We start from the raw sequence: 144,179 nt of genomic DNA, 5'->3' as shown, positions 1-144,179 counted from the left end.
TGACAGTTCTACGGACCAGGCTACCATTCTTCCGGCCAAATCAGGTTTCCCCAGTACTTGCCTGATCGGGTAATCTGATTTTACGACGATCTTGTGACTTTGGAAGTAGGGGCGAAGCTTCCTTGCCGTTACGACAACAGCAAGGGCGAGACGTTCTATCTTCTGATATCGCAGTTCTGCCCCCTTGAGTACCCTGCTGACGAAATAAATCGGCTTCTCTCCTGTTGCTGAGTCTTCTACCAATACTGTGCTCATGGCGTTGTCAGATATCGCCAGATATAGGAAAAGAATGGCGTTCGGACTTGGCCGTTGAAGGACGGGCGGACTGGCCAAGAACTTCTTAATCTGCTGGAAAGCATCCTCGCATTCTGGAGTCCACTCGAATCTCTCCTTTTTCTTAATGGAGGCGAAGAAAGAGAAGGCTTTGTCGCCGGCGCAGGACAAGAAACGAGAAAGAGCGGCGAGCCTGCCTGTAAGTTGTTGCACTTCCTTGATGTTGGTGGGGCTCCTCATGTTGATGATCGCCTGGCATTTGTCAGGGTTTGCCTCGATGCCTCGCCTTGTTAAGAGGAAACCTAAGAATTTTCCCGCCTGCACCCCGAAAGAACATTTTGATGGATTCAGACGAATCCTATATCTTCGAACCTGGCTTAATATTTCCTCCAGATCTTTAGAATGACTGTATCCCTCTTTCGTCTTCGCTACTAGGTCATCAATATATACCTTCAGATTCCGTCCTATCTGCGCAGAGAACGCGGTGTCCATAGATCGCTGGAAGGTGGCGCCCGCGTTCTTTAGACCAAAAGACATGACTTCATAGTGATAATTCTTTGTGCTGGTCATAAAGGCCGTTTTTGGAGCGTCCAGAGGGTCCATCCGTATTTGATTGTAACCTGAATAGGCATCCATAAAGCTCAGAGTTTGGTAACCAGAGGCGTTGTCGATCAGGTGGTCAATGTTAGGGAGAGGATAAGGATCTTTGGGGCACGCCATGTTCAAATCAGTGTAGTCCACGCACATTCGCCACTTCCCATTTGCTTTCTTAACAAGTACGGTGTTGGCTAACCACGTGGGATATTTTATTTCGCTGATGAAGCGGGCTTCAACTAACTTCTTTACTTCCTCATCAACTGCCTTTCTTCTTTCCTCGCCCATCTTTCTTTTCCGCTGTACTACCGGTTTCACGCCAGCCTGGATGGATAGGTGGTGGCAAGCAATGTCGGGGTCCATTCCTGGCATTTCTGATGGATGCCAGGCGAAGAGATCCAGATTCCTCTTTAGCAGCTTGACCAGGGCGACCTCCTCTTCAGGGGGTAGCGACGTGCCAATCTTTGTTGTATGGTGGGCTTCGGGTCCGATGGAGACTTCTTTTAACTCTTCGGTGGGTTCTAGGCGTTCTTGCTGGAAACCTTCTCTGGGGTCTAGATCGATCATGTTGACTTCGTGCGTTACTTCGTCACTTAACTTCTTTCTGGTTTTTTGCAAACGCAAACTGTTATGATAGCACTCCCTGGCGAGTTTTTGATCACCTCGAATGGTTCCAATTTTTCCAGAATCAAGAGGGTACTTCATTACTAGATACTTCGTGGATAAGAATCCGCCCAACAGGTTGAAGGCAGGGCGACCTATGATAATGTTGTAAGAGCTAGGCGAGTTTACGACGAGGTACCTGACTCGAATGGTTTTGGCGTGAGATCCGCTTCCGAAAGTTGTCTTTAGGGTGATGTATCCTCTCACATGAACCTGCTCGCCCGTGAAGCCCGCCAGAGTTCCTCTGAAAGGTTGCAGCTGCTCCGGGTCCAGCCCCATTCGATCAAATGTGTCATAGTAAAGAATATCCGCAGAGCTCCCTGGGTCTATCAACACCCGTTTTACGTCCCACTTGAAGATTTGTAAAGTGACGACCATGGGGTCGTCGTCGTGGGGTACCACGTCTCGAAAATCTTTGGGCGTGAAAGATACCTCTGGTTCGTGCTTCTGATCTGCTTCCTCATATTCCTGGCATAGCATTACCTGTCTCACATATTTCTTTCGCGACGAACTTGACTCCCCCCCTCCGGCGAAGCCGCCTGAAATAGTGTTTATGGCGTGTCTTTTTTCGTCATTCACTTCCTCCTTTTTATGATCTGTTTTCTGTTTACTCTCGCCCCTTCTGTCCCTGACATACCCTCTTAGCTTCCCACTTTGTATTAGTCGCTCAATTTCCTGGCGAAGATGGATGCATGAGTCTGTGTCGTGTCCTCGTACCTTATGATATTTGCACCATTTGTCTTCATCCCTTCCCATGACGGAGCTGCGGGCTGGCAGGGGTTCAGGGATCAGCCTTGCTTCCAAGACTTCCTTCATGATACGCTCAGGTCTTGTATTTAAGGGCGTGAAGTCCCTTTGAGAATACGGATTGAACGGTCGCCTCTCCGGCCTTCTGTAGGGGGCGCGATCTCTGCCAGCTGCTGGTTGATAAGGTCGCCGTTCTGGATTGTTGGCGCGCTCCTTGGCGTCTCTGGCTTTCTTTTCTGCGTTGCTCTCCTCGCCCTTGATGTAGCATTCTGCAGGTTTCTGGGCTAGAGACTCGTTGAACTGCCCTGCCCTAAGTCCGTTTTGGAAAGCTCCTACGAATACTTCCTGGTTGGGGTTGATTACCTTGATGGTTGTGTCGTTGAACCTAGCTAGATAGTCTCTGAGGGATTCATTATGTCCTTGACGCACATTAAAAAGGCTAGTTGCTGGGACCTTGCGATGTCGACTGGCGGAGAACTGTTGTATGAGTTTTCTGGTCATGTCCTGGTAGCTGAGGATGGAGAACCGTGGGAGGTTCATGTACCAGCGTAAGGCAGCGTCAGTGAAAGTACCTGCTAGCAATTTGCACTTCAGAGAATCGGGAGCCCCAACAACCGCCATGCGTGTGTTGAAGGCCGTAACATGCTCCATGGGGTCGTTCTTTCCGTCGAAGGTGGATAGGTGGGGCGGCTTGAAGCCGTCTGGAACTGGTGCGTCCCAAATTTCAGAGGATAATGGTTGCGGTTCAGGGTCATCTAGCTCGCCATGGTGTGATTCTTCTTTTTCCTCCAGTTGCTTTTGTTGCATGGTCTCCATTGAGGCTTGAAGGGCATCGTTGTGATCCTTCAGCTGGGCGAGTTGGGTTCGCATGGATTCTAATTCTTCGGCTGTTGCCATGATGAAAGGCTTTTCTCTAAATCGTACGTGAGGTGCGATTTAGGTTGGTCGAAAGGGGTTGGGGTTTCTAAATCGCGAGGAAGCTTTACGATTTAGAGGTCTAGTTTAAGGGTTTCTGGATCACGATTTGCGATCCAGGGACGTGGTTAAGGTTAGTTTTACCTTTTCCCACAGACGGCGCCAACTGTACTTGCAAAAGTACGGTAAGGATTCTAGGGCTAAGAATCGTGCACTAGGGTTTTAGACTGATGATTAGATGCCTTGAGAAAGCTCTCAAGAGTGGTATTTATAGCCTGCTATGGGCTTGGGCTTTGGTTGCTTGGTTCCCAAGCAACAGGGGTATTTGTGTAACTTGGGTTTGTTGGGCGGTTTCTAGAGGTTTCTAGAAGCTTAATGAGGCGGCGCCCTTCAGGGGGCGCGCCAGGGCTCAGGAATCCTTCTGGAGGGCGCCCAGGCCTTTCCAGAGGGCTTAGAGCCTTCTTTGGAGGGCTCTCATGCCCTTAGGAATGTGATGACGGTCCATGGAGTTTCGACCAAAAAAAAAAAGAACATTCATGGAGTTTTTATTTGTTTTTCTCTTAAATTGTTCTTTTACTTTGCACTTGAAATTTTTAACAATGAGTATTCATCTTATTTATAGAATTTTAACTCTTAATAAAATCATTATTATATGTAACAAAATTTTGTTTAAATCTGAAGATAACAAAAAACAAATTTTGTTTTAAAAAAAACTTTATTAAAAAAACAAACTTTAGTTTTCCAAAAATATAGCATTAATTAGTTTTATTAAAAAAGATAAGAGTAACCAAACAAAGAAAAAGATATGAGTAATTGACAAAGGGTATAATTGATAAATCGTACCCTTAAAATACCAAAACAACAGTTAAATAGGAACAAAAAATTCACCCTAAAACGACACTTAAAAAGGAACGGAGGGAGTAACTAATTAGATACAAGTTCTCAAAAGTACTAACAATCTACTAATTAAACTTGGCCGCACATAGTAGTAGTATTGGTTGGACTACATCAAATTCCATGCATTCCATGCTGCAACATCAGTTCCAAGGCACACCATTTGTCCCACACGATCGGAATGTGTTCTAGGAGATAAAACGAAGTTTGAATCGACAATTGTGTTGGCATATTTCCTCGACCATCATAAATTTTTCATCATTCAAACCACAACTATGAACTTTTTTCTCAGTAGCAAAAACTAGGAGATCACCATTCATAACCGTAAACCCGGTAACTTGGGGGTCTTTCTCTTGTAATCCTAGTCCTCTCACTCTAACTTTCAAAACCTTTTTCCATGAACTCGACTCGTAATCTTTTAAATACCAAACAGTAAAAATTGATTTTTTTAATAATTTCACCAAACAAATTGATTGTTTCGAACTTGACACCTTACCCCAATTGAATATGCCCATATTACACATGGCATGACTGCCTCTAATGGCTTCTCTCGGCAACCTCAGCATTGTTGAGTTTCCATTCTCGAGATGATAAGACATTATGTATGGCTTGTAAAAAGGACTAGGTTTTGCAAAATAACGACCACTACCTGAGATAATATGAATGGCTTTGTTGTGAAACACGTACATGTCAAAGTTCATGTTTCTTCCCCCAACAAGGAAACCATTATCCATTGTTTTCCACACACCTTCCTTTTCATGATAAACATGGCATGTATAGCATGAATTTGATGACCATTCCATTGGGGGTTCAAAAAGAAAAACCTTATAGTCATCTGAAGAGCAATCTAACATGATGTTTATATGATTGCTTTGAAGTGACTCTGGGGTAGGAATGAAAGACCTACACTTGGTGATTGGATTAAATATGAAAAACTCAATTGGACCATGATCATTAATGGTTTGGCAAAGAAGCAAACCATTACTTGAAGCTAAGACACTAGTTGAATTTGATAGGAGTTTAAGAACCTTCTCAGGAACACCAGAAGATTGTCTGTCTTCAGGTAGAGGATGTAACTCAACAACTCGTTTTGCGTGCCATTGGATTATCCTCTCGGATTGGATGATGAGGCATGTGTCATTCCTCCCCAATAAATTACGAGACTGCTTTCTTTTGAAAGCCGCTTCTTCTGGAAATCCAGTGACTGAGTTGCAAGTTGAGTTAAGCTTGCAAACGCTCTTTGCCGGTAGCCATGAAAATATCTCAAAAGCATTATCTCGAGGGACTTCCATGGTGTTGTTGAGAAGGATGAAGAAAAGGAGGAATATAGGAAGAACAGAAGGTTGGTTGACGGCTGAAAAAAGAGGAGGAAGAGAAGAACAGTGAATAGTATCAAGCTTTTGAGGAGAAGAACTGGTATATGTTTATTATCAAGCTTTGTGGAATAGAGCAAGAGAAGAATAGCGACAGGGTATGTGTTTGTAGCTTTGAGGAGAAGGCGTGTATTTATCTTACTTACTCTAAAAGCTAATTAGGTCAAGCTATTGCTTAGCCCTAATTACTTTGCTAATTTCCCTCCAAAGTCATTAACCAAAGAGTGCTTTGCAAGCTAAGGCAGACTAATTAATTGCTTTGGCATGGTTTGAATTTCGAATTTCCCTCCTAAAGAGCACATGTGACATTTGTTATGCCAACTACTCCAATAAATGCATCACTTTATGTTTCAGCTTCCCATGCAAACTCTAAGCAAGTGCTCTATATATAGGAATGGCCTGCGCATGCATAAACTTGCCATACTCATTCATTCTAATTGTTTCTGCGTGACATCACTCTTATGTTAACATGTCTTACCACGAATTTGAGACGCTGCTTGCACTCCACTACTTGAAGGGTGAGTTATTTATTTTCAATTGTTATGATATTGACTCTCTTTCAATTGTTTGTGTTGTTATGAATGTGCACTAAACTGTTTTGGTTTTTTATTGATGTGAGCAGCTCCTCTGGACCCAAATCCAGCAACTGATGTTGATAAGATTGTGAACGAGTTGAGGCTTCAATACAGGACCATTTGCTGTGAATTCCATGTTAATGAGGTGATTGATTCATTTTGAGATAGTGTTATTATAATTTTCCATGAATGACGCATTTAGTTTCAAAACTGATACTTATTTATTGATGCTTGATCCACGCAGGGGGCCGTTATGCTACCAAAAATGTGTGTTACCTATTTTGGGGATCATTGACACTAACTATAACCAATTTGAGATATTAGTGGAAAGGATCAACGGATCTGTGTATCTCACCACTGGCTTCAATGCGATTCGCGACTTCTACGACATACGCATGGGTGGCTGGGTGCTTATGGTTTTTTCGGGTTTAAGCCAGTTCGGTATAAATGTCATTAATAGGCTTGGTTTGTTTGTTACCCCCCCACCCATTCGTTTTGAGATTGCAAAACCTCTTGCACCAAATTTTGTGTACCAGAATGTCCCTATAACAACTGAACTTTTAACATTTCGTCACAAGGGATTTAGCTTCCAGCTGAACACTGACGTCAAGCTGTCTAAATATGACGTTACTTCTGGCTTTTTGGTAAGATGGCCTTTTACTGTTTCTATCTGCCGAATTAATGGAGCTTTTGTTCTAATAGAAAGAAACTAATTACCCTATTTTCATGTTGTAGATGTTCAATTCTTCTGGCAGATTAGCTTTGGGCAAGAAAACAACTTCTGTTGTTATTGTGGATGACTGTGACAATACCTGGAGGTGCATAGCTGTGTACGGCACAAGGCCAAATGCTCATATCAAAATTGGTGGCAGCTGGGGTCGTTTGGTGGATGCACGTAGACTTGCAATTGGGGTAAAGATCAAAGTTGGTGTTCCAAGTGCTGGGAAGAATGGGACTGTGTTCATGACAATCAAGCGTCCAAATGTTTTCCAGGACTTATGTTTAGTGTTCCTTCATTTGTGTTTTAATTGTTTTCTGAACGAGTGTTTATGTTTTATGTTGTTTCCGTTAGTATTGTGTCCGCATTTTCCTATTAAGTGTCGTATTAGTAGTTTCAAATTGGTGTCGTCTATGGATGTTGTTCAAAGTATTGTAACGTGTTATTTTAATTCAATGAATATGTTATCTTTATGTTCTAATCACTGCATTTTTATTAAGTATGTTTATCGTTCATGTTTGCTCATTTTCATTTGCCTCAATTGTTATTACCAACCGTATAATTAACATCATAATGTCCACAATGTACTATCTGGTAAAAGTTGATGTATATTAACAACTCAGTTAATGAATTTTTGTTTTACATAGTATTAGATTGCCCACTAACAACAAATTGCAAGCATACAATCTCCATTATTGCTATCAGTTATTCAATGTTCATGTTACATATTATTAGACTACAAATTAAAACAATGGTTGCAAGCAACCTTCTCATTAAGGAATGAAAGTATATCTGAGTTAAGGGAAAATGTAATTGATGCAAATTGCCCTAATATTTTTCATTAACGTAACAATTTAGTTTGAAGGCTAGAAAATATGTGTTCATGGTTGAAACAGAAAAACATGCAGAATAAAAACACCAGATGCACGCATGAGAGTTTATATGTGCCCAAATTTTAATATTGTTCCTACTTCAAGGAATTGTAGATTTTTATTTGTAATGTATGGCCTCCTTAGTTTGTTGTCCAGACTGCAGATGTTTTTCTTAGATTCAACAGACATTTTTTTTTACAACTTAGTTTAAAAAAAAAAAAAAAACAAAGTCTACCAACTTAGTTAGTATGGCTGCGCCAACTATCAGTTCAGTTGTGTTTACATGTGCAATTCTTGGTAAATGTTGCAATAACTGCTTTGTCTGCACATTCTTTTTGCCTTGATACACTTGCATCATCTTACACTATATTCTAGGACCATGCGTATGTAATAGAGCAATTATGTGTTTATGAAAAGAAAAACCAGCTTGGTAGACTGTAGCCATGAATGCGTCATTGCATATTCCAAATGTATTGCAGGCATGCTCAAAACTTATTGGAGGGACATAGTCTTGGAACAGTAAAAGGCATTAATTGAATGGAGATAGGGAGCGCGTGGAGAAGTCAACCTATGTGGCTAGGGTTTAGTTAAGCATGCTCCACATTAAATGGATATTCTCAGCATGCTCATCCCTTATTGGCCGGTAAGCAATTGCCCACTAGATGACTAGATGAAGAGAATTCGCACAGTTGTGTTTTGGTAAGCAATTAAGTGTAAGATACTTCAAATTTTTCTAAGTTTATAATGTCCATTATATGTGTAATTGCCATTTCTATTTAAGCAAGTGTTATATATTATACTAGCTGCAAACTAAACATAGAAAACCAACTTAGAAAACGCAAAATGGCATAAAGGTACACACAAATTGCAAACATTGCAGGTGGCAAGAAGGATTTGAAACTCTTAGTCTGTGTTCCTCATATGTGGTGCATAACTGACAAAGATCACCCAGATGAGATCATATTTATGAACTTGCTTTTGGTTGATGAGAAGGTGTGATTTACCAGCATAAGTTTTTAAGCTATTAATATCTAATGGTTATATGTGTTTAAACCCTTTATGATAAGTCTGTTTTTTTTCAGGGTGGGAAGATCCATGCATCGGTCAGAAAATCCTTAGTGTCAATGATCAAAGAAATGGTGCAAGAGGGCTCAACATATAAGCATGAAACGGTGCTTATATTTATTATTACCTTATATTTATCGCATGTTCTCAATTACTCCCTCCGTTTTTAAATATAAGCAAAATTTACTTTTTAGGTTCATTCATTTAATGATGTATGTGGTTCATAATATGGACCACATACATCATTAAATGAATGAAACTAAAAAACCAATTTTGCTTATATTTTGAAACGGAAGGAGTACTTATCAATTAGCTACGTAAATGTAATTGTCATTTGATGATGTTTTAAATTTGAATATTAAATTGTGAGCTTTTGACTTTACTGTTGGTTATAATATTAGCTAATTATTTCCCCTTCGTGCATATACATTATATTCCCTCCGGTCACTATTATAAGCAAAAGTTATATTTTTAGGTTCATCCAATAAATGATGTATGTGGTCCACATATAGACTACATAAATCATTTATTGAATGAATCTAAAAAATGAATTTTTGCTTATAACAGTGACCGGAGGGAGTATTACGTAGATAGTTAGTTGCGTATGTTTTAGCAGGTAAGACCCGTGCGGAGCACGGGTCGATGGTCTAGTATATTTGAAATTTTAACTACGAAGCCCTAGCATTATATCACTTGCTTATCAAGTAACAAATCTTTTTTTTTTTTTTTTTAAATAAAATTAGGAACAAATCTTCTCACAAAATATATTTCCTTTAAAATCTTTTGTAACAATTTTCTTTTAATCAAACACCCTTTTCATTAATTAGTGAAAATAATCCCTTTCCAAATCTCATTATAACCTAAAAAAAACAAAGATATGCTTATGTATATGTGTTAACAAACTGAATCGTAAAAAACAATTAATCTTTTGACAAAAGTAACAATTAGTAAAAGTAAATTGTAACAAACAAAATAAATAATCACATTTAATCCCTCCACTCCTTCATCAAACGGTGATACTTTTCATTTATTGTTTGAGACTAAACATAAGAAGATTTAGTTTGTTTTTTCTCTCAAAAAAGATAAAGTTCGTTTTCCTCTAAAAAAGATTTAGTTTGTTTTTTCTAGAGCAAGAAGATATAGTTGAAAGATTTAGTTAGTTTTTATTTTTTGAGCAAGAAGATATAGTTCCTTAAAAAAACTATTTTACCAATTTAAAAAAAGAATCCATGAACAATTTCCTGTTAAATATTTTCTGTCAAATATAGCCACTTTTTTACTTTTCTTAACAAACTAGATAAATTAATCTATCTAACAACATATAAAGATGATACATATAATTTTGTGTTGGTTAATTATTTCTTTCGATTTTACCCTTGAATTTAATCTTTTTTTATTACTATTTTATTCATTTTTTTTTTGAAGAGGCTAAAATGAATTATATTACCACAACAAAATGGCCTTCCTAGCACAAGATATGCTAAGGAAGAAACACCAAAGTTACATCCAAAATATGAACACTATTTACAAAGGTCGAAACCAACCACCAAAAAGCAAACAACAAAACACAATTAGCCAATGCCTAGAACATTAAACGGGCTACACCACCAACCATGATAATTGAGTGTAAGATTGGCTAACTTCACCTTCAACCACATATAAGTTAAAGACTTAATTTTGTCCACCACCTGTTGGATAGAACACTGTTTTTCATTGAAAAGTCGATTGTTTCTTTCTTTCCAAATTTCCCAAACTGTTGCAAACCAAATAATCTGTAAGATAGACCGCTTTGACTTAGCAGCCCCACCAATAAAACTGAACTGATAAAAATGACTTGAAACATCACCAGGCAACACAAAAGGAACTCCAAGTCATCTAAGAATAAAGTTCCAAACGGAACCCAAAATATTACAATTAAAAAATAAATGAGAGGATGTTTCCACCTCCCCACAACCTACAACACACTGCTAAGAGTCGAAATCAATCACATGACGGCGATGAAGATTATCCTTAGTAGGAAGTCTATCACGGAACAACCGCCAAGCAAAAAGCACCACCTTCAGAGGAACATCCTTATGCCACAAAGATGATGCAGGCACCAACGAATCAACAGGAACATTAACATTAATACAATTATAAGCACTACGAACTGTGTAAACGGAAGAAGCTTCCAAACGCCACATCCTCCTATCGACCCTATCAACCTGCAAAGTAATATTTTGAAGTACAATCCTAAGATCCCCTACCAATTCCTCCTCCCACGCGAATAACCTGCGCCTCCACCTCCAAGCCCCCCCGCCACTCCCCCACCCTAACGAATGCATATAAAAAACAGAAGGACCCTTCAACAAAGACAACTCAAAAAGTCTAGGAAATCTAACTCTAAGAGGCACATCCCCCACCCAATCATCCGACCAGAAGAATGAATTTTTACCATCTCCCACTAACAAACTGACATTACCATGAAACCACTCCTCCGTACGCAATTTGGAAATATCCCTCCACCAATTAGAGACCTCACGGCCTCCATCACAAATACGACCCCCCTCCACTCCATAGCGGGCCGACAACACTCTAAACCAAAGACAATCTCTATCCACCTCTAACCTCCAGCACCATTTTCCTAACAAAGCAATATTAAAATCTCTAATTCTCCTTACCCCCAAACCCCCAACCTCCGTACTCCGACAGATAGTTTGCCAATCAACCCAAGATATTTTCCTGTGGTCTGCACTCCCCCCCAAAAAAAATTAATAAAAATAGATTCGATAGAGGAGACGATACCTGACGGAGCCTTGAAAAAGGAAAGAGCATAAACAGGCAACGAGGACAGGACAGACTTCAGCAGAATCAGACGACCACCCAATGACAAGTATCGTGAATTCCACCCCAACAGTCTAGAGCTTATACGTTTCAAAATGGGATCCCAAAAAGGCAATCGACGAGCATTTCCACCAATCTGCAAGCCTAGGTACATAAACGGAATGGTTCCAACCTTACAATTCAAAATCAACGCTGCTTCAGCTAACCAAGAACCTTGAACATTCACACCCACCAGAAGACTCTTTGAAAAATTCACCTTTAGACCAGACAATTCTTGAAAAAGGATGAGAACCGCTCGCATACTTCTAACATTCGCCCATGACTTCTCACCCAAAATAATAGTATCGTCCGCAAACTGAAGATGAGAAACCGATACCGGATCAAAAGTGCCCACCTTGTAACCAGAAAATAAATTATTATCAGACACCGCCTTCATTAAAACATTAAAGCCCTCTGCAGCTAGAAGAAACAAGAAAGGCGATAGCGGGTCTCCTTGCCTCAACCCCCTGCCTAGAGAGAACTCATCTGTTGGAGACCCATTTACCAACACTGACGCAGTAGCTGTCTCAATACACTCTTTTATCCACTTGCGCCAAAGAACGGGAAACCCCATCTTGACCATCACCTCAGCTAAATAGTTCCAATCAATAGAGTCATATGCCTTTTCAAAGTCAACCTTGAAGAGAATTAACTCCTTCTTGCATTTACGAGCTTCATCTACCACTTCATTAGCCACCAAAATCCCATCAAGGATCTGACGACCTTTAATAAAAGCCGACTGTGAATCTGAAATAACGGAACCAATCACCAACCGGAGTCTGTTCGCAAGAACCTTCGCCAATATTTTATACAAACTTCCCACCAACGAAATAGGACGAAAATCATTCAACTGCTGCGGATTATCAACTTTAGGAATAAGAGCGAGGAACGTACTATTTATCCCTTTTGTCAATTTTCCGTTCCTATGAAACTCCACCAAGAAACGCATCACATCATCCTTCAACATATCCCAAAAATCCTTAATAAATCCAAAAGTAATACCATCAGGACCCGGGCATTTGAAACTATCACAATCCCAAACTGCGGACTTCACCTCCTCCACCGAAAACGGTCTAATCAACTAGGCCCCTTGTCTGCTAGAAAGAGATCGAAACTGCAAACCCTCCATACCAGGTCTATGCTCACGACAATTTTGAAAATGAGTAGAAAAGTGGTCAAACACAGCCGCACGCACATTATCCACTCCTTCCACCAAGACCCCATTCACCATAAAGAATTGAATTGCATTCCGACGTTTCCTACTAGACATAACCCCATGGAAAAACTTTGAATTCGCATCCCCTTCACGTAACCATTGCATCCTCGATTGTTGCCAACAAATGCTAGAATTAATCCGAGATAACGAGAATAATTCCTCAGAAACCCCATGTAACTCTTCTACTTCCTCATCCAGCAGTACCACAGACTAAGCCTTGAGCTCAATATCAGCTATACGGTCCTTCAAAGACAAAAGCTTAGATGATAAATTTTTGGAATGATTCTGGTGCCAAACCTTTAAAGTCGCCTTTAACATTTTCAACTTTTCTTTTATCACATATCCTCCCCAACCATCCACCTGGAAACTACTCCACTTTTCACGGACAAACTCCTGATAGCCAGAAAACTTCTCCCAACATTTTAACATACGAAGAGGTTTAGGACCCCAATTCGCCTCATCAATACTCAACTGAATTGGACAATGATCAGAAAGACCCCTAGCCGTTGCCACCTGAACACAGTTAGGCCACGTCAAACACCACTTTTCGGATAATAAAAAACGATCAAGGCGACTCATAGAATTACCATCCCCCCGGAACCAAGTAAAACGACGACCCCGGAGAGGTAGATCCAAGAAGCAATTGACTCCAATAAACTGATTAAAATTAACACTCCCTGCATGCATACCAGAACGTCCCACACTCCGCCGTTCCTCCGCCCACCTAACAGTGTTAAAATCCCCACACACACAGATATTATGGTCAACAAAGGTAGACAGCCGTTGCGAAATATTATGCCAAAGAACTTGTTGACGGGAAATATCACACGGTGCATAGACATTCAACAACGTAAACTCTTCACCCGACTTCACAAAACGACCTTGAATTCCCAAAACATGCTCAAGATTAAACGACACCCACACATCAACCTCTGTATTATCCCAAAGAGTAACCAAACCCCCCGAAGCACCACTCGACGGTTGAAACGAAAAATCAACATTAACATCATTCCACACCGATTTACAAACCACTCCATCAAACACTGACAACTTTGTTTCTTGAATACACATAATGTACGGTTTTTTCTCCCTCACCAACTGACACACCTCCCTTCTTTTCTCAAACCCACCCAATCCCCTTACATTCCAAGAGATGATCTTCATCACTACCACACACACCACCACACCTACACTCCCTCCCCACCCAACTACCACCACTCGGCCTAAACCTCCACCATTTCACCATCTGTCTTTTTTCTTCCCACTCCTGACAACACATCAAACCTATTATTTTTATCTCCCTTAAAGTTCAGCCCCACCATCTTGCCAATCCCCTTAACGTCGTCTGACATCACCTTTTCATTACCATGAAGAACCAACCAGTTTGACCAATCATTATTTACCGACGCTTGAGAGTCACTTGATGAAGAAGATGCATGTACTTTTTCCTTGTCCTTCGATCCTTCTGACACCACTTTACGACGCTTCTGAGATTTATGAAGTGCACGGAGAACCTCCTTACGGTCTTTTTCGGATAGCCTTGCTATACGCTTTAAATTTTGCGCACAATGTCGAATATAACCATTGCCTTTCTTTTTAATAATTCTACGACCACCGGATGGATTTTGAATTTTTGCACATGTTTCAAATGGACAACCAGCAGCTGTTGTAAACTTCTTTTGTTTATTTACCCACTCCAAGCTCCATGGGCCTGCCGTAGATGAATGTGCACGACCTGGAGGGCACGACATTGTTCGCTTGGCAATTTTCTTCACATCTCCTTGAGCTGCACGGGCTGACTGTCAGAAACAGCAGCTGATCCCGAAACCACATTCTGCATAGTTGTATATCTTGAAACTTCAACCTCTTCTTGAACAGTCACGGCTGGAACAGCATCTGCCACAACCGCAGACACTATATTAACACCAGACAATGTTTGCTTCTCTCCCGATACCACATTCTGCTCAGCTGTATGTTTTGAAACTTCAACCTCTTCATGAACAGTCACAGCTGGACCAGCTTCTGCCACAACCGCAGGCACTGAATTTACACCAGAAAATTGTGCCAATTCAACTACTGGGTCAGCCGTGTTACAAGTAGCAGCTCCAGATTTTTCATTAAGCCATTCGTTGGAAATATGATTCATAAGATCCTCAACATCACTGCTAGCTGCCTCTTCATCAAACCCACCGTCCCGGTGAACCACGTCATCCTCTTGCGACTCATCTTCCTCACCTAAACAAGCATCCTCCCCTAGTGCAAATCCCCACTCCTCAATTATTTTAAACTCAAAGAGTTCACCATCCACCAAAACCTTGGCGTCCTTTTTTAAAATTTCCAAAGACGTCGTTGAAATTAAAATCCGTGCATAATCAAGACGGTTTTTATCCATAGTAAAATCATCCGCCCGCAAGAGACGTCCACAATCATAAACACACAACTTGAAGAAATCTAAACTCCAAGCGTGCAATGGTACACCATATATTCTGACCCATGCTCCACGTTCACGTACAACCATATCTTTTTTCCACCTGACAGGATTAGAAAAGAAATGGTTGAAAAATTCTGATGCTTCCTTAAGAACATTACCGACATCCCCGTCGTCTTCCATTTTCAATAGTACCTTGTCTGCTCCTAACGGAATAATATTCATCTTTTCAAATCCAGCATCAAATATCCGACGTTGAATCACCGGAACTGCCTCCCCATTTAAAATAGAGACAACCAGACCCTTGCGAGCCCAAAGAACATCCTGTTCCGTTGAATAGTACTTTGGAACATACATACTACTTTCTGACACCGTAACCAATCCCGCTTTGCCACTACCACCACTACGAAATCCTTTCTGTCCACCTCCCTCCTCTCCTCGCACCACCTGAGCATACCCAACACCCTTTCTCTCAACCACAATACCTCCACCAGCCTTGCTATTAACTCCCACATACTCCTTTTCACCTCCCGTCTCTCTATTTTCTCCCTCTTGAATTTTAACACCATTTTTTACTCCCTCTCCCCGCTCCTTACCCTCACCCCTCTTATTGCCATTCCTATCAAAACTAGACACCTTCGCTACCACCCTCCAGTCACCAAACCACACATTATTCACCGCCTTTAAGAGTTTATCAACATCCTTCACGTTTCCGTAGCGAACAAACCCAAAAACACCTCCATTGACATTACGTTTCCGTGCTAAGTAAACGTCCTCCATTACACCACATACCTCAAAACCTTTTCTTAAAGAATTATATGATATATCATGTGGAACATTTGTGAAATAAAAGGAGACGAAATTCGAGTTCACCGTATTATGCTGATCACGTGAAGCTTCTGCCTTGTATCTTGAATGTGACCTTCTGCCCTCTGAATTTTGATTAGCGCGCCCCTCTGCTGATTGATTCAAAGCCATGCTATCACGTACATTGGAATGATAACGAGGCTCCAGCACATATGGAACATCATAAGACAGCCTATCACGAACCCTAGCTCTTCCTGGCCTTTCATAATGCACGACAACCCTACCTTCATTGTCGATCTCTTGTTTACCAAAGGCACCTTCCTCCTCAGAATCATACCAAGCTGCAGAATTAACCGAGACCCTAACCCTAGACCGACCTTGTCGACGCTCCCTTGAACCTCCATGCCGCTGCTCCTCCCGAAGCCTGTCCCGTTGTCTGTCCACCTGTTCCAGCGCTTTCCCCTTTCGCGATCTCACGTCGGACCGCTCAACCCTATCCCCCCCTCTTTGTCATTTTATAATTATGGGTTTCTATCATGTCCAAATTTGCACATTTTAAGAAGTTTAAAATAGAAATTTTGTATTAAAACTTGTACATTTAATATTAAATATAATTTTTTTGAATAAATAATTATTGTTTTCCAAGAAAAAGTTACTACTATTAGTTGTTTTAACATGTGCAATGTTGCACATGTTAGACAAACCTTTATAATATTATTTAAACTATTAATTAGAAAACTAGTGTCCTCGAAAAAAATAGTGTTCATGTGAAAATAACTCAGTTAGTAGAGACATTGAATTATATACACATGGGCCACCCGTCTATCTACTAGTATCTATAGCGAGGATATAAGACTTTAATCAAAAAATTAGTTAAGTTTCATGATCATAAGAACAGTCTAGAACAATATCTTAATAAAAAATGAGGAACAGTAAGGGAGCTTATTTTTCCTATCAATTTACTAATGTTTAGACGGGGCACTTTGTGTCTGTCTATCTGTTAGCGCAACAACTATAACTTGATCAGCAAGTTAAGACTTAGGGTTTTGAGTTTATGTTGGTTTTAGAGAGAATTGAAGAATGAAAGTAGATTGGGAAGAGAAGTAGTTGTATTGTATTATTGAGATATGAAAAAATATACAAGGAAGGTAGCTTATATATAAGTACATGTTAGGTTGCTTGAAGTACAAGATAAGCTAAGTAACAAACCCTAACAAGATAAGCTAAATTTTAGGAAACCTGTAACTAATTCATAACAAACAAAAACTCTAATGTGATTAACCACTAAGTATGATTACATCACTTTGCAAACTTGAATTAACAAACTAACACTATCCACCCCTTTTAATTGCTTGCAACAAACTATTTATCTTTTTCGATTCTCATTTTCTCTTTTCTTTGCACTTTCCTTTACCCTTCCCTTGTTTTCATTATTTCTTGGTGTGACCTATTTATATTTTTCCATCGTTACAGCCTATACATATTTTTAAACAATCGCACGACTCTTTAGTCATTCGTATTTATGCTATGATCAAAATTTATGTTTCTCCTATTTAAGAAAGTGTTATTCATTGTGATAACAAAACCTAAAGGTTCTACTTCTTTCTAATCAAGAATCACGCTTAGTATAGAAAAACTAGAGAATATGCTTGAGTTTTTGGAAACAGAAAATTACTATATATTGTTTCAAAATTAAGTTCCTAGTTATCTTGACTTTGATTTTTTTTTTTCCAGCTTCTTTTGATTATTTGAAAGATCATGGGGGTAAAGTATGAAGGACGTGCTGTGGGAATAGATCTTGGAACTACTTATTCGTGTGTTGCTGTGTGGCTGGAGAATCACAACAGAGTGGAGATCATTTACAATGAACAAGGCAACAAAACAACACCTTCTTTTGTTGCTTTTACTGATGATCAAAGGTTGATTGGTAATGCTGCTAAGAATCAATCTGCCACCAACTCTCAAAACACTGTCTTTGGTAAATTTCTATTTGCATTCTCTACTACTCAATGTATTTAGGGCTTATTTTTTAATCAATATTTAGGTGCTTATTTGTTATCGATTATAAAAATATTGAATTTGATATTTAATAACTTAGAGATTAATATTTAGAGGTTTTAAAAATGTTGGAACATTGGTGTGAAGATGGAAAGAAATTGGAAGGTTGGAAGATTAAACACAAAGTAATTAAACTTTGATCTAGTGTTGTGTGAATTGAAAAAAATAGAGTGTGGGGGTCCCACATAAAATAAAACACACACATTAGTAGTGTTTTAATAGTAGTATTTAATTTTAAATATCCGGTAATGATGAAAATAATAGTAATTATTATTTTTTATTCATGGATATCACTTCACATAATTTTAGCTTATGTTGGTTGTGATAAGATTAAGATTAATATTTAGAGCTTTTTAAAAAAGATGTTTTGTTTATCATAGTGAAAATTATTTTATTTCTATTTTTAAAAATCATCTATTGATAATGATTTTCAAGAAAAGCTACTCTAATGCAGTTATGTAACGACTCTAATGCAGTTATGTAACGACTCTTGATATTATCATTAATGACTAGCAAATGCAATTGTTGCAATCTCAATCGTAGATGCGATGTGATTACAACAGCGAAAATAAATTATAGAGTAGTGATCGCTAATCTTTATTTAAAATCTTGATTATCATGCAATTGCGATTTTAGCTAGACAAATGGATGATGGTAAATTTACTATTAATTTTTTTTTCCAGATGCAAAGAGGTTAATTGGTAGGAGGTATAGTGATTCTGTTGTTCAAAAAGACATCATGTTGTGGCCATTCAAGGTCATCGCTGGTGAGAATGACAAACCGATGATTAGTGTTAAGTACAAGGGTCAAGAGAAGCAAGTTAGTGCTGAGGAAATATCATCGATGATCCTTACAAAGATGAAAGAAGTTGCAGAAACATTTCTAACTTCGTCTGTGAAGAATGCCGTTGTGACTGTGCCTGCATACTTCAATGATTCTCAGCGAAAAGCTACCATAGATGCTGGTGCTATTGCTGGACTTAATATCATTCAAATAATCAATGAACCTACTGCTGCAGCTATTGCATATGGTTTTGACAAGAGAAGTGACAGTGATTTTAAACGAAATATATTTGTCTTTGACCTTGGTGGTGGTACTTTTGATGTGTCTATCCTTAAAATCAAGGGTGGTGTCTTTGAAGTAAAAGCCACTGCCGGAAACACCCACCTAGGTGGAGAGGACTTTGATAATAGAATGGTGAACTACTTTGTCGAGGAGTTCAAAAAGAAGAATAATGTGGACATTACTAAGAACCCAAAACCCTTAAGGAGGTTGAGAACTGCCTGTGAGAGGGCAAAGAGGACACTCTCTTTTGCCTTTGTAACCACTGTTGAGGTAGATTCTTTATTTCAGGGAATAGACTTTTCTTCATCTATCACTCGTGCCAAGTTTGAGGAAATTAATATGGACCTTTTCAGTGAGTGTATGGAAACTGTTAAGAGTTGTCTTAGTGATTCAAAGATGCGCAGGAGTGATATTGACGATGTTGTTCTTGTGGGTGGTTCGTCTAGGATTCCCAAAGTGCAGGATCTATTGCAAGACTTTTTTAAGCAGAAAGATTTGTGCAAGAGTATCAACCCAGATGAGGCTGTTGCTTATGGCGCAGCTGTCCAGGCTGCTATTTTGAGCGAAGGTTTTAAGAATGTCCCGAATTTTGTGCTGCGAGATGTTACCCCGTTGTCACTTGGTATCGTAGTTGATGAAGATACCATGAGTGTGGTGATTCCTAGAAATACTTCTGTGCCTATCAAGAAGACAGAAGAATATACTACCCGTGAAGATAATTTAGGTGCCTCTATTGAGGTTTATGAGGGTGAGAGAGCAAGAGCAACAGACAACAATCTGCTTGGTTCGTTTGATCTTTTGTGTCCAGATGCTCCTCGTGGCACACCCTTGGAGGTATGCTTTGCTATAGATGAAAATGGCATCCTAACAGTTTCTGCTAAGGAAATATCTACAGGCAATACGAACAAGATCACCATAACCAATGAAAAAGAAAGGTTGACAACATTTCAAGTTAAAAAACTGATAGAAGAAGCTGCGAAATATCACGAGGAAGATAAGAAATTTTTAAGGAAGGCTAAGGTAATGAGTGCATTGGAATCTTGTGTTTACAATATCAAGAATGCTTTAAAGAAGAAGGATGTTAATTTAAAGCTCTCTTGATAACGAAAATGAAAAGATCAACAATGCAATTACTGTGGCCACCAACTGGCTTGATAAGAATAACGAACAGAAAGAAATAGGTGTTCTTGAGGATCATCTGAAGGAGCTGGAGAGCATGTTGGAAAAGCTTGAAGTCAAGACTAGCAATGAGAAAAAGCACAAATCTTCTTTATTCCGAAAAGTGCTCAAACATATTACTTAAATTGTTTCTGTTTTCTGTCTTGTTTTTTAGTTTTATTAACTTATTTAAAGACCTTGCTTCCAGATAAAGATCCCTCTCAGGCTCTTGTTCTATATTGAAACATATATATTATATACTCTTCTGTTTCTGTTTTGCCATATGCTGTGTTACTTCATTGTTGTGTAATCTTGCTTTTGATCATTGTTGCGGGCTTATAGACGTGTTGTTGGAGGGTATATTGTCCCCTTCCCTCTTGCTTTGAATATGATTCATTGTCTGTTTTCTACTTTGTTGGCATTTTGGGCTGCCTTACAGTGTACTCTACCCCTGCTGCTTGTAGGGACTTGACTCGTTTTTAATCAGAAAGTTCTGCACTGTAATTATCATCTTTCAAAACAACTCTTAAAAAAAATGTTTAAGCATTGTAAATAAATGAATTGTAGCAAACTTATCAATTGGCTTCATAAACTGAATGAAAATGAAGTAATAAACCTTCAAGTTGATCTATTTGTGACTTGAAATGCTCATTTTCATTTGAAGCATTCACGTCTTTACTACTATTTGCTATAAAGTCACGGGCTGCTAAGGCGTGGAAAAATATTTTTAGAAATTATTCTCATTTCAAAGCATGCATGGCATTTGAAGGTGTAGCCTAGTTGCTATTAAGGACCATATAATATCGAGATAAAATGTGTATAAATGGACAGATACACAACTATCTTATTGCAGTAGCTGCCCTGCCCCACAAACTTGTTACTTTCTTTTAGTGTTTATAAAGTCATTCTTCTTTGGAAGTCATGCTATAAGGTGTGAGAACTGAGAAGGAATATTTTTGCACTAAAGCGGTAACACTGCATAGACCTTGTGTGCTTGTTCTAATTGAGAGCAAGGAAATCTTCAAGAAGGCGAAATTCATTCTGAGGATTGAAATGGTGAACAATGAACTCCGTCAATTGCCCACAATAGATTTTGAATTCATTGTCATAAATTACTAAAGTTGTTGTTTTAAAAGTTGTTTATGACTTCTTAAAAAAAGTTGTTTATGAGCCAACAACTTGGTCATATACAATGGCTCCAACATATTTCAAATAGAGGCAAGGGTCTTCTCCTTCGCGAGTTGCCTCAGAACTATATCACTGAGACACAAGTCAATGGAAATCCCTATCTTGTCCACCATTTTGGTCTTCTTTAGTTGTATCTTGGTGGCTGGCAACAACCTTACCCGTTAGAGCTTCCACACATTTTTGTTGAATCAAGGATGTGTGAATCTTCACCTTCAACCATGCCTTTCGAACCCAACGCAACGCCCACTGGTTATCCAGTTATAGAAGAAACCCCATAGGTTTTCGCTATCGTGTCTCTCTAAAATTGTTGTCATGGTAAAATCTCCCACAACCTGAAATCGTTATCTCTGGTGAAATTTTTTGATATCCCAGTTAATACCTATGATGCTCACTTGAAGATTTGTTCCTCTGCCCCCACAGTGACACCAATTGTCATCAATTCGAACAAACTCACAATAATATTGTGATGTGTGCATGGAGCAAAAATCACCGGCAACCAACAACCAAAATAGTTCGAGCAATTTAAACCACAATCGATGTGTGTAGCAAACCACAAACAATAAGGAAAAAATAAACGAGAGAAAGAACAAACACAACGATATTTAATTTGTTTATTTAGTTTGATATAATAATTTGACCTACATTTACGGGAGAGAACAACTGTACAATTCATTATTAATGAATTTCTTACAAAGAGATACAAATGTTATAAGAAATTAACCTTCAACAATAAATCTAATTTTTACACTTCTCGTCCCTTCCCTTGAACAAAAGAGTTACTAGAAAATTGTTACTAATTGCTCTCCAAGATCATTTCCTCTCCAAACTGATCACTCAATAATAATCACTATCCAAGGTGTTTACAAAGTAATTCACAACCCTAGAATCTTCCCAAAAGCACACAACTCTTAACCCTAAAAGTTTTCTCTTTTGGTCTCCAAAGATTCCTTTCACAAACATGAAAAAACAACATTGCACTTATATATAATTCGTGACATATATTATCAGCTGTTAATATTTTATCCTTTTCCATTTTTCGAAAAAGGAAAAGGAAAATGTTAACTTGTGTCCTTAAGACACAAGTTAAGATAATGTTTTACTTTTGATTATAATCAATGCACTACCTCCATCCCTAAATATAGGAGCCTTTTGCCAAAATTACGGAGATTAAGAAAGTTGGTTGTAGTATTAAATTTGTATATAATTACTATTGTTTTTACAATTTTATCCTTAAAAGAGAGAGTTAATTTATGTTTTCTACATAATATTTATTGTTGATTGAGGAAAAAGATGCAAAATAAATAAGGGTATGTTAGTAAAGAAATAATTAATGTACTTGGAAATACTAAAGGGGTCTTATAAAAAGGAACAAATTTTTTTTACAAAAGGGTCCTATAATTAGGGACGGATGTAGTATTACTTAAGATAATGTTTTACTTAAGATAACAAGTCAAAAGTAGAAATAGTGTTATAATCAATGTATTTGAATATAATTATTTCATGAATCATGCTAACAAGTACTCCCTCCGGTCCTTATTATAAGAAACAATTGACTTTTTTGGTTCATTGTGTAAGTGATGTATCTAGTCTATATTTACACTAAGATACATTAATTATTCTATGAACCTAAAAAGTCAACTTTTTCTTATAATAAGGATCGGAGGGAGTATCAGGAAACTAAAAGTAGTATGTTTGTATTGGATTCAACAACATTTTAATTTTTAAAAAGTTAAATTTATCACTTTTCACGATTTTGCAATATAACATTTCTATTATTATCCCCTTAACCAAGCACTCTTTAGCATTTTCGTTGTTTTATTTTTGATTAATTAAATGTACAAAATAAGTAATGTTTTTACTTTTAGGTTTCTTAACAATTGTCTTTAGTACACAAATTAACATGATCCACATATGTGGTGTTTTTGAGTGGGAGACTTTTTTACACCTCAAGATATTATTATGATTTGAAAATTGAAGTGAGAGGTAGGAAAATGAAATTAACAGCAATATTAGTGCTCTCCTACATGACAGCCTACTGCCTCGGTTCTCACGGCAATTTTATTATCTTGTTGGTCGTTTGTTCACCAACCAAAAACCGGAGAAAAAACCAGCAACTACTACATTTGTATTGTTCTGTTCAACATAAATTAAACCAAAGTACATACTACTATCTTTGTTTCGCGCTCTCCATATTCTCAAACCATAGACAAATTTTATGCTATCACACTTCTTTCTCATCACTTTACTTTGTTGACAATATTAATTATGTAAATTCATTGACTTGTATATTTTTTTCTCTATTTTTGTCAAAAATATGCTTTGAAAAGAAGAGTAAATTTTGCTTTTGAATTAGGTTTACTACCAGTCAAGCAGTGGTGCCTACAAACTGTACTCTTGTCAAGGATTTTGTACTATCTTCTTTTCCATAATTAAAAGTGATCAACTGGTCAATTTGGAAGTTGGAATATTTACGTACCATTAAGACAGTCTTCACTTTGACAAAATTTTCAAAATGTTGACTAAGCTAAATCATAATTGAATAATGTGCAAAAGTTAGTTGTATTTAACTGTACAAAAGGAAATGTAAGACTAATTACATGTTAATTTTTTCTTACGCTAGAACTCTATACTACCATAAAAATAGAGCAAGTGGTGCATTCTAAAGTCTAAAAGGTGTGCAAGCAATTTCACTTATTCTAATTTTGTAGAAAAAGAAGGAAAAATAAAGATAGTATTGCTTCTTTTTTAAGACATTCATCCAATCCCGCTCAACCCCTCTTTCTACTAACTTTAATACAATAAATACATTCACTCCTTTTTTTTTTATGCTACAATATTATTTCATAAAAAATGAGAAGGGTCGACTTTTAAACCATTTTTTTACCAGTTCGATATAATTTGAAATTCAACATAGCTTTAGATTTCACTTTGTCTTGGGCCAACTCTGCTCCATTTCGGTTCTTAGTTCTCAAACACACCAAGGTTTCTCAATATCTACATATAGTAAACTAAGTAATATACACCATCCGGTCACTAATATAAGTAAAAATTCACTTTTTAGATACATTCAATTAATGATGTATGTGACATATAATAAAGACCACATACATCATTAATTGAATGTATCTAAAAAGTGAATTTTTGCTTATATTAGTGACCGGAGGGTGTACATGTTTGTTTTAGATTTAAACATGTGTTTGGAATTGCTTTTGGAGAGTACTTAACATACAATGGAATTGCTTTTTGAAACAATCAAATGAATTTAAAAAATGAAGTCTAGAAATCATCTGACTTATATTAGATGACCGCTCTAGTATGTAGATTTAAATAGTATGTTTTGAAATTGTGTTCGGAAAATGAAAATGTCATGATGCACCATAAAATTTCCATTTTTCAAACATACAGTGAGTGTATGTTTGGTTTCACTCCTATTGACAACCCAACTTCGGTCAATATGCCAATCGACCGAAATTTAACTAAAGTTACAAACTATAGCTTTGACCATGATGCGGATTGGACTGATCCACCACAAAAACAAACACAACATTATTGCAAAAGAAATTTAATTAAGAAAATATATAGACAAATGTGTAAGAAAGCTAAGATTCGAATCACGATTATCCCGTTTGCATTAATTGAGAAGAAATCAATCAAATATGCCTTAAATATAGCTGGATAAAGTTGGCACATTAAAATCTTACAATATTTTTTTGTCAAGTAGACTAGCGGTTAGAGCACACAGAAGTGGGGTATATGGGGTTCGAACCTCAACCCCTGCATATATTATGTAATGTTCTACCAACTGAGCTAAGGTCACAGGGACTTTATGTACAATATTTACTTGCTATATATTAAATAAGTTCGGAGCATCTGAGTTCATGTTCTAACTAGAACAATCATAGGTCAGAATTTATTTACCTATCTTCCAAATTATGCAAACTCTGATTATTATATTAAATTAGTAAAATATATATATATATATATATATATATATATATATATATATTATATCAAATTAGTAAAAAAAAATAATAGCATGAATTCTTTATGAATATTCTGTTAAATTTACCGACACAAAAAAGTGAGAGAATTAATTTAGTCTCTCACACTAGAATCTGGCCACAGGGAAGTGAACTCCAAAAAGTTGAAAATTAAAAAAACACAGCCCATATATAAATTGATTCCAGTTTAAGAAAGACAAGAAGAACAAACCTTATTCTCCTGTTCTGGCAATACTAAATTCCTGGAATTGTCTATACAAAATACTTTTCTTTTCTGCCACACTAAATATAAAATTAGTAACTTCATTATCCTCTCCCATTTTAAAATAATAATATTAATTAATAATATTCTAACTCTCTCTCCTATAATTCTTCTGACTCAAGGGTTGTAAAGATAGAGTAGCTTACCCCAATCAATCATAAAAAAGCTCTCAAAACATTGACACCAAAACCCAGAAAGACACCAACATGGGTAGAGCTCCTTGTTGTGACAAAGCAAACGTGAAGAAAGGTCCATGGTCTCCAGAAGAAGATGCTAAACTCAAATCTTACATAGAACAACATGGTACTGGTGGTAACTGGATTGCTCTTCCACAAAAAATTGGTAATATTATTTATATATCATAACCCTAATTTTTTCAATATGTTTACATGTATGTATCCTTTCTTTTTTTCCTTGATAAATTTGTTATTCATCCACTATATCTTCACTTCATTTGATATAATAGCTATAAAGCTTATGATTCATCTAACTTTTTTTTTTTTTTAAGATTAACCTAATTTTTTTTTGGGTGGTTTTAGGCTTGAAGCGTTGTGGAAAGAGTTGTCGTCTCCGGTGGCTAAACTATCTTCGCCCTAATCTCAAACATGGTGGTTTTTCCGAAGAAGAAGATAACATTATCTGCAGCCTTTACATTAGTATTGGAAGCAGGTACATATACATATGCTTAGTTTCTTGCATAACATAATTGATCATTTGCAACTGCAATTCAAGCTGCATAGATTAAGAATCAAGATGTAATTGTAACCTTATGTCTTGATTTTATAGATACACTACAATTTATATTATAACCATATGATATGTTACTTTTTGTTTTGGTGCAACCAATAGTTTGAATTTTTTTTAACTATCTATATATATAATTATTATATATATAGTATATATAGATGTGAAAAGTGAAGACCCTTTTTGGTTTGGTATGAAAGCAGGTGGTCGATAATTGCAGCTCAATTGCCAGGAAGAACTGATAATGACATAAAGAACTATTGGAATACAAGGTTGAAAAAGAAGCTTTTGGGGAAACACCGTAAAGATCAGCAGCAACAAGCTCGTAATAGAGGCAATAATGGTGTTATTATTAAGCAAGAAAGCAATAACAATAGAGTGATGAGTAGTAGTGAATTTTCCTTATCAAATTTGGTTCAAGAACAACCATATTTACCACATGTCATGCAACCTTTGCTATCAACACCCCCACCTCCACTACCATCAATGTTGTCATACACAAACCAACAAGGCTTCAATGATCAAGATTCTATTAGAAAACTTCTTATGAAGCTTGGAGGAAGATTTTCAGGTGATTATCATCCTAATACTACTTTTGATGGTTGTAATCTTCAATTTTCAAATGCTACTTCTTCAACTCATGAACAAGTTTATGATCAAGAACATGTGGGTTCTTCTACTTGTGTTAATTCTTCCAATGATAACAACCACAACCAAGTACAATTCGCAACAAATGGTCAATACTTTGACTCGGTGCAAGAAGAGCAAGGTAAATTCATTCCAGAGATTGATCATATGGTATCTACTAATTATCCACCAAGATTTGATGGGTTGGAATTCTTTTATGGTGAAGAAGACTTGAATATTGATAATAATAAGATACAAGGTTCTAGTATTAATTGGGGTGAAGCTACCACTTCAAGTTATCATCATCTTCTTGATTCCAAATACCAAGGTTAAATTGTGATTTGTGAGGTAAGAGTAGTGGTTTTAAATTACGGTTACGCTGTGAACCTTCATATTGCAAGAAAATGCAATTGATGCAGTCAAAATTGCAGTTACTATGTCGTTGCGGACACCTCAAAATCCTTTATGTTGTGGCTGCAATTGTGATTTGCAATTTCAAAGAATGAGGTCACAAAATTCAGAGTAACTAATAACATTGTGTACATTATTGTTCATTTCTGGTACTAGTCATTATTTTGTTTGAAGTTTATTATTACAGACAATAAGGTTGGATATATGTCTACTCATATTTCTTTTTTATGAGTCTTTGAACCGTTGGTGGCAATGTGTTTTCTTGGATTATTTTTTTGTATATTTTTGTTGGTTGCTATTACATTATCCTTTGTGTCTTATAATTTGAAATGTTGGCAACAGTAACACCATATACAAGGGAATTGCTTGTATGAAAATTACGATAAAACACAGTTGGTTATGATTACAAAAGTTGTTAAAATATTTGATATTGTGACTGAGATTATTAGAAATAAAAAAGTTAGTTATAGCTGTGAGTTACACTAGTTAGTATAACTAACTTTTATATTTAATAGGTAGTAACTGAAAAAAATATCATATATATGGATATATGATGTATGGGTATGCATGGTGTATTATAGTCTTCTCTATGCATTAGATGTGGTTGGAGTGTGTATATGATTCCACTTTAGAAAAAAGAGAGCCACATGCAATGAAATTAATTTCTCTTCACCAATATTATCTTGTCAATTATCGTTGCAGCTTGAGGAGTACATGCCTAAGGTAGCATTTATTTATTACACATAAAACTTCTCTATTAGAGATCAAGAAGTCTTGTATGAAAGGGAACATTAACTGCATAAATTAATTAAGATTACTTGTTTGAGTGCTTTTTCTTTTACTTCCCTTAAAAAGATATTTGAGGTTCTTTACATAGTTTGATTATTACACTGCATGAATTGACTTGTAAATTAGGATATCAACTAGAGTTAATGTACTGAGGTACGGGAAGGAAGGGTTTGTCCCTTATTTGAGGCACTTAGTTGTATGGGCTATTTGAAAAGTGAGAAATGATTTTATTTTCTCTAATTCGGTAGCTGGTGTTTCGAGGTTTGGGTGAGTAAATTAAAGTGTCCTTCTAAAGAAACTGATTTCTTGCGGTTAAACTTTGACACATTCGTATCATATTCGTAGTTGTTGGATCAAGATCGGACGATTCAGATTTTAATGTCTCTTTTAATTTTTTAAAATAAAAATTAAGTATCTCAAAATCTGAACCCTTCAATCTTGTTCCACTTCACAATCATGAATGTGTCGACTATTTAAATACGTCAAACTTTTGACTGCGGTCAATATACCTTGGTCCCATTCTAAAATGGTGTGCAAACTATATTGAATGTATTTTTGGATAGTACCTCTTTGTGTACATTATATTTCTCGTAAGGATCATGCTAGTGTTCTTGAGATATTAGTTAAGGAAAAAAAAAGTAAGTTTTTACATTGAAAACAACATTTTTTACATTTTGAAGTATTTGATTACACAATCTTCAAGAAATTTTTATTATACATGTTTCCTTAACTTGTGCCATGGAGACATTAGTTAGCATTTTTTTCTCTTAATAATACTTACTTTATATATATGGTAAAGGGTTTCAGTGACTGAATTGGTTGAACTAAGAGTTTAACAAGTTAAATGACTTGAGTTCAAATTAATCCTAGTACGATTGAGAAAATAATAGAATAACTACTACTTACTAACACTTGCCTGTAAAAAAAAAAAACTGTATTTTGGTTTGGTAGCTACTCACTTTGCTTGGTTTCAAATCTTTCTTTGATATTTTCATACATAAAAATAAAAAGAACTTCAGCCATTTGACTGTAATAATAACACAGAAGTGGCACTAGATAATACTAGTATGCATGGCTGCCTATTTCATCTTCCTTTGATCATGGACTGAAATGCACTTGCCCATGCAACTAATAGAGATGTGGATGAGATATGTGATAGAAAGAAGAAATAAATCTTGGAAGAAGTGATGATGTGAGCGTATGAAACTAAAATTCAATAATTGCATTTGGTTTTGTGACCGTTAATTATATTATTATAAGTCCATTTGCTAAGAACTAAGAAGTGAATCTATCTTCACTTGTAGTACCACAGTAATACTTCAATCCCTCTTGTAGTACCACAGTAATACTTCAATCCCTCTTGAGCAGTAGTGTAACATGCATTCACCAATCAATATTGATCTTGCCGGAATTAATATTTAATTAAAGATTTCCCTTTGTTTTAATTACTATTATAACTTCATATATATATTACCTCCGTCCCAATTTAATTGACACAATTTTGTTTTTCACACATATTAAGAAAAATGTATAAATAAAGGGGAAAGTGGAATATATTGTATTGGGAATGATAAAAGTAGTATTATTTAATGTTATATTGTATTGGGAATGATAAAAGTTGTATTGAAAATTGAAATGGGTCGATTATTTTGGGACACTTTTTTTTAGAAAATGAGTCAGTTATTCCGGGACGGAGGGAGTACCATTTATTAAATTTCCTCTCCCTTTCTTAGCCACCACTCTCTTCCAAGCTCTCTCCATAGGTAGGACTAGGAGTAAGGCTTTAATAGATCCCTATATGTTAATTAATTAGTTGAAAGATTTGAATTGGGTTTCGTCAAAACAATGAAAAGCCATGGTCCAAAGTTATCATAATAAGTGGCAAAGAATGCATTGAATAATGTCATATCTTTTTTAAGAGACTTCCAAGCCATCATTTAAATATCCATAGCCCCTATACATCTCACTTTTGATGTGAAAATTACTGTTCATTAATCTTCATATATACTTTACTGGTTTATATTTATGGAAAACGTTATCGAGTGTGTCTGAGAAATTCATTAACAACACCTTATATTTATATTGTTGTTTACTTTATTAAGCACCTTATGCTAGGCATGTCGGTTATTATCTATCAAAAAACTAAATTTGTAGTGATAGATAACTTATGTTAATTGTTATGTAGCTTTTTTTAAAGGTGGGGTTTTCTCTTAAACCTTATGTTAGGCGATCAAGAGGTGTGCTTATTATATGGAACATTATTTTAAAACTCAAATTGGTGATTGATCCGGTCAAAACACCGGATCACTGGTTGGGCAACATGACTATTAACTCGATTATATAAAAAAAGATTAAAAATATTTATGACTTAAATCTCACAATCGTAAAGCTGTGGGGTAAATGAATCTTAGTGATTAACACACATAGGGTGAAAGACATATTTATAGCTAAATGCTTTGCTAACAAACTAGCTTACTTGTGCAACAAGTTAAGTACGTTCTTAACTAACTAACTTTGTGCAACTTTTTAACATATGCTTAAGAACATTTTAATAAAAATTCAGACATTGAAAAAAAATATTAACAAGAAACATATAATTAATTAACAACATTATTTCAATACAAATTAGATAAAAAAATAAGAAAAAGATATGGGTGATGGTTAGGAAAAAATAAAAGAAATGAAATGTGCGTAAGTTTAAAAATAAAAAGAAACAAATTTCATACGTTAAAAAACAGAAGAAAAAAACATATAGGCTGGTGTGCATTATTAATTTGCTATTACATGTTTCTTAAAGAAAGTATTAGATATATGTTTTCGCGAGGATAACTAATTTGATAGGGACAATACAATATAATATGTACCACGCATGTAGTACTGGAAAATGAAAAGAACAAATATACATAACTTAGATTCATCAATTACAAGCAATTAAACTTTGTTGAGTGGTAAGGTTAATAAATATAAAGTTTCAATGGTCCCAAGTATAGTTTGAATTTTTTTATTAAATTTTCATTCAAGCATCAAACCGCCTGGTTTGGTCCGAGTAATACCGGTTCACCGGTTTGTTTGCAAATCCAGCCTATGAGCTAACCAAACTTTCAACTCCTTCGATTCTCGATCGGGCCGATTCAATGGCAAGTAGCAGAATATTTTCTCCAATTTGTACCACTTAGATTAACTTTAATTCTCCCTTAAAAAAATCACTAACCTATTTATCTGTTTTTTTTTTGGTTACTAACCTATTTATCTGTTGATATTTTTCTCAACACAAAATGAAGAAAATTTTGCATTGCAACAAGTTTTTTCTAATCTAAAAGCAATCATAACTATTTTATATTATTTTATTTCCATTCATATAGATAAAGTTTTCCTTTCGATCAAAAAAAAAAAAATATAGACAAATTAGTTTTTGCACTCCCCAAATTACTCACTACTCTTGTTTGATGGCCATTTATATCACCATGAGAATTTTCCTAGAGTGAGCAATTGCATGAATTTTTTTGAAGTGAGGATCATAAAATCAAATCAAAGTATAATAAATCAATATTACATACACATATCAATGGATTAAAGCACATGATCCCTCCTTGATATGCATGTATGTATCAATTCCAACAGTTGGTTTCCATCAATATCACAAAAGAAAGACAGCTTTGCATTGCTCAAAGTATTGTTGTTTAATTACAATACCTTTTGACCTTTAACCTTATGTTCAAAACTAATAACCATAAACAACAATGAAAAATGTTCATTCCAATTTTATATTCCGACATCATTGAATTTTTACTTAATGAAGTCGTCAGTTTTTGTCAAATATAGTTGGCATGCATCCTAACGACAAGTTTGATTAAATCTCAGTTCCGTCCAATGCATATGTTTTGCTATTTTATTTGTTGAAATTATTTGGAAATTAATGTCTCAAAGTCTCTTATGGTCTACATACCCCTGATTTTTTTTATTAAGTTGTGGGAATGGAATATTGGAATCCAATGTGTTATTAGTTAACTTGTATATAAGTTGATAATGATATTGGTTATTTATTTCAAGCAATAATATTTTTGTCATGTGTGGTCAACATAAATAACCGGTGTCTCTTCAAATAGACATAGGAATGTATCATGAAATAAAAAACGGTAAATTGCTATGTACTTTGGGGTTTGGTTGGGTATCGGTACCCTCTAAACCTAATTTGTTTAACATTTAAATTTATTTTAAAATAAATTAATATGCAAATATGATATGTCATTGAATGATTGGATGATGGGTATATATTCAATCAAATTACATAAGTATCATCGTGTTCACTAAAAAACAATTAAAAAATGAAAACAACTTTTAATTCCGGAAAAAAAAACAAGTGTGAAAGACGGAGAAAAAGATCCAAACGAATAGTTTTACATTATCACATATCCTAATTTGTCCAACCCTAGATTCCTCTAAGATGTATAGTCTACGTAGACCTCCCATTTTTGACTGTTCAAAAGATGAAATGAGTCATTGTTATATGAATTGGCTGCGTCGTGTAGTGGATTATAGTTGTAATATTTTACATGAATTTTAGTTGACTTATTTTGATAGTTTGGTAAGGTATGATTATGATTTGTTAGAGTTGGTTGCCACTCGAAATAATTTGACAATGCAAACTACTGATATTTTGGGATGAGAAAATTTGGAAGACATTGTAGCTAGCTTTTGTTTTCTATTGAATATGTTGAGTTATATGTGATTGTTTAAAGCTTTTTTTATTATTAGGAATCAAACTTGATACTTAGTGTTCACAATACTCACGTAACCTACATCAAATACTTGCGTTAGATCTCGTGGTTGTGATTTTTTTTAAGCTTATCTAATAGTAAAAAAAAATGTTTTAAACTTGCTAGAAATATGCCTCATGAGTTTTTAATTCATTATTGGTCTTTCAAAATTTAAAGAAACCGAAGATTTTCTTGTGTACTCTTAATTCCACGATTAATTATTTTTATTTTTTCGAACTTCATTGTATTTTTATCTCTTCAAAAAGAAGAAATAAAAAGAGGAATAAATGGAGAGGTTTATAAATCGATGAATAGTTAGATATTTTTTGATACACAAAATCTTCATTTTGAGGAGTGTTGAGCATACTTGTATCGATCTATAGAAGAATTAATTAATCACATGAACATAATAACTAGAGCTTTTATAAAAAGAAGATAGAAATTTAAAAGAACATGTTTTTACTTAAACACGCACAAGATTTTTATTTCATTTGCTTCTGCTCAATGTGTTATAACACTTCTTCTTTCATAACCAACATCGATCCAACGATAATCAATGTACCGACTACGTAAAGGCAAGATTAGAATGCAATCTGAATTCCGTGGATACATCAAGGCAAATTAGAAAAAAGGAATTAGACTCCACTTTCTAATTATTATTATTATTATTGTTGTTGTTGTTGTTGTTATTATTATTATTATTATTATTATTATTATTATTATTATTATTATTTTTATTTTTATTATTGTTGTTGTTGTTGTTGTTGTTGTTGTTGTTAGTATTAGTATTACTTAATATTTTATTTTGTATTTTGTTTTAGGGTCATGTTAACTTGTGCCCTAAGGGTACAAGTTAAGAATCTAAAAAAGGAATTAAAACATAAGTTTTTTATTGAAAAAATAAGTTTTTAAACTTTCAAGACATTGAATGCACAATTTTCAAAATTAAATTTCTACATTTGGCTTCTAAACTTGTGCCTTGAGGGCACAAGTTAACATTTTCCTTTGTTTTATTAGGATTGTTTTTGGCCTTTTGGGTTGAAACTAAGGCCTGTTCTTGCTGATTAACACGCGCGCACATACAAATTCACTATAGCCATCAGTAACTAATTGGTTAATTAACTGTTAATTATTTAAACACGTTACTTGTTGTAGCCCACCAGACAGCTATAAACAGAAACTTCTAAGCTTAATCCAAACATAATAATATAATAATTATATGATATATTAGTAAATAATATGATAAAAGTTAAGTCAAATTATTAAAGTTTATGTGTGAGAATAGTTTTGCTCTGTAAAGTAGAAGAGAATATCCCAAAGGCAGAACAAACGGGAGAGAACAATCCTACCACAAAAGACCATAGACTTCAAAACTAGAAATACAAGTGAGTTAGCAATTAATTAATGTATAATTATATAATCAAGCACTGAAGGAAAAGAACAAAATTATTAAATTGGAGTGACTTTTCATGTTTGTTTTGTGTCTGATATATGACACTAACTAGCATGCAAATTCTTCAAACTTTAGTTTGGCCTTTAGACCTGACATACGTGTTTTATTGGACATGAGTATATTGCATTACTTAAATTGAATCCAAATGATGACATGCAATTTTTCCATTCGCGACATTCAGAACCTTGGATCAAAATTGGTTAGCTCTTGTTTGGACTTGGATCGGCGGCTGCCCAAAATTTGATGCATTAGTTAACATGTCAACAAGTGTGAGTTAGAAGCTTTACATTGAATCAAAGAAGAGATAATGATCAAATATATATTCACATATTTAATGCTTCACGGTTTTTGATGAAGATGCACATATTTAATGCTTCACGGTTTTTGATGAAGATATGATGTTTAAACTCGTTTGTGTGATTGCTTTTAACCTAATGTGTCGATCCAACCCTAATGTAGGCTCCTTCAGGAGTCAACTCTCTTTTACTTGAACGGTCAACTCGACATATATAGATAGCTCTTAATTTCTTCCGGTCGAAATGAAGAGATCAAATTTCTTTTTTTTTTGTTAAGAGAGAGAGATCAAATTACTCATTTTTTATGTAAACCGCGTATCATACACATGTTGTTGTATAAGACTAATTCATCAAATCTGGTAAGATTCAAATGGACGACAAACTCTCACGTTGTCGCATGCTCAAGGCAAGATTCGAGCTCAAAATATTGGTTAATCTAGAATAGTTTATTGTTATCTCATCTAAACCTTCTTAGATTGATATAAAATTACTCTAATAGTAACTTTTGAATAAAATTGCATAATAACTTATTATAAACATAAATTTCACTATCTAATTATCATATCTCCTTAAAAAAAACTATCATATCGAATCTCTCATAAAAAAACATCTTATCGATTTTGTTTGAAAGGATTATATCGAAAAAAATGTATGAGTAAATCAGCTCTAGAAATTTTCACAAACTTTTAGGAAAAATATCCCATAGTAGTGGAAGTAAACTCAGAGATGATGGTCGGACCCTTTAATTTGTCAAGGTATCGACTGACCTTTGTTCTTGTATATACTTGTATGACTGTTTGTTTTTTGGGTGGACTCTCTGGTACACATTGTACTGAGGAGCTCTTAATATATCCCATTTTGATTTCTTAAAAAAAAAAAAAAAGGTTAATTATGTTTCTAGTCCCTATAAAATAGCGACCTTGTAAGTTTAGTCCCTACTTAATTTTAATAGCATTTTTAGTCCCTAATTTTGTTTTTCTGCACTGAGTATTAGTCCCTACTGAATTCAAATTTGTTTAATTTATGCTTAAACTCTTAAATTTTTGAACAATTTTTTGCAGACATGTTTAGAACATTACTAAAAGTTCGTCCGCAAAAAATTATCGCAAAATTTGATTTCTACATCCAGATTTTATTACTTTTTATCTTTAACTTTTGTCGTTTTAAAAAATTCATATTTAATTCATTTCATGTCAGAAAATTCTAAATTTTAGTAAACGAACCTTTCATAGTGTTCTAATCTTGTCTCAAAAAAATCGTTCAAAAATTTAAGAGTTTAAGGATAATTAATCAAACTTTGTTTTAGCAGGGACTAAAATTATAAGTAAATTTTTTTTTATAGGGACTAAAAATGCTATTAAAATTAAGTAGGGACTAAACTTACAAGGTCGCTATTTTATAGGGACTAGAAACATAATTAACCCAAAAAAAAATGATTTTAATCCAACAATTTGTTTGATAGAAAATTTTCCTCACGGTAGGAAATCCAAATCATCTTCTACTTAGTGTGCACTGTACCGTTTCCAATCATAGGACAGCCAACCGTGGTCCACTCTATTTGTTGTGTCAAAGGAGCCATTTCCAAATTGTAGAACAATACAATTATTTATCAATTAAAAAATACAATTTTAAAATTAAAATATGCAACAACACCTAAATAACAAAATATTGTGATCCATTCATCTCCACCGTTACAATGACTAAAAATCTAAAATATATAGACCTGATGTACGTTTGTCTTTAAAAAAATCATTAACAGAAAAGGGTGCAAGAGAATAGAGTAAGAATTTAAACACTGTGTCATTCTGATTTTTGTATTTACGTGAATATTTTACATTATGCATGCTAAAATTTAAATAAAGGGTGTTCTTATGTCATAGGCATGAAGTGGACACTTTTACGTTCAGAGAACGATGGCACATGTGACTTGTTTTATTTGGTTGTTTTGTTTATAAGTAAATTAAATTGAATCAGACTGGACAAATAATATAATACTATTGATGATATCAACGTTAATTTAGACAAAGTAATTAAACAGAAGAAAACTTATTTTCAGTATACAGAATATATAAAACTGATAAGAATTATATTGTTTAAAATAAACGTATGTGTGTAAATAAGACATACATAACCATCAATTTCACTGCTACTATATAAATGCCTATACCTAAATGACAAGTTTTTAGTTTTGTGTCATTGATCAAGTTTTAGCAACATCTGGCAATGACCTATTTTTACAATTTTCAAGTTTTAATTCACTGCATCTGTCACGGATTTAACTTTTTATATATGATTTAAATTTAGGTTAACAAAGACACACTTTTGTACTAAGTTGAGAAGAACTACCAATCAATTGATGATTTACTGCAAAATCTACATATAACTTGCCAATTATGAAATTCTGACTAAAACTCAAGTTCCAGCTAGTGTGACCAAAAAAAGTTTTAACTCAAGAATATAAAACACTCACATTTAACTCAACAATATCCACACCTTTTTAACGCTTAAATGAGTTTAAATCTCATCTTGAAAGTTAGCTCAAGCACATTTATACATCTAACAATCTAGAGATTTGAACAATGTGAGACTCCAAACAACTTTAATATTAACCACACTAGCGCATAAATATATCTTTCATATGCATCGACAAAGTATAAAATTTTTACACTCTCAAACAATCATACACGTTTGATCAATATAATAATAAGGAGTGTTATAAACACTCTCGTTCCAAAACTCTCGTACAAATAGTTTTAAACTCATACAAATACAAATGATTATTTGTGATTGATTACGAGTGTAAAACTTTTGTCATCAAATATTCTTTTTCTCAATATAATAAATTAAGAGTGTTATAGACACTCTCTTTCTAACATTCTCTCTAACAATCAATGTGTTTTTGTGAAACTTATATGGATCTTACACTTTAAAAATGAATCTCACATAAAGTGATGAGATTTACATCAGTTTTACCCAATAAAAAGTGAGTGTTAGAAAGAAAAAAAATGTTCCTAAATTTTTTACATAATATATTTTTCTTCAAACTTTTCATTTAAAATGTTTTCCTTCTTTCACACTCCATATACTTTTAAAAATTGCATAGTAAAGTAAAAAACTTGTCAACCACCATACATAACATAATACAAGTGGAAGGAATAGATAAAAAAAATATAAAAAAATAAAAAAAAAAAAAAAAACTACGTGGCCGTGGGGTGTGATGAAATATTGTAGGGTGAATATAACAAATCGATACATTACTTTAAATATCTTCCATTTAAATTGGGCCAGGCCCATATATTGTCTCGTGAAAGAAACACGAAACTGATGCATAGCAGAGCTGAAGAACTCGAAGCTCCTAAGGATGTCGACGCTATCTTCTCTTGCAATTCCTTCAACTTCCAAGTTTCGGGTATGTTTTTGTTCTTCTGTCTTGTTTTCAATCTTAAACATTGTATTGAAATTCAATTTTTCAGTGTGTTTTTTTCTCTTAATTGCATTAATTAAGGTCATAAGTTGTAAATCCCTTGCATTAGGTGTCTGATTGGATTAACTTATTTGAGTTTATCTAATGACATAAGCGCTTATGATACAATTTGATAATACTTATGAAAGCAACTTATGACATGTTCATAAGCTGTTTTCAGCTTATTTCTTTAAGCTCTCAAGGATAGTTTATGAAAATAGCTTATAGATTATACGAAAACAGTTTGACTTTATTTAATCTTGTGTTATAGAAATAGCTTATTCATAAGCACTTATGCTATAGTTTAAAAAAATAATTTTTGACATGTTTAGGAGTTGTTTTCAGCTTATTTTCATAAGCTCTCGAGGATAGTTTATAAAAACATTTTATAGCTTATACGGAAATAATTTAACTTTATTTTATCTTTTGTTATATAAATAGCTTTTACATAAGCACTTATCTAAAAGCTGCAAATTAAGTTGTTAATCCAAACAGGGTCTATGTGTCCTGGGATTGCTTCTATATCATGAGTAAGCCAGAGTATAACATGTAGGATAGCTATATCCAGAAATGAATGATTAGAAATACTGTCAAATTGAGTTTTTAAAAGAACATTAGAGTGCACTGAACCGAATGTTTCTATGGAGTGGTGGTATGGTGTAAGAAGTTGCAAAGGTGCAAAGTAAAATAGTTTTATTATTGGTGGTGTCAATTGTTAACAACATCAATGGAGATGTCTTTTACGGTGACCTGCTAGAATTGGATTATGTTGATGATAGATAATGACGTGTTTTAAACCCTTTGTCGGCAAGTCATGTGTTTGCAATGGTCTATGTAATGTCTTATTTAGCATGATTATCTTCGTGGTGCCTATGTATGGTTTATCAAAAGTTTGTGTTTTTATTTTGCTCTGAGGCGTACTCCTAGTACAGACTATGTAATGTCGTATCACTAATCTTTACGCATATTGTGCTTAGATTAGCGTCTATGAATATATTTTGTCTTTAAAAAAGGATATATTATTAACTTATAATGTTTATTAAATATATTGCATTTTTTGTGTCATCTTGAAAACACATGGCTTTCCTTATTGTATGTGCAAGTGATTGCACTAAGTTTCAGGTCCTGCAATTTATGAATTATGTTATAACTTTAGATAGGATGGAATTGTTTGACTTTTGCAATCTGGCACCATTCCAATGTTCGTTTATTTATAGCAATATCTTTCATTCTTTTGTGCAGGTTAATCCGTTTCGATGCCAACTCCGTCATTTCCGTAAATGCTCGGAAATTTATCTTCCAAATCAAACATTTTATACTCGTACCACTTCAATTAAAGCATCGGTGGCAGACCATAATGAGCCTAATGAAGTTAAGATACAAATCGGGATCATGAAGGAGAAACTCAAAGAAGCATTGCCAAGCCCGGTTCAAGAATTTCCTTGGAGAAATGCTCAACATACACTTCTAGACCGACTACATCTTCTTGTGCAAGAGGCATTAAAGTGGTCTCTTGTTGTATATTTCATCTCTAGCTCTTTATCAGATGTTATATATACATTTTCTATAAATCGAGAATTAATCATTCCCGTTGGCCTCTTTGTTGGTGTCCTTGTGGCTGATTTCTTGAAGGAGATATCACTAGAATTGTTTCATCAATCCGAGGTATATGTTGCATTATTATTTTATTGCTCCACAATTCCTTTTTTTATTACATTATTAATGATATTTTATTGTATCTGCTCGTGGGCTGCCACTTGACAGGAGAATGATTTGAAATGGCGTCGTTTGGGCTTGTGTGGTATTTTCGTGTTGGTCAAGTTTATGTCGACATGGTTCGCAACACAACCAGGGGTGTTTCTTTTGCATGTTGCAAATGGTGGACTGATGCAGTTACTTTGGTATTGGAGAAATTTTATGGAAGATGCAAAAATCAGACAGAAAATGAACACTCCTTCCGGTTTGGAGGCATAGATGGATAGTTGATTTCTACACTTTTGTCGCACCAAGCTGACATGAACGTCATCTTTTGAGCTTGTTTCATCTGTCTTCATTAAGATCATACTGCAGCAACTAACCACTTTCAATCATCTTGTTCATACGAACTTGTTGTATTTATTCCCTTGTTCAAGTGGATGAAACAAACTCAATGGAGCAAGTTATGAGTATCATTCATGTAACCATAGATTAGCGGCGGCATATGCTGTTTTGTTAGTATGCAGTGACATTTAAACATTCTAGAAAGTGATGTTTCATGTTATTGTTTTTGTGTGCATTAGTCGCAATTTAAAGCTCTTTGCCCCTCTTCAAAAGAGTGTTTTATAGGGGTTGAACCTCGATCTTCCCCACAAGCTTAGTGTCGTATAACCAACTTAGCAACACTTGATGAAGATTGTATGGTAGTCGATTTCCATTTTTTCATTTAACACACTATTTCCAACATATTTCATTTTATGTTGATGTTTATTTTGGTCCAACAATTTATTGGATTGGAACTAGTGTGAATTTATGCATACCATAATATTTATACAATTTTATCGACAGCGTCAATTTCTTCAAATTTTTGAATTTAGAATTTCTGACATCAGTGACGTACCACAAAAACCCTCCCCTTCTCTAGGTCTAATTTTTCATCGGATTGTGGTTTCGGTGTCAATCATGTATCTTGTGTTTGTTATTTTGCAATATGCTGAAGACTAACATATTTTCAATGGTACAAGAAATCAAATTATTTTCAAGATAAAAATTACAACCGTTAATTATTACTTTACCAATCTCTTAATGCTTAAATTGCAGTTTGCCGTCATCATCTTCACAAAACAGCATTATGGATTTCACACCTATATATAGCTATACGACTCTTTAATATATTCAGTAAACAGAGTGCATCTTTCGATTTTTTAATTGGATATATACAATTGATAAACCACCATTGTCCAAACACTACATTAACATGAATCTAGTGGTGCCGTAGCTTCGTGTAGCCATGCATTTGAAACGGCCGCAATTCCAAATATAAAAAACATAGATTTTTTTTCCTTGAACTTAACATTGTATTATACTATACTCCATCCGGTCACTATTATAAGCAAAAATCAACTTTGGTTCATTCAATAAATGATGTATTTGATCTATATTATTGGTCAAATACATCATTTATTGAATGAATCTAAAAAGTTGATTTTTGCTTATAATAGTGACCGGAGGGAGTATGTAAAAGTCAGGGTTCGAACACCGAATTCTCCACTTATCCACCTACTGTGAATTACTAGCCATGATGCCTACTTGAAGAGAAAAAAACAGATTTTTTTTAAATGCATGTTTGTGTTAATCAATAACTAATAAGCATAGGACATGCTGAGATTAGAACATACAGTTAGTATACACATTTAATAACAGCAAACCTACATCCATCATTAAAGAGAATTTTGAGAATCCATGTGTAGTTTTCATAAACGTACAAACTAAGTTAAAGTTATACAACATCAACCGTTTCATGCCATTAGATATGAATCATATGATTAATTCATACCAATCTGTTATTACAGCTACTGGTAACGCACTCATCACGACTCACGCGTCCCTTGCCATCACCATAGTTTTATTTTAAGTGTTACAAATATTTAATATGACATTGTACAGTCCAAATATCCTTTTTACACTTGAATTATGTAAATGGAAATGGAAATGAAGAGAATATGACACCCTCAATAGCCACTTCAGCTATCAATTTTCAAATATTGCTTGCAAATGCACAACATTTTTATTCTGGAAAAATTTTAATTACGTCTATGTTATCTGTCTATCTTTAATTGGATTTTTTTTGGGGGGAAAACCATTTACACAATTTACAATTTAAATATTTGATAAACAATGAATCAAGAGACAATCATAATCCATCTTTAATTAGATGTTCATGCACTGGATCGGTCACATCAGGAATATTCTTATTCAATGTACAAGCGGGATCGCTCACTTGATTTCCACCAAGTACCGATATATCCAAAGTCGGACTCAGTGTGCGATGGATAGGTCCTGGTCTAGTCTGTTTAATGACTACGCCTGAAAAATGAAAAGCAAACATAGCCAAGTTATAAACATTGCCCAGAAAATTGAAACCTCAACCATTATAAAGCAAACAAACCTTTCTCGATATCTTCTGAAGTCCCAGCAATCCCCTTGTCCTCTGGTGGGCTGGAGCATTCAGATGGGCTTGGGGCATGCGGCATGGGTTGTTTGTAGGCCGAACGCAATTGTTCATAAATCTCTTCCATCTTTCCACATTGTTCATCTTTCTTATCCAAGTCAATAAGAATCTAAAACAAACAGAATTTAGTTTAAAGCTGTGGATGAAAAACTAAGGAGCAGCGAGAAAGGGAGATTTACCTGTGCTGAATTGCTTCTAAATACTGGGAGAAATCGTTTCCTACAGTACTGGTGAAAAAGAATGGTAACAATGAGCAAGGGAACAATAAATCCAGCTGAAACTGTGGAGCGTTTTAGTCCAAAAACCCCAAGCGCGATAAGTTGAGCAAATAGCAAAGAGCAGACCGTTGCGTTGTGTGCAATAGGCCAATATTGTCCCCCACTATCGTATTTTGTAATGTACACGTTGATAATCTGAAAAGGGCTAATAATGTCATTGCAGAAGCTTTTCCTAAATGTTAAAAATAAATCATGGGAACATTCATTTAATGACACAGAAGGAAGAATGTGTCATGTATTCTGGTTAACAAATTATCCTAGCAACAAATAAAACGTGATCACATATTCACATATCATATCACACTTTTTGTTTTTTCTTTTATTTCCATCTGACAAGAAAGAATAAGAGAATCAAACATAAGAATCAAGTCACCCATTTTCTAATTCTCAAATATGCAATCAAGACCTTGATAAAAATAGAAGATACAAATGATGTTTAATGATCAAATTTTGTACACTATCAGTCTGACCATTTCAGCCAAAAGTGTAAAATATCCTTTACTAAGGTTCATTGAGAGCCATGCATTATACCAGTTTCACCATCCTTTAATAATTCCTATATTATACCAGTTTCATTTGTCAAAACAAAATGACGTGAACCATGCTGCACCCCACCAACAACAACAACAACAACAACAACCAAGCCTTATCCCACTAAGTGGGGTCGGCTACATGGATCAAATGACGCCATAGTGTTCTATCAAAAACCATATTTGGATCCAACTCATTGACCTCTAAGTCTTTTCTAATGGTTTCTCTAATGGTTTTCTTAGGTCTTCCTCTACCTCTTTTAACCTGACTCTCCTCCATTTGATCTACTCTTCTTACAACGGCATCTACGGGTCTTCTCTCTACATGTCCAAACCATCTAAGCCTATTTTCTGTCAGAGAATGCTGCACCCCACCATTCTCTCAAAAATAAACCCTTGCCACACCTTACTCCCCAATAACTTAATCACTTAAATCTCACATTACATAAAAAAGTGAGAAATGGTTACTACTTGAATCTAGTAATTATGTATGACCAAATTTATTAGATATTAAGGGGGTGCATGGAAGAGTTTATTTAGCTTACCGCATTAGCATCGTCTTCATCTTATTTTCATAAAACTCCCTAAGATAGCTTATGGAAACATCTTATAGAAAACTTATACGAAGTTTACCCCATTTTATCTTCACATCTTATATATTAAACTCTTATATGATAAGCTTTTATAAATTTTAGCCTTTTCAATAAAAAGAAAACTATAAGTATTTATATTGAATAAATACTTAATCGAACTATTTATCCAAATACCCCTTAATTCCTAAAATAAAATACAGTAAATAAAAGAGAGAATCTCCAAGCAAAACCGGGGAGTGTTTGAGCATAATGGAAAATTAAGAACAATAAATTCCATAAAAAGAGAAGAGAAACATGTGATAATAATACTAACCTGGTTTCGGTAAACAAGATAAGCAAGGAAAAAATAGATCAATAAGAAGGGAAGCATTAGAGGTGCCAGAATAGAACAGGTGAACCCAAGAAATCCAAACAGTAATAGCCTAGGAACTTCTGTATGGTATGGAAAAGTTATGCCATTAAGTGTATCATCCTTAACCCTGAGTAGGAATCTCTGGAATAGATTGTATAAAAGAGGACAAACTTGCAGAAGTTCAAATCCCAGACTTGCCCAACCAGATGACAAAATGTAAGTCGTGAAGAAGGTACCCTGCATACCATGAAAAAACCTAGTTAATCACGAATCACAGAAGAGCTATCTCTGTATCTCTTCTAAAAGTTAAAGAGTGTTCATTGTATGTAATACATTCAAGCACACAAAATCATTTCAACAAGAAAAATATAACAATACTCTAGAACAGAACAAAATGGGTCGAAATAAAGGGTATGCGATTTAAAGTACACTGTCATCTAGGAGTCTAGATAAACCACCTGAGCTGGCACTGCCTTTGCAAGTGTTGCAGGCAGGTCTTTTAAGCTAGAAAAGACTAAAAGTTGACTGATAAGAGAACCATATAAGACATTAACAAAAAATACATTCCAGATTGTGAAGTACAAAACTTTCCAACATGCACTTTTCTTCCTTCCACTGCGGGAAATAGGACCCTCAACTGTTGAAAATAGCATCATCAATGGTGGAACAAAACAGAAAAATAAAACCAATATCACACTTGGTAGGTAACCAGTCACCACCCGCCTCACATATTGGCTGCAAAAGAAAGATCAAAAGAATTAATTTACAGTGAACTTTACAGCAATTCAAAAATTTAAAATATATATCTAAAACTCCATATTCCATGTCTGATTTAATATGGTAAACCACATTTTTTTTCTCTTTAAAAATGCTGAAATTACACTGTCCTCCAATCTAATTTGAAAGTTATAATTTTCCTCCCCCAAATAAGATGAATATGCTTTTCACTTCAGTCTATTGTAAACAGGTTTGGTGGGGAGTAGGGACATTTTTTTCACACCATCATTCAAATGGGAGAAGACTTTAATTTGCTTATTTTAGATGGCAGTGAGATATATAAACACAAAACGTTGGCTCTGCTTATGTGACAAATCATAAACTTTTTTTATTCCGTGAAGCTAATTGTCATATTACAATTTTACTAGAAAAGATTCTAACTTTGTCCATTGGGATTACAAAGCAAAATTTCTACTAGTGAGCTAGCACCCCATGGACAAATCATAAACTAGTTAAAATGCAACGAGAAACTTCAATGAGCATGTGAATACTTACACAATCACAACTGACAAGCAGAAGAGAGGATAAGTTTAACATAGTTAACTAGTTCAGTGCTTTTTTTATCAATTTCTTTTTAGTAATTTTTCAAGAAAACATTGCCATACCTATAAAGAAGCTCTACATACATTATGTATATTAAAGCACCTATGTAGCATATAAAAATGCAGCGTAACACAATTTAAATCATGCATAATTATTCTTCTCAAAGTCCTGATCCATGTTTTTGGTTAAAAAATGTGAGTTCAACCAAAGTCCACGATGTTCGTTCCTAATAGATGCAAAAACGCCTTACTTTTTAAGTACCCCTGCCAGAAAAGGAAACATTTTCTGAAGTTTTTCTAGTTGAGTCAAGCCTTGTACCAACCCAACCGGGAAAAGGAACACAAGCATGAAGGCAATCGTAGCAGAAAATGTAGCCATCTTACGGATCCAAATTTGCCTATATGGTACACGAATGTTGGACCAGTGAACATCGTGTGGTTCAGGAGCCATGTCTGTCGCCCATAACATAGGATTTGATGTTTGTAGAGTCTGTGCAGCCATAAGAGCAGCATACCGACTTTTAAAGAACACAAAAGCAGCTGGGAATTCCTGCATTAGAGATCCAAACTTGAAGCATAAATTAGTGAGCATAAAAAATGTTATCTAATCTGAAATTATTTACATACTTCATGTAACGACTCAATGACAACAAGGATTATAATAACCTGCATTTCATTAGATAATAAATAATGATAAAGCACGCAGAAGAAGATAACACTAATCCTATTAAGTTGAGACATCATAAAAAAAAGTAATGGTTTGTCATGAATAAATATAGTGCTACAACAACAACAACCAAGCCTTATCCCACTAAGTGGGGTCGGCTACATGGATCAAATTACGCCATAGTGTTCTATCATAAACCAAATTTGGATCCAACTCATTAACCTCTAAATCCTTTCTAATCCTTTCTATAGTGCTAGTGCAAAACAATCTATAGTGCTAGTGCAAAACAATTTATCCAACAATGACAGGTTCATATATGTGGCTAATACACAAGACGGAAACATTAAACATAAATATGAAACCTGTCAAGTGAGGACCGAACATTGGGCAATGAAGAGCCAACAAGAATGTAAGCTCAGTGTTACAAAAATGGAAATGCTATAATGAATGAGTGATTAAGCAGGACAGAGTTAGAAATGAAATTGTTAGGAACCAAAGAATCACTTCCATTAAATGAATGAGCTCATAAGCAAAGCATGAGCCATTAGGTACAGGTCTAAGAATGATTTTAAATCCCAACAAACCCAAAAGAATGCCGCTCCATCGATGATTATATATCCGTCCACGTTACACAAAAATCAAATATATAGAAGTCAAAGCAATTACTTAGAAATTAAATTTGTTGAAAATATGTTTTTCTTTTCTTCTCATACAATACAACAGTATCAACTGATCTTGATCACACATTAAAGTTCTAAATGCAGTAGTTCAATGCCAAATCATGAAAATGAAAATTCACATTCGTTGTAATTATATAAACTTCAATTGTAATTATATAAATCAATTCAGGCAGAACAGATACCCTTTTCCTCGTATCTATGTCAGTGTAGCATGTTCTCTCATGAATACTACCCATCTCATTAGAAACCATCTTAAAAGAATCTGTGGAATTTCCCAAACAGCAACATGGCACAACACCTGGCTTGCAACTATTTTCCGATGAATCTTTAAGTACCTTGCACATATGTTCAGCCCCGTCCTGGGGAAAGAAGATTTAAATAAAACAAATAAATGTAAAAAACTGTTCTCTCAAGAAGAGTAATACAAGTTTATATTATTGAAAAAAAAAATAATACTACAAATATAATTAAAAATTGAGAGAAGTTATATACTCAAACTTCAAGAATCATAATCAAAGCCCAAAACCAGGGAGAGGGGGTGAGATGCTTTGAATAGAATATATTTTCATTGAATGTAAGTTTAATTAAGTGATTATAGTATTGATATAAATGGTATTTTCTTATTGATTCTATTTTATATGGGAATGCAACAACGTTAAAACTCTTGAGAGGGAGCTTTGCGGCCACTGTGGTCATACCCGACCTAAGAGATTAATCTTTACAGTTGCACGTGGAGGTTACACAGTATACGCCAAAAATTATAGTACATTTATATGGATTAATATAAACATATATATTGTATTTTGAATTTTTTAGGATCTTATGATCCATGTTGTTATCTCAACTTCAACTACCTTGATCATATTACAAATCATATTCAAAGAAAATTAATATTTCTCTTCTCTTTTTATTTAAAACCCCATAGCTTGAACAAAAAGAAAAAACAGCATGATGATGAAATGCTAGCATACAAATATTTTCAAAAGGTAAGATTCACACCTTCAGTTTCTGAACTTTGCCACACTTATAAATCATTTGGTGAGACAGATAGGTTGATGCGTGGTACTGTGAGAAGAATTTGTTCACTGTATCACAGTATGATTCGCTTATAGACCAGGGAATTGATCGGACAAGAATAGTAAAATGACTTAGACTTGGAGGAGATCCAGTAATATGTAGTAGCCTCAACTTAGTAATGCTCTTGTATTCCTAAACAAAAACACCAATTGACTAGTCATATTTAAGAATTGGAAAACAAAAAGAAAAACAAAACTTGTTGGTTATTATGCTAAAATAGGCGGAGAAAGCTCCTTACAAAGTAAAGGAGAGTGCAAGCTGCAAGTGTTATGATGTATAATGCAAGACAATGAGCCCAAAGCCTGACATACAAAAGAAGAAATAAGTATTCTTGAATAAAATCATGAATTATTACTTTATCACATCTAATTTTTTAAAAAAGAACAAAATAAATATAGTAGAACGACCCTGGTCTATAGTAACTTTAATTTCACATTTTCTTCTGTATAATTCACTCTTTCATATTTTTGAGAAAAAAAAATAGCATAATAAACTCCAAATAAGGGAAACTCAAGTAATTTTACTCAGCCACGAAGGAAAAGCCAAATATGAAAAAACAAAAGGCGGCCATTAAAGGACATAGCAGAACCACATTTTTCTTTGAGCATTGTTCATTCCTGCCTATGAAGCTTCGAGTAAGCTTTTATATTCTATTCCTTTCTCAGCTTGTACATACTACTGGATCCAAGTGAGGGGATGGGGAGTGGGCCAACGTCTTGACCAACTGAGTAATTTGCCACACATCTGTAATGTTTACTACAACAGAAAGATTATTTCTTACAAGGTGGATATGTTGGAGGGAATCATGGGGAATGAAGGCAAAACAACAATTTTGAGTTATTCAGCCTCCGGCTTGGGAATTCAGCTTTGTGAGATGTGGGATATTTTCTTCTTTCAATTTTATCATTTCTTTTTTCAGATTGTTCAGAAATAGTTCATTGTGTAACCTTTTTATGCTGAAGCTACAGGCTTTTCATGATTGTTTTCTGAGTTTCCATCACATAATTAGCACTTACATTGAAAAATAAGATATAACTCTTACCATTTTGAACCTTCTTCGACATTCTCAATGGTAAATACATCCAGTGACTCCAAAGGTATATGCTTATGTAGTCTGCCTTTACCGTAATAATTCACAGGAAGCACTAGAACAGTGCAGATGACACCAGTGATGGAAAAAACTCGAATACTGTGGGAGTCAAGAGCAACATTGACAGTTAGCCTAGCCTCAAGATGGACAATCGATTTTGTTTAAGCCTATTAGGTTTTTATTTTATTTTATTTTGATTTGAAATAACATAAAATGGAGTGAAACCAAACACAGTAAAACCAAGGCAAGTAACAAAGGTTGAGCATAAAGATTTGTTGCACGTACATATATTCCATACAGAGTACAACAATGCAATCTCAAACTTAACATCATGATTTTAGTTGAATGATGAGTCAACTGCCATATCTATATCAATTAGGCGTTATGTATAATCAACAACAATGTCGCTACTTTCTCTGTGAGCACAAATCTTAATAATGGTTATGGATATATAAATGGTTAAGGAATGCAGAAGCATTCTTATTCATGCAGAAAATCATCATTATTGGTGATAGACGTTTAGAAACACATTTACCACAGATCATGAGATCAAAGCATAAAATTTAATTGCATCACATTGGATTTTTAGCAGCTGTACTATCCAAGAGAAAAATATGCAATCAAGTGTGCATCTTAAATGGATCTTCTATTTCCAAGCCAATTTCAATGTTTGTCTTCCCTTTGGCACAACCACTCAAAAGATTGACCTTCATGAGAAATCATTATTGATGATGAAACAAGGCAAGGAAAATCATTTACAAAGTCATAAAATTGTTGTGCAACAGTTAGCATGCTAATTAACATTGACCAGAAAATTTGTATGGTGCATGATGCATGTGAATACTATCAAATATTTTATTCCTGACATGAATTCTTAGGAGCGTCAAGTGCATCCAGAGAGTGGAATTTGAAAAAACATTAGAGTGAGCTTAATAGCATCTTCACTTCCACTTATCTAGGTATTAGAAATCCTTACATGGTAGGTTTAGTAGATTTCAGGTTAAAGTAAGACTCGGATAACAAAGCAATTCAAATTAACTAGTGCAATATTCATCAAGATTAACACAAGTCACAAAGCTTAAACTAACAATGTTTTAGAAGGATTGAACAACCTGAACACGACTATCCTTACAAAAACTACAGCATCCAAGCCACCAATAGCCAATATCTCATTCTCAGATGTTTCCCATGCTTTTAATATCCAGCTAGGAGAGGGAACAAATCTTTCCAGCCAGAAATCAACGTGTCTAGAATACTGAGATGCTAGCCTCCGTGCAAAGTACACATTAACATTGCTGGGCTGTTTTCTTAGTATAGAATAAAGTGAAAAGATCACCACACACACAACGATATTAATTCCAGCAGAAGTTAAAAGAGCAACAATGTCCATCCTTGCTCCCTATACTATGAAACTTGACAAATATCATAAACGATGAGGAAAGACAATAGAGATCCAAATCATGACCATCACCTGAAAGAGTTAAAATTGAGTCAATGTCTCAGTAAATTTTAATATAATAATGACACTAACTGGTGATGAAATTGTCAACATTCTTACTCCATAACCCAATGCAAGTTATGGATTATTTGAAAAGCTGTTCGTACAAGCATCCAAAAAGCTACTTAGCATCAAGTTACATAAATTACATGTATCTTTTTACCAACAGATACCAATCAATAGCATGCTTAACATAGTCTAGAATCACTGAAAATTTCAAATCATATTTTAATTGAATTTAAATTCATTTATCATGTTAGGAGATTATTTCAAAGAGACTTGATATTTTGAATTGATTTACAAATCAAATTCCATATTCAAAACGTATTAAAAATCAACTTGAACTTTCTTTATCATCCAGAGGTGACCCTTGGTGTGTGAGTGCGTCCACGTGTGTGTTTCTTATAGGAAAAATAGGGCACCAACTCCATACAGGGATTTACAACAAGTGCATGACTTAACAAAGGAAGAGGAAAAGGCCAATTCTAAAAATCAAAACAATAAATCAGATCAATTCATAAGATACTTAATCCCAAACACACTCAAAATGTTCAATTTTGTTGGTAAAATAAAAAATACAATATTGAATTTGCAATTATAAAGCACAGACACAGGACACAAACACGTCTAGACACACGTTGACATAGATAATAATTTAAAAATGACATAATTCAATGTATTGTGTAAGTGTCGGACACTATTGTGTAAGTGTCGGGCACTGACGCATGTCAGACACCAAACACACCTTCAATCGGAATTTGAAAAACCCTACTTAGTTTCCGTGAAGAAAATTGAACAAAACTGAAAAGCAGTTCAAATCACTATCACACTACAGTAACAAGTATAATTGAACAAAATTAAAATTATATACTTATCTCTCTAAACAAGAAAAGATTAACACACATAACTGAAACAGATTCAAATTAACACAACACATATCAAAACAATGATTAGAATGAAGCAATAATCAAAATTCCAAGCAGAATTGAAGAAAACGAGAAAGAGAAAGAAAAATGTACCAGTGCACGGATGAAGAATTCTTCGATAAAAGTCAAAACCAAAACCAAAAGAGTAGTTGAATAAGCGAATGCTGAATGAAAAAGCAAAACAAAGAAGAAAGTGAGGCTTAAAAGTTTAAAATTCACAGAGAATCTCGCGTGTGTTGCTTCTACTTCACCAGAACGTGCGTTTGTGTACACATAAAATTGAATTCAAACGCAATAATCCAAAATCAAAAACCCTAAGTTTTTGAATTTGTTCGCGAATTTTCCTAACCACTATTTATTTCTCTTCACACCACCTTGTAATGTGAATAAAAATCAAATAGGGAATCGTAGCAAATAATATCAGTAGCCAAAGTATAATCATTTAGTCACAGAAAAAGCCACTTTATAGAATAATTAATCATATATAACCATAATTGAATTCAAAGCATATAATATAAATAAAAATATTAATTCATGATTGGTACGCGATTGTGGATTAATGCATGTTAAGTTTAATTAATTATTAATTAATAATTCGTTGAATTGAAACGATGAAAGAGAAAAATAAGCGGGAGGGATGGATCTGCCACGTGGCAAACACCAAGGCGCCAACCACAAGTGTGTAAGCATAACCGCCCTAACTGGCCACGAAATGAAAGTGTTTCGGGTACGCTGTGTCGCGGTGTATGACGCACGATACGGTGTCACGTTCCATGATGGTGCCAAGTGCAGATAAATTGTTGTACCGACTTGTTTGGGTAGAATTTTAAGACACGGTGTGTGGTGGGCCCTTTACCCACGTTTTGGTTGCTTGATGTGGACCATGTTGGGGCCCACTAATGGGCTGTTTGAGAAGAATTATGCTCTTCTCCGAACATATTTTGCTCGCGCCCAACTGAACTTCCCAAAATACCCCTACGTGAGTTAACTCACACAACGTGAGTTAACTCATACAATTATTAATTTCAGTGTGAGTCAACTCATGCAGGTGTTAATTTTCAGCGTGAGTTAATTCAGGCAAGTGTTAAGTTCAGCGTGAATTAAGTTGCGTAGCGCATGTTAAGATGCGCAGATTTTAACACTTGTGTTACCTAACTAACACAGGGGTATTTTCGGTATTTTAGTTGGGCGCGAGCGAAATATGTTGGGAGAAGAGCATAATTCGTTTTAGAATTGGACTGGTTGGAATCTCATCAAAGAAAATTGTTCTTTGAAGGTTAAGAATTACATATTCATCATGATGGACAATGAGTATATTCGTGTTTATTATGAGATTGAGAACCAATTACTTCATGTATAAAGGTTTTTAGAATAATATAAATTAGGGTCATGTTAACCGGTGTCTGGGACACGGGTTAATGATAGAAAAAAAGATTGTGTGGTGTTAGAACTCACCTAAAAAATAGATTTCAATGTTTTGTAACTTAAATATTCATTATCAGAGATTTTAACAAAATAAAAGTCATACCATTTAAAAAAAATATCTCTCTCAATGATTTTTATGAGAAACCACTCAAGTGTGTGACTAAAGTGGTGATATTAATAGTAATTAATTACAAATTATTGAAATCTATTTTTTTATGTTAATTTTGCTAAGATCTCTATAGTAGGGCGGTCTTAGTGACTTTTAAAGACTAGCTGACTTTTCTATCCATACGGAGAAACCTTGATTCTTTGTGTGAATATGAATTAGCCCATTGAAACTCCCCTTTTCATATTAATATAAATAGAATTGAAAATAAATTTTTTCATATACTTTTACATTACCCCTCTTGTTTTAAAGAGAGAAACATAGGGATAAGCTTTATTTCATCCTTAGGAATCATTTGGAGTTTCGATTCAAGCTTGTGGATGTACATCGAAACCCCCTTTTGTCGATTATATATGCAAATTGTTTTGTCGATTATATATGCAAAAAAAAAAATTTAAATAAGAACATAGAATAACAATTGATAATTAAAAGATAGAGAGCAGAGATGGCAGGCTGCCGACTATCCAAGTCCTGTGATGATAACTATAAATAGCTCAATGCGAAGAAGCAAAGTGTGCTAAAACTTTTTCAAAGTGTAGTAAGAAGATATATACCATTCGTTGTCACTAGACATGGAGAAGTTTTTTTTTTTCCAATGTTCTTGTTCATCATGAGTAGCTTTTATATTATTGGTGGAGCCATAGAATGTGGTGGCAATAAAATTTCACGTACCATCTTTGTTAATTAACAAGATGCAGGGGCATTTCAAATGATCCAAGCTACCATTGACTCTATAAAGAGTCAAAATGATCAATGGATTATGATTCAAATAAATGCAGGCATATATAGGTAAAACTATTTTTTTTTTAAATTAAGGTTCATATTTTCACCCATATCCAACTTTTTGAAACTGTGTAAAGAAGTTTTTTTTTACTAAATGTATCAACAAGTTCAATGTATTTGATAAGGGACCTTTCTATAAGGGACTCAAATCAGAAAATTATATTTTATACTAACATGAGTGGTCCAACCTCAATTTAAGTGGATTTCTTGATGGAATGGAATTTAATATTTTGAAAGCAAAAAAAAAAAAAAGTGTTTTTAGGCCAATGAAGTTTGACATCAACATGATTGACCGAGTAATATCATTGTATTATGTGACAAGATTGTAAGTAGCTTTGTTTTATTTGATTCAGCTCCTTGTTATACCATTTATTGGTTTAACAAAATGTTGATTACATGTTAGCTACTTTGCATTTGATCCTTACACTTACATTTATTTGATAAAATGTTAAGTTGATGATCTCTCAAATAGTTACAGAATGTTAAATTCTTGATTTCTATTTTCTTAATATTTGATTCAGTTTTCTGTGGTTGACGTGTGCAACATCTTGCCTCTAAATTTTTAAAGGTGTTTAGTTCAAGTAGGGGCAGTAATATGAATTTGTGGGGATGTTAATGCATACAAGTCCGTACTCTTGATGATGTTACTTTTTCATTTTAAAGTTGAAACCAGAAGTTATATATCAATGTTTCATAATAATATGTTTTATATATATAATAGTAATAATGTTTTATTCTTCCATTACAACATATATTAAATTTATCATGGTTTAACACTTTAAAACTCTGTAGGGAAGTAGTGCAAATTCCCAATGAAAAGCCTTGCATTAAGGATACTATCATAACCTATGATAACTCATATTTTACTAATGGCACATCTATGAGTGCTACATTCATATCCCGACCCCCTAATGTGGTTGTTAGTGGCATCACATTCCAGGTGAAAATACAATAAAGTGATTTACCAACAAATTTTGATAACTCACAAATCCTTATTTATTAATTTTATTAGGTCTGCAGCAACTTAACCTAATATTTTCCCTCCAATTTGATGTATTAGGTTAGCAGTAATTAGATTTTGACCCGTGCGACGCACGGGTCTTCTCGACTATAATAGAGACCAATAAATAATCTTTAACCCATAAGATCATGGGCCGACCAATAAACGCAAATTAGATTATTACAGATACAATACAATCAAATGATAATAAAAATAATTATAAAGAAAAAAGATAAAAAAGAATACAAAATTATATTGTTGCACGGGTCAATTTTATTTATTACTTGCATTTCATGGTTCCTAACAAATTATTTAAGGTAGCCGAGTTTGCATGGAAATTAGGGTATTCTGTTTGTAAACGTATTAAATAAGTGTACAACAACTTGTCAAAAAAATATATAAATAATCTACAGAAACAATAGGTTAAGTTGCTGCAGACCTAATAAAATTAATCAATAGTATATATATATAAAGTAAAGTTTTTTATGCCACGTGTTTCTTCCACGTTTATTCTCAATATTTATATATTTTTTTCTATATTTTATTTGACATCTTTTTTGACATAAAAATCTCAGCAAACTTTTGATCTTATCCACTAACTATTTTATTTAATTTTATATTTAATTCCTAATGTTTTGTGTAGCCAAAATATATCAACAAACTATATATAATACTTTCAATGCTATCCATTAAATCTTCCTTTATTTTTTTCTTTCTTTTTTTTAGGAAAAGAGGTTTCTATTAATTTTTTTCATTGAGGAGAAAAAGGCTTCAATTTGTTTTTTTTAACTATAAATAAAGGAGAATTTTTTAATCACGTAAACACATATTTTGAACAGAAACTGAAACTCAAACCTTCTTTTGATCTAAGCTTTTTCTTTCTTCAGGTTTGACAAACACCTATACTATTGTTTCTTTTACTTATGCTTAGATTTTTATTTTTATATATAATATGAGAGGGAACTAACACCTACGAGTGAGTTTACCGATTGTTTTTTTTTTCTTTCAGGTCCTTGAACTATTGTTGTTGGCATCCATTACAAACACCTACGAGTTTCAGGTCCTTGAACTAACACTGATACTATTGTTTCTGTTTCAAGTCCTTGAACTAACACCTATACTATTTTTTTTTTCCTTTTCGTTTCAACAGGAGCGTTTTAATATTATTAATCACCTATACTATTTTTTCAGGTCTTTTTCGTTTTAATATTATTAATCAATAGCGTTTTGATTTTAATAATAATATTTCAGGACCTGAAATATTTTTATTTAATTTTATATTTAATTCCTAATATTTTATGTAGCCAAAATGTCTCAACAAACTATATATAATACTTTCAATACTATCCATTAAATATTTATTTTTTTAGGAAAAGAAGTTTCAATTAGTTACTATCTCTTTTAGCACCATATTATTCAATTAGTTTTTTTCATTGAGGAAAAAAAGGCTTCGGTTTGTTTTTTTTTAACTATAAATAAAGGAGAATTTTTTAATCACGTAATCACATACTTTGAGCAGAAACTGAAACTCAAACCTTCTTTTGATTTAAGCTTTTTCTTTCTTTAGGTTTGACAAACACCTATACTATTGTTTCTTTTACTTTTACTTATGCTTAAATTTTTATTTTTATATATAATATAAGAGGGAACTAACACCTACGAGTGAGTTTACATTTTTTTTTCCAAGTCCTTGAACTATTGTTGTTGGCATCCATTACAAACACCTACGAGTTTCAAGCGCTTGAACTAACACCTATACTATTGTTTCTGTTTCACGTCCTTGAACCAACACCTATACTATTTTTTTTCTCTTTTCGATTCAATAGTAGCACTTTAATATTATTAATCACCTATACTATTATCACATATACTGTTTTTTCAGGTCCTTTTCGTTTCAATATTATTAATCAGTAGCGTTTTGATTTTAATAATAATATTTCAGGTCCTAAAATATTATTATTTCACCAGTAGCGTTTTAATATTATTAATCACCTATACTATCATTTTATGATAACACCTATACTATTATTTCAGGTCTTTATTTCTAAATCTATACTATTATTTCAGGTCCTTATTTCTAAATCAATCAATAGTATATATATAAAGTAAGGTTTGTTATGTCACATGTCACTTCCACATTCATTTTCAATATTTTTATTATTTTTAAAATCCAATATTTTATTTTTTGTCAAAAAAAAACAATATTTTATTTAACATAAATATCTCAACAAACTTTTGATCTTATGCACTCAGTATTTATTTTTATTTTTATTGAATTTCTAATATTTTATGTAGCAGAAATATCTCAACAAACTACACATCAATCAATCAATCAATAGTATATATATATATATATATATATATATATATATATATAAAGTAAGGTTTTTTATGCCACATGTCACTTCCACATTCATTCTCAATATTTTTATTATTTTTTCTATTGTTAAAAAACAATATTTTATTTAACATAATTATCTCAACAAACTTTTGATCTTATGCACTCAGTATTTTCTTTAAATTTTTATTGAATTTCTAATATTTTATGTAGGAGAAATATCTCAACAAACTACACATCAATCAATCAATCAATCAATCAATCAATAGTATATATATAAAGCAAGGTTTTTTATACCACGTGCCACTTCCACATTCATTCTCAATATTTTTATTATTTTTTTCTATTTTTAAAAACCAATATTGTATTTAACATAAATATCTCAACAAACTTTTGGTCTTATGCACTCAGTATTTTTTTAAAAATATTTATTGAATTTCTAATATTTTATGTAGCAGAAATATCTCAACAAACTACACATCAATCAATCAATAGTATATATATAAAGTAAGGTTTTTTATGTCACGTATCACTTCCACATTCATTCTCAATATTTCTATTTTTTTCTATTTTTAAAAACCAATATTTTATTTAACATAAATATCTCAACAACATTTTGATCTTATCCACTCAATATTTTCATTAAAATTTTTTTGAATTTCTAATATTTTATGTAGCAGAAATATCTCAACAAACTACACATAATACTTTCAATAAAGTTTACATGTATGATCTTATTTTATGATTAAAAGACTTCAATTTGTTTATTTGTTTTTAGGAAAAGAAACTTCAATTAGTTATTACTAATCTTTTGGCATTATATCATTCAATTAGTTTTTATGTTTGAGGAAAAAAAGGGTTCGATTAGTTTTTATTTTTGATAAAAAAAAGGTTCGATTAGTTAGTATGTTATCTTTTAGCAGCATATTCTATTGCAAATGTTAATTATAAATAAATAAATTTTTGTTAATCACATATTTACATATTTTGAGCACAGGCAGAAATCCTAAACCTTTTTTTCATCTAACATTTTTTCTTTTTCAGGTTTGCCAAACATCAATTTTATTCCCTTTTAATCGATTTTTTTCTCTCATACGCATGAGCCACGAAACAAACCCATGACCACATGTTTAAAGGGACCCAAAACTCTTACCACTTGGACTAATTCATTATTGATTTTGTTACACTTTTTATTCTTGCATTGAACATTCATCTCATCATTTATATATATTTTTAAGATATTATTATAATTGTAAATTTAAATAAATTCAATCTAATATACTTACATGTGTATTCGTGCACACAAACTTATAAAACTTACTATTTAATATCTAACACGGGCAACGCCGGGTCTCTAAACTAGTAAATAATAAGGATAAGGATTAAGATATCTATTAAATTTTTGTTTTGAAAAATATTCACGGTTTATTAGAGAGAGAAATGGAAAACATATATGATGCAAATTAAGAGCCAAAATTTTAGGATAGAGTTGTTGCAAACCTAATAAGGGATTAATGGAGGGAAAAAATTAGGTTAAGTTGCTGCAGACTTAACAAAATTAATAAATAAGGATTTAACCTAACAAATTTCATCTAAAAAAATGCATCGCACCAATTTCATTCCTATCCTCTCACCTTTTTTTTGTCAATACTTTGTACACTTATTTAATAATAAAAAAATGCATCGCAAAATTTCATGCCTTTTTTTTAGACAATATTTTGTACTCTTATTTAATACTAAAAAAATTCATCGCACCAATTTCATTCCTTTTTTATGACAATATTTTGTACACTTATTTAATACTAAAAAAATGCATCGCACCAATTTCATTCATATCATGTTGCCTTTTTTTTTTACAATATTTTGTACACTTATTTAATACATTTACAAACATAATACCCTAATTTCCATGCAAACACGGCTACCCTACTCCTTATTTATTAATTTTATTAGGTCAGCAGCAACTTAACCTAATAATTTCTCTCTAAAATGTTGCATTAGGTTAGCAGCAATTTAACCTAACAAATTCCATCTAAAATGCAGCACATCAATTTAACCTAACAAATTCCCTCTAAAATACAGTAATCCCTAATATTTCTCCTCACTGATGAGCTTTTCATTCCTATCTTGTTGTGTCATCGTTTGTATATATCTATTGTTTCTGTAGACTTTTTCTTGACAAGTTGTTATACACTTATTTAATACGTTTACAAATATAATACCATAATTTCCATGCAAACTCGGCTACCCTATATTATTATTATTATTATTATTATTATTATTATTATTATTATTATTATTATTATTATTATTATTATTATTATTATTATTATTATTATTATTATTATTATTATTATTTTATTATTATTATTATTATTATTATTATTATTATTAAAACTAACTTTATATACATTTTAATTTAAATTTTATTAAACTCGGCATATGCTTTATCAAATTTAATAGATAATTTTCGATGAAGGTTGACTCAATTGGTAAGGAGTTGAATCACATGCAAGATTGTGAATGTTGACTCAGTTGGTAAAGATTTGAGTGACGCGTAAGATCGTGGGTTCAAGTGTCGTTGTCGATGTGAGAATATTTTGGGTGGGTGATCCGTAAGTAGCTATTTAGTGCTCTTTGAACTTGAGGTTTGCCATGACCCTGGTGAGCACCTTGAGGTTACCTAAACATTTTGTAACCATTTTTTTTAATAGATAATTTAGTTTTTAAATAATATATTAATAGAGGAAATTTTAAATAATTATTTGGTTAAAATTAAATTATTTATTTAATCAATTTTATATATACGATTTTTTTTCGTACATGTGTCCATTGTATAGATTCATTCTAAACACATACTCTCTTGATTATCATTTCAACTATTACAACTAGGACCTTTTTTATTTTATATTTTAGATTTTATTATCTATGAGATATATGAATTTTAAATAAATATTATACATAACCTAAATAATAATATTATACTGTATGTAACCCGGACAACGCCGGATAATTACGCTAGTTAATTTAACACATTTGGGCCAACGGAGCGTGCGTGCACTTGCAGCGAACTTTTACGGCGATACCAAGATACATTGTTGATATCATCGGGAATATCTTACTTTCAGAATTGTTATATTCAAGGGGAAGTAGATTTTATCTACGGTGCTGGACGAGCTTACTTTGAGGTATTCTATGTACTCCCTCCGTCTCATAATAATTGTCTCTTTACCATTTTTTCTTTTCCTCAAAATAATTGTCACTTTAGAATACCAATGCAGCATTTATTATTTTTTTTCCATTATTATACTCCCCCGTTTCAAAATGAGTGTCACTTTAGCCAAAAAATTTTGTTTCAAAATGAATGTCACTTTCGGTTTTCAATGCAATAATAACTTTTTATTTTCAATTGTACCCTTCAATTAATACTATGTTACATTACTTCCAAAATATTATTTTTTTCTTTAATGAAAAACTAACCAATAGTTGATTAGGATAATTTGGTAAAATTCCTATGACATTTGACTACTTTATTCAATTCCTTAATCTGTGTGCAATTGGCTAAAGCGACACTCATTTTGAAACAGAGGGAGTACCCTTATTTATTGAATTTCATCCAACTTAACTACTCCACTAACTACAATTAATAAGGGTGTTTTAGTAAATGATACAAATTTTACAATCAAAATCAACACAATTAATTATTTCCTTAATACCGTGCATAAACCTTAAACGACTATTATTTAGAGACGGGGGGAGTAACTTTTAATATATTGCTCTTTTTACTTTTTTGTTTTTTTTATTTTAATTTATAATATTTTTTTACTTTTTTATTTGACAGTTTATAATATTTTTTACCTAATTCAACTAGTTATGCATTAATTTTGGGAAAACACTATTTATAGCGACAAAATTGATCCCGATAACTCACGACACCTGGATTCCTTATTGCCCCTGCCCCACTTTTTATATTTGATTACCCATGAATTCCAATCCAGCAAAAGATCCAACGGCCAAAGTGTTTCGTGAATTCCTCGGGATGCGTTTAGTCTCGTTAAATAGCATAGCTCTTAATTTTGTCATGGTTTTTCACTTATGCAGAATTGTATGGTGAATGCTACCCAAGCTGAAAATAGACCTCCTGGTTTTGTCACAGCACAGCGCCGAACTTTTCCAAATGAAACAGGCGGTTTTGTTTTTAGAGGAGGCTCCGTTGTTGGTAGCGTGAAACTTGGAAGAGCTTGGGGGCATTTTGCAAGAGTTGTATTTTGGGAGACATATTTTTCTTCCATGGTGGATCCAGTAGGATGGGATATTTGGGTTTAATTTTAAATGGGATATTTGGGAACAAACTAAACTATAAACGGCACAGATGGCAGGCTGCCGACTATCCAAGTCCTGAGATAATAACTATAAATAGCTTAATGCGAAGAAGCAAAGGGTGCTAAAACTTTTTCAAAGTGTAGTAAGAAGATATATACCATTGGTTGTCACTAGACATGGAGAAGTTTTTTTTTCCAATGTTGTTGTTCATCATGAGTAGCTTTTATATTATTGGTGGAGCCATAGATTGTGGTAGCAATAAAATTTCACGTACCATCTTTGTTAATCAACAAGATGTAGGGGCATTTCAAATGATCCAAGCTGCCATTGACTCTATAAAGAGTCAAAATGATCATAATTACTACCTCCGTCCCTAATTATAGGACCCTTTTGAAAAAATAACGGGAATTAAGATAGTGGATATTTGTATTAAATATATTTGTAATTACTATTGGTTTTACAATTTTATCCTTTAAGAGAGAGGGTTGGTTTATGTTTTCAACATGTTATTTATTGCTTATTGAAGAAAAAGATGTATAATAAATAGGGGCATGTATGTAAAGAAATAATTAATGTAGTTGGAAATAGCAAAAGGGTCTTATAAAAAGGGACAAAAAAAATTCTCAAAAGGGTCTTATAATTAGGGACGGAGGTAGTATATATTTAAAAAATGTAAATGATTAGCCAAAGATACATTCACTGCATATACTCACACACTTGAAACAATCAAAGCGAAATGTCATGATTATTCTCGCAATCTCATTTTGCTTTTTACGCATCCATTCACCCATATCTAAAATAATCAAAGGTACCAATGTTAGGATTATCCTTTCACTTTTGCTCTCTGCATTTTGCATTTCACCCAATCTCAAAAACCATAATGTTATGATTATATCCACTCCCTGTCTTCTCCATCATCCACTCACAATCCAAAAGGTCAATTATATATCTTGTTTATTCATTTGGATTGATTGTATGTGTATGTATTTGTGTGTGCGCGCGTGCGCGTGTGCGTAGATGTAATTATATGTACTAGTTTTAACGTATAATTATATGTACTCGGTTATTCTTGGTTTTATTTAAAAGGGAAAGTAAACTACATATTATCACAACTAAGATATGTTGGCAAGTCATCCATCATTGTCTTTAAAAGATGTGCGCGCGTGCACGTGCGTGCATGTGTGCGTAGATGTAATTATATGTACTAGTTCTAACGTATAATTATATGTACTCGGTTATTCTTGGTTTTATTTAAAAGGGAAAGTAAACTACATATTATCATAACTAAGATATGTTGGCAAGTCATCCATCATTGTCTTTAAAAGATGTGCGCGCGTGCACGTGCGTGCTTGTGTGCGTAGATGTAATTATATGTACTAGTTCTAACGTATAATTATATGTACTCGGTTATTCTTTGTTTTATTTAAAAGGGAAAGTAAACTACATATTATCATAACTAAGATATGTTGGCAAGTCATCCATCCTTGTCTTTAAAAGATGACAAACTATAATAACTTAAGTTTATGTCTTCTGGTTTCTTATCCCAGTTTTTTTTTTTTTGAGGGATGGTTTCTTATCCCAGCTAACACGGTTTGTTTGTACGTCAATATAATAAACATTTGCAGAGGTGATATCTTGCCCGCAAAAAATTATATACAGGTTAAAAAAAATGTCGCATAAGAAAAATATTGAATATTGTATACAATAATATACACATACACTCTTAGGTGAATGTTTTTTCAAAAATATATATTTACAAAAAAACTACATAGACAATTGATTTGAGTGGTCGAGAACAGTTTTGATTATATCATTATTATAGAAAATATTCATTTAAAGTTAAACTTACACATGATATTTTTATAACCAAATACCATCCTAGGGGATCTACCACGAAAGAATCTTTTTATAACCAAATACTCATCCTAGGAGATCTACCACGAAAGAAAAATATGTCTCTCAAAATATAACTCTACAACTAATTTTACAAACGGACCTTCCTCGTAACTATTGTAAAAGACTCTCTGGGTCTTCCAAGTTTCACACTACTAATTTTACAAACGTGCCCTCCTCTAAAAAAAATTGTTTGTTTAATAAGGAAAACGACAATGATATGTTGTGACAAAACTATGAGGCCTATTTTTTTCGTTTGTGTACCATTCATCATACAATTTTGCACAAGTGAAAAAGCATGAAAAGACTAATGCAAAGTTATTTGAATTATGTAGAGACTATTATAAATTAAAATCAATAAAAACAAAAAAAATCAGAAAAGAAAAAAATATTTTAAAAATTACATAGAATACCTCAAAATAAGGTTGGCCGTCTTAAGATTCAATTTTTGAAGTAAGATATCTTTGATTATATGAGCAATGTATCTTTGATTATATGAGCAATCTTAAATTACATTGACAGAAAAGAGAATTATTTATTAATTATGAATATTTTGGTTAATTTTCTTTTAAAAAAGAATTATTTATCATTTTTTCTTCAATGAAAAAATTATTTATCATTTTTAGTCAAAAAGTAATTATTTATTGTTCTAAAAAAGGTTTTTTTTAAGGGTGAATTATTTATTTATTTCAGTCAAAAAAGAGAATTATTTATTAATTATGAATATTTTGGTCAACTTTTTATTTATTTTATGTACTTTAAAAAGTTTTTCATTTATTAAATTTATTTTTTATGTGATTATTTATTATATATATAATTTAGAAAATAGAAAAATTAGAGAGACTGAAATATTTTATTTATTTAATAAACTGATGCTTTGTTTCTGGTCAAAAAAAAAACAATTTGATGCTTTATTCTAATAATTATTTTTTCTAAAAATCAACAATACGTTGACCTTCTGCTCAGGAAAAATATTATGACATTCAAATATGACAGTTTTGTTGATAAATCACTTTAATGCATTTTTACCTTGAATGTGATGCCACTCACATTGACATTAGGGGGTCTGGAGATGAATGTAGCGTTTATAGGTGCATCATTAGTAAATTATAAGTTGTCATAAGTTATAATACTCCCTCCGTCCCGGAATAACTGACCCATTTTCTAAAAAAAAGTGTCCCAAAATAACTGACTCATTTCAATTTTCATTACAACTTTCATCATTCCCAATACAATATAACACTAAATAATACTACTTTTATCATTCCCAATACAATATATTCCACTTTCCCCTTCATTTATACACTTTTCTTAATCTGTGTGAAAAACCAAAGTAGGTCAATTATACCGGGACGGAGGGAGTAGTATCGTTGCTACATGATCATTTTAATATAATGCAGGGTTTTTTATTGGGAATCTGAACCAGTTCCTTACACAGTTTTAAAAGTGTTAAACAACAATAAATTTAATGTCTTTGAAATGCAAGAAGAAATTGTAAAATACAGTAAAATCTTATTTTTCAAAGATAAGAACCCACAATCAAAAGAGAACGGTCAAAAGCTTGAAAATGGAACCCACTTAAATGATAACAAAACGTCGTAGTGGTAATGGCAGAAGAAAATGTGTCGTCATATTGAAGGATAATGAGAAATTAAGAAGATTTTGAAAGGAACGAGGATTAAGGTACAATATGTGGCACTTGTAGTTAGGGGGAAAAGTGACTTCTTATATTTGAAACACTAGATCGCCGACCCGTGCGATGCACGGGTCTTACCGATTAAAACATGCACAAATAAGTTATACCATAATAAAAAAAAATAATGAAAGTCATATGATAAAAATGTATTACATTAGTCATATCATCTTGACATTGATATATTTTGAAAATCATACATTGTAAATTAGTTATTTCATACATTACAAAATACTTCTCTATAAACGACATTTGAAGACATTGACATTTTGACCATCTTCATCAGTTATCTATATTTTCAACCCATTTTTTTTTGACGTATTCAACCAATCTCTTGAAATAACTCTTGTTAATAGTCATTGTAAGTATAAAACAATTATAATAAAAATTGTCTCCTTTGAGACTTGATCCAAACCTTATGTCAATTTTTTATCAAATGAGTCAACCCTTATTGACATGACTTAATACAGCCAGTTATAATTTGCCATTTTAAATTACAAATCATTAATTTTTATTTAAGACATCTTTGTGTTGGAGTTTAATAGCAAAACATAAGAATGATCATGATATGTAAAAGCATGTACAACTTAAATTGCATCACATTAATAAGAAAACAGTTAACAATTTAATAAGTTGTATAGAACCAACAAAAAAAAGTCGAATTCACCATATATATTGAATAGTAGGATTATGTACATCATTCGTGATATAAAACAATGGGGATCTTCGTTGAACAATTTTACATCATTCGTTAGGCTCCATGACGGTTCTCACACTAACAATAATTTGGTTCGAATAGAGAAAAGAAATCGTTATTGTGTATGAGAATAAAACCCTTTAGAACAACTCAAACCAAATGAACCGATATGTTAAGCACGGATATAAGAAGTGTTATATAAGACCAAACATTTCTTAACTTGCACTGCTATGTTTATATGAATCACACCAGAAAAATCTACTTTGAATTATAAAATAAAATATGTTATGCTCCATATCTCAAATTGTTTTAAATATGAAAAAACTACATGTAAAAATAAATGGATTTTTTATACGAAAAATCATAGAAATTATCTAAACTAATCATTCTTGAAAAGTAAAGGTTAGAAAAAGACATCCTTGAGTCTTTGGATTGAAGGATAAAAGACATCATAAAGGAGCCTAAAGGGAACCTAAAGACATCAGCAAGTAAGAAAATTACGAATTGATAGATTATGGAACCAAAAGAAAACAAATTAATAGATAAATATACTTAAATAGAAAATTCAACATCGTTTCACTTAATTCACTTAAGCTAGCTTTAATTTTAATTTTTTTTTTGAAAGACTTAAGCTAGCTTTAATATTTGTAGGTACAATTGAATTATCAAAAATCATATTTATTAAGCGTTTGAGATTTTTTTTTTGAAGGATATTTTAGCCTTTGAAATATCCACTTGAATATTCTACACTTATTTTGATTCTATCCACCACATAGGTAATAGGATAAATAAATAATTATTGTAAAATTCATGTGGATAATTGAGATACATAAGTATTTGGTTATATTTCTTTATTGCATATGAAGACAATCAACGAAGCATGCACCTGAGAAAGTATTTGCATAATGGAATTTCATAATCATTGTCATGTATAAAGTTATTGAACTATGGGGCAATGGCTTATAGAGGCAAATGGTTGAGAGCACAAATAACACAGCTGACTGCTGAAGACCATATAACTCATTTTCATCGAAATTTTGTTTGAAAGTCCACACAATCATGAAGATTGATGTATTTATTGTGGGAGCCTACACAGCTGACTGCTGAACCTCTTGTTTCGTTTGATATTATCAGGCATGTTGCAAACCTAATAGGGAAAAAAGATGTGAGCATGAAGGTAAGAACACATTATAATAATGGAGAAATAAAAAAGGTTGAGATCAACCAAGGCTGGAAAACAAATACTTGAATGTAAATAGCAAACAAACATGAAGAATGGTTAAAGAAGTGAATGGAAAAAGAGATTCAGACAACTGAACTTCACCGTACACTCATCGACATCAACCATGCCTCCTGCAACATTCTCTTTATTCTCCAAATCGGCGGCGGAACCACCTACTAAACCATCTCGAAGGTGACGAAGTTATTTTTTTTTTTTTTGAAACAACATAATATAATAACACAAATCCGGCACAAGACCTGCTAAACGGGAAGGCAATGATACAACAAAACAAACCGAAACAGAAACTGTAGCAACGGTACACAGCTGCTGTCATACAGCAATTTGTCACGCCCCAAACATTGAATAATCATGAACTGATATGTGTATACCAGTTAAACAATGGAATGACAAAAGGGTCTGAAGGTTAAGTCCAGACATCAGCAAAACACAAAAAAGATGAATGGAATAGCAAGATTGGAGTGTATTTATAGTGGGGATTCGGTTGTAGAAGCCATGCCTTGGAAACCAACATACGAGTTATGATTGGTAGGGAAAACCGAGTCTGCATGGGGTATGGGAAAGGTGAAAATTATTAGCATGAAAAAAAACATTGAACACCACCAAGAGTTATTGGGACGCGGCATACCATGCAAAACCAAAGAGTCATGATTTGAATTTCAAAGTGGGTATAGAATAGGAGGGAAAATTTGGAGGGTTAAGTTACTAATCACAATTAATGAAGGAATAATAGAGGGAAAAATTAGGTTAACTTGTTGCAAGACCTAATAAGCATTTAGAGTAAGGGATATGAAAGTGAATCAATTTATTGTCATTATTCATGACTCGATTTTGGAGTTTGAGGTGAGAGTGTTGTCTTGAATATGACGTCTTGCATAACTTTGTTATGCTTGTAGCCATGTAATGGACATCCCGTCGTTATATTAGAGTGCAACTGCATCGTTCGCATAAGGAGAGATGAAAGATCATTCCCCGAACAATTCAATCTTTGAGTGCAACTGCACCGTTCACGGCAAATTATGTCGAATACTCTTCACCTCTGTCTCCCGACACCTCATGAAGCATAAATCTAAGTTGATGAATCTATTTTTGATATAATTTATTCCATTTTTTTCTTTGTTGTTAGATTGTTAATTTAGGTTTTGGCCCGAAAGTATCGCTTAGATGTCCTATTTCATTACGAAACTTTGGTACACGCTAATAGAATAGAAGAAATCAGAGTTAGATTGGGGTTCGATGCATCATTTGCGGTGGATAAAATTGGGAGGAGTGGTGGATTAGCAATTTTGTGGAAGCAACCATTTGACTGCAATCTTATAAACTTTTCTCAAAATTTCATTAACATGGAGGTAGTTCATCCACAATATCCAAAATGGAGATTTACAGGCTTTTATGGTTACCCAGAAAATGAAAGAAGACGGGAGTCATGGGACTTGCTTCGAACGTTTTCACAAGACAATGCACTTCCATGGTGTATTATGGGAGATTTCAACGATTTGTTGTCAAATGAAGAAAAAAGAAGTCAAGTTGACCATCAACCGTGGAGGATAAGAGGATTTCGGGAGGCTGTTCAAGATAGCAGATTAATTGATCTTCACTTGCTAGGGTATCCGTTTACATGGGTGAAAGGCAGAGGTGGACATGATCTGAAGGAAGACAGAATCGATAGAGCTATGGCAACCCAGGCGTGGTGTGATATTTTTCAGCAACATCAACTCCATAATGTCGAATCACATAGGTCAGACCATTTTCCAATTTTACTCAAGTTACACGAAGTATCCCGAAAAAAGATGGTGAAAGAGTTCAAATTCGAAAATGCTTGGCTGATGGAAGATGACTTTGATGGCATAGTTGTAGGAGGATGGGAGAGAGGTCAATATGGTGAAGTGTTGTCACGATTAGAAAAATGCACGGAGGCGATGAATGAATGGGGTCGTAAGTTGCGGTACAAGTATAAGGATGCCATTGAAGAGTGTAGGGAAGAGATGGAGAGACTTAGAGGGTGTGTGCAGAGATCGCAAGTGGAAAGATATGAGGAAGTCAGAAATAAGATGGGTGTTTTGTTGGCACAAGAAGAAGCATTTTGGAAACAGCAGTCTAAGGTATATTGGCTCAAAGAGGGAGACACAAATTCACGTTTTTTTCATGCAACGGCAAGTTCGAAAAAGCGGCATAATAACATAATGGTGTTGAAGACGGATGAAGGGGAAATAGTCACGACTCAGTAGGATATTTGTGGAGTTGCAAGCAACTATTTTTCAAAGTTGTTCATGAGTGATATAAGCGTGATGAATTCCACGTTGGAGCACATAAATCTGAGAGTGACAGATGATGACAACAGTATGCTTCTAGCCTAGTTCAATATTGCAGAGTTTAATAAGGCATTATTCTCAATGCATTCAGACAAAGCACCGGGGCCAGATGGTTTGAATCCGGCGTTCTATAAAAGATTCGGGCACTTATGTGGAGTGGAGATATTTCATGTGGCAACAGCTTGGTTGAATAATGGGGAGTTTCCGTCTCAAGTGATAAATACAAATATTGTGCTTATTCCAAAGAAAGATAATCCAGAGACCATGCGAGACCTCAGGCCCATTTCATTGTGCAATGTTATTTACAAAATCATTTCAAAGGTACTGGCTAATAGACTCAAGCCTTTTTTGCAGAAATGTATATCTCAAGAACAGTCGGCGTTTGTAGAGAACCGCTCAATTATAGATAATGTGATGGCTGCCCATGAGATAATTCATTATATGAAGTGTAAAAGAAGAGGTAAAGTAGGAGAAGTTGCGTTGAAGATAGACATAAGCAAAGCCTATGATAGAGTTGAGTGGGAGTATGTGAAGAAAGTAATGTGTCGATTGGGTTTTCATGACAGATGGATAAATTGGATGAATATGTGTATGGAAAGTGTTAATTATCAAGTGCTTGTCAATGGAGAGAGAGTGGGACCAATTGTTCCAAAGAGAGGTCTTAGGAAGGGTGACCCACTGTCACCTTATTTATTTATTTTGTGTGCAGAAGGCTTATCTTCTTTACTAAAAAAGCTTAAGCGAGAGGAGATATTCATGGTGTAAAGGTGTGTCGAGGAGCGCCGCTTGTCACACATTTATTATTCGCGGACGATTGTTTTTTGTTTTGCAGGGCCAATATGCGGGAGGTTACAAAAATAAAGGAGATATTGCAGGTATATGAAGCTGTGTCAGGACAAGCAATCAATTTCCAAAAGTCGGAAATTTTTTTCAGCAAAAACACATCAGAGGTGGATATGGAGGAAATAAAAAATGTGTTTCAAGTCACAGCCACTTTGGGAAATGGAAAGTACTTGGGAATGCCTTCAATGATAGGTCGAAACAAAAGAGCTATGTTTGGTTATGTGAGGGACAGGGTATGGAGAAAGATTCAACAGTGGTCTGGAAAGCATCTGTCAAAAGTTGGGCGCGAAGTACTTATTAAATCTATAGCATAGTCAATTCCAACATATTGTATGAGTACATTTCTTTTACCAACTACCTTAGGGGAAGAGATCCAGCGGATGATTAATTCGTTTTGGTGGGGATCAAATAGGAGGCAAGGAAAAGGGATTAATTGGCTCAATTGGGACAAATTAACAATGAGGAAGGAGTATGGAGGTATGGGTTTTAGGTACTTTTTTGGCTTTAATTTGGCTATGCTAGGGAAGCAAGGTTGGAGACTTTTGACTAACCAAGATACTATTGTTGCTCGCATTTACAAAGCCAAATATTTTCCGAAGACTGATTTTTTGGGGGCTTGTCTAGGCCACAACCCAAGTTATATTTGGCGTAGTATCATCGCTTCACAGGTATTAGTTAAAGGAGGTCAAAGGTGGAGAATTGGGAATGGCAAAAGCATTGCGATTTGGACAGATCCATGGTTGCGAGAGGATGGAAACTCATATATTTCTAGTGAAAAAGTGCAAGTGACAAAAAGTATGAAGGTTGCGGATTTAATGGATATAAATGGTGCAGGCTGGAATTGGGAGCTGATTGCAGGAATTTTCAACGATCAAGATCAAGAGGCTATATCAAAATTGGTGCTGCTGAACCGAGATAGGGACGATAAGCTCATCTGGAAGTTCAATAATCAAGGAAACTACACAGTGAAATCGGCCTATAGGTATGCAATGGAAACACTTGTTGATAACGAGGAGTATCGAGTACCGGGGGACTGGACAAGAATGTGGAAAATGAAGATTCCGCAAAGAATTAAAGTATTTTTATGGAGGGCACTGAGAGGAGTACTCCCCACGCGTATGCGTCTTCAAGATAACGGTGTTCCGTGCACGGATAGCTGCCCTTATGAAAATGATTGGCATATTTTCATTGGGTGTGAAGAAGCAAAAAAGGTTTGGCGAACAGCAGGATTGTGGGAGTTTATTAAAGACACTGTCGATGCTGCTGCAAGTTTTGCAGATTGTTTTTTCTCTTTACTGTGCAGGTTATCTAGTGCAGAAAGTATGGATGTGGCTGTGATGCTTTGGTATGGCGTCGTCGGAATGACAAAGTATGGGACGGTGAATTAAAGCCAATCAACATAGCGATACAGCTTGCTCGCGAGGCGCTCTTTCAATGGCAAGAAGTTAGGAAAAGATTTGCTGAACCTGTGCAAAATCAGCAGCAACAAGTAGCAATTTGGCAGCCACCAGATGGGGAGTTTGTTAAATGCAACGTGGACGCAGCCATGTTCGAGGAGGAAAACTGTTTTGGGATTGGTATGTGTATTCGGAATCATCGAGGTCTGTTCGTAAAGGCAGCCACAATCTGGTATGAAGGCAAACCTCTCCCACAAGAAGCGGAAGCAGTTGGATTGCGTGATGCCATCTCTTGGCTTGGCAGATTAGGACTGTCAAAGGTGCTTATAGAACTAGATTGCAAACTAGTGGTTGATAGCATTTTTTATAGGAATAGCAATCAAACGGAGTTTGGTAGTATCATATCCGAATGCCAGTCGCTTTTAAAACATTATCCAAACTTTAAGATAAGTTTTGTTAGGAGACAAGCTAATTTTGTCGCTCATACGTTAGCTAGGGTGTCTAGATTGAATGCTCGTCACCAAGAGTTGGATTTGATTCCATCTTGTATTGAAACTATTGTGAGAAATGAAATAATATGAGTTTTTGATTGTAAAAAAAAAAAAAAAAAAGTTTTCCTTTTGAGGAACTAAAAACAAGTGCTTACTAAACAAGTTTTGTTTTTGAGGAACTAAAACATTGGTGACGAGGAATTTAAAATTTAGATATTCAATCCTTCATGGATCCAATATATGACAACAATCATTCAATTTTGCGTTGTTGAAACGTGGCAATTTTTTTAAGGCTTCGAAGCATTATACTAATGTAACTATGTGGTTGCATGCTAGGAAATAATCTAGTTTCAATTATATGTGCAAATAAAATCCACAACATACGCGATTACAAAATTTTCTATATATAATTTTTTTAATAGAAACATTATTTTAATACTGATAATTTCATTTAATATTTTTAAACATTTTATAATATTAACAATGTAATTATTTTTTTGGATAAATACAACAGAAATCTTTTAAGTTATTTAATTGTAACAATTTGAGTCCTCGTGAGTTTACCTCAGTTGGTTGAACAATGCATAAAATATGCAAGGTCCGGAGTTCAAACCCCGGCCACTACAAAAAAAAAATTGTAACAATTTGATCCTTTGATCCTTTAAGTTTTTTGATCCTTTGATCCTTTAAGTTTTTTCCGTACCACTTAGGTCCTTTAAGTTAATTAATTGTAACAAGTAAGTTTTTTCAATACCAATAGAATTCTTTTAACTTATTTAAACGTAACAATTTGAGAGATTTTAGATTTTAAAAATGTAAGTTATTTGTAGTCTAAAAGTTTCAATTAAATAAAATAAAGGATCTAAGTGTTACGAAAAATACTTTAGAGACTAACTTATTACAATTAATTAACTTAAAGGATCTAAATGATACAATTAAAAAATAAAAATAAAAATTGTCGTATCCGGGGTTTGAACCTGAGACATTGCATATATTATGCATTGTCCTTACCAATTGAGTTAAGATCATGACAACACTTAAAAAATTAATTTGTTACAATTAAATAATTTAAACGACCTAAAGTATAATTTTTTTTTTACAAGCTAAAGTATAATCCTTTTTTACCAGCTTATTTAGTTTTTTTTGTTTGTTTATGTATTTGATAAAAATAGAACTGTTTTTTTACAAGCTAAAGTATAATACTTTTTTACCGGTTTATTTAGTTTTTTTTTGTTTGTGTATTTAATAAAAATAGAACTGTTTTTTTTTTTTACAAGCAAAAGTATACTACGTTTTTACCAGCTTATTTAGTTTTTTTGTTTGTTTGTGTATTTGATAAAAATAGACTGGTAGGAGTAGGACAATCATGCAATCTAGTGTTTGCTTAGAGTAAGATGTACTTTTGAGTTATAGAAGCGTGTTTGAGGGAGAAAACAAGTACAAGGTAAAGCTAAACTTGGAACTGAATCTGAACACAACTGAAAAGTAAAAAGGATACTTTGGTCATTCTCCAAACCCTTATCTCTGACTATAAATTAAATCGACTGGGAAGTGATGACGACTAAAGTGTTCTCTGAAAAACACAATCTGCGGCTAGCATAGATTTGGTTAAAGCTTTATCGCTTCTGCGTTTGTGCTGTGCTGCAACTATGTTGTCAAGGTTAATCAGAAATGCTACTGCTGCTGCCTCTGTTATTTCCAATAACAACAAGAAGTTTCATTCTGTTTGTCGTATCGTCTCCTCAGATGCGGTTCCTAAGACAAGTAAGTCGTGTGATTATGTTCCTAGCGATTGTTTTATAGAATCATGCAAGAGTTGGCCAACTGCTGTTAATTTGTTTGAATCCAAGCTCTCTCAGGGTGTCTATCCCATATCCCATTATAACTTTATTTTATCTTCCCTTCTTCAATTGGGATGGCACAAAACTGTTCTTTCCCTTGCTCAACAATTGGAGGAGAAATCTTCCGAATCATATGTTTTCCCAGACATTCATACCTGGAAAATCCTCATAAGGTGCCACTGTGTCAATGGTAACATGTCTTCTGCCATCTCTCTGTTACATAATATCATCGACTCCGGCCATCAACCTTGTACTAAAACTTTGAATCATATTTTCGATGGTTTTTGCCGCATAGGCGAGATTCACAGAGAAGGAATCCGCTTTTACAACGACATCGTACTAAAGAATGGTTTTCAGCTGAACCATTCTAGTTATAATATACTAATCGGAGAATTATGTGAGATAGGGGAATCCCAAATAGCCATCCATTTGTTTAGACATGCACTACAGATTGACCCAGTAGATTCTGGTTTTATTCTCACATGTTTGTTCAACGAAATCATATCCAGGCTCTGCAAAGATAGACTTGTAAACCAAGCATATGATTTGTATTCTGAAATGTATCATGTTAGCAACATTAAGATTGAGGCTGTAACTTATCATCATCTCATCTATGGCTATTCCATCCTCGGTCAATTTAAACAAGCAATTGCCTTGTTTAAAGAATTGAAGGCATCTCTACCAAAAAAAGGATTCAAGGCATCAATCACCATCCCTCCTACTCCTCCCACTGAAAGAGAGGTCAAATCTGCTAAAACTGCAGTCGCTGTGATGATAAAAGGCGGTGTCAAACCTAACATTGCAAGTTATCACTCTGTTGCTGATGGAATATACAATTTTGGATCACGAAGACTTATGAATAAGATTGCACAAAAGATGGAAACATTGCGGCTGCTTCCTAATTATAGGCTTGGCCAACGTTGGCGTTGCTACGATTCAATTCTGTAAGTTAGTCGTTTAAGTCACTTGTTCAAAATTGAGATGAGATGTTCAGAATTTCTCTATTTCTTAAGGATAATAGTTTCAGCCATATAATTTATTCCATACCTCTTCTGATTATATATCTACTGGATGGACAGCAGCACATTATGAGCCTTAAATGGGTCTTCATGCATTGAAATATGGTGAGCAACACAAATTACATTTTACCTGTGTAGCACCGACACATATAGTTATATTTGATTACTTCTATTTTCTTAAGTTATTACTGGTGTTCGTCCATGTGTACGCGTCTATATCAGTGATTCAAAGCTTTTGACCACCAAGAATGCCTGAAAATAGGGACTTCATAGCCAGTTTCACATCACAAATTAATAGTTGGGAAGCGAACTTAATATTTTGATGCAAAAAATTAAGTATGGATAGCAAAATCGCAATCATTGTTAGGATTTTTCATAAATATTTGACTCCTAAACCTTCTCAGTAATTTGGCCATCTAGTTACACTTTAGAACAACCAAAATTTACATCAAAACATGAGTTTTATCATAATGTATTATGCTGAAATTTAAGGTATTGTATACATTCCTCATGGCACTTTGAGCTTATTTTTCTTAGTTCTTAGTTTTATGGTAAAATAGAGGGGTTGGTTTGTTTTTGAGGACCAACTCTACCTTGTTTATGATGACATTACATGTCTAACCACAACCTTGACAGAATCCTATTGAAGGAAGAGCCTCTTGGCTGGTTAAGTCGTGGGAAAATTACAAGAGGGTTGTTTAGCTGATGCATTGTATTTTATGCATGTACAATTAGAAACTCAAATCATTCATAGGGATGTTAAAGCTAGGTATGTAATGCTTGATTCAAATTATAATGCTCGGATGGGTGGGTTTCGGCTTGGCATGGTAGCTAGAGCATGAGCTTGATCACTATGAAAAATTCTCAACAAGAAAAGCATCAACGATAATTGATCATTCAGGTTGGCTGAGACAACAAGCATTAGTGGCACAATTGGCTTGGGAATGAAGTAAAGCGATATCCATAATAAAAGTGTCGAATATCAAAGTGGAGATGCTTTCAAAAGAATTGGAAATGTTGCCAATGTTCGATGATCTGTTTTTTATGTAATGATCTAATTGCATTTCATTGTGCTTGTAATTGGATAGTACATCTTGTGATGTTTTTGGTTGATGACCAATTACCATTAATAAAATCAATTCATTTTATCTTTCTAAAAGAAAAATAGTACAAGAGTTACCGCACGAGTACTAAAAATACTAAATTAGTAAAAATACTAAAAGTACATTCCATTATAGCCTAGACATGTTTTGACATGAAAATCAACTTTCATGGCTTACTAAAACAAGTTTTCCTTTTGAGGAACTAAAAACAAGTGCTTACTAAACAATTTTTTTTTTTTCAGGAACTAAAACATCGGTGATGAGGAATTTAAAATTTAGATATTCAATCCTTCATGTATCCAATATATGACAACAATCATTCAATTTTGTGTTGTTGAAACGTGGCAATTTTTTTAAGGCTTCGAAGCATTATACTAATGTAACTATGTGGTTGCATGCTAGGAAGTAATTCTAGTTTCAATTATAAGGAACGCATGAGACTACGAGGCAAACAAAAATCTGAATTCTATAGTTGTAAATTACCCTTGAAATTTCATTCGTTGTATTCTCTCTGTTTAGAATTCTATAGTTGTAAATTACCCTTGAAATTTCATTCGTTGTATTCTCTCTGTTTAAACTGAACTCACTACAACTTCATAGGTCACCGAATCCAATTCTTACTTTAGGGTTCTTGAGTTAAGAATCGTGTGTTCTCGGTTTTATCCCTAATATCCAAAGGTGTGTTCTCGGTTTTATCCCTAATATCCAAAGGTCACGCTAAGAAAATGATGAAATATGAAAGAAAAATAGTTTGAAAAAAAAAATAAGATGAGAAAGAACCATTAGAGTTCACTATTTTAAATTACGTCTATGTATAGAAATGTAACCGTTCACTTATTTATTTCAAACCTAAGTCTATTGAAAACAAAATTTAACCATGAAAAATCCGAAAATATCATCCTTCCCCAGCTTTTGCTCTTTCAAGTGTTACTGTGTATAATCTATAGATTGAAAATAGATCACATTATTTCCTCATATAACAACAGCAATGGAGTAGAACAAATATAACAATATTTAATTTATATTTCAAGAACAAAAAAAGATGAGTATCACTTCAGTACAACAGCCACTGCCACTTAAATTATAGATCACCTAATTCAACTTATAATGTAGTTAAATACCAAATCGTTATGTCCTTTGCCGCTAAGAATTGGTATTTCAAAGAATAAATTTCTATTTCAAGCAACAACAAAAGTGATACACCATCTATGGCGAATATTTATCAATGAATTAAATTATCTTTATAGAAGATTATAGAAGAAAATGTTTTAGATGAAAATGAAGCAGCAACTATCAGTGCCGCAATGCTACTCAATTTATCAACTCACAAATCAATGGAGTGACTTCAAGTGGAATATCTGGCATTTTGGAACATAAGAATTCTGTGTTGAAGCTTGTTCAAACTTCTTATTAACAGCTTCATTCTCCTCTAAGTTACTTTGAAGGAAAAACTTGACCCACCAGGATCCACTCCTCATCTTAGCCTGAAGCAAAAAGGAATCAGTTAATTTTTTATTACTAATTTAAAATGAATTGATGATTGTAGAGCGAAAATATCCTCTGCTTCAAAAAGGTTGAAGGTCTAAATCGAGGGTCTATGACAAAAGCATAGATAACAAAGCATTATGTAAAATCCACTCACCGCTCTTCCAAATTTAGAAACATCTGCTACCTTGGCCTTCTGATTAGTTGGAAAACCTTCATTTGAAGAGATGATTATCAGATGTCAGTGACAGGTTCAAAATATTATTGACTACTAACTATTAAGACAGTCTTTAGACTACCAACATCAGCAGTATATAAAAAGATCAAGCCTCAAACACACTACTTCAAATAGAGCACTTCTGCTCTTGAAATCGTTGAGATTTAAAAAAGAAAAATTGTAAACGTTAAAAATTGAGTACTTTAAATGCGTAGAAAATGAAATTTTAATGCAATTCAATGCTTAAATCTTTAACCACCTTTGATCCTTAACAGGTGCAATTTTCCCAAAAAATATCTAATCATCCTTTATCTAAATTCTAATTCAACAACCATGCCTTTGAAGTTTGAACTAACTGCTAGTTGGTATAAGCTATATTAATCAGTACACTGTTGAGCTCTATCAAAAACCGAACTCAGCTGAAAAAAATTATAAATTCCTCTAGTGCTTCTGCATCAAAGTAATTCTGGAGAAACATAGTTTTAACATAAATGGTAATGAATTCCTATAACCTTTTCCCACTTGGGGTTGTAAGTTGTAACCCTAATAAACTTAATGCAAGTTTCATGTTAAGGAAATCTCTTTGCACAGAAAAATAAAGTTTACTCAGATGGGAATCAAAATTCCATGAAATGCACTTACCAGTAAATATCACTAAACCATCAGCTGATACCCTCACCAAATCAGGAAGAGTTTTATTGAGGTATCTGGGGGAAAGGTAATCCAGAGTATCTGAAACAATTACAAGAGAGAAAGATTTTGGCCTATATGGAAGAGGAAACTTGATATCAGCGACACGCACATTGCCTCTACGGATTTGTGCTTTGCAATGACTATCAGCATCCTCTATATCATATGGTTCTATACCCCAGGCTTCGGTTTCATCTTCCTTTTGCAATTTAGAGACCACATAACAAGTGTCTGGACCAACATGCAAAACTTTATGCATGCTATCTCCATATGCTTTCTGTAAAACAGGAATTGCTCGTTGGACCTCTCCACTGCACAAATAATCACCTGCATCAACAAGTTATCTGTATTATTACAAAATATATGGAACCTACTTGAACCGCAAGCTAACTGCTACTAGATATAGCTAATTGTTGATGTATATACAAACGAACAAAATGTTAATGACAGAGAACAAAGGGAAGAAAACTACCAATAAGTCATTGTGTTGGATGAATGGAGAACAAAGGGAAAGATGCTTTACATAAAGACGCAACTAGTTTGGTAGTTTTATCAAATGAGGCATTAACATGTGATCCTACATCCTATCCCTACCCTTATCCATTTTTATTAACATCTCAAAGCTACCTCCCTTCCACCCCCAACTCCAGTGGATTTTAAACATCCAAACAAAGAGAAAGAAACCAAACCTCTCATTATGTTCATTTCTCAGTTTTCAAAGATTTCAGAGAATATGTCCGTTTCTGATTTATGGTAACCATACGCAATATTTAACGATTTCAAAGAATGTATGTTGGCAATGATTTGACAAAGCTCTGTCTTCCCATTTTCTAGATCTTAGTCTTTATTTTGGATCAATAATTGGGTACTTATCGTGACCATAAAATTTACCAAGTACAATAATGAACCTAAATATATAGACATCACAGACACAAATTGGTTTAGGCGTCACACAATTCTAGAACACAAAATTAAACACCGTTATTTGAAAACATAGTTTGTATGCCCTCTTAGCCAAGTTTTCTTTAGTGAAGAATTCTTTTACTGGCGAGTGAGGACTTCCGCTGCTAAGTTTCCTATCACTCCATTTTTTCTCTTGAAGCAAACAGGAGAAAACTCCAAATTCCTCCCAGTTTCTCTCGTATCAAACAATGTGTTAGCGAATAAAATAAACAGAGAAGTCTTAATTATGCTATGGATTCTAGGCAGCACTAAGCATCAAATGGACCCAGAAAGAAATAAGCATCACTGTAGTTTGTTCTAACATACTGTCTTAAATTTTTATCATAAGTACCACAAAGCACCGCATTTGATGCAGCAATCTCAATCACATGCAGATATCAGATGAGAAATGCATCACAAATTGTAAGTGACAAAGGTTCTGCACGTTCACATACAGATACACGACCTAGGGTTGTTGTATAATACTTTGTTCCGATCTCAAGTCCATTACACCGCATTGTCGAGATATTGTCCGCTTTGGGCCTTTGTGTGAGCCCTCGCGTTTTTGTCTGAAGTAAATGACATCTCATTGGGTTTAAGAGTGTAGGTATTATTCATAAACTAATCTTAGCCTCGATTGCCAAACAATGCAAGACTTTTTGGCGAATTGGAACAGATTTCAAATTGGAAATTCATAATGGGGATAATTAATTAACTAGTTACAGTTACAACCAATCAAAAACAATATATTATACTACATAACTATTGCATATACCAAATAAGACACAAGTTACAGCCAATAAAAAATGGCATAATTATTACATACCAAATAAAAAACAACCAAAATAGAAATAATTGAAAATTGAAGGTGAAACAAATCATAAATCAGCATTAAAGAAAATAAATAAATAAAAAAGTACCTTCAACCCTGCTAACAGAATCTAAACGGCCTCCAAGTCCACCTATATGTAACAAAACACAGCTTAATCACCACTTCACATAATATACAAAATACCACAAAAGAACTATGAATCACTCACGACACCGATAGTTATTTGAAAGAAAAAAAAAATACATAATTGAATGTAATCACATGTGTCAGTGTGTGTGTCTAACACATAATATTCATATATATTAAATTGAAGCAAGAAAGAATAAGAGGAATTCAATTAAAACCTGAGCCCCTGTACAAGTAACCAATGAGAAACAAGCCTCCCTACATTACAAAAACAAAATTAATCAGATTGATTGATTAATTAAGCTAATGACGATGTAAATCTAAATGAATGAATGAATTATGAATGAATAATAAGGAAATAAATTCTGACCACAATTATAAGGCCAATTGACAAAACTGGAGAAGATTTGGATTTGGTATCACCGAATCTTCTAGAAGAAGTTCCAGGTCTCCTCGACATCATAACTCGATTTTACAAAATTGAGTATTGATCTGAAATATCAGAATTCGTAATGTTTATATCACATTTAAAGCTATATATATGAAAACGCGTAAGAAAAAGAGAGAGAAATAGATCTGGAATGATTGATTATTACCAGTGAAAAGAAGAGTGTTATTGAAATTGCATTATTATTATGAACTGAAGAAAGTTAGATCTGAATTAAAGGAGAGAATAGGAAAGAGAGAGAAAGTGAGTAACAGAGTGTGATATGTAATTGTCGCTATGATGATGAGAATGAGAAAAAAAGAAGATAGATGTAGATTTTGATGCTTAATTAACTAACAACTTGCTTCATTCAGTGACTGTCGGTTGGTAAATTTCCAATAATGCCCAACTGATGATTATCAATGGGCCAGATCTTACTTATTAATGGGCTTTTTGTACCCATTAGTGGCCCAACTAGTGTTGGGGAGTTCGGGGGAGCGTCGGAAGCGGCAATGAGTTAAACGTTCAGGTATATGGGTCATCTCTCTCTTACATATCCAACATTTCCTCTATTCCTAGTTGATCTCCCAAGTGTGAGTCACACACATCACTAGCCTGATCAGGGCTAAGATCCCACTCCCGCTCTCCGACCGAGCCTAATCAGGGCCCTGATACCAGTTGTTGGGACTTGGGAAGTCTGGGGAGCACCGAGAGTGACAACGAGTTAAACTTCCACGACCCTAAGAGACTTAGACACCACATCTCCATCCAAAACCTTAAAACATTAGGTATATGGGTCACATCTCTTATATATCCAACATTTCATCCATTCCTAGTCGATGTAGGACATAATGACTCACACTTGAGACCCAACCAAAGACGATGGTTGTTCAATAGATCCTTTAAAATTGTTCGTATTTTTGAAAAAGTTAATCGGAAGTTATGATCAAATTAGAATTTACACATAAAAAAAGTCGGTTAGGAGCTACAAAGATGAAAACAAAATTGAAGGATCTATTGAACAATTTTTAAATTGATATTTTTTTTTTCATGTTCAAATTAAAATCAAATCAAATCAAATCATCCCTCAAAAAATAAAATTAAAACCAAATAAATTAGGTTTTTAGGTACCATATTTAAAACCACATTTTTTTGTCCCTTATTTTAGAAATGTCAAATATTTTTTCAAGTACACAGAATTTTGGAGGGGTTTTTCAAGTACCTTCTCACATAAATGGGCTTTCTGTCGGCCCAATTAGGTCTCCCGCGTTGCCACGTCATATGAAGTGAAACCGAAAACAAATTTGTTTTCCTTTTTTGTTTTTTTAATTTAATTTAATGGCGAATGCAGTTAACGGGAATCTCATGCAGCAGAGGGAAAGAAGACGCAAATTGCGCCGATTATTCAAAAAGAGAAAGCATAGAAATTGAGAACATAGAGATAGTGGTTATTGGTTATAACTGAGATTTGATATAACTGAGATTGGTTGATTTTTTTCCTAAATGAAGGAAGACGAAGAAGGTGATGATAGAAAAATCAACGAAGAGAAAGTTCAAGAATTCAAGCTTTGGGGAATTTTCCTCTTTGGCTTAATTGGTGCTACCGCCACCACCTTCGCCGTGAGTTCTACGCCTTCTTTGTTCTTTTCATTTTCAATTTCTTATTCCATTTATTTCGTTTTCATTTTCATTTTTATTTTACGTCATTTTAGGATTTGCATCATCGATTTCATTCTAGTATCATCAAAACCTTTTATCATGAATGATAAGCGCTTATGTATAAGCTATTTCTATAACAAATCATGAAATACAGTTAAATTGTTTTCGTCTAAGTGATTCTCATAAGCTATCTTCGAGATCTTAGAAATTAAGCTGAAACATGTCATAAGTTGTTTTCATAAGTAGAAATTAAGCCGAAAACAGTTTGTGACATGTCATAAGTTGTTTTCATAAGTTCTGCCAAATGGTCTCACAAGTGTTTATGACAATAGATAAGCTCAAATAAGTCAATCCAAAGAGACTCTATATTCTGTTAACATGGGTTGTTAAGTTTTTATTTTCATTTTTTTGGATTTATCTTTCAAGTATTGTCAAGCGATGTGAATCACAATGAAACCGAGCATGCATGCTATTATTGAACTTTTTGTAGTTGTCCAGGTCGAAAGGCGGTTCTTTTCGATCAGCTTTTCAAGAAGAAGCGTGGAAAAGGTACAATAAGCGATTGCAAGAGGAGTACGAGGAAGAGGCTGAAAGAGTGGTGAGTTTTTATTGTTATTGTGATCTTTGTGAGTTTTTACTTCTGACCTGATTTTATTGTTGTTGTGGTCGTTGTCAAAGTTACTGTTACTAGATGAAAATTGACACTGCCGTCTAAAAATAACGTAACATCGAAGATATCATGTGATCTTTGAAAATGGGAGGAAACCTTTTGTGACAAAGCAAATTTTGATGCAATCTCTATTAGTTGATTCTAGGAATTGGATTCCCCATTGTAACTGCGTGTCACAGCTCAGACGTATGATCTAGATCGACGGTTGAGATTGTTTCACTGCATGAAACTGATTGTGTGATTTGAACATTCCGAACTTAAATCAACGGTTGAGATGAACTACCACATGAAACTAGGTGATTTCAAACTGCAGGAGATATCGATTCGTTGATTGCAGTAAGCTGCAAAGAAGTGGTATTTTTTGTTGCTTAGATGTTTCATTGCTTGGTTAGTGCTAGGCGATTTTTGTCTTGTGCCTTATGATAGTCACTTCACTTATAATTGCAATAAGCCACGTGTAATAGTCACTTATGATAAGTCACTTACGATAAGCCATTTATGATTAGTCACATATAATATTTATTATAAGCCACAAATGATAGTCACTTCTGATAAGTCGTTTAGGTAATGTTTCTATCTTCTCTTTATAGGAAAGAATAAGGCAAATGCAAAGTGTGTTTAATAGAGAAAGGGAGAAGACGTTTAGAAGAAAATACGAGAATTGGAAGGAAAATGGTTCTGGCACAAATCATCACCATTTCCAAAGAGATGATTGGTATTCGAAAGCTGAACAAACCTTTAGAGACCAATGGAAAAATCACCGAGACACCCCAAGGGAAAATGGAAGCATAAATTATTCATTAACACACCACTACACGGTTTTGGGTCTTGACAGGTACTCACAGAAATCTGCTGTTATTTTTAATAGTGTCTTGTATCAGCGACAATTATATCAGAATGCTAAAATATAGGTTATATTCAATATTTTCAACTTTTTTTTTAAATTCAAAATGATTTAATTTTGATCCTGTAAAGAATAAAAAAATTTACACATTCAGAAGACCATGTTGTTGCACTTGTTTAAAGATGTGTTTAAAGATTCTGCATTATGTAAAACCTTAATTGCTACAATGATCTGAACTTGTCTGCTGAGAGCATATGACCTGAAAATGTGTTATAAGTGGGAGACATCATCCCTAGAACAATCCAGTTATGTAAGAATGAGTTAGGCTAAATATAAAAGCATAATATGGTACAAGAGTCTATTCAAGATCCCTTGGGACAGACATTATATCAGGCACTCAGGTTGGGGCCAACAACGTCGCCAAACTGACTTGTAAGGCGAGGGAGGCCCGCCACTTTATAAGCATATTTGCAGACCATATCTCACTCAATGTAGGCTTCTCAGTAAATGTGATTTGATAGATATCGTGTGTGTGTGTGTGTGTGTATCACGTTGAGTAGTAGAAAATGTTCGATAACAATAACTTTTCTAAGTGGATATATTGTATGGTACATCTAGAAATAGATATCGTGTGTGTGTGTGTGTCACGTTGAGAAGTAGAAAATGTTCGATAAGAATAACTTTTCTAAGTGGATATATTGTATGGTACATCTAGAGGGTCAGCAATAACATATCTTAATTTGAAGCAGTATATGATTATGGCCCAATAAAAACCAAATGGTGGGACCCCTTCCCGGGCCCTGCGTATGCGGGAGCTTTAGTGCACCGGGTTGCCCTTTTTTTTTTTAAAAAAATGTGATTTTTGTCATATTTTCATAGCTGATATCATTGTTTGTGAACAGAAACCCCTTGCTTTAATCATATACCGTCTGCATCAAAAGTTAGCAATAGTATGCTTGTTCGCATTCATGATTAATAAATAAAGATTCCTTCTTTTGATTGATCTCAGGTCTAGAACAACACCATATACAGATGCTGAAATAAAGGTAATTGAAATTTCTCTTTTTAACACAATATCTTGGCATATTACTGGATGCTTTGTGACTATGATGATAGTTTTTTGTCTATTTCCCCTATCACCCTCTGTCATATTTATCATATGGCTAGCTTTGACACTTTTCGTTGATGTTATTTGAAGGATGGTATGCTTAGCACCATTATTATTTCTTAAATAAAAAACTAGTTTTGTACCGTTTTGTTGGACACTAGTTAAATAATTTGAAAACTATTGTTTGTATGATATGTGCTTGAGAAAAATTACAAGACTGCCACAAGATGTTTGTAAATTATACCAACTATTTTGATTGGCATTCGACAAAATCCTATGGTATGGTGCCAAATTACCTGTGAAATGCTCTAAAGTATAAAGGAGTTCATATCAAATATATTCAGCCTATACGGATGGATTGTGAGAAGTGTCACACATTTCTTTTCTTCTCCGTGATGTAACTCAGAAATGTAAATATGTGGGACCTGCGTATTTTTTTCACTCTTCTCAATTTATTTGCTGACTAAGTAGTAGAAGTTTCCCATTTCTCTTCTCTTTCTCTCTTGTGTTACACTCTGCCATTTATATAAAACCGGTCAAAGGGTACAAGATATTGATGATGGGGGCAATAAATAGTCCGTAGGCTTGGAAGTTTTGTGGATGATTTTTCAATTGAGAGATATTTATAATACAATCTCTAACATACTTATTATGATTAGTGGGACTTGTATGAATTTCATTCAATAATAAAGAGTACAATGCTACTAATTTTATTTTTCTACAACAATAGATTTGCAGCAATGATCTACTTTAAGTTTATACCTTTTTACCTTGATTTTCTGTAATACTTACTACGCGTGATTATTTATATACATTGCTATACAATAATTATTTTGTTATTTATTCGTTGCTTTGACCTTTCTTTCATTTTCGGTAATACTTAGTTTCATTTTACAATATTTTATTCTTATCTCTTTCACAGACAGCATTTAGGACGAAGGCAAAGCAGTATCATCCTGATCAGAACCAAAAGGATAAAGGTAGGTCTTGTCTAGATATCTGAAGATCTTGTCATCTTAAATTGTGTCATTATTACATAATGATTCATGGATGTGAAAATGTGACAGAGGCTGCTGAAGCTAAGTTCAAAGAAGTAATGGATTCATATGAGGCCATACAACAAGAAAGAAAGAATCATAGTCTGTAATTGCAACCTTGCCTGATAATCCATGGGCCCTGAAGGATGCTATGTATTGAAAATAAGCATAATTTTTGAGGTTGTGGCTAAGGTTGATGTAGTCCACTGGTATGCTGAAAACCAAGGAAAACCTTAATTTTGGGTATTTATTACACAATAGTGGTGTTGTATCACAATGGTGTTGTTATCATAGGAGCCATTGATTTTTATGTCGGGAACTCATAAAACAGCAGCCTAATGTGTATTTAGGTATGAAACAAATGGTTGAATTATTACTATAATTTTATTTGATTATTTTTGAAATGGCAAAAATAGCCCAACGACAAAGAAATCAGTTTGTATAAGGAACTCGATTTGCGTTGACTGTTACATTTTTTAATTTGCATTGACTGTAAGATCTTGAAAATGAGTTATCATAATTTTCAAACAAGTGAAATGCTTCTATAAAAAAACGAGGGAAATGCTCTTCTGCTTAAGTTAAATATCGACGGACCTCAATTTTTGTTTTGTTGTCATTAGTTGCCTTTGCAACTAGGTTTAAAATTGTAAATTATTTCATAATTTGTAATTTAGGATGTTCGTAGTTTGGTTTCTTTACTAACAAGTTTTAGTTACTATGCTCATAATTTGTTTCTTAAGTTTGATTCAATAACTAATATGTTGCTGATTGTAATCTTACTTGGAAATTGGAATATAGTATGTTGTAACAAAGATTGAATTGGATAGGATGATGCCTCGTGGGTTGTAGGACCTGACTCAAATTAGTTGCAAATAAACAAATTCCGGAACACTTGTGTTCATATTATAGCAAGCAATTCCTCTTATATGATCCAATTTGCATCTTTGTGCTCAGACTTCCAAAATGCATATGCTCATTAAATTATCATATATTAGAACCCATAAATCATAATGTCTTGAAAAATGAAGGTAAAGATTGCGTTTCTTATTGCCAGTGGTAATTTCAAAAACCGAGTCAAGATCGATGATATACCTGCATGCGAAAAATTGTGATTACCATTAACAACTGGAAAAAGTTTCACCATTATTCACATTGTTGTCACATTCATCAGCACGATTGTCATTCGCCGCTGCTGCATATCGGTCTCATTAGGTTTAGAGCTGAACAGTCTTCACAGACCAGCACCTAAGTGTAATTTTTACATTATTTTCCAGAATTCGGAAAGAGATTTGCACTATCAAGTTAAGCTAGAAAATCCCAATCACTCATATTTTAAATTACATATCCCAAGCTTATAATAGATGGTATATGGATGAGGGACTTTTTGAACCCCCACCCTAGCTAGAAGCCATTGTATAGTTAAGTTAATGGGAACATGAGCAATTCAAAGTAACATTTTGTTAAAAGGAGCATTGTTTATATCTTTAGGCACCCTAAAAAAACACTCAAACAGTAGTTAATTAGCGTGCGTTGTCAAACTGTAGTTAACTATCGCTCATTACCTGTCAAGTCAGTTTTTTTCTGTGGTGTTCGGGGTTCGAACAAACCTTACATATATTATACATTGTCCTTACCAACTGAGCTAAACGACATGTTAAATCAGTTTAACTAATTTAAAAAGTGTTTAAGTTGATTTAAAAAGGTATATGAACGGTCATTAATTGTCATTTGAGGTATTTTGCCGTTAGTATAATTAAAAAGGTGTGTCTAAGGAAATATCACGTTTATGTCATGTAGTATATTAATTACACTAGCACGTTGGTACTAATTTGTTATTATTGATTGTGAGGGTTAGAAATAAATAAAACGTTTAAAATATTAAACCAAACTAATATAAAATTAATTGAAACTGTGATAATCAAAACAGCTAAAGATTCGAACAGAGAAAGGAAATTTGGAACGAAACCAGATCGAAGGAAAATTTTAGCATTTCTGAGGTAATGTCATTGTTGCCATACTTTTTCAATATCTTTCTATAAGTTTTCTCCCCTCATACACTATGCATAAGCATTCTTGAGAGTTTTTTTCCAATAAAACAAAGAAAACATTATTGAAAAGGTATAAAAGATCATCAACAAAGAGAAAAAGTTAACAGGAGAGATCGTACAATCTCCACCCAAACAAAATTAATAAATTGCTTGTTGATCTTTAGATAGGTGGTAAATATATTTTTTTTTTTATAGAAAAGAATTTAGGTAAGTTGAGTTTCGGAAACTCGCCTCAATTAGACCAAACTTTAAGGATCAACGAACAAATGTGCTTACAAATCACTCATGAAAATGATCATCGTGCTAATAGCGGGAGTTGAACCCACACCTTTATAGAGTGTCAGTCAACCCTTTATTAGCTGAGTCAATTTTCATTGACAATTCATAAAAAAATTATGCACATTAATTAACTAAATTAGAGACGTGACACAAACGAAAATTGAGTCTAGCAAAGATTAGGTTCTAACAACGTAGTGAAACTTTTAGAATTGTAGGTCAAGTTTCAAGTTGATCTCTTACCTAACTAATAGATATCAAATTGAAACTTTTAAAACATAGGACATCAAATGAAACTTTTAATAGACAAAATTGGCAAAAAAAAAAAATATAATTATTCCTAATAAGAACATTGGTTTTTATTTTTCAGGTAAGGTAAAAAAACAAGTTTTATAAAAATTAAAACTTGTTTGATTAGTTTGTTTCTAAACAAAAATTCAAAACTATTCTTCATTTGCTGTTTTAAAAATTAAAGAACCAAAAGAAATAATACTTATTTTAAAAAACGGATAATACTTATTTTTCTTGTTTGAGTCATGCTTGCGTCAAAAAAATGAACAAAACGTTTTTATATTATCTTCTAAAAACTGGAAAACGTGGTGTTTTCCACAACCCTTCATGGCTGAAATCATTATGGTTTTAAGGAAAATATTAGGTGTCTTTAGGACATTCTTTAAAAAAAAAAAAAAAACGTAACATTTATATAAAAACTCGTAAATTTATTACATTGATAAATATTTGACATGTATTTTTAAAACAAAATTTCATTTCATTTCATGTAATGGTATTTTCAAAATTAAGACAGATTAAGGTAGAATAGAACACTTGACTGATGAGTTTAAAATAGCTTATTTAAACTTATTTTATGATATAAGCACTTTCGTAAATGTTGAGAAGAGTTTAAGAAAATAACTAATGAAGTGTTCGCAAATTATATTCAATCTATGCGAAGTTTAGCCTTATTTTTTCTTCAATTATATTTTTTTTTTTTAAATTTCACTTATGAAAATGACTCGAGCACTTACTGAATCAGTACTTATTAAGCAGTGTTATCTCCTAATGCTTCCTCAATGTTAGAATGAGTTGTATTATCAAGGTTGGTTCAGTGCAGTTTTTTATGCAAGACAGACCGTGACCAAACTAATCAGGGATTACCATCCCTATTTGTTTTAAGTTTGTAAATTTACATTTACAATGACGACTGATATCAGGGATTTATATCAGACGCAGTGACATGATGAATTGTGGATGGTAGTTTTAGCTGGCTTTTTGTGAGTAAATTGGATATGCTCCAAGTGCAACCGCAAAGACTAATATATCAAACCGAATAGGACCATAATAGCAAAAAACTTTCCCTCAAGAGTTTTAACATTGGTGCATTTCTAGCCTTTAGAACTACATTCGGACTGATAACCTCTGATTAAGAGGTATGGTAGTTATAGTCTGGTATGTAATGGATTCAATTTTCTAAAATAGCAAAAAGGAACTGAAAAGACTTACATGCACTTTTGAGATCGTACCAGATACAAACTACAAAGAATACACACTATGCCAAAATGTATACATATATCTATTTGCATCAATCTTTCATCAATTTCTCAAGAATGGGTGATAAAGCTAGCTCATCTTGATAGCAACTTTGTTTTTTCAAAATGCATTTACTGGGGGAGCTCTGTAATAAGCTGGAACAGTGGCAGGGAAAAACATCTGTCGAATTCCTTCGGCCTTAATTATGGGTAAAATGATTCCAGATGCACCCTAGGAATAGATAAATTTGGTTTTGATGAGTTAAGTTTCATGCTATTTATTCAGATACAAAAAACTGAAATAAAAATAATGCGGTAATACTTACAGAGAGTAATCGAGCTCCAATCCACACCCTCTTAGGTGAAGGAAATGGTAATAGTAAACGGCCAACACCAAATACTGCGACAGCAAAGAAATGGAGAACCAAGCTTATGGGCCGAGGGTTTAATCCTGAAAGTAAAGAGATCGGTCCTTCTGAGAATAGGCCTCCAAGGCTCAGATAATCAAAACAAGCTTGGCGCATTTCCTTCCTTGCTTCATCGGGGGATGCACTGAAAACCTTGTAAAGGGCTCCTGCCAATGTATTTATGGTGGATGCCACAGGCTGCAAATTGAATGACAAGCATTAGTGTTTTGAGCTTTAGAAGTATTGGATGAAGTCAATATTGGTGCATTGAAAGGCATTCTGCTCCATCTTATCAATTGGATCACTGGTAAATCCAGATAGCTTTGTGACTGCTTATTTATTTGTGCTGGAAACTTACAAAACCAAGAAAGGCAGACAACATTACCTTACGCAAGGTATAAAAGGATTCGAGGTATTTGCAAAGTGTAGGTGCATCGTTCAGGTCACGCATAGGCTTGAGAAGATTTCTCAACACCACAATGTCAGACAATGCTACGGTCATTCCGCCCCCTGTTAGTGGATGACGCATGTTGAATGCATCTCCCATCAGTACGGCTCCAGGAGTAGGACGAGGATCTGCTGGCATACTTCTGTTCGGCATTGTCCTTATGTTGCCTTTGTCCACTGCGGCTATGAATGCATCATAAAGCTCAGGGGGGACCTGCAATCATTTTCAACGTAATGTGAACAAAATTCTACTCTGAAATAAAAGGGTAAACGACATGCCAAGGCTAAAAAATAATTTATAGAACTTGGAGAATGATTGGTACCTGCGGAGCAACTGTCGTCTTTAGATACTTTGTCATATCACCGTTTGAAATAGAAGGAACCTTCGTTCCAGGTACATCAACCAGACAACGAATCTCTGTACTGCTTATAGGATAGAAAAGAATTGGCGAAGGATCTCCAAGTATGACATGGCCGTGATTAGCACATGGAAGTTCACAGTTCTCTAAAATTAAGCCAACAAAACAAGAGGGATTATCTACCTGCAAACAAAGCAATATAAGATATTAATCCAGAATTAGAATTCTACATACTGCTCCTTCTATGCATGACTAAGAGCCTTTAGTAGTAAGAAAACTCTGAACCAACCGCTTTTGTAAACCAAAATAACAATCAATGAATTACGGAAATTTTTTATTTGGTAGTTGCGGCTTATTTCTTAGAAAGGAGTTGACAACATGACTGGAAAATCCATTACAGAATCATTCTGAAAGGAATTCTCACCTTAGGGTTGCAAAGAGAACGACGCAAGTTTGAGAAACAGCCATCACAAACAATGGTAAGAGGAGCGTATGCTGCCAATGCGTGACCATCTTTATTCTTGTATTGCACACCTTTGATTGTCCCCTTCTCTTCAAGTAGGGAAATGACTGTTCCCTGCTCCATATTTACACTGCATATATTGAAAAAGGAAAAACATTGCTTAAATACGAGTTAACAGGAATATATCTTCAGAACAATTGAAGTTTAAAAAAGTACATTCAAAATTCTCAAAAAATCATCTCTGATAATATTATGAGTTTATATCAACTGGCTGTCCTTACTCCGTAGGATGATATGATCAAGTACTAGGAGACACAAGCTAATAGCAGAAAACTTTCAATAGAGCTAATTTGGTTCAGGTAACATGAGTAAATTAAATATCAACCCAAAGGGCATCTATATCGAAAATAGAAACTGGGGTTAAATTATATTTTTAGTATAAAGATTAAATCCTAAATGTAGCAACGAATGACAGGCAGTTCCAACTTCCAATAATCTAGCAAGTCAATCTATATATATGACAAACAGATACTAGTAAAGGAAAGATCCACACGCATATATTATACATTCACAAGGGAAGAAATGATTACTTGGGAAGTGAGGCAGCCTTCTCTCGCATCCTCTGAATAAAACGCCCGTTGTGAAAGCTTCTGCCAGAGACATCTGAGTGAAACTTTTCCAAGGGATAAGAGAGACGGGTATGTTTCCCGTCCTTGAAAAGAGCATAACCAAACACTCGCTGTGCATCAATATTGTCCACACAATCTGCAGTTAAACACAAGACAGTTGTTAGGCAGGAAGATCTTAACACAATTTCCTCTATAGCACTCATAATCCACCAAAACCTAAATGTTCAGTAATTTATACTACCTTGAAGCCCGAGTTCAACTAATTTGAGATAGCCACCAGGCTGTAGCAACTCTCCAACAATTCTGTCAGGCTCACTCAGATCTCTTTCAATAATATGCACTCGACGTCCATCCTATATTGCATAATATTTTATATAGTCAATACTCATTTGTATTTTTATTAAAAGAAAACAATACTCAACACACAGAGGTTAGCACAACTCGTTAGACTTGAAAACTCTAAAAAACTATGTATGTCCTGAATCTACCTGATCAACAATACAACAACAACAACAACAACAACGCCTTATCCCACTAAGTGGGGTCGGCTACATGGATCAAATGCCGCCATAATGTTCTATCAAAGACCATATTTGGATCCAACTCATTGACCTCTAAATCTTTTCTAATGGTTTCTCTAATAGTTTTCTTAGGTCTTCCTCTACCTCTTTTAACCTGACTCTCCTCCATTTGATCTATTCTTCTTACCACGGCGTCTACGGGTCTTCTCTCTACATGTCCAAACCATCTAAGCCTATTTTCTACCAACTTTTCTACTATAGGTGCTACCCCCACTCTCTCTCTAATGATGTCATTCCTAATCCTATCATGTCTAGTCTTACCACTCATCCAACGCAACATCCTCATCTCCGCTACGCTTACTTTACTCTCGTGTTGGCTCTTAACCGCCCAACACTCCGTACCATACAACATTGCCGGTCTGACTGCTGTCCGATAGAACTTTCCTTTCAGCTTAAGTGGTACTTTCTTATCGCACAAAACACCTGAGGCTCTTCTCCATTTCAACCACCCAGCTTGAATACGATGATGTACATCAGCTTCTATTTCTCCGTCATTTTGTACTATGGACCCAAGATATCTAAACCGTGTAACTTGGGGTATGATATGATCTCCAACTTTCACCTCTAATCCATTTCAACCACCCAGCTTGAATACGATGATGTACATCAGCTTCTATTTCTCCGTCATTTTGTACTATGGACCCAAGATATCTAAACCGTGTAACTTGGGGTATGATATGATCTCCAACTTTCACCTCTAAGGTAGACCCACTTCTCCTTTTACTGAAGTTACATTCCATATATTCCGTCTTGTTTCTACTCAGGCGGAAACCGTACGCTTCTAAGGCTTGCCTCCAAGTCTCTAGCCTCCCGTTTAACTCCTCCCTCGACTCACCAAGCAAGACTACATCATCTGCAAAAAGCATACATCTCGGTGCTAACTCTTGGATGTGTTCCGTCAGTACATCCAAAACTAAAGTAAAAAGATAAGGACTTAGGGTTGACCCTTGGTGCAGTCCTATTGTTATGGGAAAATCTCCGGTATCCCCATCCTGCGTCCTCACACTAGTCGAAGCCCCCTCATACATATCCTGGATAGCTCTAATATAGGCAATCCTCACCCCTTTCTTCTCCAGGGCTTTCCACAAAATCTCTTTAGGTACTCTATCATACGCCTTCTCCAAATCAATGAAAACTAAGTGCAAGTCTTTTTTATCCGTCCGATATCGCTCCATCACGCGTCGAAGTAAGTAGATCGCTTCCATAGTCGACCTCCCAGGCATAAAACCAAATTGGTTATCCGTAACGTGAGTCTCTTTTCTTAGTCTTCGCTCAATTACCCTTTCCCATAACTTCATGGTATGACTCATTAGCTTAATTCCCCTATAATTCGCGCAATCTTGTATATCCCCCTTGTTCTTATAGATTGGAATTAAGGTGCTTCTTCTCCACTCGTCCGGCATTTTCTTCGTCCTCATAATCTCGTTGAAAAGTTTTGTGAGCCACCCAATTCCTCTATCGCCAAGACTTTTCCACACTTCGATAGGTATGTTGTCCGGCCCAACTGCCTTGCCATTACTCATCCTTTTCAACGCTTCTTTCACCTCGTGCTCCTGAATCCGACGATAATAGTTATAGTTTCGGTCCTCCTCTCTGATGTCTAACCTGTTAGAGTCTGGTAAGATCTCATATCCTTCGTTAAATAAGTTGTGGAAATACTTCTTCCATCTATCCTTAATATCTCTCTCTTGCACCAAAACTATACCCTCTTCATCCTTAATACACAAACAATATATATTACTGGCAAAATAGAAGATCAGCCAGTGAAAGGTATAGGCTGCAAAACGCATCACAAAATTTAATTCTCTTATGTGGTCAAATTGCAGGCAGTATAACTAAAAAGTGACCAACAAGTTTGGGTTTGCATATTTGAGTTTATCGACTGGCATAAACACTTGTGAAACTGTTTGGGAAAACTTACAAAAACAGCTTACGACATGTCCATAACCTGTTTTCAGCTTATTTCCATAAATTCTCCAGGATATTTTATGAAAATAGCTTCTAGCATATATTGAAACAACTTTATTTTATCTTTTGGTATAGAAATAGCTTATACATAAGCACTTATGCTATAAACTTAGAAGCGCTTAATTAAGTTATTTATCCAAACAAGACCCACAATATATAAAGCTTTTTAATAAAATCCTGAGGTGTATATATAAAAGATCTACTGAACATCCAATATTAGTCAACATCACAATCCCATGAGAGACAACAAGACACATTATTCCAAGTGTTCAATTGGATAACAACCACACAACAAGCCCGTGATTACAGCCTACTGCAGATTGTCATGTTGTCATTTTCATTCAACAACAAAGGTACAATAGACAAAACATTATTTTGTTTTACTTTCATTGGTGTACCACTGACACCTCTTATCCGGTGTTCAACATGTGTCTGTGTATTCGACATTAACACAACAACACGTGAATACATTCAATTAACTCATTTTCTCAAATTATTACAAGTGGAAGTGTCGTGTCAGTGATTCATAGCTTTTCATTGGTCAAACAACTCTTTCATCACGCTATTCCTCTCAAATAGATTCAAAATTTCAAAAAACAAAAACACGAAACTAAAAAAAAATATCGAATTATTTCCTTTTAGCTATATCAACTTTATCTAAGATTTCACGTCAATTCAAAAACCTCAACAATATAAAAACAACGCCAAATTCAATATTCATAATCAAAATCCACAAACACAATTTAAAAAATAATCGGTTAAATCTCAATACAATAATACCTTCCCAAGTGTATGAGCCAAAGCAGCCCCAGCAATACCAGCTCCAACAATGATAACATCAGCATCACCGTTAAGTTTCTCCGATTGAATATCTCCGGCATCAGTACTCGTCACGCTATCCTTCACCTTGTCATTCACATCATCATAATTCCTCTTACCGGAGAAAATCAAATTGTATAACGCAAAGAGACTCAAAACAGAGCTTAAAATCCAACCGATATTGTATAGATCCATATCGGAGGAATCTCGCCGGAGATGGTGACAGTGGTGATGACGACGGAGAATTAGGTGTAATATTTTGTGTTTGAGATTCTTCTCTCTCTCTCTCTCTCTGCCAAGTTGGCAGAGGAAAAAATGAAGGGTTTTGGATGTAACAGAAAGTGAGGGAAAGTAGGACGCATTTTATAATGCATGAGAGATGCGAGACGGCCACGGACGCATGTTATTAGCTGTCTACTCTTTGAAAACCACAAGAGAAAGGATTTGTACTAATGTGCGCCGTGTACGTGTTGGATAAGACTCAAAGTCCCGCGCTCTTTTGACTCATATCAAATGTTCCTTTCCTTGCTTACTTCAGCTGAAAAACAACTAAAGAGTAAACAAACCCATTATTAGAAGGAATAATGATATTTTGACATCCATTTGATTCACAACTTTGTTGACAACCTTGTTTTTCTCACTTCTTATTGGTCAAAAACAATGGAGAGAGAAAAAGGAAGAGAGAGAATAACAACATCATGTGAGTATGAGAGAGAAAGTTGTCAAAAAGTGGTTGTTAAAATATCATTTCTCTATTAGAAGAGTCGTGTGGTCACAATTTTAAATTTAAACTATTCCATTATCAGAACAATTGTGCGGTCACAAGTTTAAATTTAAACTATTTAGTCACACTCACATTAAATAACAATTTAATTTTTAGATTGAACAATTATTGAAGAAAGTCTTGCATGGTCACAAGTTTTTGGACACACCACTTAGACACACACATAAAAATACATTTTATTTCATTATTTAAAAAAGAAATATTATTTAATTATTTTCTCTTTCTATCTTTTTCTCAATTGTGTATGTGTGTCTAAATTTAGTGTCCAAACCCTTGTGTTCAAGCAAGTATTTTCCCAATTATTGATCAAAGTTTACTTACTTCTTAATCGAACGTAGAATTATTATGATTATTTTTCGTTGATATACTCCCTTTGTCATTTTTTATAAGAATATGTAACAAAAATCATGTGTATTGGAAAATTTGTTGAAGTAATACATTTATCTAGAATATGTATGACTATTACTACGTTACCCTTTAAATATAAATGCATTCAATATTATTTTTCATATTTTAAAACAAATTGATAGTATTAATAAATGGTACATTTTTTGTCAAAAAAATAAATGTTATATTTAGATAAAGAATAATAAATGCATCTGTAATTTTGTATATGTCTTACATCTAAAGACAAACAAATTTTTGTAAATAATCTTGTAATTAAAGATGAAGAGAGTGTATATATTTTATATGTGTGCACGTTTAAATTATCTAGATTTAGGGTTGTGTGACCAACTAAGAATTATCCAAAATGCAATTTTTTTTGTGGTGTCTGGGGTATGAACCTCGAATCTTGCATATATCATACATTCTCCTTATCAACTGAGCTAAGCTCACGGGGACCAAAATGCAATGTTTTGAAACTGCAAATTATGTTTTATTAATTTTTCAAACATTGTATTGGTATTTTGCAATTCTCTAATCAAACAAATTAGGCTGCCGACTATTTTGCGCCCCATGAGTATTGGACGACTGATCCAACTCCCACTCTCACGTTGCATTGACTGCCCATCCTTCCTGTAGTAGTTCCTAGTCGGTCATCCATTATTCCACTGAGCCATATAATTCCATGCATGATGAAATTGTTAGGATTGTTCTAATTAGTTTATATGAAGAAATGATAAATAATATCTAAAATTGTAACATGTTGAATTTCATAGTTAGGTTAGGTGTTGTTCGATTTAACACCAATCAGTAGAAAACACCAATAACACGTTAAGTCCATGCATTTCATGTTGATTCTAAGACCGGTACCTCATGATGCAAACACATTAAAAGAACATTTTAATTTCATAAATGATGTGTCATTTAATGTGGTATCCATGTAAAATATCACATATTCATTTAACTAATTTTTTTTTTGACAAAATATTCATTTAACTAATTGATGTTTAGTGTTCACGAATTCGAGAACTAATGTATTATTTACTCATAATTTAAAATTAGTTTGAGAATTGATTTGACAATATAATTAACCTTTTTTTAAAACAACATAATTAATCTGTGTAATAAACATTTGATTTTCTCACTTTAAAAAAATGATTTTCTCACTTTACTATTCAGCTTATAGAAGTTAAATTTCACATAAAGTGCACCGATTATTTTGAGGATTAAATACAAGGTCCATAACTACTCTTTCAAACCAACCTAATTCAATTGCTCTCGAATAAAATGATTAGACTCAAGTAGCTAATGATCTTTACCAAATGATTAATTGTTTGGAAAAAAACACGAGTTCAATTTTTAAATAGAATAATTTTGATAAAGTGTTACTTACCTTGAGATTGAACTCCAAATTAATAGAACTTCTCTTGTGAACAGATGGATTAATAAAAAAAAAATATCAGTTATTTTTTTGGTAGGATAATGAAGTGATCAAGAGTACCAAAAAAGTAGGGCCGAAATTGCACCGGGATCCTTGCGTTCTGCGTGCAAAGCATGGCTTATTTTATATCCTATTTTCTTTCCTCGTGTTTGAATTTTTTATTGTATATTTGTATTGAGTCAATAAATTGTTCATTGTTAGATTTATGTATACCTATGATTAATAAGCAGTAAAGCGATATTTGTAAAGCAAACCAAAACCATGGATGACAAATCAATGATCTACGTTCTCTAAAAAATAAAATCAATGTGCTGCATGTAATTCCAAATTCAACAGTATATTTCCTTCGATAAGGACAATGAGCAATTTTTAGAATAATATTTGTTTGATCTGTATATAAAAAAAGAACAGTATTTGATGTTTGTTACGACTAATGGAATCTTAGTCCTACAATTTATTTTTGTAAAATAGTGTGAAACTATTTGTTCTATCTTTGTTTAATTATATATATCTTTGTAAAATAGTGTAAAATGATGATAGAGAATACGGGCGTCTAGTAAATTAAGAATAATTAACCTACAAACAGATGTGATAAACTGTTCTATGATTTTTTGTCTAAACACATTTTTATCAAAGGAAGACATTGTATTTCATTTAAAATTAAGAAAACAATACAATATTAAATGCGGATTATCTATTTTATTTTCCTTAAGCTTAAGAATCGATCTACTCATTGTTTGTGCTTATGGCCTCCATAGCTTTTGTTGTTCGACCTAGGAGTCGCCAACTCCATTGATTGTTTCTCCTCGGCCTCAATTTAGGGGCACAAATGGAAATATGGTTTATCGGCTCCTTTTCTTTGCAACTTGGAAAAGGTTGGAAAAGACGCAGGCCCTGTGAGATTTTGCTCTTTTTTCGTTATTAGCTCATGTGTTCCGAACTCGGGAAGTTCTATGTCTTTGTCCTCTTTTTCTCGCTGCAATCTCTCTCTTAGATGTTTCACGTCATACCAAACACAGTGTTTTGGACATTGTTAAGTATACTAGATGACTAAAATTTTGCCATATATGATCAAGTTATAACATGCTTGTGCTAATTATATAATTTATACTTTGTTTTCAGGTGCAAGACTTGGTATCACCAATTGCTCTTCTGGGTCTAGTCATGATATAGGGATGTGTTGAAGTTTACGCTCTTCTGGGTTAAGTACTTAAGTATGCGTCAGTTGATTTAGATGAAGTAGGTTTTGTCCATGTGAGTTTAACTCAGTTGGCAAGGACAATGTATAATATATGCAAGCTCCGGGGTTCAAACCTCAGACACTATAAAAAAAAAAAATGAAATAGGTTTTAGTTTTATATGCAATAATGCAAAGGTCTTTTGGTATACTGATTCATTAAGTCTGTTTAGTCCCGTGTTTAAGTTTTGTTGTGTTTTGGTGATGTTTAGATGGGTATTGTGGCTATCTTAAGTTTTAGTTTTATGTCAATGACATCTTTGATTGTATCATTTGTCTATGATTATTTTGTTAGAGTCATTTTATAGACAAATGTGGAGTTGTACTTTAGTTATGAATCAATTGCTGAAACTTTTGCTTATGAATCAATTTCTCTTTTTAAATTTTAATTTAGTTTTGCGCTTGAATATTTATCTGAAAAAATTCTAGTTGTACAAAACAGATACTACCACCCTTAGGGGTCGTTTGATGGTCAGGATAAGAAAAAGGCAGGATATGATAGGATATGAAACATGATAGGGATATGATATATATGATATAGACAAGATAAACACTATCATATCATGTGTTTGATGCGCACATGATAACAACTCATATAACTTTATTTATATCATATTAAATGACAAAATTACCCTTGTAATCAATTACATTTTTAACTTTTTTTTTTCATATTGTACATATTACAAAAACATCAAACAAAGAGGAAAAATTGAAATCGATACAAAAATAAAGAGAGGAATCTATAAAAAAAACAAAAAAAAAATAGAAATTTGTAAAACGAATTGGAAAAAATTGAAATAAAAAAAAAAAGGAGGAATGCATAAAAAGAAAATGACGAAGAGGAATTGAAGTCGGAAAAGAAAAAAAAATGGATCTATAAAAAGAAGATAGATGGAATCTATAAAAAGAAAAGGACTAAGAGGAATTGAAAGAAAAATGATATGAATCCATGCAAAAATAAATTGATATCAATAATAATGATGGATGAATTGAAATCGAAAATGATGGCATGAGCAATAGGAAGAAGACGACGAGTGGATGAATCGGGTAGAGAGGATTAGGGTGAGGGTAAATTTAGGATTTCTCTTATCAAACCTGATAGGTTAATTTTAACCCAGCTAAAACTCAGGATAGAAAATACAAAGGAGTAATATGATATGATAAATTAAAGGAATAATTTATCATATCCTATTGGTGCATCAAACGAATGATTGAAACAGGATATGATATATCTTTCATATCCTGACTCTCTATCTTGACCACCAAACGCTTAAAGTAAAAACCAAAAATACGTGAGAAATTCATAATCCCATTAACAGCCACATTCCATTGTTACCAATTAAGCCACATTCCATTGTTACCAAAATAGACTAACTCCTAATGATTGTATTATTTATATGCAAACATAATGATTTTTAATTTGTCAAGACTCTAACTAAGTATTTATTACTTTTTTAACATGGATCTAATGTTTTAAAATTTAGACGCAAGATCGAACTAGTGAAACCTAGGAGTATAATATTTCTTTCATTCAATGTACATGCATATATCCCCCATCCATTTTTTCTTTTAATATTTTGAACTGTATGCCATAAATAAGACGAGACGGGTGGCCATGATTTTACTGGAGAAACATTTCCAAGGAGATAATCTATTTCCCTTACTTAAATGCATCATTTTTTTTTAAGAATCTAAATCAATTTTTGTTTACGGAAGTATAAAATAAACCGTTATAAAATAAAATAAAAAAACTTTGGATTCAACAAAAAAAAAGGATAAATTTTTGGGTTAATACCTTAAATAAACACTAATTTAGCAATGACTATTTTTTTTAAGAAGCCAAAAAAAATTATATATTAACAAACTAGGATAAGCTGTTTCAACACAAGGTATACGGAAAAAAAAAAACCCATCAAGATTACATAACCATACAACCAGTCAAGTTCACTACTAAAACATAAAAACAAACAACGCTAAGATCCTCCTTTTAAATAAATTGTCTCTAGTATGAACACGATTCAAACCCAATCGCCAAGCAAAAATTGAGACTTTGAAAGGTACGACTTTAAGCCAAAGAACATGAGAATTATGGGGAGTAGAGTTCTAAAACACCTATGTTACTTTCTTATAAGCACTGCTAATTGTGTAACTATGAGATGCGTGTAAATGCCAAATCCATCTATCCTCTGTAGCTAGCTGCAAAACAACAGATGTAAGCCGCTCCACATACTCCCCCCACCAACTCCTCTTCCCAAACAAACAACCCCCTACGCCACTTCCATGATTCACCATTCACTCCCCACCCCAAAGTAAACATCTCCGCTACCGTCGCCAACTTATTTTCAACTAGCTCGAACAACCTATGAAACCTAACCTCTATCCAACTAAGGGGCTTTCCAAAACAACGTAGAAGACCCATCCTCACCTTACGACTGATATTATCGGTTAACCAACTTCCATCTAACACCCCAACACCCTCTCTAATATTATTCACAGTCTTCCACCGCACGGACCCCACCTCCAAAACACAACCGCCCCCTAACCTCTCTGTAACACACACACAACACCCTATACCATAACTCCCATTTTCCTCCAATATTAGCAATAACTAGCTTATGTACAAGAAATAACATATTCCATTCCTATAATTTTATATTCTTTATATTTTACCTTCATTCTATTATTAAAAAATATTTGTCGAAGTCTGTAAATAGCTTTTGTAAAGAGATAAAATGTCTAAAAAATGGTTTATATAAAATATTTAAACACGAAGAATTAAAAATGATAGAGCTTAGACATTTATTTTTTATTTAGCTATATATTTTCACATCCAACTCAAATTTTAAGATTAAAGTTAAATAAACATTTCAATATTTTTTTGACACAAAAAGACATAAAACTCCTCCAATTAGACATAGACATGAAGCTCAAAAAAAGCGGTGGAGCGGGAACTAGCATTGGTTTCCTGTAACTGTAAGAAGCAGAAAGCTATGGATTTTGGGTGCAAGGACGTTAATGTTTGGAAAGAAGCACTTTCATCTTACCCAACTCAAATACAATCACTTTCTCTCTCCAAAAACAAACCCAATTTAGTTTCTCTTAACGAATTTTATTGCAATGAATTACCTTCCCTCATTCACCAACGAAACCCTAACCCTTTCATTACCACCCAAGAACTCTCCAAACTCATGCAATGGAAACTCACACGTGGCAAATGGAGGTAGGTTAATCACTCACTTCTTTTATTTTATTTTATCTTTTGCTATAGAAATAGCTTATACTTACGCGTTTGTGCTATAAGTTGTTTATTGACTGTTCTTTTTGCTTTTTAGGCCGCGTTTGTTGGATTTTGTTTCTGCACTAGATGAAGATGTAGTGAAACGTGCTTCTGAAAAGGCTTTTGAGAGTCTACCTGATATATCGAAAGCGATTTCTGAGCTGAGTGCGTTGAAAGGTGTTGGTCCTGCTACTGCCTCTGCTGTATTGGCTGCTTTTGCTCCGAATTTAACTCCTTTTATGTCTGATGAGGTATTTTTTCCTTCAATTTTGTTTCATTACAATTCACACTTTCAATTTAATCCCTTATTATCATTATCATTATCATGATCCTAATGTATGTACTATGTAATATTATTTTGGTTTGAGTTAATCAGCATTTTAGTCTTGAAATTCGAAGGGGTAATTTAGTAACTCAAATTTGCGACATAATGATTTAGTTTGTTAAATTAAAGAGCACTGTCCGTATAGCTCTTTTTCCGAATTTAGCACTCCAAATTTAAGGTTCTATGATCGTCTTGATGCAACATTAGACTATTTTAAGGCAATATGTAGATTTTTCATGGGTTTTTGTGGATGTTTTCGAAAGAGATACGTCCTTTCATGAATGGACTAAATCGACTGTGTTCGGCTAATTTAAAGGACTAAATTGTCATTTTGTGAATTTGAAGTACTAAATTGTTCGATCCTTGAGGTTTTGATGAGCAAAATGCTGCTTTACTCTATCTTCTTTCAGTAATATTTCTCAGAATAAGGCCTAACTGGTCATTAAGGCGCGTAAGAATAATGAAAATTATCAATTAGTGCTCAAAGGTTTTAAATCTAGGTCGAAATTGTGCCTAATGAGAGCTAAAACATCCCTAATAACTATACTGAAAAGACTATTTTCACCGACCTTTTTAAAGACTAAATCATATAGACCTCAATATATTTTCTCAAGTATCAGTTTGAGCCCTTGCTCTGCTTTTTGTTTTATAGTTATGTAAGAATTGTCCTCAACATATTGTTCCAACAATTATTGCGATTATTTATTGCTTTTCATTTATTTTTGGTTTTTCTTGTGATTATGTCATCATTGGCTGCACCACAATGCAGGCCATGCAGGCTGCTCTTGGAAATTCTAAAGATTATACGCTGAAGCAATATCTTATATTCGCCAATAAACTGCAGGAGAAAGCAAAGGTACTATTTTGAACTCAACTGTGATTATGTAATTATGTTGATGGAAATAATTTTATCCGCATAATTAAAATAACTATTCTTTCAGTCTTTCGTTTTATAGTATGACCATTTTCTGTTTTACAATTTGCGACATTAATATATGAAGTAACTCTGTAACTGTACCGTTTGCGTGTTAGGAACTTAGCTGTGTTAATTTCATGAATATCTGGTTGGAAAATAATGTGCAGGAACTAAGTTCAGAAGAGACCTCGTTTACCCCATCTGATGTAGAAAGGGCTTTGTGGTGTTGTGCTATACGGAAGTTATCAGCACCTAAATCAAATAAGGATCCTGAGAAGACCAATCCAAGCAAGAGCTCTAAAAGAAAGAGAAATACTTGACATAAAAAGTGGACCAATTAATTTTAGAAATTACAAGTAGTGTCTGTCCTTTTATGCTATTCTACTTTTGCCCCCCTTGTTGTTGGTAAGCTGTAACCAAATCGAAGTTTCATGTTTTGTTTTTTATAAGTGCTAACATTCCTTTATTGAAAATGGGCTTGTGATGGAACTTAGATGCTTGCATGGACTTCATCTTGTTGATGAGCAATTCTTGTTGATATTAACACAGCATGGCTGATCAATAATGTCTCATTTAATGCTTGCATGGACTTCATCTTATTAAACACGGATCAATAATGTATCACACCTAAGCCATTCGTTTTTTTTAAGAGTACGAAGTAAACTTTAGGCTCATTCCCCATAAAAGTTGGTTGGTTCAGTTGATAATCATTTGTGGGTTTAACTCGTGCTGCGAATTTGAGAGCCTCTTTAGTGGATAATGTGTATGTGTTTCAAAAAACACATTTTGAGTCTTCAAGTTTGTTTTCACCCTGATGAATCTTGGAGATCAATTCACATAAACTTTTCAATAAAAAAAAAAACTTAAGGCCTATTCAGGATGCTATTTTGTTTGAACTCAAATTGTTCACTTATTCATCTTAATGAACGAATTATTATTTTTTGGATCAAATAACGCAATGACAAGAATTTTACTATTCAAGAAGAATAAGTGGAAGTCCAAAGTTTAAACTCGGTCTCTGCATATTGCAATGTCTCTAAATAAGTGACAATTGTTACTTGATAAAAAAAGAAAAAATTAATTTTTTTTTTTGTGATGAAATATTATATTATCTTTTTTTTTTGTGTGTGACGAAATATTAAAATAACTTAAAAACAAAAAAAATCTGAACTATGCTTATTTTGGTTCCCCACATGGTTTCAAAGAATAATTTTTATATGGACACAAAGCTTTGTTCACACTCACAAAGAGAAAATTTAATAATTAAAAAATGAGTGTTTTTTAAATTATTATGTAATATTCATTTTTATGAATGTGTGATCAAATCATGTGTCTAAATCTTTAGGTCCTCGTAAGAATGCGCTCGGCTTTGAAAGTATGTTTCCCTGATCCTATGTCATTTAACATTCGCAACTATTATGAACAATAATTTAACATTGTAAAAAAGAAAAGGAAAATGCTAACCGAGGCCTCCGGAACACTAGTTAAAGATACTAAAAAAAGGTAAATCATATAGTATTTATTGCATTAAAAATTGTGTAATTAATTCATAAAATATCACAATAGTTTCCTTTTATGACAATAATTCCAAGGTTTTGGCATGCTTTGTTGAAGTTGGTTTTGAAGTTGTTTGCAGTTTGTTGTTAGTCCCACATCGCTCAGGTTCCCGGGCTGTCGATTGTATAAATATGCTTGAGTCCCCTCCTCCTTCGAGCTAGCTTTTGGGATGAGATCCAAAGGTTTTGAAGTTGGTTGTAGTTTGTTGTTAGTCTCACATCGCCCCGGTTCGCGGGTTGGTTGGTTGTAGTTTGTTGTGTGGGAATTGGACCCAGGCCCACACTAGGCGTGAGGGTGGGTGTTGAAGTTGGTTTTGAAGTTGGTTGTAGTTTGTTGTTAGTCTCACATCGCCCCGGTTCGCGGGTTGGTTGGTTGTAGTTTGTTGTTAGTCTCACATCGCCCCGATTCGCGGGTTGGTTGGTTGTAGTTTGTTGTGTGGGAATTGGACCCAGGCCCACACTAGGCGTGAGGGTGGGTGTTGAAGTTGGTTTTGAAGTTGGTTGTAGTTTGTTGTTAGTCTCACATCGCCCCGGTTCGCGGGTTGGTTGGTTGTAGTTTGTTGTTAGTCTCACATCGCCCCGGTTCGCGGGTTGTCGATTGTATAAATATGTTTGAGTTCCCTCCTTTTGAGTTCCCTCCTTGGATGAGATCCAAAGTCCCCTCCTCTTTTGAGCGTCCCCTCCTCTTTTGAGCTAACTTTTGGATGAGATCCAAACTTATTTAACAAACGAGTGCCCGGGGCACCGGTTAGGATGACCCATAAGAAAATTATTTTGACCTTATATTAAAAAATTGTTTTGGTTAACATTCCTTCTTACAAATTTTAGAAACTCACACTTTCTTCTCTCCTTCTCTATTCTTAACTTCACTTAACCTTTCCAAACGCAGCTAGGGTTTCATACCCCATTATCATCTAAATCCCCACTCAACTTGTTGTTAGTCTCACATCGCCCCGGTTCGCGGGTTGGTTGGTTGTAGTTTGTTGTGTGGGAATTGGACATCGCCCCGGTTCGCGGGTTGGTTGGTTGTAGTTTGTTGTGTGGGAATTGGACCCAGGCCCACACTAGGCGTGAGGGTGGGTGTTGAAGTTGGTTTTGAAGTTGGTTGTAGTTTGTTGTTAGTCTCACATCGCCCCGGTTCGCGGGTTGGTTGGTTGTAGTTTGTTGTTAGTCTCACATCGCCCCGATTCGCGGGTTGGTTGGTTGTAGTTTGTTGTGTGGGAATTGGACCCAGGCCCACACTAGGCGTGAGGTGGGTGTTGAAGTTGGTTTTGAAGTTGGTTGTAGTTTGTTGTTAGTCTCACATCGCCCCGGTTCGCGGGTTGGTTGGTTGTAGTTTGTTGTTAGTCTCACATCGCCCCGGTTCGCGGGTTGTCGATTGTATAAATATGTTTGAGTTCCCTCCTTTTGAGTTCCCTCCTTGGATGAGATCCAAAGTCCCCTCCTCTTTTGAGCGTCCCCTCCTCTTTTGAGCTAACTTTTGGATGAGATCCAAACTTATTTAACAAACGAGTGCCCGGGGCACCGGTTAGGATGACCCATAAGAAAATTATTTTGACCTTATATTAAAAAATTGTTTTGGTTAACATTCCTTCTTACAAATTTTAGAAACTCACACTTTCTTCTCTCCTTCTCTATTCTTAACTTCACTTAACCTTTCCAAACGCAGCTAGGGTTTCATACCCCATTATCATCTAAATCCCCACTCAACTCGCGAGTCTAATTCAATGTATACAAAACACCGCCATGAGCTTGGTTTAACTACGTATGTCTCTCTGCATTTTCACTTTTTCATTATCAGATCCGAGATTTCACCTTCCATGAGCTTAAGTGCTGAAGGTGTAAAGGTAGGATTGTTATGAGTTGTTGAGTTTCATTTTTCTTATTGTTACCAGTACCAATGTTGGAACCTCATTTTGACTTAATTTTTATAGGTTCTTCACACATGGAAAGTATATGGTCTTCACACATAAATGAATTCAGAAGGCAGTAATAGCTCTTGTTACTGAACTTTATGACATGTCTAAAGAGGTGAAACATTTTTTAAGTCAGAAATTTTGTGAATGAATACTAAGTGGGGCTATAGATAAATTTACCCTGTAAAGAAAAAGACTATGACTCATGAGGTAAAAAAATAGGATCAAAAGAATAAATAATAAAGATTGCTTAATATAATTGACTTGTTTATGTTGCAATTTTTTTATTATCTCATTTCAATAAGCTTAAAGAACTAACTATAACCTGTGAAGATTTGTTTACATACTGATTACTGGATATCATTTCTATTGTGAAATTTATAAGGCCATTCATGTAATTATTTTTCCATCAACAAGCAGCTTGCTATATTTTCAGTATGTTCAAATTTCAGGGAGTAGTGAAAATCGCAAATAAATAAAGTAACTCATCTCATTGTAATTACACGAGAAAGATGTAAGACGACAATAACTTTTTTGAATTTGTTAACCAGATTGTAATTTTCTCTATTTCCCATGAAAAGGGCAATATATTTACCAGTCAAAAACATGGTTGACAGTCTATATGCAAACTAAAGGGATAATAATCTTGTACAGTCTATATTTTCTTAAGGATTTTGTGATAACAATGTACCACTCTAGCTAAAGGGACAATCTTGTACAATTTTAAGACCATTGATGTTGTATGAGACAAAACATCGGGAGATAAAATGTCAACACGAGAGTAAGCTTAGTGTAGCAGAGGTGAGAATGTTACACTGGATGTATGGAAATACTAGACGAGACAGGATTAGGAATGATAGTATTGGAGAAAGTCGGCGTAACACTTAGGAAAGGTGTTTGATTCTAGACTTTGGTGGTTCAGGAATGGTAGAACAGATCCGTAGATTCCATAGCAAGGAGAGTTAAATCTATTTAAATTGTATGTTCCTCCTATGTGCTCTATAGTCCTCCTATTGGATCTCTGACCACAAACTCAGATCGTTCATCTTACTATAATACCATGTGAATCTATATTGCAAATCAATTCCAACCTTTCAGTTTTTCCAAAAAAGACAATACATTGAAGAAATATTTCATTATGCTTCGAAAAATATTAAATTCTATGCGTACATTTTTTTTCAACCGCTTGGATTCCTTGCATACTTTTTAAGCATGGACCTAAACCCTTTCTACTATTCTAATTTGGAACGTGGATTGAAATTTGTTATTGCCGAACAAGTCCTAATCCCATTTCTTACAAGTTGCTGCTATCTGCTTGTTATTATCTGCTCAATCCTATTTATCTAGTTTGGTTGATCAATGTGATCGATACTATTAGTGTTACTGAATGTAGTATTGTTATGCATGTAACTGAACCTTGTATTATTTATGGTTTAGTTGATAATTCATGTTTGTATCCTATATATAACCTTAATATATATAAAGTATAAAAGTAAGTTGTCACGTGGCTATGACTTTAAGCATTTTCATGCTTAAATTATGTGGACATTTTGTAACTAGAGTTCTGCTATTAAGAACAATTTTGTCTGTTAGGTCAACGTGGTTTTAATATTTTCAGAGTCATCATTGTCAAATATAACATGTGCTCATATTTTTCAAGATTTCTTGGGGTGCCCTGCTCATTGAGAAAGCTCATTCTCAGAGTCATCATTGTCAAATATAACATCATTCTCACCCTTTCATTCTTGAGATCTCTTTGGATTCCTGTTCCTTATCTCCACTTGCATTCTCATCTTTTCTTCCCCATTTAATCCTCGTTTTGCATCCATTAATTTTATTTGTTGTATGCAGGATCATTGTCACTGTCGAAGAGCTGATGTTATCGTTGAGGATGATTTTTATTTGTTCATATCTGTCGACTGTGATTTTCTTGATTAAACAGGTGAGTTTACAGATTTTCATCAAATTGTTTTGGCCTTTTACATATGGATATATGGGCCCCTAGTAGTTCCATCTTTTTACAAGGTTTCCAATATTTCTTAACTATTGTTAATAATTTTTCATGATACTTTGACTTTTTTAATGAAACATAAATCTGATACAACACCATCTATTCAAAATATAATTTCATTTGTTTCTACTCAATTTTCTGTCAAGCTCAACACAATTAGAAGTGATAATATAGCTTGGAATTTCAAATGCTACCTACTATTCTTTAGGAATCATTCATCAAACTTGTGTGGATACACCACCACAAAATTCTACAGTAGGAAGGAAGCATATACATTTATTGAATGTTACCAGATCTCTTTTTCATTCTAAATTGCCCAAATGTTTTTGGTCTTATGCATTAACACATGTCACCTTTCTTAAAATCGTTGGTTGTTTGTCCTTTGCTCCTACTTTAGTTCAACAAAGAGACAAACGACCCAAAAGCTAGTAAATGTATTTTTAGGCTACAAAATTGGTACCAAAGATTATGTTTTACTAGATCTTACTACTCAATGTACTTTTATTTCTAGACGCCATTTTTTATGAACAAGGCTTTCCATACCAGAATTTACATCATGCTACTGATGAAAATTGCAATTATTCTGAAAATTGCAGTTTGTGGATATCAACAATCTATTTCTGACCCTTATCTGTTTATTAAAAGTAATACAGACTCATTCATTGCTTTGCTTATTTATGTAGATGACCTTATTTTAGCTGGAAATGATATTGAAGAGATCACATTAATCAAAAGCTTTCTTCGTAGCTGGTTCAAGATTGAAGACCTGGGATAATTGAAATATTACGTTGGATTGGAGATTTCCAGGTCTCAAACTGACACAATACTACTTGCTTCCAAATCAGCCTCCACACAAATACAGAGGGGCACCAAATTGCCTTAGGAATCAGGCACACTTCCGATAGATCCTGAATCATACAGAAGACTAGTTGATAAACTGATTTACCTAACCAACACAAGGTAAAGTATTTCCTATTCAGTGCAGCAGCTGTGATAAACTGATTTACCTAACCAACACAAGGTAAAGTATTTCCTATTCAGTGCAGCAGCTGTGCAAGCTCATGAGCAAGCGCGCTACCCTTCACTGTGAAGCCACAACAAGAGTCCTTATATACATCAAAAGTCCTATAGCATTAGGGCTATTCTTCCTTATAATGGCCTGAATATAAGTTATACACACGTATTCACTCCTTATGTAATTCATTACTCATTTTTTACATCAATGGAAACTTTGTATGTTCAGGAATTCACTGCTTGTTATAGTTTGGTACTTAGCTTTGTCTAACTTTTTTATTTGATTTTTTTGCAATTTACTGTAGTAAATTTAATGTGCAAAGAAATGTAAAGTTCATATAGATTCATTTACAAGTAAAAATAACTAATAATACTTAGATTGACAAAAGAGATTCAATTAAGCTATTTAAATTTTTTGGCGTGATCAAAAAATTATTTCACTTCCTAAACAATTTTTTATTTTGTAGAAACTTCTTTCATTAAAGAATATTTTAAAGATTATAGTATTGAATGCGGGAATAATTTTCTTTTAGGCTTTATTATTTGAATGTGGGAACAATTTTTTACATCAATGGAAAACTAATGATTTTTTATTTGATTTATCAAGACTCTAACTAAGAATCTAAGATAGAGTTTTTACACTATTTTGACCAAAAAAGACATCAAACTCAAAAGCGGTGTAACCGTGTATTATTGGGGTGTGACAGTAAGCATTGGATTTTGGATTCAAGGACGTTAGCGTTTGGAAGGAAGCACATTCAACTTACAATGGAAAATCGCTTGTTTAATCACCCACCTTTTTTATTTTATTCATTTATGTTGTATTATTAGTGTATGTTTATTTTAGAGTTTATAATTGATTTTGAGTAAAATTGAATGCTTGTAGTTTCAAATTATTACAACTATTGCATATGAAAATGATTTAAACAACATTGTTTAGAAAAGGTTATGTGAGAAACCTGATGAATTGTGCCCAAGTACCATGTGTAAGTATATATGAAGTACATACACTGACACGACATTGACATTGACACGTTGACATCGATATGTTAACTCCGATAATAATTAGACAACATGATATAATTCAATGTAATCAAATTTGTTGATGTCGTGTCGGACATCAGACACGCCTTCGATCAGAAGTGTCGGTGCTACAAAGATAAGTATTGTCTTTTTACGATAAAGAAAGACTATTTTCATTATAACAACATATATTGTGACACAGAAGAATGATAGCAACATATACCGACACAAGAAAGAAATAGAAAATGATGATAAATAAAAAACTTTTATTAATTGACTAAGTGAACTTTGTGAGCTTTAACTGAAAACACACGAGGTTGAGGGGTGATATGTCAACCAAGTGATGTCTTTAATAGGACACGTGCACTTAACAAACCGTTGGTTAGATTCTAACTAACTTTACTAACAAATGTCAAGTCAGCACTAAATAACCCACTTAAGTCAACTAACTAATTGAATTACACATTATTTCTCAACACACCTCCTTAATTCACTTTGGTTAGTGACTCCACTCCAAGCATTTCTTTAATAAAGCTCTTCAAACCTGCCCTTACTCGATGGTTTGGTTTAGTCAGCACATTTGCCATTTGAACCTTTGTCTCGAAATGCACCATCGGCAGCTTCTCCTTGTTAACATGGTCACACACAATATGAATTTTTTTCACAATAATGTTTTCTTATTCTATGTGCAACATGATCTTTAGCCAAATCTATTGCAGACCTTTAATCTACAGCATCCTCATTGTCTCTGATGACAGATCCATTTAAACCAATTTCATCAAGTAACATTTCTAACCATGATGCTTGACAAACTGCCAAATATTCGGCTTCACATGAGAACAATGCCACCACATTTTAAGTTAGAAAGGCATGGACCTTGATGGTGTACGTGACATAACTTTGCTATGAACCTTCCAAAACTCTCCTCCAATACAATTTTTGAGTTCTTTAAAGAAGGATTTGATATTATAAAGAAAAATAAACCCCCAAAGTCCTCTTCTTCCAATTTCTTTTTTTTCCAAAACCCTTGGTATTTTTTCAACATTTCACCACAAACTTTTGTTAAATAGTTGGCTCAACAGTCAACTCTGTTAAGAAGCCACACAACAAGAGTAAACACTAATTATCCTTAAAAAGATTTAGCGTTTGGATAAAACAAGGATAGGAGCATATATCACTCACGAAGGATCAAACAAATGTCGTGAAAAAGACACCTCTTGCTAAGAAGATAGATCCTGTTTCTGTAAACAGAACAGAAACAAAAATAATTTAAGATTGGATATTATGAACCTCTGAAATGCTATCAGTGATGCTAAAATGAATTTATAACCATTAGAATATTTAAAAGAAAGTAAAAAAGGTAAAATAAATACATATCTAAAATAGTGACATGGTTAAAATAGTTCACATGCTACCTTCCCACCCTTAGATGTTCGTGAATTCAAGACTGGCTAGAAAACTTATATAACAAATTAAGCTCATGCATTTCATGTTAATAAATTAAGTTATTAGATTTCTACAACTATTGTATTTTCATCAACCCATGTGTATTACATTAAACTCTCAATCTAACGGTTACCAATACGTCGGGATACATCTAATGACATTATTGACATAGGTTAAAGGATGAACCATCTTGATGTGAGGAGGGTGAGGGTCTATAGGTGAGAATGTTTTTGCTATTGCGGCAAATTGATGTACTCATGATCAAATTTCAACTATTAAGTTTGGACTTTTATGTGTGATAATTTATCAATGTTTTTTTCTCCTCTAATGATCTCAATAGGGTAGGTTAATAATGAAAATGTAGTTGAAGTATGTCTTTCCACTTAATTTGATACACTCATTTCCAAGCCAGCACCATAAAGGAATGTAAAAAAGTGTGATGATGTATCTAGATTTGTTTATGTTCTACCTATTTTATTTAATCAAGCGGGCTTTAGCTCTTCAAAAGAAAACCTTTCAAATTTTATTATGGTTATATCTAGTAAATTCCTCGTATTAAAACTTTGTATGTTTTATTCGAATAATTTGGATTTCATTGAATTTATCTCACGGTCTTTGTCCTCTTTAGCATGTTAGAACTGTTCTACCATGTTTGAAATTGAAACAGCTTAGGACTCCTTAAATCCTATTGGTCAAGGGTTTTATTCACGTCCATTAATCCAGTTCACAATCTAGTATTTGGTTGTAGGATGATTAATTATATCAATGGATTTACTTTGGTAACAAGCTGTAGCAAACTTTTGGTTTGGGGCATTTTTCTTTTAGGAAATGTAGTTAGTTTAAGGAAGCTTAAGAAGAATAAAAGCTCTATATATATGACTATAAGTGTCCTAAGCCAGCTAAGTATTAGTTTGGTAACATCGTGCTGAACAGGTAACCCACCCCACATGCAGAAAGAATGCAACTTTTTAGTTCATTTTACTCCGAATCTATATTGTAAATGAAACCCAACCATTCCATGTTTTTCCAACAGGCAATGCATTGAAGAAATCTAATAAATGTAATATTTCCTTGCTTCTGGACAAGGTCTTGATTTCATACAAGAATCCTTTGCTATTTGGAGATCATTTATGTTTGGAAAAATATTAAATTCTGTGTATGTACCATTCTTTTCAACACTTGAATGATATATATCGGTTGTTCAAGGCAGAGATCATGAATGAAGTTACTTGTAGAAAACTCCTAGGAAACATCAAACTACTGATCAGTGATGATGGAGCCTAAGTATCAGATCCTAAAATGGTTGGAACAAGTGGACAATTGTCTGTGGCAATAACTCAACACGAAGGTTACAAAGTTTTAATCATTTTCTTTTCTTTTTTTCTTTTGAAATATACAAAGTTGCAAACAATCAACCTTGCTGCGTTCATTCAATATGCAGAATGAGATGTGCTAAATGAAACTATGAAAACATAATACTTTAAATTTCATTTTTAGTCCATATACCCATTTTCAGTCCTTGCAAAAAACAAAACTACCCTGATTTTAAAACCAAAATAGGGACTAAAAGCATGCTATTCCTCGGGACTGAAATTTGGGTGTAGTAACTAAAAACAACATTTCTCTATCTCATTCTGTGCACTGATGGGTGGGAAATGAGCCTCTTTATATTAGTTTCCCAAGACTTTTCTCTATTTCTCGTCAAAAAGAGGCTATGGTTGGGGAGGTATGGGTGGATGGGGTAGGAGGGGGTGATTGGCATTTCATGTGGAGGAGAAACCTTTTTGTGTGGGAAGAGGGGTTAGTTCATAACCTCTTTGAGTGTCTAGTCGGATGGGAGAAGGTGGAAGAGGTAGATTCATGGTGGTGGAAGTTGGAGGAGGAAGGGATGTTTTTGGTGTCCTCATCTTATGCTTCTCTTGAGAGTTTGTTGATGCCCCTAGAGCCCTTGGAGAGGACGAAGAAAGTGGTGTTTGATTTGTTGTGGAGAAGCCCGGCGCCTCTAAAAGTGGTTGTTTTCTCTTGGCAATTACTCCTCAATCGTATACCAACAAAAGACAACTTGCTGAGTCGGCGTATACTACCACCGGTGTCTTTGGGGAAGTGTGAGTTTTGTGATCAAGTGGTTGAAACGGCGGCTCATCTCTTTCTTCATTGTGAGTGGATGTTTAAAGTGTGGTCGAAGGTAGGTGGTTCGTTGGGGATTAATTTCATTACACCTCAATCCCTTTTTCAACATTTTGAGTGTTGGAATGGGGAGATTGGGAGGCGTAAGCTTCGGAAAGGTTATTGGTTTGATTTGGCACGCGGTGTTATGGTCTATTTGGAAAGCGAGAAATGATAGGATCTTTTACAATATTTCCAAGGATTTTGGTGAAATAGTGGAGGATATTAAGGTGATTTCGTGGAATTGGGCGAATTCTAGACTTAGGAGTCCTCCCTGCCTCTATTACGAGTGGTGCTGGAACCCCAAGGAATGCTTATTAAGATAAGGTGGGGCAGTTTTAGAGGTGTGCGGGACTTTTGTCTGTTGAGGTTGCTGTAGTTCTGCTGTACCTTTTGGGCTTTTGTTTTTCTGCTAAGCCAGTTTTCTGTTGTTGCTGTTTTTCTGTTATAGCTGCCGGTTCAGGGGTTTTGTTTTGGTTAGGGTGCAGGTTGGCTGTGATTATCAGCAGTATTACAACCTTAGTGCTTTTTTCTGTTTTGGCGTTTTTGCCGTTACCATGTATTTGTACTCCTTGTATGAGCTGGTATTAATAAGTTGTTTCAAAAAAAAAAACTAAACATTTGACATATTTATAGGGACATAGATCAAAAACATATTTAACCCCAAAATATATATACCACAACAATAGAATAGGAAGGAGATGAACGAGAAAATATATTCACTAAAAAAATCAAAAAATTCACATATGCAACTCGAAACCCACCATTACAAAGGCCAGCCTACTGAAGGAAGACTAAATTGCCTCAAATTTCGCTTAGTCAGATTTTTAAGGATGGATTAGCGGATGCCCTAAATTCCTTATCATTCTTTTTGAAACTTCAATTTGCAGATAAATCACAATGCAGATGCCTTGTTACAATATCAGAGATTCAGAATCAAAGAAAGTTCGTGCAATTCGGAATTTTGATTTATGAGTATTACACTCAGTCCCTTACACATGACATTGAATTTGGAATAGAATAATTGTCAAGTTCTAATATTTCAGCCATTTAGAGAAGTTTAGTTCTCAAATAAGGTCGTGGGCATTATGGATTGTAACTTGCAAGCCAAAAATTTTTACCCAACATTAACAAAACAAAAATCAATATGCATATAACTGATATATATCATAATCATTATCAACCATCCAAACATGGCCTCATATTGAGGATAATATTAATAATCCACACGACATATATATTAACATTAATAATCATCAAAATATCCTAACTTACATTCTAATTAGTAATGAATCCTAATAATAAAATAAAAAATCCTAGTAACTATCAATTATAGGAAACCCATCCATTCATGATGTGTGCCATCACCTTCCTTGCGAGGGTTCTAGCTCCGACAAAGGCATCCAACGGTGGAATTCAATGATGGCAGCGAGGATAGGAATAAGAAGGAACTCATTGGTGACATTGGAAGATGGGTTGATCCAATGGATGATGTGAGGGATGGACAAATTGAAAAGGAGTCCATAGCATATATGACTAAATAATGCCATTTTAAGATCCATTGTTGTGGATGCAAAGCTCCAATCGAAGCGGTGAAAGAGGATGATGGTGATGACGATGGGAGTGAGCATGCCTTTGGTGGTGATGTTGATGAATGGATTGATCCAATGGATGAAACGATGGAAGTACAGATGAATAAAGAGTGTGAGGCATGCATAAAAAATGAACTCTGCCGTTGTATTCATTTTCACAAATGTATTCATCCAATCCATGAAAGGAGGGAGGCAGAACTCAAAACAGAGTGTGTAGCATATATGATAACATAACTCCATCATTTCCATTGTTTCTGTGAACAAAAGAGAGTACAATCAGTAATATGTAATATTAAAAATTTAAAAATAGATACATAAAAGAGAAGGTTTAATTGCATTTTTATTTCCGCATGTAATGTGATCGTGCGATTTTGGCCCCTTATGTTTTTCCCCCTTTTTGTGTGTAAAAAGGATATCTATGCGTACAACTGCAAAAAACTAACTAATCCTTCGAGTCAGTTTTCCCAACTAACTAAACCCTTGAGTCACGTAGGACCGTGATGGGCTAATCTTTGAAACCGTAAATAGAGATTTCAGTCACTTTCGATTTTTGGGAATTTAAGATAGAATAGAAATCACAAAAGGCAATATTACTCAAAAACAAATATGGGAGTCAAAACCGCACAATTGTGATACTTAAAGCCAAAAGAAAAGAAAGTTGGGAGCAAATTTGAAGTCTCTCACATATCCCAAACATAGCAATTTATCCGACTAGTGATGACAACCTACCTAGGGCTAGGGGGAAATTGGAATCAGTCGCTGATATCATGTTGAATTGATAGCTATAAAGGAAATAATAATGGAATGAGTTTTAAGGGAGATTCTTACCTTATTCTGATGCGATTTGTGAACGAGAAGTAAGTAGCTTTGTATCGCTAATGACCCACCCTGGTATATATCCTTAAATAAGGAACAACTTGTGTCCGGCTTTGTGTTGGATCTTTCAAAAAGCCTATTTTAAACTTATAATGATAATTTCCCAAAAAAAAAAAACTTATAATGATAAATAAAAATCATATCTTATATCAATTTAATATTTGATGTGATAACAAAATATGATAGGTTTTTATTTAAGGAACAAAATGTGATAAGTTATTTCTTTAAAAAAAAATGATAAATAATAAGATTGATTGATTATTTTTTTTTTTTTGTCTATGAGACTTAATAGTTTTTGTTTGATATAAAATAACGAATAACGGATGACAAATAAGTTAACCAATTAAACTTATAATGTTTGATAAAGTTAGTAGCTGAATTAACTTATAAATATGAAATAACTTAAGGGAAATATTAACTTGTGCCCTCAAAGGCACATGTTAAGGAACTCAATATAGAAATATACTTATTAAAAGTCGTGCAGTCAACTTCTTAAAAGTTAAAATGTTATGTTTTCCAATGCAAAGTTGCTCTTTTTGGGTTCCTTAACATGTGCCCTTAGGGCACAAGTTAACATGACTCATAACTTAAAAATAATATATTTAATTAATATTACAAGGGTTTTGTCAATAAATAAATAAAAATAATATTACAGGGGTAAAATTGATATAAAAATGATAAGCTATAAACTACTTGAATTAGTTTATAAAAATGATATATATAAGTTAGTAAAAATAAGTTATGAACTTATGAGAAAGTGATGATTATCAAACATGTCTTTTATAGTCAAATAAACTTATAAGACATAAGTTGTAAGCGTAAAAATGAGACTTGCCAAACAAGCCCTTATCATATCTTGCATTCTTAGTTTAAATTGTTACAGTTAAAATTCTTATTCTGATTTGAGTATTTGATAAACAAGTTAATGATTTATTCCTATAAATCAATAACTTATTAAAAAGTCACGTGAGCTAATTAAAAAAATCTTTTAATCTTAGCCATTATTTCTAATTTAAAGGTTCCTATCTAACTAACTATGGGATTAAATCTACTTCTAAAAAACAAGCCAACATAAGGCAAGTAGGGGCGGATTTCCAACAATGATCTTTGTCATCCTTTTGCGTAAATTAATCGATCAAATCAGAGTAACCGACGACAACATTCCAGACAGACTTTGATGAGGATCCTCTTGACAGAAAACTCGAGCAAAAATTTCCCCAATCTTTTGGAGCAAGGACTCTCAACCTTAAACCACCTCGACAACCTCTAAACTTCAGAGTAAGCTCATTATTTGGCTCAGGGACACTCAGCTGTTCTCCATATCTCTTACTCCATACCCCATTGCATTATACCATATCAAAAACAAACATTGGACATAAAATAAAAGAGGTCTATAGTGATTAGAACACTTTACGTGTTTGGGTTTGAATTGATTTTTTTTCTTCTAAAAGTCCCACATTAAATTGTTTACACATAGCACTAGTGTTTATACAGTGGAGGAATGACCTCCAAAAATAAGTCTTTGAGTGCACAATTTTATAAACGGGTGATGATGCACTCAATACGACCACCACACGTGGCAACGACGGCCTGACCTTGGGCTATGTGAGGGTACACAGTAATGTGGATTTGTCCTTGGCTTGGGAGTACATAGTTTTGCAAACGGGTGATGATACACTCAATATCAATATATATATATTTTTTTGAAGAAAATAATATCAATATATTTTTAGGCATTGCTACTATAATCTTTTTTTAAGGGCGCTACTATATTCTTGTTGTTTGTTACTAAGACTTTTTCTAAGTTACTGTTGAATGCATGTCAGTTTCTAAATGATAACATGGCAATTTATTTACATTAAAAGAGAAATTAGTACAAATATTAACCCTGATTCCATGGACTCGTTTGTTATAGTTTTTAAAAAAAGATTTTTCTTTTCTTTTTATTTATAAAAATGATTTTTATGAAAATTTACTCAAAAAATAACATAATAGAATAAATGGTTTTGTGCTGACTTTTTTCACTTTAAATTACACTCTTAAACAAATTAGACTATAAGAATGCTATTTTGTTGGTGTCAATAAAAAATATAAAAATTTATATTAAATTTGCTACTATTATAGATATCATAGAAAAAGATAAATATAGTTTGTTATAATATGAAATTACAAAATATCTATTATCTATATTTATAAATTATAGATATCATAGAAAAAGATAAATATAGTTTGTTATAATATGAAATTACAAAATATCTATTATCTATATTTATAATTTTGATCAAAATTTTATAAAAAATATTGTTTATAATTTATACGAACTAATGCAATAAAAAGAGCAAACAAACTCGCATAAGGCGATTGCTAGATTTTTTTTTTAAGAGAACGCTACTAGTTTGTTACAAGTTTATTTGTTATATATTTGAATTTTGGGCTCGTTTGTTTGGTTTTATTTTAAAAAAATTTATTTTTTTAACTAAAAAATCAGTTTTTTTAATTTTGTAGTGTTTGTTTTAGATTTTAAAAAAATCCATTTTGTTAAAAAAAATCATTTTTAACCTCAAAATGAAAAGGTATTCCAAGTAGCTTTTTAAAAATCTATTTTTTTAATACAAAAAACTCAAGTGTAATAGTTTCAAATCTAACAAAAATGATTTTTATGTTAGTAAACGAACAAAAAATAGCTTTAAATTTTTTTAAAAAATCTTTTAAGAAAATCTCTAGAATCTCTTAACTTCGAAACAAAATTTCCTTCATCAATAAGAAACTTATCATATTTTTCAGTGAAATCACAAAAATAGCTTTAGGGCCCGTTTGTTATGGATTAAAATAAAAGTGATTTTCACATAAAATAATTTAGAGATTATATTTTAGAGATTTTGTGAAAAATCAGAATCTATTTTACGTTTGTTTACCGTAACAAAAATCACTTTTTTTAAACAAATAATCTAGTTTGTTTGGATACAACTATATAAAAGGGATTTTTTGTTACAAAATTAGTTCAATCTTTTAAATTGTATTTTTCTCTCTCCTCTAAAAAAAATATATTTTTTAAAAAACTGCTCTTAACAGCTTCTCATTTGAAACTGTTTTTAGATTTTTTTTAGATTCTGATTTTTTTAAAAATCTGTAACAAACGGATGCAAAACTCTTAAAAGTAATTATTTGTTTAAAAAAAGTGATTTTTTTCTTCAAAAAACTATAACAAACGGGCTCTTAAATTTTTTTAAAAATCTTTTAAAAAAATCTCTAGAATCTCTTAACTCCGAAACAAAATTTCCTTAATTAATAAGAAACTTATCATATTTTTCAGTGAAATCAAATATTAGATTTAGGGAACCATCACGACCGCCAAACAAAACGGGTACAAGTTGTTACTTATTTAAGGATATAATAACACACTATATAAACAAGGGTTATTAGCGAAACTAGTTACTCACTTCTTCTTCTGCTTCTGAAATCAATCGAAGAAATCAGGATTCTGGACTGGAAATCGCATCAGCAGACTAAAGGTATGTCCGTCGCTCCCTTCCTTACTGCTTTCTATGATCTCTATCAATTTGTTGAGTTTTCCATTTGATGTCCGTTTCAATAACAACATTAGTTCGATAAATTGCTATGTTTGGGACATGGGAGACACTCTTCAATTTTGGTTTGGTTCCACTTTTCTTTTTTACTTAATTGCACTTTTGCCTCTTAAGTACAATTACAATACTTGGGATTAGATGTGTAAGAAACAATTGAATGTGTAAGTGATATATCTAGTCTATATTTTATAATGAGATACATTATTTATTAAATAAATATAAAAATCAGATGTTTCTTATAATAATGATGACAGGAAGTAGGTTAATGACATTATGAATATTTTTAAAAAGGTCAATTTTGACTCCTATTAGTCCTTCTGACAGCATGTTACAAACTAAATAAATTGATCAAGTGGTTAAAGTTAAACTTACGGACCAACTTGACAATTAACAGACTTTCTTGAAATATTCATAATCTCATGAAACTATTGAAGTGCACCATACAAAGTGAAGGACTAATTTGGTGGTTACCTTTTCTTTTCTGTCTTTATGTTTGATCTATAATATTATTACTAATTATACTCACACTTTCTTTGCTCACAGAAACAATGGAAGTGATGGAGTTATGTTATCATATATGCTACACACTCTGTTTTGAGTTCTGCCTCCCTCCTTTCATGGATTGGATGGAATCATTTGTGACAATGAATATGACAGCAGAGTTCATTTTTTATTTTTGCCTCTCACTCATTGTTCAGTTCTACCTTCCTCGGCTTGTTCACCAGATCAATCCATCGGTCAAAATCACCGCCGAATGTATGCCCCCTGCCATCTTCATGATCATCGTTATCTCTCACCGCTTCAATTGGACTTTTGCATCCACAACAACGGATCTTAAATTGGTGTTATTGCAGCATATATGCCTCTGGCTCCTTTCCAGAGTGTCCATCCCTCACATCATCCATTGGATCAATCCATCTTCCAACATCAACGGGGAATTATTTCTTATTCCTATCCTCGTCTTCATCATTGAAGTCCACCACTCAATGCGTTTGTCGGAGCTAGAGCCCTCTCAAGGAAGCCTTGAAGTCTTTGCAGGCACTAGAACCCTTGCAAGGAAGATGATGTCGCACATCATGAATGCAAGTGTTTCCTATAATTGACAGTTTCTAGGATTTATTTTTAATATTAGGATTCATTACTAATTAGAATGTAAGTTAGGGTATTTTGATGATTATTAATGTTAATACATATGTCGTGTGAATTGTTAATATTATCCTGAATATGAGGCCATGTTTGGATGGTTGATTATGATATATCAGTTACATGTAAATTGATTCTTGTTTTGTATATGTGGGGTAGAATTATGTGGGATGCAATCTATAATGCCAACAATACTATTTGAGATTTTGTCAATTATTCAATTCTAAATTCCATGTCATGTGTCATGGACCAAGTGTAATACTCTATCAGTCAAAATTCCAAATTGCACACTTTCTTTGATTCCGAATCTCTGATAATGCAATAAGGCATCTGCCTTGTGTTGTACCTGCAAAATGTAGGAAATTAAGTTTCAAAAAGATTGGTAAGGAGTTTGGAATTCGGGACAGTTTAGACTTCAATTTATAAGGCCTATACCTACCCATCCTTAAAAATCTGACTGAACAAAATTTGGGGTTTAGTCTTCAGTAGACTGGCTTTTGTGTTCCTTTTCTTGTGCAGATTTTCTGATTATTTTTTTGTGAATGTTTTTTTGTTCGTCTTCATCCTCCCTCGTAGCTTTTAAGAGGAAATTTTGACAAGTTAAAACTATGCATGTAATCCTTTCATATGCATTCTAACTGTGAGATAAAAGTTGTTTGTGAATGTTTTTTTGTTCATCTTCTTCCTCCCTCATATCTTTTAACAGGAAATTTTGACAAGTTAAAACTATGCATGTAAATTGTAATTCTTTCATATTCATAATTTCTCAATAGTACTAATTTCCATTCACTTCTAAAAGGAAGGTAGAGTTTCTACAATACAATTCCAAACTCATACATACACGTGTCAAGAAGTGATCTAAGTATCTATATAGAACATAAGTAACAAAACATATGTATCAAAAAAAAAGTAAACAATCTAAAAAAATGTCATAGTACAACAGCAGCAGCCGGAGTCAAATCTAGTCAAAAAAATAGTCTATCAATCTATACAAATCATTTCCTAGTGTTTGAATTTCACTAGGAAATGAATTGCAGTCAACATGAGTGCTATGTAGAAATAGCCAAAGATCAACGCCTCTCCTAGAGTCCAGGTGCAGCTATCCCTGATCTGTCTGGCGATCACCGGGACGACCCTCATGGTCCACCTCTATATACCATAGGAAGCATGTAATACAGGAAAACTGCTGTGAATACAACCACGTGCGGCATTGCCGAGATCGGCACCGGTGAATAGAGAAAACCTGCGATTTAATTAAGAAAAAAATTATTACTTTAACCTAATACATACACATACACACTAAAGCCTTAACATGTGAGATGCACAGAAAGATAAAGTGGATATGATTTCCCAAAATAATGCATCTTTATAGATTTATCTTTTTTCACAAATAAAAAAGCAAGGTTATTTAAATTCAATATGCTAATAAGAATCACAGAAACAAACATTGTTTTTTAGTATATAGGCTACGTACAACATAATCGGGGAGGTCGTCCCTCTGATAGTTGAGAAGTAACAAAAAAAGTGGTAGTGACTATGGCAAAAGAATGTGAATGTGAATTTGATTTAGTAAGCATAGAAGAACTCTAGCTTGACTCTATTGAAGAATTAAATGTTAAGAACATTGAAAAGAAAAATATAATCACAGAAGAGGGACGCATGCAAGGGAAAAATATAATCGTTGAAAAAATGTTTTCATAACTTAGAAAAGTCGAGTGAGTGAGGAAAAGATAAATAGAGAGAAACTTAAACTGGATATAATTAGTATTTGTTACTCTTTAACATAAAGATAAAAAGAAACATTCCACAAATTCCCCTCGCTTTTAACATTTTCACTTCCTTTCTATCATTTCCTTTGTTTCAAGTCTGAGGCTAGGTGCATAAGTGAACCATGCATTAGTGTCCCAAATTAGATTCCAAAATAATATAGTCTACACAATAAAAGGTAATGTTAATCGACGGCTAGAGTGCATGGAAGACCGTAGTATATTATCAAGGAAATTGATAAATATATAACACACAAGAAAATACTAGGGTGTGAGAATCCATGATAACATCATATGATCCACTTATGCAGCCTAAATCACACATTACTAATTTATATGATTAAAAAGAAACTTACATAGTCCAAGAAAAGTCATATTGCACGATCACAGTCAGAGAGGAAAGAGAGAGAGAGAAAGTGGAGGGAAGAATTCCCAATCCCTACATGGTTAAAGAAAATGAAGAAAAAAAGTCAAGAAACAATCTTTTTGCATAAACTCGATGGCATAAATGCAAAAAGTCAAAACAAAAAAAAGTCAGTGTCGACATTTCCTAAAATTTGAAAAAATAAATTAATTGAACATAATCAGATGTGTCGGAGACCGACACATGTCAGACACCTAACATCCTTCTATTTCGCACTTCATAGATTGTGGGTAGATAATCTAATTTTTATTTTTTTTTATTTTTTTAAAGAATCAGATACATGGTAAGGGATACTAGTACAAAACGAAGTAGTTTAGGTTAGATTAATGAAATGTCAAAAGAAAAAAAGAACAAAGATTAGAACATGAATTAATCAATGATTCAATTTCATACCTAGAAAATTTTGATTTTATATGATTACAAAATTGGCAAAACATGCAATGCAATAGTTCATATATAAACACAGTCAATGATGAATCAAGAAGAACAAGAACATGTATCAAGAATCCATAAAACAGACTTATTAAGAACGAAATATACCTTTTGTCACACGCAAAACAGGAGAGAGAGAGCAAAGAAGAAAGTGTTGTTATTGTTATATTGTTTGAGTGTCACGTTTTGTATATGATTACAAAATTGGCAAAACATGCAATGCAATAGTTCATATATAAACACAGTCAATGATGAATCAAGAAGAACAAGAACATGTATCAAGAATCCATAAAACAGACTTATTAAGAACGAAATATACCTTTTGTCACACGCAAAACAGGAGAGAGAGAGCAAAGAAGAAAGTGTTGTTATTGTTATATTGTTTGAGTGTCACGTTTTGTATTGTATGAGCGCGCCACTGAATATATACAAAACAATGCTTACTTGGAAATGTTATGAAAAGGTGATGACTTTTCGTATTACACTTTCGGATTAGACTTTGCATTTGCAGTTTAACTTCTTATTTGAGTGTAATTAAGTTAGTTATAACAGGTGTAGTTAGTTATGATTTTTGACAGCTGTCACTATTAGTTTGGTAATTCAAACTAACTCAGCTTAATCTTTTGTTTTCATTGATTTTCTTTGAATGTTTTTGCATAATATGAGAAACTCAATGGTGGGTGCCGTAGCTAAGAGAAAAGATGTTGGAGGTTATGAGTGAAAAAATTACTATAACAATTAATTACTAACGATTGTCATTTGAAAAAAATAAAGTGAAACTCAATATTAGGACATTTTAAGGATTACTGGGTTTGGGTCATGACGAAACACGTTGACACTTCCTAAAATTTGAAAAAGTAAATTAATTGAACATAATCACATGTCTGACACCTGACATCTTTCTATTTCGCGCTTCATAGATTGTGGGTAGATATTCTAATTTTTATTTTTTAATTCTTTTAAAGAATATTGTCATATTTATTTTCAACAAGCATCTACGACTGATTAAATATGAGAAAATCCAAAGTTAGATACAATGACTCAGCTACAACTAAAGAGAAACACTTGTGTGGATCAGGACCAAGAATTTTGGTTTTGGTCACACACACAAGTTTTTTCCTTCTCTCTCTTCTCTTCTCTCTTCTCCATTTTCTCTCTCTTCTCTCTTCTCTCTCTTCTCTTTTTTCTCTTTGTGTGACCAAAGACCACTTGTGTGGACCAGGACCACACAAGATTTTCTCACAACTAAAACTTGTGTTGGTGGCTGGGGTTTTTCCGAAAACACCAATGTTGTTGTTGCTGTTTAGTTTACATGACCGTACAATATCTGGTATCAACTGGTCCGGTAAATCTTTATAATTTTATGTTATTATGGGACGTTGATATTGGTCCTATAATTTTCTTGATTGCATTCATTCGTATGATATCAACACATAAGAGTTTTCTTTCTCTTAATTGTCCATGCAAAATGTTTGTCGGATCAAACAGGAGACATATTTTCCACTTCAGCCATGCATTTCATTTTTATGATCTGTACATACTTTTCATTATAATCCATTTTTGTTGTAGTACTTTCTTTTTATTTTCAGGATCTCTATTCCTCCGTGATAGGGCAGCAAACACTTGATGAACAAGCTAGGGTTTTTGAGTTTGTTGAATTAGAGAGAATAGAAGAATTAATGAATAGAGAATAGAAGTATTAAGTTGTGTTAAGTTGTGTTTTCATTGATATGATGAAACTATACATGAAAGTAGCTTATTTACAAGTTTAGGGTTACTTGAAGTACAAGTCATGTAATAAACCCTAACAACTATAAGCTAAAATCTAGCAAATTTTGTAACAAAATAAAACTAACTAGATCTCTAGTGTGATTAATCAAATAAGCTTGATTAGATCACTTAACAAATTTGAATAAATATTTATTTTATGTCCATAAATAAATTAGAATAAAGTGAATAAATAAATTAGAATAAAAAACAAATAAATTAGAATGAAGTGAACAAATAAATTAGAATAAAGTAAATAAATTAATTTGAATAAAGTAAATAAATAAATTTGAATAAAAGTGAACAAATTAATTACAATAAACTAAATAAATAAATTTGAATAAAAGTGAACAAATTAATTAGAATAAATTTAAGTTACTTAACTAACGCATCGTTAGTTAAGTTGCGCAGAATTTACACTTGCGTTACTTAACTAACACAAGGATATTTTCGGCATTTCAGTTGGGCGCGAGCAAAACTTGTTGGGAGAAGAGCAGAATTCTAATTAGAGGATAGTAAGTACATGAATAACTAGAGGTCTTATCAAGAATTTTATCATGTCCATCACTTGCTCAACAATCACCAACTTTTCAAAGAAAATATATTCATTGCGATATTAACAAATAGACCACACGAGTGCAAAACTAAAGTTAAACCTTGTCTAACCTTAGCCCCATCCCTAGGAGCCCCAGAATAGAAAAGTCACATAACAAAATTTGAAGGCATCACTTAAATCGGAGGCATATACATTATCATTTGTTAAATTTCGTTAAAATATAAACGATCCACAACAATATGAGTAATATTGGATACTACAACAAAAATTTTATTCTTCAAAAAAAACAAAAATTTTATTGTGACCTTTTATTAAAAAAAAAAACCTTATTGTGACCTTTTATTAAAAATATTGTGTTTTGGTCTAATATTTTTTCTTCTAATTTTATTCTTCACTTAACTATTTTTTTACCATTGTATCGCTTTATACAATGGTAAACTAAAATTGGTAATTATTTTTTTTGAGGAAAAACTAAAATAGATATTAATTTTAAACTTTCTATACTTATGTTATAGATTTGAATGTATATCTAAATTTGAAAAAAGGATTGAATTGCTAAAAATAAATTTATGAAGCAAAATGTTCGACAAAAAAGTAATTGCTTTAAAAGTTTTTTGGGATTGTTTTATTTTAAGTTTATAAAAAGCTGTTTTTATAAAAAAAAAAAAGAAGATAATCTCTATTATATATATTTGCGCTATTTTTTTTTTAAAGTACACGTGGCAACCTATTAGTGAAAGACTTATTTAATGTTATCTCTCATGTACACACAAGATATGAAAGAGTTTATAATAGAAAAAAAAAAACGGAAGTTGAGAGGAGTATTTAATGCACCAATGTTTTCTTTTATGTACGCAATAAATATGAAAAAGTTTATAATAGAAACAACAATTATAATTTGGTTAATTAACCTAAAATGTTATCTGTATTTGATAGGATTATTTAATGCACCATGATTTCAATGAAAAGTTTACCTATAAAATTAGTTTGATTTGCGGAAATTCGGAGTAGGGATGCATTGATAGAAAAATAAAAAATTAATTAGAATTCATTAATATGTTTAATTCACGTTTTATTTGCCTTAACTACTAAAAATATTCTAAGCCTAAAATGGTATCCCCGTAACTGAATAGTAGGGATGCAATGACAGAAAAAATAAAAATTAGAATTTATTGATATGTTTAATTCATGTCAGTTGTAAAAATCCCTCCAATATTACATTAACATGTGTCAATGTCATTTTTTGAACCAATCATATTACAACAATTTGATCTTATTATGTCATACTTTTTATTTTATCATTACTTCCAATAACATTCTATTTATGCAATTAGCCTATATATACCCAATGTTTTCTTATGTTCAATCATCTGCATACTTCTCTTCTCTGTCAACATAAAAAAGACGTTATAATGACACCAAGATCTGATAACATCCCTATGATCAACGCTGTGAAGGAATCTTGGAGCATAGTTGTGCATAAAACTTGAAATTTTAGTTTTTTGTTTCAAATTGGGTTTCTCCTTTGGGACTTTGATCGAAAGATAATTCCTTTGAAGCGATGCTTTTATATTTTTTAGCACTCTAACTTCTAAAGTGTTGTTTGTAGTTTTCTTTTGTTCTTTTTTTACCCCTTATAGCCTTAATGTAATATTACCAGCAAATCCACATTTTTTTTTCTTGTGAGTTCAAGTATAAAGATTATGAAAGAATGTTTTTGTTTTCCCTTTTGTGTTTTGTTCCGTTGTTATACTATGTCTACATATCCTACCTTGATCATATCTCAAGAGGTCGTAAATTTAGACAAGGAGTTTGATGATTCAAGATATTATGAAGAAATTTTTTATGTTTAATGATGAAGCATATGTATATTCTAATGTCCAAGAACTGTGTTGTTATTAAAGATAATCTAAATAGGGAATGAAAAAAAATTTATACAACTCTTTTTTTCTTGCATCTAAATAAGAACCAATTTTCGCTTGAATTTTCTCAGTTTTCACAATGGTCTTATGGCAATCTAAAATTCAATCATGAAATACACTGACATGCTTGACATTGTTCTGATATTGCATTTGATGGTTTCAATAAAAATATATATACATCCTTTAACAAAAAATTCTAATGGATCACACATAGAAAGGAGTGTCTCTTTTTACCCGAACTTTTAAATTAGGCCAAAAAAAATTGTTTGATGGATATTTTTTAAGGATGTAGTTCTTATGAGTATTTTATACAATGAACTAATAAAAAGATATATTCTTTCACCACAAAACAAAGAGATATTTTTTTATTTTACAAAATGAGATATTGCATTTAGCAAATCAAATTTTAAAGCGACATTAATTCCATTTATTATGCAATTAGTGAACATGATAATGCACTATATTAAAGAGAAAATCATGGGTTTGAAATTTCGTGGTTTTTTTTTTTACAAAGAAATTTCGTGGTTTTGTTTCTAATTCATACGTATGAATTGATGAACATTAAAGTACAATATTATTTTTCACTTTATCATGATGAATCAAGGGAATGATTATTTTGTTTTTGATGTCTTTGACTATAAATATTGGTTTTAGTTCTCACACTTTTCACAAAACACTTTCGATCTACAATTCATATTATTGAAAGTTTTCTCTATAATTCCATTTTTTTCTCTGTTACATTGTCGTTTTTAGGGACACAAGATTCACGCCACTGTGAGAAGAACTTTGATTTACAAATTTGAGAAGGACCTGCAGAAGGGAAAGGTCTACTCAATGAGTAACTTTGGTGTTGCTACAAATCTTGGATCTTATCGGACCACAAATCACGAGTACAAACTCAATTTATTTGTACTATAAGGACATCTTTATTATATACAAATGTGTTCCTAAAAATCAAAAGTACAGCCTGCATCTTCACATTCTAAAGACCATTAAAGTCTAATTCACCTCATAAAAAGTTATGTGATTTTTTTGACAAGAAAATGTGTCTATGTAAACATGCATCAGTATTTTTTATTAATTACCTTATTTATAAGCGGAAAGTTGTAAAAGTCTTATAATGACAAAATTAATTGAATTTTTTATCACTTATTAATCATGTTTCAAAGGCAACCAATCAAATGGAGTCATGTACTATTTGCCTTAATTTTCTACCAATTAGAATAACTAAAACATCATAGGCTTCAATCATACACTTATTTATTGACAAGTAAGCCAAATATATATTTTTTTGTACAACAAATATAACTTCTTAACAAGCAAAATCTTAAATGTTTTTCAGCTCAACTTTCAACTAGCATGTTGAGTTGTTGACGTGACATTTTTCCTTGAGCTTTAATTTTCATTTTTTTTCTTTTCTCAAATCGGAAACGTACCATTGATGTCATTGCAAGGACCATTGGATTACTTCTAAAATGCAAGGACCATAATGAGTATGAATATATGTCATTGCAAGGACCTTTGAATTCCTTCTAAAATAGAATTAATTCAAATTATTTCTGGTCAATTTGTTTTGATAAAATAAACCGAATCTTAAAACTATGTCAGATTATATAATTGATTTAATTATAATGCTATGAACAGTCTCATTTTATATTTCTACAAAAGATGCAAAATCACGTTAGCAATTAATGTAATATCAATTGTCTAATTCAATGTATTTATTGGTTTCCTTTGATTGTGTTTTTCCATAATGTTAGAGGTTTTTGGTACAAACTCGGATGAAGAAAAAACTTTTGTTTAATAGGATATCTTTTTTCTTAATTAAATACATTAAATATATAAATTTTAACATATGATGACCAATAAAATCTTATGTCTTTCATTTTAAATAGTATTCTAGACATTTTTTAAATTAAAAACAGAAAATAATTGATATTTTAAGCATCTTTTCTAACAAGTTTTCTTAAGATAAAAATTTATGGAGAAAAAACAACAACAAAACTAGGAGACGTAAACCTAATCTGATAAAAAAATTAGGGACATAAATCGAATCCAAGATAAAAGCTAGCATGAACTAAGTTGTATGATCATATTAGGTTAAGAACAAACGCATTATTCTGATTGACACTACATCTTCGTTCAAATCCTCGAGACATTAGATATATGGATCGTCTCCCTTATATTCTTCTCATCATCTATTGATACATTCAATATGGAACTTTAACTCATATGACAGATTAATATCACTCTCTTTGTTGTGATTTAATGGAAGAAGGTTTATATTCATTTCTTTCATGAGAAAAGAGAAAGTAAATTAGGAACTGAAAGAAGATAAAAAAAAGAATTTGAACATGAGAGAAATGATTATGAATATCTCCATAATCAAAATATTTAATAAGATTTAATTATTTTTATTGAAAATAGCTAAAATTTTATTAAGTTGACCTGATAACAAGGAATATTGGCTTCAGTATAGGTATTATACGATTTGAATAGTTTTTTAATATAATTTTAAATTAAATTGGATATTTTCAAAGAAAGTTTTGATATTGCTGAAATTGACAGTGTTGAAAATTAAATCCTGATAATTTATAATTAAATATGAGGTTAATTAACATTATTGAAATTGATCTTTCACATATGATTTATTTTTTTATTGCCTATAAGTTAGATAAAATTGATGATTTAGATAATAAAAAAAATAAAAAATAAATCATCTACCTGAAACCATTTTTTTTATGTATACCTATGTAACTCATTCATCAATCATCACCCATCTTATCATTACCTTAATTTAGCAATCATTAAAATTTCTAAAAAAAAACATGCATTTTTTCAATTTATGGGTTTGTTGATGCAGTTAAAAATTATTGGGTAATTTTTCTATCTAAATATTAGAGTCATTAAAAAAAATGTAACATAAATTAAAAATGTCTAATAAATATGTGTTTTATCAACTAAGCATAACACATCTAAAAATTTTCTTTTTCAAATCCTCCAAAGATCAAAAGTGAAGGAATTTAAAATATTGCTTTGACCAAAAAACAATTCCATTAAAGTGAATGACATAAACAATTTAAAATGTAAGATAATTTTTTTTTTAACATAAATGACACCTAAAAATTAACAAATACAAATCATCGTAATGTTGGGACTTCTTATGAAGCTTACATTGGATTGTATTCAACATTAGACTAAGAAAAATCACACAAATGAGATTGACACCACATTTTTATCCAAAATCTTTAGATACATGTATATGAGTCATTTCACTTATATGTTATTCATCTACTCTTCCAAGATTAGCGACATAAATCGAATCCAAGATAAAAGCTAGCATGAACTAGATCGTATGATCATATTAGGTTAAGAACAACCACATTATTCTGATTGACACTACATCTTCATCCAAATCCTTAAAACATTAGATATATCGATCATCTCACTTATATGTTTCTCTTTATCTATCGATGCATTCAATATGGAACTTTAACTCATATGACAATATTTTTTGTGGTGTCTGGGGTTCGAACCCTGAACCTTGCATATATTATGCATTATCCTTATCAACTGAGCTAAGCTCACGACGACTCATATGACAGATTAACATCACTCTCTTTAGTGTGATTTAATGGATGAAGGTTTATGTTCATTTCTTTCATGAGAAAAGAGAAAGTAAATTAGGAAATGAGAGAAGATAATTTTTTTTTTTGAAATAAGATAAAAAAAAGAATTTGAACATGAGAGAAATGATAATGAATATCTCCACAATAAAAATATTTAATAAGATTGAATTATTTTTATTGAAAATAGCTAAAATTTTATTAAGTTGACCTGATAACAAGGAATATTGGCTTCAATATAGGTATTATACGATTTGAATGGTTTTTCAATATAATTTTAAATTAAATTGACAGTGTTGAAAATTAAATCTTGATATTAGAATCATTAAAAAAATGTCACATAAATTAAAAATGTCTAATGAACATGTATTTTATCAACTCAACATAACACATCTACATTTTTCCTTTTTCAAATCCTCCAAAAAACCAAAAGTGAAGGAATTTAAAATATTGCTTTGATAAAAAAATAATTCTATTAAAGTGAATGACATAAACAATTTAAAATGTAAGATAAAAAAAATTAACATAAATGACACCTAAAAATTAACAAAAACAAATCATCGTAATGTTGGGACTTTCTATGAAGCTTACATTGGATTGTATTCAACATTAGACTAAGAGAAACCACATAAATAAGATTGACACCACATTTTTATCCAAAATCTTTAGATACGTGTATATGAGTCTTCCTTCAAAAAAAAATATATATATACGAGTCATTTCACTTATATGTTATTCATCATCTACTCTTCTATCTATTGTAAAATTTTAACTCAGTAAACACATTAACATCTCTCTCTCTCTCTCTCTCTCTCTCTCTCTCTCTCTCTCTCTCTCTCTCTCTCTCTCTCTCTCTCTCTCTGTGTGTGTGTGTGTGTGTGTGTCCGTAGTTATGTGACATACTACATAGTTAAATAAGGTCAAACGGAGGCACAACATGGTCAAAAAGTTGGATTGATGTAATTTAATGGATTGAGGTTTCTATTCTTATCTTTCATGAGAATAGAGATAGAAAAATTATAAAAAGAAAGCAGATCGTGAAGAATAAATTTGAGATTAAGAGATATGATAGTGGTAAAAAAAAACTAAGAATTGTGTGTTTTGTCTATGAGGTTATAAGGAATAGAGTGAATTTCTGGCAATGTTATCGGTTTGTTGAAATAGTTTGAGATATTTGGGTAATTAATTTACGAAAAAATTAAATTCAATTAAAAAAACGGCACAACATTTAAAAATATCCAATAAACATGTATTTTGTCAACTCAACATAACACATCAACGTTTTTTATGGTGAAATCCCAACGAAGACCAAAACTGAAGGAAGTTGAAATAATAGAGATTGATGATAAAATATTACATAAAGCGAAACACATAAAAAACTTTAATTTAATATAAAAATTATACAAACAACGTTGAAAAAACTAACAAAATAATTCATCAAAATATTTAGAGTTTCAAGGGAGCCTATAATGAGTTAGATCATCACAAAGCACACAAGAATGACACCACATCATCATCCAAAACCTTAAAGCATTATGTATATTGGTCATCTCACATATTTGTTTTTCAAAATTTACTTGCATCTAATGTGAGACTCTTGCGTATGAGGTCTGATGACATAGCCAAATAAGGTCAACCAGAGGCACAACATGGTAAAATAGTGCTTTGATTGATGGAGGTTTATGATCCTATCTTTCTTAAAAAGAGAAAGAAAATTAGAAAATGAAAAAATATAAAAAAGAAATTTAAAGTTTTAGAAATGATAAGGGAAAATAGTAGTGCGTGTTTTGTCCATTGAAGTGTTAGAAATAGATCGAGTTACTGATAATTTTATGGGATAGTTAAAGGAGTTGAAGATTTATTAGTAATTATTTCACCCAAAAAAAGAGTCGATTAAAAAAATATCACATCGTTTTAAAATGTCTGATAAGCATGTAATTTGTTATCTCAACATAACACGTCTGCATTTTTCTATTACTAGATCCCACCAAAGACCAAATGTGAAGATATTTGAAATAGTAGAGGTTGGATAATTTTTTTCTTTCATGAAAGTGAACTTCTAAAAACTAATATTTGATATAATAAAATTAAACTAATGACATCTAAAAACTAAAAAAATAGTTCATCATAATGTTTGGAGTTTTCAGCAAGCCTATAATGGTTGATCATCACATTTGACCAAGAGAAATCTCACAGGTGAGATTGACACCATATTTTCACCAGTGTTGGGATTGGGACTTCTGCGAGTGTCTAAATTGAGTTGTATGATCACATTAGACTAAGAGCAAGCACACGAGTGAGATTAACATACTTCATCCAAAGTCTCAAGGCATTACGACATGGATCATATTATTTATATGTTGCTCACATTTACTCTTGCATACAATGTGAAATTTCAACTTACACTTAACACATTAACATCTCTCCGTTAAGTGTCAGACACCCTGTGTTCATCATCCACCACCTAGAACACTCTCGCTCCCCCACAACATTGAACCATAATATCATACGACTGTTGGGCTTTCGAGAGGAGCAAACACTAATGTGGATCGACACATTGGAGAAAGGGCAACCACACATTGAAAATGAGACCACATTTTCGTCCAAAATTTTAAAGCTTAGGTATATGAGTTTTTCACTCCTTTGATGTTCAACCTGCACTCTTTCATCTAATGTTGTACTTCAACTGACTTTTGCTACATCGCAATATTATCTCCCTTATGTTTGACGGAATTCTAGCCCGTGCTTGGCACGGGTGTCCATACTAGTTCTCTCATAAAAATCTGTCGTGAAGATCTTACGGGTATAAATACCCACGCCCAAGGTTTATTAGTGATACAAGTTACTTTGCGATCAATTGAGAAAGCAAGATTTTGGACTGATCGCAGTGTTCACAGACTAAAGGTAAAGTCCGTCCCTTCCAACCTCCCTCACTACTTCTTTTTATCTTCTAAACACAAAAAGGTTTTCTAATTTCTCTCTATTCCTTAAAACTTTGAATTTTTTTTTTCTGACCCTATTGCCAAAAAAAATGAAATATTTGACCCCCTTTGAAAATTATTTACCAAAATGACCCACTTTCAAGTTTTTTTTGTCATCTAGTGGGCTCATTACAGCCATTTCAAATGGCGGTAATGGCAGAAACTGACATGTGTCATCTGCCAGCCGCCATTTTCTGTCAAATGAAATGCTGCCACGTGTCAACCAAAAGAGGGGCGCTGGCTGATGGAAAAATTAAGAATTTTTTTCAAAAACAGCCTCCACCCAGAATCGAACAGGAGACAGTTCAGTCCACCAACAAACGCTCGACCAACTGAGCTGCTCACACTCGTTGTTTTTATTTCAGCGATATAATATATATAGTAAACCTATACAATAAAACTTATTTGTTGTTATTTTTTTTTAATTTACATTTTAAGTGACATTAAATAAATTCCTTCAAAAAAAAAAAAGTAACATTAAATAAATTAAATTTGAAACCTTTCAAGCTACACATGAAAAATAAAAAATTATTTAAAAAAAAGTATATGAGATTTAAAAAATAAAGTATATGAAAAATAAAAAAAATGAAGAAAAAGAAGTGAAGGATTTTACCAATTAGTTGAATTTGTGAAGCTTCCAGTGGCAAAATTTAATTTATTTAACGTCACTTAAAATGCAAATTAAAAAAAAACAAAATGGTTAAATTAAAATAGAAATATATTCATTTCGCTCGTTATATTTTATGTAACGAGTGTAATGTATTCTATTTTATGTAACCTCAAAAATTTGCTCAAAAAAAAAAATGTAACCTCAAAAATAACACCAAATAAGTTCTATTTTAATTTAACCATTTTGTTTTTTTTAATGAGTTCTATTTTAATAAGTTCTATTTATATTTTGTTTATTTTCATATACTTTATTTTTTAAATCTCATATACTTTTTTTTAAATAATTTTTTATTTTTCATGTGTAGCTTGAAAGGTTTCAAATTTAATTTATTTAATGTCACTTTTTTTTTTTTGAAGGAATTTATTTAATGTCACTTAAAATGTAAATTAAAAAAAAATAACAACAAATAAGTTTTATTGTATAGGTTTACTATATATATTATATCGCTGAAATAAAAACAACGAGTGTGAGCAGCTCAGTTGGTCGAGCGTTTGTTGGTGGACTGAACTGTCCCCTGTTCGATTCTGGATGGAGGCAGTTTTTGAAAAAAATTCTTAATTTTTCCATCAGCCAGCGCCCCTCTTTTGGTTGACACGTGGCAGCATTTTCGATTCTGGGTGGAGGCAGTTTTTGAAAAAAATTCTTAATTTTTCCATCAGCCAGCGCCCCTCTTTTGGTTGACACGTGGCAGCATTTCATTTGACAGAAAATGGCGGCTGGCAGATGACACATGTCAGTTTCTGCCATTACCGCCATTTGAAATGGCTGTAATGAGCCCACTAGATGACAAAAAAAACTTGAAAGTGGGTCATTTTGGTAAATAATTTTCAAAGGGGGTCAAATATTTCATTTTTTTTGGCAATAGGGTCAGAAAAAAAAAATTCTAAAACTTTACCGTGACCTAATTATTAAACTACTTAGTTACCAAATCATCACATCAGTGAGTAGTTCCAATTACTTCGCTATTTTCCATAGATTGTCACACCAATGACCCACTGACGCAAGAGACGACACCAACGCATTGACACATGTGCTATTTTAGTTCACAAGACACATCCTTGATCATAAGTGTAGTGTTGGTTCTACATAAATCATCATAAGTAGTCGGATAAATAATAATGTTTTCTTTCTATTTTAGTATAGATTAGTATAGATGTTTAAGAAAGGGAAAACGTGGATAAGTGTTATTTTTAATAAACAAGTTTTTTTTTTTAATAAGGATGATCGATCGTGTTTGATTGAGACATAAGAGATAGTTTTTATTTTTTCATAACTAGGATGGTTGATCATGTTTGTTTGGGGCATAGGAGATAGTTTTTTTTTTTTTTTACAACATTATTGATAGAAAGCATCTACTTGTAATTTGTAGATAACTAATCTTTTGGAAAATCGGACCGACCATATTTAGCGGGATCTTGGAATTTTAAATAGTGGTCGTGATTTCACGAATCCGCGATTACGGATCGGATGGTGCGATACGAATTGAAGTCGTCGCAGTGTGAATTAATCACAACATTGCCGATATCTTTTTAAAATTGATTTGAGAATATAGTAGTTTTTTAAAACCATCCTAACCACATTTTTTCATTCTTGATGATCCTATTTTCTTTTATGTATTAATTTGAAATATTACTGATTATACTCTCTTGTTCACAGACACAATGGAAATGATGGAGTTATGTTATCATATATATGCTACACATTATGTTTTTAGTTCTGCCTCCCTCCTTTCATGGACTGGATGGAATCATTTGTGACAATGAATATGACAGCAGAGATCATTTTTTATACATGCCTCACACTCTTTTTTGACATCTACCTCCCTCGGCTCGTTCGTCGGGTCAATCCATCATTCAAAATCACCGCGGAAGGCATGCTGCCTGCCATCGTCATCGTTATCATTGTCTCATATCACTTAAATTGTAACTTTGCATCCACAGCAACAGACCTTAAAATTGTTGATGCCTTGCATTTCTTTTCAAATTGTTGATGCCTCGCATAATCCATTGGATCAATCCATCTTTGGACGTCACGGGGGAATTCCTTCTTATTCCTATTCTCGCCGTTGCCATCATTGAACTCCATCGCTGGATGCCTTTGTCGGAGCTAGAACCCTTGCAAGGAAGCCTTGAAGCCTTTTCCGGTGCTAGAACCCTTGCTAGGAAGGTGATGGCACGCACTATGAATGGAAGGATTTCTTATAATTGATAGTTACTAGGACTCTTTTTTTTTTTTTTTTTTTTTTTTTTTACATTTAAGATTATTAATGTCAAAATATATATGTCATGTGGATTATTAACTGTTTGCTCATTTTAAATTGGCTCGATCAATGTTTATTCAGCACTTCAAGTGCAAGATTTTCATATGACAACTAATAGGGTATTTAAATTTTTCTAATGCCTAATGAGGTGTGTTTCATAGATTTTGTGTGTCCTTTTAACAAAAAATGAGTAATATTCTCATTTAAGTATTATTTTTTCATAGTTTCATTTACCACATTCCATTATATTGAATCAACATAACAAGGTTGGTTATTTGCTACTTTATATTTTTCGATAAAAAAAAAAATGATACGGAGTTTAGGAGACTAGATTTTCTAAAACTTTATAACCTTAGTAGTTGATGTTTGAATGTTTCCTAGGAATTTTACTAGCCACAATTCAATTCCAAATAACTTCATGATCTCTCCCTTCATGATTTCTTAAACTATGCTACGTGAAAAAAATTATGTTGTCCTGTGATTAAAAAAATCGTTGATTAATTAGTTTAGTCTTACATAATGTAATTACGTTTCAAAAAGATTGATATGGAATTTGGGAAGTTTAGTGTTCAATTGATAAGGCATTTGCCTACCCTTCCTTAAAAATCTGACACATATTAGTGTTCAATAGCAATAAATACGAGGGAGACCAGCTAAGCAATAAGAAAAGAAAGATAGAACATTGGTAATAATCATCACTTAAGTAGATTCATACTAATTTAATCATCAAATTTGACAAGATAGAACATTGCCAGAGCTAACAAGACTAACCCTACATTGGCAATAGTAAATGTGATGAAATAAAAGAGGGGGTGTAAGATATAAACTCCATCATCACTTCTACCTATAATTACAGGGAATGTGATGAACCACCTAGTGATCCACTTAGCAAGCAGGTACAGAAAATACAGCACAATAAAAACCATGACTGAGCACATTTGAATAAATAAATGCTGTCGACATTGATGTGAAAAATATTACACCTGCAGATTGGACAAAAAAAATATTTTCAGTCACAGAATTAATATAATTTATTTTAAGTCAACAAAAAAAAGGAATATGCATTTTACATTGTATCAGTTAAAAACTACTAAATCTAACAAATCAACTAAGGAAAAAAAATGGATTTCAACATAAAGAAATTGATATTGAAATATAAACAACTTACTGGAAATGAAATTAATCAACTAAGTAAGGAGTAAACTTTGAAAAAAAATCTTCTATGGCTTACTAGATAACTCCTCTCTGCAACAAAATCAAATAAAAATCAGGAATATGCTTTTGCATAAGAGATGACATAATCATCATGAGAATGTGCGAGAAAATATTATAGACAATGAAGAAAGAAAGAGGAAGAAAGAAAGATGCATCAAGCATGCACGTAATAACTAATAAGGAATATGCATGTTACTTTGTATTGAGTAATTAAAAACTACTACCTCCGTTCCTTTTTAATTGTCACTTTTTAACATTTTACACAAACCAAGACAATCAATAAAAGTTACTACTTTTGATACAATTGTTTTTACTTTTACTATAATGACCTTATTAATTTAATATTTCATTTCATGTGTTTCTCTCTCTGCAATAAATATCTAAGGGTAATATTGATAAAACAACATTTAATGTTGCATTGAACTTTGAAAGTGACAGTTAAATAGGAACAAAATTTTTCTCTAAAAGTGACAATTAAAAAGGAACGGAGGGAGTAGTAAATATAACAAATCAACCAAAAGAAAAAAAAAATGGATATCAAAATATAAACAACTTACTGGAAAGGAAGTTAATCAACTAATTAAGGAGTAAACTTTGAAGATCTTTTCTTGCCTACTAGCCAACTCCTTCCTGCTGCAAAACCAGGAAGATGTTTGTGCATGAGATGACATAACATGAGAGAAAACCTTATTAGACAAGGAAGAAAGAAAGAGAGAAAAAGAAAGAAAGAATTGTACATGCACATTATGTATAAGGAATATGCATGTTACATTTCATAGAGTAATCAAACCAACTAGTTATGGATATAGAAATCAAACCAACTAGTTATGGAGTGTAACTTCAAAGAAATCGCTTCTGGCTTAGTAGTTAAGCCACAAAAATTAGGAACTTTGTTCTTGTTCATGCATGAGATGACATAATCATCACCAAAATGTGTGAGAAAATTTATTAGACAAAGAAGAAAGAAAGAGAAAGAAAAAAAATATGCTTGGATATACTGTATAAGGAATATGCATGTTACATTTTATCGAATAATCAAAAACAACAATTTAACAAATCAACCAAAGAAAATAAGGCGAGTTTTAGCATGGGCAAATTGTTAAATTTGCCCATCTTAGATCAATTTTGTTTTACTTGTCATAGCTGTACTCCCTATTCTTTTATATTCCAATTTGTACCCTGACTCAAAATTATAATTTGAACCCAATTAATTTGTGTATTTCTTTATCAGAGGGAGATACAATATTTTTTAGAGAAATGATATTTTGACAACCACTTTTTGACAACTTTTGGACAACTTTCTCTCTCATACTCACATGATGTTGTTATCCTCTCTCTTCCTTTTTCTCTCTCCATTGTTTTTGACCAATAAGAAGTGAGAAAAACAAGGTTGTCAACAAAGTTGTCATCAAATGGATGTCAAAATATCATTACTCTATTTTTTAACACTCCCGCTAACCTTTTCCAGCCCCATTCTCAATAAAAAAAAAATTAATATGAAAACATAGACCAAATAACGTGACTAACATTTTCATACTTCAGATTTTATTTCCTTAATCCCCTCAAAAAAGAAATTATTTCAATTATTTATTCTTCAGATTTTAGTGAAAAACGTTCTTTTAAAAATAAATATTATCACTTGGTTTATTTATTTTTTGCATGAATATGACTTGGTTCATAAAAAAGAATAAATATACATCGTCAAAATTCATATTATTGGTGAAATAGTTATTAACGTCATCATTTTAATACTAAATTTACCTTGTTTTTGAAATAAAAAACTATAAAAATAAAATCAAGAAGTTCATGGCAAATTCTACCACATGCAAAAGGAAATGAACAAGTTCAACTATATTCCTCAAAAACACAAGTAATTAAAAAATTAATTCTAAAATATATCATGTACGTCAAACAAAAACTCAAATAAGTCCTCGTGAACTAAGCTCAGTTGGTATGGACAATACATGATATATGTAAGGTCCGATATATGTTCGAATTCCGGCCACCACAAAAAAATAAAAACTCAAATAAATGATATCAATATAAAAATGTATAATAAACAAAGTGAACGGAGAGTTATTAGAGATTAGACAAATGAGTAAATATTAATTCAAATACTACTAACATTTATCGAGTTTTTCTAAATAATAAAAGAAAAATGAAATATTGATTTTGATAAAAAAAAAAAAAAAACTAATTTGGTAACGGAAAGTAAAACAACATTGTTTCTACATGTTCCAAATTTATAAATCTATCAAACCTAGGTGATTTGTACAATTTCAATAAGGGTCATGTTAGCCAGTGACCCCGGGGCACTGGTTAAGGAAGCCAAAAGAAGAAATTGCTAGTCAAAAAAGATACTTTTTAAACTTTTAATTCATTGATTACACAACTTTCAATACAAAAATTATTATATTTGCTTCCTTAACCAGTGCCCCGGGGGCACCGGTTAATATTTCCCTTTCAATAATGGTACACTAGTTTTTTAAAATTAAAATCCATCACAGTTTAAGGTAAACATTTAAGAGCAATCTTATCCATTAATCTTTATTAATATTAAAATCAATGGTCCTTATTAATTTGACCTAAGATGGGGAAATATGCCAATTTCCCCATGCTAAACGTCTCCAGAAAATAATGGATATCAAAAGCATGAGATGACATAATCATCATGAAAATGTGCGAGAGATTTTTTAGAAAAGGAAGAATGAAAGGAAAAGAAAGAAAGATTTTAAAAAAAAACATGTAGTGTTGTACCGTGGTGGTGATGGCTGCCTCTAGGTGGTGAAGAAATTTGAGAAACTTGGTGAATGGCTAACTTAGTTTGAAATGAGAAACTTCTTTTGCTAACTTTTTTTGATGAATTCTTTCTCTTGTTAATGTTAGACTTTATACACGACTCTCTTCACTTCACTCTTCTTGCTTTGTTTCTTTCCCTTTTCTTTATTACCAAGAAACAAGAAACAAAAGAAAATTGCTAACAAAAAATGAGTAATATTCTCATTTAAGTATTATTTTTTCATAACTTCATTTACCACATTCCATTATATTGTGAATCAACACAAGAAGGTTGATTATTTGCTACTTTGTATTTTTCGATAAAAAAAAAAGTACGGAGTTTAGGAGACTAGATTTTCTAAAACTTTATAACCTTAGTGTTCAAATCTGTTACTTAGGCTCTCTCATCACTCATCAGTAGTTGATGTTTGAATGTTTCCTAGGAGTTTTACTAGCGACAATTCAATTTCAAATAACTTCATGATATATAGGATCATCTTCATGTGTGTTTTTTTATTTTATTTTAGGAGAAACTTCATGTGTGTTATTTATTTGCAGTTTTGATTATTTGAAACATTAATGAGTCTAGCGGATAATTTGAGATAATTTGTGATTTCTGAAACTATGTAACTGTTGTTACCAGTGAAAAAAATTATTTTAAATGTGATTAAAATTGTTGATTAATTGTTTTTTTTTAAATTGTGTGTTGGTGATTGGTCTTGGGACCAACCCAGTTTTGTGTTGGTTTAGAGTTTTAATAAAAATTGTTCCGAGTTAATGTTAGGGCCATGTTTGGGTCTAAACCGTTATCAAAAGTAACAGTATAATCGGTTATTTTGGTATGTGTAAAAATTATAAAAAAGACATTTAAAAAGGAATGGAGGAGTAATTAGAAGTTCCTTAGTTTGTAAGCATGATTTAGGTGTTATTTTCATGCCCCCGACCCATAAATAATTGACTGTCTTTGTTCAGGCGAGCTAAACCTCTAACCTTAATTTTATAGAGAATGACTCATCAACTAAAATAATACTCTCCAACTGGAACTTCTAATTGCTGGAGAGGAGCTCAACGCATTTTATAGACACGCTCATTTATTATACCAAAGGAATATTATAGTTTATCTATTGAAGATTTATCCCCCTATAGTCACCCAAAAATATTTGAACCGAGTTTTCTTCTATAAAATTAGAGGATAAAAGCGTCATATGACAAGCGACCAACATGACATTTTAACTAAGTTGACAATTTATAGTAATCATATACTATCATTTCCAGCACTTTAAATATCTGGAGTTTTTCACGTTATGTTTTAAGTTGGACGTGTGTTATTTGAACAATCATTTATATGACAACGTATGAGATAACCATAGATAAAAAAAAATAGGTAATGGCACGAAAATCAAAGTAATGGAGATAAAGTAAAAACATGATATGAAAATGAGAGAAAATTGTCACAAATTGTCACGAAAGTT

General features: G+C 33.1%; 10 protein-coding genes, 4 long non-coding RNA genes and 4 pseudogenes across 21 annotated transcripts; 12 read left to right on the top strand and 6 right to left on the bottom strand.

The window, feature by feature from the left end:
- Positions 1–4,229: 4,229 nt before the first annotated feature.
- LOC146952189 (uncharacterized) lies at positions 4,230–5,378 on the bottom strand (annotated as a pseudogene).
- Positions 5,379–5,738: 360 nt separating this feature from the next.
- LOC146952188 (uncharacterized) lies at positions 5,739–7,342 on the top strand (annotated as a pseudogene).
- Positions 7,343–12,977: 5,635 nt separating this feature from the next.
- On the bottom strand, positions 12,978–13,838 carry LOC146952187 (uncharacterized). The gene has a single exon (XM_085707711.1). It carries the CDS (start codon positions 13,836–13,838, stop codon positions 12,978–12,980), a length of 861 nt encoding a protein of 286 aa, XP_085563837.1.
- A 3,922-nt stretch (positions 13,839–17,760) lies between these two features.
- Positions 17,761–20,429, top strand: LOC146952186 (heat shock cognate 70 kDa protein-like; annotated as a pseudogene).
- A 5,242-nt stretch (positions 20,430–25,671) lies between these two features.
- LOC146952185 (uncharacterized) lies at positions 25,672–27,770 on the top strand. 2 transcript variants are annotated; one of them, XM_085758633.1, is made up of 3 exons: positions 25,672–26,077; positions 26,275–26,404; positions 26,683–27,770. In XM_085758633.1, the coding sequence occupies exons 1-3, from the start codon at positions 25,942–25,944 to the stop codon at positions 27,437–27,439; spliced, it is 1,023 nt and encodes a 340-aa protein (XP_085614759.1). In that variant the 5' UTR covers positions 25,672–25,941; the 3' UTR covers positions 27,440–27,770. The 2 variants fall into 2 exon arrangements, with proteins under 2 accessions (XP_085614759.1, XP_085614752.1); XM_085758626.1 differs by having other exon boundaries at positions 25,854–26,077; positions 26,680–27,770.
- A 10,372-nt stretch (positions 27,771–38,142) lies between these two features.
- LOC146952184 (uncharacterized) lies at positions 38,143–40,587 on the top strand. Its single transcript, XM_085758613.1, has 3 exons — positions 38,143–38,221; positions 39,518–39,940; positions 40,040–40,587. Exons 1-3 carry the CDS (start codon positions 38,174–38,176, stop codon positions 40,247–40,249), a joined length of 681 nt encoding a protein of 226 aa, XP_085614739.1. The 5' UTR covers positions 38,143–38,173; the 3' UTR covers positions 40,250–40,587.
- Positions 40,588–42,015: 1,428 nt separating this feature from the next.
- On the bottom strand, positions 42,016–51,928 carry LOC146952183 (hyperosmolality-gated Ca2+ permeable channel 2.1-like). The gene is made up of 12 exons (XM_085741100.1): positions 51,586–51,928; positions 50,181–50,539; positions 49,021–49,167; positions 48,217–48,280; positions 47,901–48,110; positions 47,084–47,260; positions 45,806–46,104; positions 44,694–44,970; positions 44,197–44,472; positions 42,662–42,895; positions 42,420–42,591; positions 42,016–42,337 (listed from the first exon to the last, which is right to left on the bottom strand). Exons 2-12 carry the CDS (start codon positions 50,456–50,458, stop codon positions 42,165–42,167), a joined length of 2,307 nt encoding a protein of 768 aa, XP_085597226.1. The 5' UTR covers positions 50,459–50,539; positions 51,586–51,928; the 3' UTR covers positions 42,016–42,164.
- Positions 51,929–68,393: 16,465 nt separating this feature from the next.
- LOC146952182 (uncharacterized) lies at positions 68,394–69,278 on the top strand. The gene has a single exon (XM_085706055.1). The coding sequence runs from the start codon at positions 68,394–68,396 to the stop codon at positions 69,276–69,278; it is 885 nt and encodes a 294-aa protein (XP_085562181.1).
- Positions 69,279–73,656: 4,378 nt separating this feature from the next.
- On the top strand, positions 73,657–76,118 carry LOC146952181 (uncharacterized). 5 transcript variants are annotated; one of them, XM_085741096.1, is made up of 3 exons: positions 73,657–74,878; positions 75,017–75,058; positions 75,590–76,118. In XM_085741096.1, exons 1-2 carry the CDS (start codon positions 73,743–73,745, stop codon positions 75,024–75,026), a joined length of 1,146 nt encoding a protein of 381 aa, XP_085597222.1. In that variant the 5' UTR covers positions 73,657–73,742; the 3' UTR covers positions 75,027–75,058; positions 75,590–76,118. The 5 variants fall into 5 exon arrangements, with proteins under 5 accessions (XP_085597222.1, XP_085597221.1, XP_085597220.1 ...); XM_085741095.1 differs by having other exon boundaries at positions 75,014–75,058; positions 75,855–76,118; XM_085741094.1 differs by having other exon boundaries at positions 75,014–75,058.
- Positions 76,119–77,050: 932 nt separating this feature from the next.
- On the bottom strand, positions 77,051–81,086 carry LOC146952180 (putative pectin methylesterase CGR2). Its single transcript, XM_085741099.1, has 7 exons — positions 80,945–81,086; positions 80,719–80,840; positions 80,567–80,606; positions 80,311–80,352; positions 78,401–78,775; positions 77,699–77,754; positions 77,051–77,540 (listed from the first exon to the last, which is right to left on the bottom strand). Exons 2-7 carry the CDS (start codon positions 80,809–80,811, stop codon positions 77,388–77,390), a joined length of 759 nt encoding a protein of 252 aa, XP_085597225.1. The 5' UTR covers positions 80,812–80,840; positions 80,945–81,086; the 3' UTR covers positions 77,051–77,387.
- Positions 81,087–82,128: 1,042 nt separating this feature from the next.
- Positions 82,129–86,542, top strand: LOC146952179 (uncharacterized). The gene is made up of 6 exons (XM_085741092.1): positions 82,129–82,395; positions 82,925–83,032; positions 83,695–83,939; positions 84,958–84,994; positions 85,979–86,036; positions 86,124–86,542. Exons 1-6 carry the CDS (start codon positions 82,279–82,281, stop codon positions 86,201–86,203), a joined length of 645 nt encoding a protein of 214 aa, XP_085597218.1. The 5' UTR covers positions 82,129–82,278; the 3' UTR covers positions 86,204–86,542.
- Positions 86,543–89,767: 3,225 nt separating this feature from the next.
- On the bottom strand, positions 89,768–95,949 carry LOC146952178 (squalene monooxygenase SE1-like). The gene is made up of 8 exons (XM_085741091.1): positions 95,578–95,949; positions 92,490–92,601; positions 92,210–92,384; positions 91,581–91,749; positions 91,121–91,339; positions 90,736–91,011; positions 90,270–90,548; positions 89,768–90,175 (listed from the first exon to the last, which is right to left on the bottom strand). The coding sequence occupies exons 1-8, from the start codon at positions 95,809–95,811 to the stop codon at positions 90,065–90,067; spliced, it is 1,575 nt and encodes a 524-aa protein (XP_085597217.1). The 5' UTR covers positions 95,812–95,949; the 3' UTR covers positions 89,768–90,064.
- A 2,603-nt stretch (positions 95,950–98,552) lies between these two features.
- Positions 98,553–99,827, top strand: LOC146952177 (uncharacterized). The gene is made up of 2 exons (XR_015024975.1): positions 98,553–99,257; positions 99,348–99,827. It is a non-coding gene; the product is annotated as an uncharacterized LOC146952177 (long non-coding RNA).
- Positions 99,828–102,351: 2,524 nt separating this feature from the next.
- LOC146952176 (DNA binding protein) lies at positions 102,352–104,524 on the top strand. Its single transcript, XM_085741090.1, has 4 exons — positions 102,352–102,682; positions 102,795–102,990; positions 103,834–103,920; positions 104,148–104,524. Exons 1-4 carry the CDS (start codon positions 102,453–102,455, stop codon positions 104,298–104,300), a joined length of 666 nt encoding a protein of 221 aa, XP_085597216.1. The 5' UTR covers positions 102,352–102,452; the 3' UTR covers positions 104,301–104,524.
- Positions 104,525–107,149: 2,625 nt separating this feature from the next.
- On the top strand, positions 107,150–110,748 carry LOC146952175 (uncharacterized). 3 transcript variants are annotated; one of them, XR_015034056.1, is made up of 5 exons: positions 107,150–107,383; positions 107,471–107,567; positions 109,304–109,394; positions 110,147–110,423; positions 110,485–110,748. It is a non-coding gene; the product is annotated as an uncharacterized LOC146952175 (long non-coding RNA). The 3 variants fall into 3 exon arrangements; XR_015034058.1 differs by having other exon boundaries at positions 107,471–107,662; XR_015034054.1 differs by having other exon boundaries at positions 107,471–109,394.
- A 3,912-nt stretch (positions 110,749–114,660) lies between these two features.
- On the top strand, positions 114,661–115,594 carry LOC146952174 (uncharacterized; annotated as a pseudogene).
- Positions 115,595–116,260: 666 nt separating this feature from the next.
- Positions 116,261–117,632, bottom strand: LOC146952173 (uncharacterized). Its single transcript, XR_015034052.1, has 2 exons — positions 117,533–117,632; positions 116,261–116,958 (listed from the first exon to the last, which is right to left on the bottom strand). It is a non-coding gene; the product is annotated as an uncharacterized LOC146952173 (long non-coding RNA).
- Positions 117,633–120,959: 3,327 nt separating this feature from the next.
- LOC146952172 (uncharacterized) lies at positions 120,960–122,440 on the top strand. Its single transcript, XR_015015412.1, has 2 exons — positions 120,960–121,092; positions 121,711–122,440. It is a non-coding gene; the product is annotated as an uncharacterized LOC146952172 (long non-coding RNA).
- The last annotated feature ends 21,739 nt before the right edge of the window (positions 122,441–144,179 follow it).

This window comes from Medicago sativa, chromosome 1 (assembly GCF_051527215.1).
Source record: "Medicago sativa cultivar Bolivia chromosome 1, Bolivia_mono, whole genome shotgun sequence".
Taxonomy (NCBI): domain Eukaryota; kingdom Viridiplantae; phylum Streptophyta; class Magnoliopsida; order Fabales; family Fabaceae; genus Medicago; species Medicago sativa.
The sequence above is the reverse complement of the archived record's forward strand: the minus strand, read 5'-3'. Positions and strand labels throughout refer to the sequence as shown.

Excerpts from the sequence above, each read along its gene's own strand:
- LOC146952176 (XM_085741090.1), top strand. The coding sequence starts at position 102,453 with ATGGATTTTGGGTGCAAGGACGTTAATGTTTGGAAAGAAGCACTTTCA. Across the intron at positions 102,991-103,833 it reads CTCCTTTTATGTCTGATGAG|GCCATGCAGGCTGCTCTTGG; the intron begins GTATTTTTTCCT and ends ACCACAATGCAG. Across the intron at positions 103,921-104,147 it reads AACTGCAGGAGAAAGCAAAG|GAACTAAGTTCAGAAGAGAC; the intron begins GTACTATTTTGA and ends AATAATGTGCAG.
- LOC146952187 (XM_085707711.1), bottom strand. The coding sequence starts at position 13,838 with ATGTGTATTCAAGAAACAAAGTTGTCAGTGTTTGATGGAGTGGTTTGT.
- LOC146952180 (XM_085741099.1), bottom strand. The coding sequence starts at position 80,811 with ATGATGTCGAGGAGACCTGGAACTTCTTCTAGAAGATTCGGTGATACC. Across the intron at positions 80,353-80,566 it reads TTACTTGTACAGGGGCTCAG|GTGGACTTGGAGGCCGTTTA; the intron begins GTTTTAATTGAA and ends TGTTACATATAG. Across the intron at positions 78,776-80,310 it reads TTCTGTTAGCAGGGTTGAAG|GTGATTATTTGTGCAGTGGA; the intron begins GTACTTTTTTAT and ends TTGTTGATGCAG.
- LOC146952179 (XM_085741092.1), top strand. The coding sequence starts at position 82,279 with ATGAAGGAAGACGAAGAAGGTGATGATAGAAAAATCAACGAAGAGAAA. Across the intron at positions 82,396-82,924 it reads CTACCGCCACCACCTTCGCC|TTGTCCAGGTCGAAAGGCGG; the intron begins GTGAGTTCTACG and ends AACTTTTTGTAG. Across the intron at positions 83,940-84,957 it reads ACGGTTTTGGGTCTTGACAG|GTCTAGAACAACACCATATA; the intron begins GTACTCACAGAA and ends GATTGATCTCAG.
- LOC146952185 (XM_085758626.1), top strand. The coding sequence starts at position 25,942 with ATGGGTAGAGCTCCTTGTTGTGACAAAGCAAACGTGAAGAAAGGTCCA. Across the intron at positions 26,078-26,274 it reads TGCTCTTCCACAAAAAATTG|GCTTGAAGCGTTGTGGAAAG; the intron begins GTAATATTATTT and ends GGGTGGTTTTAG. Across the intron at positions 26,405-26,679 it reads TACATTAGTATTGGAAGCAG|CAGGTGGTCGATAATTGCAG; the intron begins GTACATATACAT and ends TTGGTATGAAAG.
- LOC146952182 (XM_085706055.1), top strand. The coding sequence starts at position 68,394 with ATGGAGGTAGTTCATCCACAATATCCAAAATGGAGATTTACAGGCTTT.
- LOC146952183 (XM_085741100.1), bottom strand. The coding sequence starts at position 50,458 with ATGGACATTGTTGCTCTTTTAACTTCTGCTGGAATTAATATCGTTGTG. Across the intron at positions 46,105-47,083 it reads ACATAGATACGAGGAAAAGG|GAATTCCCAGCTGCTTTTGT; the intron begins GTATCTGTTCTG and ends TCTCTAATGCAG. Across the intron at positions 42,592-42,661 it reads TTAGAAGCAATTCAGCACAG|ATTCTTATTGACTTGGATAA; the intron begins GTAAATCTCCCT and ends TGTTTGTTTTAG.
- LOC146952181 (XM_085741093.1), top strand. The coding sequence starts at position 73,743 with ATGTTGTCAAGGTTAATCAGAAATGCTACTGCTGCTGCCTCTGTTATT. Across the intron at positions 74,879-75,589 it reads CGTTGCTACGATTCAATTCT|AATCCTATTGAAGGAAGAGC; the intron begins GTAAGTTAGTCG and ends CAACCTTGACAG.
- LOC146952178 (XM_085741091.1), bottom strand. The coding sequence starts at position 95,811 with ATGGATCTATACAATATCGGTTGGATTTTAAGCTCTGTTTTGAGTCTC. Across the intron at positions 92,602-95,577 it reads TGGCTCATACACTTGGGAAG|GATGGACGTCGAGTGCATAT; the intron begins GTATTATTGTAT and ends TATGCAATATAG. Across the intron at positions 91,012-91,120 it reads AGACGACAGTTGCTCCGCAG|GTCCCCCCTGAGCTTTATGA; the intron begins GTACCAATCATT and ends AAATGATTGCAG.
- LOC146952184 (XM_085758613.1), top strand. The coding sequence starts at position 38,174 with ATGTCGACGCTATCTTCTCTTGCAATTCCTTCAACTTCCAAGTTTCGG. Across the intron at positions 38,222-39,517 it reads CTTCAACTTCCAAGTTTCGG|GTTAATCCGTTTCGATGCCA; the intron begins GTATGTTTTTGT and ends TCTTTTGTGCAG. Across the intron at positions 39,941-40,039 it reads AATTGTTTCATCAATCCGAG|GAGAATGATTTGAAATGGCG; the intron begins GTATATGTTGCA and ends GCCACTTGACAG.